Below are 105,663 nucleotides of genomic sequence, written 5' to 3'. Positions count from 1 at the left end.
GTTTCTCAGTACCTACCCGGTTTGTATTTTGGTAGAAAGCGCACTTTTCTTGGCAGATGCCATGGCCATATCTTCAATATGTATCTCCTGTATTACTGGAAATTATAGAAAATAACAGAGAGTTTAAAAGTATTTTAACCCCCCACCACCACCACCATTGGCCCTAATCATCAAGTGAAAAACAGTTGTTTCTGAGTCTGCCTACAATGGTGGGGGGTTGGAGACCTGAGGACTGGAGCTTGGTGCCTTCAGGTGGCTGCATCTCTGCTCCCTGCACTGCATGTTCTTTGCTTTCTGAGGCCCACCAGCAAAGGTGAGATACTAAACGCATTAATGGTGGTCTAAAACCACATGTATTGTATGACTAGCCCATTACAGGAGCAACAGGACCTGGAGAAATACACCTCTCTGCCCCTGAAAGCAAAGGATCTGGGCACATCTGGTGCTGCTTGAAATGGTTGTTTGTTGTGGTGGATGTTCTAGGGGCCAGGTTGGATGGGGCTTTGAGCAACCTGGTCTAGTGGAAGGTGTCCCTGCCCATGGAAGGGGAGTTGGAACTGAATGATCTTTGAGGTCTCTTCAAGCCCAAACCAATCTGTGACTATGATTATATGACTTCAGTTGCTTACAGTTTAATTATTAATTGAGCTAAGGTAAATTGCCCTCCTTTAGCTATAGCAGTTCTGGGAAATTGCTCTGCAACTTAATAGTGATGGGTTTGCATCTGCCACACTGATTCCAGAGTTTAAATTCAAGCAGATGAAAACATGTGAGCCAAAACGTGCAGGCAGTCCCCATGAGGGTGCTTTGTCGCCTTTGCAAGGTGTCCCCTTTCCTGAAACCTGGGATTCTCTTCCACACAGACCTGGCACATGGTCCGTTTCCTCGCTGTGCGTGCCAGTGTATTAGTAAAAGTGAAATGCAGGTTAGAAAGGACATTGTTAATACAAAGCTTCTTGCTCATACAGAACACAAAGCTTCTCCTTCTTTCACACTTTCTTGTGCATCACATTTTCAGCTCTCTACCTGGCAATGAAATCTGCTGGCACACCTCCTCCTCTGTTGTGAGGGCTCATATTCCATTCCCCCACTTTTCCTTTCCTTTGGCCAGCCCTCCAAGTGAGCGTGTCCCCATGCTCCCTGTAGCAGTTGTTTTCCTCCTGTCACCATGACCACCTCTCCCCTGGGACATTGGCTTCTTCCTGCTCCTTCACAGCCAAAATAAAACCAAGCTCCACTCATTGCTTTACCACTGCCAAGTAAATGGTTGCTACCACATTTGCTGAGCGCGTGTTGCAATGTGGGTTTTCTCCAAGCGACATGTGAGGGGAGAGTGGGTGTCGGAGCTGAACGTGCTGCTGGGAGAAGAGGAAGAGGAGATGGAGGAAGGGGTTTCAGAGAGACGCTCACTCTGAAGCAGCCTTGGGGCATGTGCTGCAGTACTGCTCCTGTCTCCCCATCACACCTGGAAGTAGACTGACAACAAACACCCAGGTCTCGCCTCTTCACACACGTGGACCCACAGCTGGTGGGTCCTGGTCTCACCAGTTTAATGTGCTCACAGCAACCAAGCCAGCCCAGCACATCCTTCTCTAAAACATTAGGTCATGCTCTTGGGTGACAGTGAGGCAGGAGATTCAGCAAGTTCTTCTGCCCATGTCCCTGGGGACAGCCAGGCTTAACTGCCCCAAGTGCACTGGCAGCCCGTAAACCCTTCTGTGGCCAAATAGTTAGGCTTGACTTACTTTGTAGTATGAGGTTCCTTGACACCTCCCAGATTTCGCAGTACCAGATCAAAACTAGCTGGCTTGAAAGCCCATGGGGTGGAAGAGGTCCCAAACAGAGAGAGAATATATAAAGAATATCTCATGCTTCGTTATGTGACGGTAATTTTCCATTCCTGGGTAAAGTGGACTAAACTACTCCTAATACACATTTCTTAATGGGCTCCAGAAGGTCTAAATGTGGTATTTCACAAAACTGTCAATCATATACTATTAATATAAAATCAAGATAATAGATGGAAATACTGTGTATGTGGGACTTTTAACTGTGCTTTTCTGTTAGAAGACTGTTCTCATTCACTGCCCTTTTCTTAAACTTTAGCAGTTTGGGCTGAAATTTTCTATGCTAGGTGTCTCACTGAGACTTTTAAGTACTGGCCAAAACAGTTTTTTTCTGTTCTGGAGGTAGAGAAAATACATTGCTTTGTCAGTGTTAAAATACGATTAGATGGGATGAAATTTGTGCTCTCCTTCATTTTGCTCTTACAAACTTGTAATCGAATTCGATACATAAATTCTGTTTTGAGAGGACATTAAAGCGACAATGGCAGACAGGAAGGTTGGGAAGTAGGAAAATTAACATTGTCCTACTTTAAGTTTGTTTCTTTCATATATATGCACCATAGTGTAGTCTTTAATTACAGGAGCTAGTTTTTCAGCAGAAGGGAAGAATTCAATTTGAACAGCAGATCAGTTTATTTCCAGAAGAGTAATAGCAAACTTTTTGAGTCTTGTGGCTACCTCCCACATCATCTATATGACTGACAGCAAAAAGATGCTTCAATAGAGCTTGAGGGTAGAGGACAGGGAGAGCTCTAGGAGATGCTCACCCATGGGAGGTGATACCACCTTCTCTTAGGTCCAAGCAGTCTGTGGTGGGATGAGGCTGGGTATCAGGAAGCAGTACGATCCATGAGTATCCCACACAGGTCAGTCTCTGCAGCATCCATCCTATCTTCCTGCATTATGGGGCTATTTTGGGGGACAGTGAGTATGAGACGTGAAAAATCCTCAACCATGAAAATAACAGAGGAAACAAGCTTTATTTTTATTGTTTGAAAGGTTTGTGCGTGGTAAAGGTACACATTTGACTCTGGTTTTCCTACATTTCCAAGACAGAGTAATTCTTTTTAATCGTCAGCTAAAGCATCAAGAATACTGTGGCACACAAGAAGCTAAAGCTAAACACACACACACGCACACACACACACACACACACACAAACACTTTGATGTGCATCTTTCATCCTTGACCTTAAGGAGACAAAGTTTGTATTTAGCCTCACAGGAATTAAAAAAACCCCAAACAACAAAACAAAAACAACAACAGAAATAACAAGTGAGAAGAATATTTCATTGTGAGTGTCAAGAGAGTGCAAGGCTTACGTGTACACAAAACATATGAGATTGACTTACAAAGATGGAATGTACAAAACCTTTAAGAAAAATAAAATAAAGAAAACAGACAGACTCACTCCCAGAAGTGGAAAACTGCAGCGTTATCAACTGGTAGAGGTTTCTAATAGGGGCTAGAGCCCCACACCGTGCAGCTTAGGGAACATTCCCTTGTCATAAAGCCAAAGCAAAAGTGTCAGGGTTAAGGCCGTGTTGCTCACAAACATCAACTGAAAGTGCTGTACATTCATCAGAAATAACACAACCTGTTAGGAATCTTCTAATCCAAAGCACAGATACCTTCCGCGCACTCTCCACAAACAGGCCTAAACAATTGCTGCTCATAATTCTTGAAGAAAATTTTCAGTGTACATCATGATTTCATAACTAGCTGTCACCCACAACTGAAAGTAATTGTTTTATAGCAAATACAACATATAGGGCACTTATAGTTCTCATTATGGCAACACTAGATCCTTAGTTATAAAAAATATTGACATAAAATCGAAAGCCCTCTAGCTTTTACAGAGCATTTTCTAATAAATCACTCTCCCATTACATTAGGCAAATGCTTGCCTAAACCATTTTCCTTTCCTTCATCAGCTACATTGCTGCTGGTTTAGCATATGTAAAAATCCCCTACTGTTTATATTGGATTTATCTGGACAGGTCCTTTTATTCTATTCACAAAACAATGAAGGTACAGCTGGCTAGTTTGTCCTAAAATGCTCCAAATTACACAAGATCTGATAACCTTCTGAGATTATTTCTGGGTCAAAGATTAGTTAAATGAAGCAAATACTTTCACCATTCATGCTGTGCTGCTAGTCAATTAGCATTCCAGGGAAGTCAAGGGAACATTTGGTTATACCTGAAATCTGGCAGCAAAATGCCTATAAACCTTTAATAAATGGTAGCAACTCAGCAAAATAAGTAGTGCAATTTTGCTGTTCGCTTAATTGGATGAGAAAAACAATCTGGCAGGTTTTTAGAAGAGAATTTCTGTGTTGGTTGCTCTTTGTAAGCTTTGTAAGCCAAGCGTTTTAGCTAAGTTAGCTTCAGAAGCACACCGTAAAAGCAATGTGTTTGTCTGTTTCCTGGTGCCAGGCAGATAAGGTCAGACTTTGGAAATGAATGCCCTATGCCACTGAATTTGAAACTGTGGTTGGCAGCATTTGCTATCAGAAGGAACTCCAAATTAGTGACATTTTTCAGATGCAGTAAGTGCTGCTCTGGTGATACTGTCTGAAAACCCAAAAGACTATTCAAGTCTTAAGAAAAAAACTTACATCATACCTAATAGCTGTTAGCTGGTTTGTAAGGGGGTTGTGTGCAAAATTCCATATTTCATAAGGATGCACATGATTGACATAGGTTATATAAAATCCCAGTAAACAATACCGAGTCAAAGAGACTGGAAATCTTTTGAAGAAAAGTGTTTACATCAAATAGCACAAGTCTTAAGTATATGTTTTGATAAATAGGCTAGGGTTTGATTTCTGTGCTCAGAGTTCCTGGCAACAGGGGATTCAGCAATTTTTTTCCCAAGTGGAAACCTTGCAAGATTAGTAAAATGTTATTATAAAAAGCTGAACTTGGAACTACATTTGATTAATATTATCCGTAACTAACAGCAACAGCACATTTCTCATTTTCTTTTTATCTCAATGAACCCATTCAACCTCTCTAATAAATACAGTTAAAATTATACATACCTTTTCTTCATTGATAAATTTGCCATTTAAAGGCATTCCAATGTCAGAAATTGTTTATTTGCCAGAAGGTTGCTTATAAGGACACTTAGAAGGAAATTACTTGATCATCAGAAAATTTGGTTTACAACTGTGTTAAATTTTGATAGGACAGTTTATTGTGTAATGACTGAGATACAGTCTTCAGAATTTTAGGACAAACTCAATTCAAGCAGAGGATATTTTGTTCTCTTGGTAATAACAAACTTGACTTTTAACATTTCAAAAATATAACCACCAGTTTCTTAGCTGCATTATGTAGTCCAAACCTTAAACCTTATACACGAAATATTCATTCCAATGAATAAGGAAAGTTATCTTTGCATGCAAATTTGTAAATTGACTGTATGTGCAAAAAATAAACAAGGGAAAGAAGAAGAAATATCTTTAAGAAACAATAATTAAAACCAGACAAACTCCACATTTAAGAACCTTGGGGTCTGCATTTTTACAAATCAAATGCATCTTTACATAAAAACCATTATTTTTTCTCAAATTCATTGAAACAACAACCTTAACCTTTTAGAAATAAGACAAATACTTATAACAAATAATTTAATAAAGATTTCTTTCAATTTTGCAAACATGCTTAAAATAATCCCTTGTTCCTGACCCAATGCCCTTTTGTTTCAAGGCCCTAAAAACGAGAAAAGAAAGACAGTACTTCCCAGGCTATTGTAGGCATTGGCAGCAAGCTCACCAGCTCCTCAAATGAGGTTTAAGAGTGATCACCACTCTATCTTTATTAGGCTACAGTAGCAATTCATTCTTTGACCATTGGATTTAGAAATAAGAATAAAGCCAATGCTACTTTAAAAAGGACAAGTTCACACTTAAAAAAAACCCAACACATTAAAACCAGAACCATGATTGTAAGCATTTCCAGTTAAATTAATACTTCAACAAAGGACATGGTAGAGAGATCCGGCAGGAAGGAGGAGGGACATTGTTTTCGGAGTACTGCCATTTGCAAATGGCATACGTATGTTCCAGTTTGCTGAAATAACCTACTTTTTTATTATTATTATGCCCATCAGTCATACATACATACATACAAACAAATCAGAACAAATCTCAGAGTCCTTATTTTCTCCTCTAACAAAATTCCCTTTGATGAAGGACTTCAGGAATTGGTTCAAATTCATTCTTATTTGCAATGTATTTTTTCTCATGTAAAAACAAATAGCTTTGGTAACCCTTGGCTTTCTTATACAACCTCTGTTTACCACAGTTCCTTTGGTTGTATAACGTAGGTCCTCCATAGGGGTACCTCTCTGGCTTTCTGTCCTGTGTGATGCTGCATTTTATTGGTTAATACAATGAATTGCCTTAAGGAAACATGGCAATGAACACATACAAAAGAGTGGCACACATGAGGTTAATTGAGTTGACATTGTAATAACCCTGATCCTAATAAACTAGTTTGGTGTCAAAAGGTCTGTCGTTACACAGAAATTCAGTTCTCACTAATGTATCACTACAGTTAAGCTTTTCCAGAGCTTTAGAAATGTCAGGTCTCTGCAAAGAACTTCCAGCACATTGAGCAAGAGGAAGAGTGAGAACAAGCACATGAAACAATCCTTCATTAATCCCACATGAGTAAGGAATTTGCATTGATTCTCATAGTGCTAAACGTTGAGCTGTGTTAGGTCTGACAGCTGGAGCTAGAAGGATTTTGTGAGACTTAACCTTATACTAAAAGGACCTACTTGTTACAGATAGTAAGACAGAAGAATGTTAAAAGTGTAATACCTACCATGATAATGAGATCTAGAAGATTCCCAGGATTACCTCTGGGATAAATAATGCATAACAATGATACTTCTTCAAATTTGGAAGCTCTGAGCAGGAGCTACCCTTCGCAGTCTTCAAAAAGCTTTGGGGACTTTTCCCAAATTTTCCTCATTTTTGCCTAATAGTTAATTCCAGTTCCATAAATTGCAGTTTGTGTTTAATATCCCATTGTCTTTATGAATTCAGTTAAAGAGTATTTTCTGTATTAACCCTTGCAACAAAATGTTCAGTGAGTAACATAAGAGGTGCAAGACCTATGTAAACAAGGTAAGTTTGGAAATTAACACAAGAAGTCCATAAGAGACTCCCTCATTATTAAAAAGGAACTCAAAGTAGGAGACATCCTGCATTGGATCTCTAGGATCAGTCTTTTCTTAAGGGTGGACGAATATTCAGCTCCAGAGCTCATTGCTACTGTAAGTATCGATAGACCTTGAAGCAGTGATTTCCAGAGTCTGCAACTACAACATGGCCATCCGAAGTAAGGGCAAGACCTTGAGGGCCATAAAGTGGGTCAGCAGAGGTGTTAATGTAGGATAAAAATGATCCACTTCCATCAAAAACCTTTGAGGGTGAGAAAGCACAGAATAAATGTTATGAATAAAAAAGAACAATAGAGAACACAAATCTGCTGTCAATTATATCATTATACTTCTCATTTCTGAAATGGTTGAAATACGCTAGAATAAACAAGGGCAGAAATTGATTTGTTATTCTCATAATATATGAGTTTATAATCTTGTATTCAAGTATTTTCTTATTAAAAAGAACTAATTAAAGCTTTCAGAATCTTTGGCAAGAATTAAACATGCAATGAAATAATAATAGCATCTCAGCTTTTCCTTGCTCTAAAAATAGTCAACTACAATAAATCAAACTCAGTCAGGGACTCAACCAACACCTTGCTTTCCTAACAAGTATCACTGCTGTGGCTAGCACAACTCTTGGCTTCCCACACAGAGAAAACTAGGAATTTGTTTGCACTGTTGACGGTGCTTTCTGAGAACAACTCATAAGCAGCTTGCTTATTTTTATATTCAGTGAAAATAATACAATTAGTTATTTATTAGATATTCTTTGGCAAGTAGGCAGGCTTTGTGATTAGCACTTGAAAGATAAAACGAGCATAAGTCTCATAAATCAAAACCAGAATATTTTCTCCACATTTAATAAAGATTATAAAAATCATTTGCCCCAGGGTCTATCCAGATCGTTTGCTTTTTCATGTTTTCCACCATGTCTCCAATCTTCTGTTACGGTGATTATAAATTACTGTCATCTCAGCAATGCTTGCAAGTCTTCTAAATCATCAAATAGCTTTTGGGGAACTACTTGCATTCAAAAGCCTTGGTCAGAGTAACCATCACAGTTACTAGCAGTCACACTGGAAAGTCATCTGACGCCCCCAGTTCTAAGTGTGGACAGACCAGCAATGAGGCATATAAAAAGCTGTGTTAAAAAACACATCCCTTTAAATGATATCATCTTGCTTCTTGGGAAGTCTTAAGACTTCAGTAGCCAGCATTATCAATCCATTGGTTTTCTTAATCAAGCACCTTTGAAATATAGAAATTTCTACCTGTATTCGGCTGTTTCCCCAATCCGCTACAATAATATTTCCGTTGGAATCTACAGCTACTCCAGTTGGTGCATTAAATTGTCCGTTTCCTTCTCCGTTTGACCCAAACTTCAGTATGAATTCTCCCTCCTGGTTAAATACCTGTATGGGTTAAAACAAAAACCTGTGTATGACATATCAAATACAAACCGAGGAATTGAAGAGTTCCCAGGAACACAGTCCCCTGCCCACACACACATAAGGTGCCTATCTCTCTGTCCAGCTCCATTACACCAGACAGTATGTCCTGTTTCATTTAAGATGTGATTCAGCTCAGACACAGAGGGGAGGGCCCCAGGAACCCTTCTACAGCTTGTGCATCTTGAATTAAGAGGTGCTGAGTACAGATATGGCACTGGGAGTCAGTCCTACAGAAACATAACTGAACAGATGCACTCTGACTTCAATAATCTAACACATATTGAGAATCATGGCATGCTGTTCTCTGTACAGACAGTTCAGTAACTGAATTCTCTGTGATGGTAACAGGTTTAGACAGCAGAAAGATGGAACCAGTCGATGACTATTCTGCAGTGACCTGGATGCACCAGTGTTACCAAGTGAGATACAGGATGTGTCATTTACATAGTACCATGCCATCTATTTATTTTGGTCCATCTTGAACTCAGGCCCAGCTGTGCCAAAGGTTCAACAATGTTCTTAGATCCCAGCTGTGGCTTGCACAGGAAAATGCAAAGACCCAACAAGTACCAAGTGCACACTGAAGTGCTAATGAGGTGCAAGATGTGAGGAAATCATCCTGTTCTGGAACACCCACAGTGAGCAGCAAAAAGGCATATGGTGGAAGAAATGAATGAAGTACCAGTTTGGTGCCTCAGACGATTAAAGGAAGGAGAAAAAAGTCAACTAATTAAAAAAATCAGGCAATGATGTATTGCTCTCTGCCTGGGTGTAAGTGGAGATGGTGAGTGACGGAATGAGAGAGAAGCCTACACTGAGTAGGTTTTTCCATAGAATATGCCTGAAGGAAGGGATGTGCTTGAAGGTTGATGGGGAAGGGAGGGTAATGTTGCTGGGTGACAATATTTAATTCAAGACACAGGTGGCAGGAAGACCTTTGGGACTCATAAGAGTGAAACTGATGTAGTTATAAACTTATTTATTATTTAAACCAAAATATACTTATTCCTCTTCACCATCTAACAAAAGATACCAGCATCGCCCAGCCTATAAATGACTCTCCAGAATACCAACAGTTATCTGTACTGATTTAGAGAACACTGCAAAAATAATCATCTTTTCCTGTTTGTTAGTACCAAACTGTAACAACTAACATTTTTATCCCATTGACTCACATTGGAGACAGATGGAAACGCTTTGTTCTCATTAAGAATGCAACAATTAGAAATTTGCTAAGATGTCACACTTCTTACATCTCTTCGCTTGCTTTTTTTCATTTCAGGTTGTCCTTGTTAAGTCTCTCCAGCGTTCTTTTTACCATGGCAAGCCCTACTGGTGGAGGGGTAATTTATGGGAGCCATAGGCCTCCTGCTGCTAAACCACAGGAACAATCTGTTTTAGGGCTCCTGCAGCAGGCTTAGTTTCTTTATTGTAATCCAAACCATGAGCTACTATTTCTTCTCTAATTCTCCTCTAATTCCGAAAGGATACAAAAGCAAAGTTGCTATTCAAAAGCTAGATGATTCAGCACCACTCAGGATATGAGGCTGTCTATGGTCTGACAGTGATTTCCTCTTTCAGGTGAAGAACTGGACTGAGATTTAAATCAGAATTGTCAATCGTTGTGTTCAGTCAGAACAGGCAACCATTAAGTGAAGTCCCTGGGGTCTCATCGGTGTATGGGACTGGTGCACCTGGCCTGAGAACTGGGACAAGGCAGCGTTCTGCTACCCGTGTCCTCCTGCTGCTGCTGTGTGTTGAGGGAGGGAAAAAGAGCATGGAAAGTGACTGAAAGTGAATGTCATGGCCTGAAAACACACATGCAAAGGTGAGCAATTTCTGAAATGGCCTGTAGCTCCTCATATACTTTTTCCACCATGTGACCTGTATCCTTGCATTGGTTTATTACTGGGACAAACAAATATACCACCTGATCTCACCATGGCTATTTAACAGGTATGGAATTAAAGACTGACAGGTACTTTGTTATACTTTTATTCAATTAGAAATGTGGGAAGCTTTTCCTGGGAAATTCAAAAGCAGTTACCAGACTTACTTAAAATAGGAAAGAATATAGGATAAATAACAGGTTTGGCAGCGAGCCAATAAGAATAACTAAACTGATACTATTTATCTCTTACAACTTGCGTTTATGCAATTGAATTAGAGAACATTATTGTGGCACCAAAGGCAACAGATTATATCTCTATTAAGCAATGCACTGCATGCAAAGGTCTCTGAATGTGCAGTCGTTATATCAGACATCATACATACAGTGTGATATCTTTGGTTTTAGCAATACTTTATTTTCCCCATGAAAGTACCAGGATAAAGCAAAAAGCTTTCTGAGTTGCCATTAATTGGCCGTACCTTGACAGAATGGTTATGAAAATCCGTAATGATGATTTCATTGTTGCTGTTTACAGCTGCAAAATGAGGACCTGCAATGCAAAGGAAGAAACAAATATAAACAATAACACTAAATCAAAATGTTTTCTTAATTAAAAAGGTTATTCAGCCTGCCAGAATATTATATTTTGGCTTCTGAGCAGTAATAGCCAAGTTGAGAATATCAGTTTCAACTTAGGAGTAATTTCATTTCATGTTTTAAAAAGCTCAGTATGCCTTTTCCTAGCATTTTTCATTTGCATGACTGTGTCTTCCTGATCTCAACCTGAACACTTTCATTACACTAATTTTCTAATGGGAAGATACCACTTAAAGGCACTGGTTAATGTGTATCTGGTCACTGGAAACACAAAGCACGGTGTAGCTGATTATCATGAGCAGCTCAGTGTGGGCATTACAAAGCATTTACGAAATACTAGTTAAGATCAGTCTTTCTTGGGTCACTGATCTGAAAAGCTTCCAGGCACAGGGAGGTAGATAAAACAGTCTGGTTACAGCTCCATTTGTAGAACAGATGTTGCCGTTTTCCCCACCAATTAAAACGTGAGGTGAACAGGAGCTGTATGATTAGTAGAACCTTTCTCCCCGAGGAAAAGGAGTAGGATATAGCGTCTTCGACGTGCTCAAACATCATGCAAATGTGAGCAGAAGAGGCAAGAAAAGGGGATTTACATATTACCATCAAGTGTACCTGCAAACTGCTTGTCACCGTTCCCTCTACTGCCGAACCTGGTCACTATTTTCCCATTTGGCTGGAAGATGAAGACACAGCATGCTTTATTGTCCACTACAATGATGTGTCCATTACGATCCACAGAAACACCTTTAGGGCCCATGAGCTTTCCAGACCCAATTTTGGCCTAAAAAGGAAAACACAAAACAGGAAAATATGTTGGCATGATAGAAAAGAGTTAGTACAGTTCAAAGATTGCATTACATGCTCACGGTGGGATGAAGAGACATTTTTTCTCATCAAAAGTTTCCCAGAAGGAAGTGATTGTTTTTATCAGCTCTTATTGTAGACTTCATAATTTTTTCTTCATCGAAAATAAAGACTGCTTTCTGTATGTCCTTTCTAGAGTGGAAAATCTGCCACCTAAGCAAGAGAGTCCAAATACACAGCTCGTAAGAAACACAATCTCAGTTGATGGGGGGCAGGCAGTAGAAATTGTCTACCTGGATCTCTCTAAGGCTTTTGGTAGTTTCCCACAGCTTCCTGCTGCAGAAACTGACATGTTAGTCTTGACAAATGGTCTGTGTGGTGGGTGGGAAATTGGCTGACTAGAGGGTGGTGGTGAATCACTCCTTTTCCAGCTGGTGACCTATCCCCAGGGATTGACATTGGGCCCTATGCTGTTCAATGCCTTCATAAGTGATCTGGGTGATGGGATCAAATGATGAAGTTTGTCAGTAATACCAAACTGACTGGGGAAGTGGGCAATTCGGAAGGGAGAGCCACACTGCAGGAAGACCTCGGTAGGCTGGCAGAGCAGGCTAACAAGAACCTGATGAAGTTCAACAAGGACAAGTGTAAGGTCTTGCACCTGGAAAAACACAACCCAGGAGTGCAGCACAGGCTGGGGTCTGCCCAGCTGGGGGGCAGCTCTCTGGAAAGGTACCTGGAGGTCCTGGTGAATGACAAGCTCAATGTGAGTGAAAAGTGTGCTGCTGTGGTAAAGAAAGCCACTAGGAGGCTGGGTTACATCAACAAGGGCACCACCAGCAGAGATAAAGAAGCCGTCATCCCACTCTACTCAGCGCTGGAATACTGTGTTCAGTTTTAGTCCCCGCTAAGCAAAAAAAGATGTGGACAGGCTGGAGATGGTCCAGAGAAGGGCCACAGAGATGAATTGAGCACCGGGAAGCCTGCTGTATGAGGAAAGGCTGAGAGAAACGGATTTGTTCAACGTAGAGAAAAGAAAGCTCAGAAAAAGAGTGGCTTATTACCATGTCCCAGTATTTAACGGGTGGCTACAAAGAAGACGGAGGCTCCCTTTTTATAAGGAGTCACATGGAAAATACAAGGGCTAATGGGTACAAGCTACTGCTAGGGAGATTCCATCTGGACACAGGAGGAAAATTTTTCACAATGAGAACCATTGGAATAATCTCCTCAGGGAAGTGGTGGAATCCCCAACAGTGGACACTTTCAAGATTCAGCTGGACAGGGCACTGGGACATCTAGTCTAGGTCATGCTTTGCCTAAAAGTTGGACCAGATGATCCTTGAGGTCTTTTCCAATCTGGTATTCTATGACTCTATGATCTGTTTGGTGGAGAACATAATTTCCTGTTTCCATCAGAATTTAAATGAAGTAGATACTAAGATACCTTCTTTATGAAACAAGACCATCTTTGACCTCACTGCTTTTGCAGGGTGGAACAGATCACCACCTAGAACAGGCAATGCTTCTGACTTTTCTACACCTATTCCTTTCCTCTTGCAAGCGATGAGGAGCAGCTGAAACTCTGTCTGTGACTAACTATCAAGGTGAGACAGATTACAGGGCACAGAGAAGATTCATAACCTGACTCATTTCCCTCAATTCTATGTTTTCAAAGCAAACATCCGTGTTGATATCTGAAAGAGCTCAACTAACCTAGTAAATCCCATGCTCCTATTCCACAGTACATTCTGGCGGGTGGGGTTGAAGGTAAAAATAGAAGGGATCCCGAACTAAAGCCATCGAAGTTCCCTGATGCTGTCTGGTACAAATTCACCAGCATTACTACAAAACATCTTTCAGTCTCAAATGAAGAAAACTCCAAGGAGTGAATCTTGCAGCTTCAAGACTATGCTTAGCCAATATGCAATGATCACATACCTGGTTTATGTTCAGGTACGTATGCTGTTATAAAATGCTAAATATTTAGGAAAAAACCCACCTAGTTAAATTATGCTAAAATATCCCCAGGGAAAACTATTAAAAATGACTTCGTGTTCACCAGGGGAAAGATATGAGCAAGCCTACAAAATGTATTCAGGTGTGCATAACAACAAAGCAGCAAAACCATAAACTAATGCAAATCAGTAGATTTATTTCCTTTGGTGTGATTAAATCATATTCCTTTTTTTCCTCTGGGATGCCGCTGTGTTTGTCTGCTTGTGCATTGCACCACCTCCTTACTTCCAGGATTCCTATGACTCAGTCTCATGAGTAAAGTGTCAATACATATGGAAAAGTCATGAATAAATCATGTATTATGTTAATGGGCACTCAGTGCTGAGAAGAGTAATAAAAATCACCATTCTTGGGCCAGAATTTCATATATAATTTGCAGGCAGCAATAAATTAAGCCCAGCTAGACTTTGCAGTGCCTTTTACCAAAAATCTCTGTTTCCAGTTTAGATCAAAATACGCTGATGACACATTACTGGGTCTGGCTGAACGTATGCTTTGTATATTTTTATTTCAGAAGGTTTCTTAGAATTATAGGTTTGATTATTCGGAACAGAACATTATGAAACCCAGTCATTCCTGTTAACTGTATGAATGGGAGTATTTTCAGACTTTTCTGCAATTAGAAATGAGAAAAGTATAATGAATCATCTGAACCCTTAATACAAATAATGTGTTTAATTGAATTCAGTTAAGGACATTATGTCCCTTATTTTACAGGATTGTATGAATTTAGACTGGTTTTCAAATATGTGTTTATAAAGCCACCCTACCAAGGTGGAAACCATTCGACTGTGGGATATTGCTAGAGGTAAAGAAGTCAGCTAGCCTCTATAAAGATTTATAAAGACTTTTTCACTGTAGAAATAGGTGTGTTAGGGCTTTAACTGCACCGATCTTGTTGCTGTCTGGAAGGTTAATGATTGTCAGGAATTAATTTAGACTTTCAACATACCCTCTTTTCCTATTTGAGAACTTCCCTAATACAGAGATACAGCTCTGTCACACATTGCAGTGTCACACAATAAATGGATTTATCATTTATACAACTGTCTTAATTCAACTGTAACCTCTTAACCATACTCCATTGTCCTATCTGAACATGACAACCAGCTACAACCACCTTCCTCAATTCTTCTAATGAGACACAAAGAACTTTCTGTCAGAGAAAATGCTTCCTCTTTTCCCACTCATCTAAACCTGATCTTGACTTGCAGCCCTGTTTGACTAATAACAAGCTATCTTAGATACAACCCTTCAAGACTAGAAAGAAATTCTCAGAAGTCCAAGAATCATTTTCTTGGCTCTGTTCTCCAGTTCCTTCACTAGGTTTGAATACCACCACTGACACAGAAGCTCCTGCTGCTGCTTCACCATGTGTTCTCTTCCTTGGCCTAGCAATATGTCTTCTATAAGTTTTCTTAAGCAATTTCAGAGGAAGCTCCAACACTGTTACCTGCCTTTTATAGATAAGGAAAATAGAGCACTGGGAAGTGAAAAGGAAGATCACTAGTTACCTGCAAGACCTGTGGCATAGGCAGTAAAAGAAGCCTCAAATGCTAAGACCCCATCTGAGGCTTTACAATTCACAGGATAATGCAGCCTCATTAAGAGGCTCATATTTTGGTGTAACTTCAGATTAGGGTTTGCCCACCTCTGCACTGTGCAAGTTTTACAGCCTTAGAAAACTGAGCTCTGTTTCTGTTTCTGCCAGCAACTGAGGAAGGTGACACGTTTCTGCCTGGCAGCAGAGGTTGCTGGGGTAAGCCAGCCCTGTGCTGTATCAGGGAGATGCCTGGGCCTGGCTCCAGGGGAAATGTGCCTTCTGGCTCACATGACTATTAAAATGCTGCTAAGGCAGAGTAGGTGTAAGTAGATGTAGAAAGAGGGGGACAAAAAAACCCAACAAAAAAATAGTTAGGTTAAGTTCAGAATAGTCCCCGATAACGCCGAGTTAACAACTAGCAGACTGCCTACATCAGAGATCATATACAATGGCTTGCAGGCACAGTCCTTTGAAGGGAAACACCATTATACCTTTATCTCTCTCTCTGTGTATCTTAGCAAGTGTTGCACAATTTAATCTGACAGAGCCACTGTAAGAATTACCATTGCGAACACACAAGATATTACCAGGCTTTGGCCAGATTCCCACATGCTAGATCTGTTATATCCACGTCCTGTGTTTCAACTGTATGATTATGCCTGCCCTCCATATGTAAAATGCTTCGACAAAACATTTGTATATTTTTTCTCCCCTAAGTATAGCCTGCTGCATTCAATCTAATAATAGTACTTTATATCACTGATGTTTCATCTCTCATTTCCGTCTAGTCTCAGGAACTATAAAGTCCAATGCATTAACTTGCATTAACCACACAAACATTGCCAACTTTACACAGCTCTTGCAATCCAGCAAAAGCATTGACTAAAAACAAAGCTAGGCTCCAGGTCACAGGAAATACCTTAATAATTTAGTTTCTTTAATACCTGTGTCCCTGCTGGTAGTATATAGCACATAAATCCTGGCTTCTCCAGAGCCATGGCTTTTTTCTCCAGAGCTGGAACCATCCAAAATGCTGGATTTACAAGATGTCTTGAGAAGGAAGGAAAATAAGCTCTCCATGCTCTGTGTCCAGATCAAGCCAGTTCACAACAAAGATGTTAATAATTATTTAAAACACACTTAGCTTACTCAGGGTATTTAGATTCTTAACTAAATCACGTCTTTCTTTGGTTTTGTTTTGCTGCTTTCATTTCATTCAAGCACTTCAGCCAAAACCAACGTTTTCCTGTGTAGCTGTACCTTTTCAAAACTACTTGACAAGGAAAATCACATATTCTCTTTAAATGCAAGTGATTTTTTTTGACACTTGCATTGTATATTAGTATTGTTTTATTTTAGCTTCAGGTCTACACAGGATCTGGATACTTTTAAAAGCATACACGTCTGTTTCCCAGATGGAGGTCACTAAGGACTATGCAAGCACAATTGCCTATTTGCTATGGCATTTGTCACTTTGCAAAGCCTACTCAAAGGAAGGCCGTTTCTTAGTACACATGTGAGCAGCTCTGGGCCTGAGATCTTGTTCATTAGGCTTCCAGAGAATTAGCCAAACAGGCAATTTCGCTCCAATGCAAGACTGTAGAACTAAGTAACTATGGTAGCAATTTCCCTGCAGGTCCTTTATCTCGCTGAATGGTGTATACTGCTAACCTCTCCTGTAGGTGACTATTTCTGGTGTGCATCGCCAGACTTGGTAACGTGCATTCAGAGAACACACCAAAGTGAGACAACCTCTAATTCTCTCTGGAATTGCACCTGAACCCAAATAAAATAAATATTGTAGGTTGTCAAGCACCAGTGTAGTGTAGTAGCTGCCTTCTTATTTTACTCCTATTAAAGGGATCAGAGTTGCTATGAAAATGAGGTGCGCTTTTACTTGGAATTTCTGATTTCTGAAACCTAAGACATTATTACTGCCTTTCAGTTTTTCCGGTGCATATCACTCTACCTAAACCACTCCTGTCTATGCTGCAGCATTGGAACAACATCCTGGGTTGCCCTTCCTTGCATTTATTACCAACAGGATCATACATGAATTGTACACTTGATTTGCTGGTACATATGGAGTAAATAGAGGAAGTCATCGTCAGTCTGCTACTTTATTTTTCATGGTCATTGGAGAACCTTATGCCCTCGTAAGTTTTTATGTCTGTCTGTGTGTATGTGCATACATGCACACACCTTCCTGTATAATGAGCATACTAAAGATATGAAGGTTGTTGAGCTAGTCCAACTAAACTTGATTACTTTAGCTATCCCTGACTACAAGTTACGGAAAGGCATTTAAGCACGTAGCGTGTAGAACTGTAAAATGGAACCTATTGTCTCTGTTTGGTAAAACATAAGCATCACAGCTGTGACCTCCTCCTATTAATTACACGACATGGCTGTGTCATCACAAAAATGGAATCTGGACTAAGTTACAACCAAAATATGTAGTTTCTGGACAAAAAAAAAACGTTACTTTGCATTCCTTTGTAAGACAGAGAAAGCTCTGGAGAGTTCCCATGGTAACTCGTACCTTAAATTTTCCATCTGATGAGAATATGCTAACCCATTTGTTATCATAATCTGCAATAATGATGTCACCACTGGGATGCACAGCCACTCCTGTTGGCCGCTGCAGCTGGCCAGGAGACCTTCCTCGTATGCCAAAACGGCTCTTGAACTGACCATCATTGGAAAATATCTGTAACAGAAAACATTCATTTTAAATAATAACATCATCTGTGTCTTGGAGCATAGATTTTAGCAAGTCACTAATGAACACTACAGTCAGAAAGAGAGTTAGGGACATGAAGAACATTTACCAGTCCATATTTGAAAGTAATATGCATAATTTAAGAAGAGGCTTCACCTGGACCCTAATTTTGAAATAAAGAAGTTCTCTGGACTTACACTGCACTGTTACTTCAGTGATCTCAAAGTACTTAGCAAACATTAGTGAATTAAGCTTCAAAATGTCCCTCTTACCTGGAAGGAAGTGGTATTATTCCCATATTAGAAAGGACGAAACTGAGGCACTGAGCTACTTGGCCACAGTCAAAGACTAAGTCAGTAGCAAACACAGGAATAGGAGCAAAAAGAGAATTTCAGAATTTAATAATTTGACTCCAGGGTAAGTATTAGGCCATTTCCTGAAAGATGCTTTAGCCACACAAAATTCAGTCCACTGGTTGTGTCCCCAAGCCAGGTAATTAGACACTGAACTTCCTCTGAAGTGGTTGCAAATTACACAGTGTGATGAATATTTGATGGCCTCCTTGAAAAGGCCTGGAAACGAATTCTTACTGCATGTGGCTTGCTGCTTCCCACATACTGAAGAACAAGCCACACACTGCTGCCTTGTTCATTGCGACCACATGGGCAGCCTGAAGAGTGATGACAAATTGTTAATGGTAAAAAAGATACATAGGAAGCAAATGAAAAAACACAGCTTGATTTTCACACAGGTTACAGAAGCCAAGAAATCATGGCTGTCAAGCGTGCTACCAAAGAAGAAATTTGATCATGGTATCAGACACAAAAATCAATTAAGTAGACTAAAAGCCATTTGAAAATGACATCTATGTGTTTATATTTGTATTTGCTTAAGAAATTATATAAAAATATAAATCTAGGGCATCTTGTCCTAGATTTATAGTTGTAAACACGGAGTGATAAATTTACTATGTGAAATTATATTTACAGAAAGGTTTTTTTCCAGATTATTGCACCTCTTTTGTTTCTTTATTCATTGCCAAACATCATAAGGAATGGAAGTTAACTCTGATATATATACTAGATGTAGCATAGATCTGAAAAAGATAGCTGCAGGTCAAGACAGAATTATAATAGGTAACAAACAAGTTGAGCTTCCTCTGTATTTGCTAGATCTGCTTGATTTGTACGAAATGTGTCTGCCCTGGACTACAAAGAGGGCAGAGGTGTGGCAGAGGAGAGAAAAAGAAAACTGCTGGAAGTGGCATATCCTCATACCTGCACACACTGGTTGTTACTATCTGCTATTAATATTTTTCCATTTGTAGATGCAGCTACACCTTGAAGATTTGTAAATTCACCTTTGTTTCTTCCTTTGGTGCCTAAAATGGAACACAAAGCACATAAGAAATCAGGTTAGGCAGGACTAATGAGTTAGGACCTAAGTGCCAATACATGCATTTATTACATCCTTGATCTACAGATTTTTGTTTTGAAGAGGTGTTGTATCTGCTACAGCTTCAAAGAACCATCTCAGTACCATCCACAGTTCTAAGTACAAGAAGTTCTTACTCTTTGGCATGTATGCCAAAAAGTAAGCCCCCATCAACATAATTACCTCTTTGGCCTTCGCAAATCAAAGTGTTCACGATTTGCCTCTTGTGCGAGGGAACTGGTAAAATGTTTTCTCGTAAGTAAGGGACTATTTTTAAACTTTGGATTTTTATTCAGCTGAGAAGGCAATGAAAGGGGTGATGCTGTGGGAACATACGGGCAGAGGTAAGATAAGAACCTGAAGAGGTGACAAGGTTTTAGTACAATTATCTAAATCTCCTCAGTGAAATAATAAGTTGAGATAAAACATATTGGTGAACACTTTGGATGAGGCCATTTCAAGACAGGGAAGTTTCCTATTCACTCATACACAGTTTTCAGTCATAGACTGTAAAATTTCCCTTACAAGCAAAACTCAGATGAAGAACTGCCTTTGAATGACTGGGACATGTGGGCCAATGAGGACCAGCAGCTGGAGACTGTTTCTGGCAAAGACCTTAGATTGTTCCAATAAAGCACTGTACACACACAGAGGTCCCGTTTTTACCCAGAACAAATGCAATAGTAATTTACATAGAACTGTAAGTCTTTTTCCCAGTGGCTCAAGGGGATAAGTAGAAATGACAAATTTTCACAAAAGTTCATTAAGTTTAGGTGCCTCGGTACTTAAATGTTTGTTTTGAGATGCTCCAAGGACAGTCACACAGCAAACTGATGTCTTTAAAAGATCAGCCCTAAAGTGGCTGGTCCAGATTACACCTGGAGCACAGAAAGAGTATCCAAACGCCGGCTTTGTTTGTAAAGGAGGCTCAGGGGTCTTTAGACAAGACTGCAGTTATGATCTTGGACCCGAAGGCTATTCATAAGGAATGAATGAGTTTTGAAACAAAAAGTCTCTCTATAAGCTGTTCTTTCCAAGTCTTGGATGAAGAACCATTTTTCCTGGTGAAGTATGTTTATAAGCATTCACTGGCTGCATATCAGACATTAATTGGTTTCAATATGTGGGTTTAACTGAAAAACTTGCATTTTATTTTCGTCAGTCCAAAATATCCTGGAGCTTGGTCATTAAAACTGTTCTGATGGTGATGCCCAATATAAGACACACATATTAGTTCTGATTTGTATTTAGCTTTCAATAGGGATATATATGCTCTTAACAATCCTTCTTTCTGCCGTAGTGATGGGTATGGGATGCAAATTTCCTGTCACTGCCTAACAAGTAACATTTCATTCCTCTGCACTTGGTGGTGTGAGCATGCCCCTTCGCTTGAAGGCTTGTTTTCTTGAACTCCAAATGCTCCATTCCCCTAAGAAAGGCAAATACTTCTCAGTTTTTGTACTGTAAGGGGAAAGCACATATTCAGGGAATAGTGAGTTACACACCAATTACATTACCCACACTTGAGCCATTTCTGTGTATTCTGTTAATGAGCAGTGCCTGAGGGATGCATGCGGTAATTTTTTTCCACCATATGCTAATGATAAGTTTCCTTTTTGCCTTTTAGCCAAAGAGAATAGATGAAAAGGGAGAAACATTCCTTTTACTACTGAGAGTAAAGGGAAACCATTTGTTAGAAAAGAGGAGGCATAAGCTACAGCATCTGGAACCAACTAGCACAAGCTATATGGAATGTATGTTCTTTACCCTTAGAAAAATCTCCTTGAAAGTCAAGGAATTTCATTTTTAAAGATAAGAGAGACCTATATAAAGAGTTACTCAGAATGTTTTTCAGTGGGTTCTTGTAAACATACATCAAAGGGAAAGGAGAACAAATTACCAGGAATGCCATAGTCACATTTCACAGTAAGTAAGTTTAAGAAATAGTAATTTATTAGCACAGTGTGCGTGAAATTCAGCTCCATGCAGTGTCTGTCTATATAGTAGTTTGCAGCTATTAAACACATTACATAGGTCCTAATTTGCACACAAGCCTTGATATAGTCCCCTCTGCAGTGGCACAAATTTCTCTGATGAAGAAAGCTGAGATTAGTGAAACACAGCTTATTTCCTAACTTACATTCAAGAGGAAGACAGATAACTTTGAACTTTCTGATCTGAATAATTCACTATGCCAGCAAAGATCTGAATCCAGGCATAGGCAATGGCAGCAGTTCAGATGATGAGAGGAAAGATTTTGCTAAACTATGTCAGCCTCTGGAAAAGCAGGCTCCTGCAACTGACCCTGTCATACCAAAAGATAATAGCTCCTTCCTGTAGAGATTCTTGCCTTATAAACACACCTGCCTGAGAGACGGTCTTTGGCAAGTCTTTTCCTGTAAGATGTCACCCCTCTGTATCAAGGCACACCATGCTTTGTCTTCTCTCAGTCATGGGCAGTCACCCATCTCCTTAGCCTAGGGAGGCACCAACATTTCACATGCACAGGGCTGGATCCAGAAGATAGTTGCAAAATCCTCGTTCCAGTGTTCCCCAAGCAGCCTGATTTAGAGATGAAAGCTCACACATTTCATGCCTGTCTTTGCCCAGCCTTACCTCCCTCCTGTTCTGAGCTACTGCATGCCACAAAGGAGGAAAAGACAGACATTTTACTGCAACTTCTGTGGCAAGCTGACGGGGAGAGGACAGCAGAGTTTTCATTAGGGGAAGGGTGAACAGAGTTATTAGGAAGATCTGCGGCCTGTGGAATAGCTCCTTTTATATCATCTTTGTATACAGACAATAAACAACCAGTTTGCCTTAGCATTATCTAATTCCTTCTGGTATTACTGAGCGTAGCCTGCGCAAACCAATTAATTTAGCTTTGAAGATACGCTTTCAACAAAAAGCATCCATTTTCAGCTCAAGACAATTGGAAAATGCTTCATAATTTCAAGCTTTTATTCTTGAACAATACAAGCCAGATTAAATCTTACCAAAAAGAAGGAAGGGCGAGGGGGGGAAACAACCCCCAAACCAAAAGCCCATTAACTTTACAGAAGATGTTAAAAATTACATCATGTAACTGTAATAATAATTTGCTCTGTAAGTGCTGGGCATCTGGACAAACCTGCTGTACAATGTACATTTTTGATTATCATTGCAATAGGAGTGCCTTTTACTTTCCAAGTTTACAAATATGACTAATACCTCTCTGCTTGCTGGGCTAGATCTACCAGCTTCCTAAAACACAAAGAAAAACCATGTCACTGCCCCCAGCAGGAAGGAAATGGATTCAGAGAGACTAAAACCCTGCAGAAAGATTACAGGTTAATGGAGAGACTTTGGAGGTTGCAAGCAGCCATAACCTGTTGTGTAAGTACAGTTTTTTTCCTCCTTACACCAGTTCAAATACTTCTTCTTGAACTGCTCTGTACGTGGTACTGAAAAAAACAATGAAACTAAACAGTATGGAGAGGTCTATATACATACTGCATAGACACGTATGAAAGAGTTGCTTTCTTGTTCCCTACCTTCATTTCTTTTTTCCTCAGAGCACTAAAACATATTTAGTCAAATCTTACACATTCTGAGTATGTGATGACATCTCTCATAATAGACACAGCTGAAATACGAAAGGCTCTCTAGTAAAACTGCACCGAATCAGATTGTTAACAAGCTATGTGCTTACTGTAAAATAAATGTCAATGCTTCTAACCTAAGTTCCCATGCAAACCTAAATTTTAAATTCAGTCAGTCTGTTGGATGAAGGCACACAGTGTTTGTGGCCTTTAAGGAGGAATGAATAATGCAGTAGAAACTCTGGCAGATACTCCCACACACTGATCGTAGTGAAGTTCAGGCTGATCTGTATTAGTTTGCTTTGCACAGAATCTGTCCCTAAAAGCTTGGCCAAGACCACCTCCAAGCCTTCCTTGTGCAGCGGAGCCCCTGCCACCATAACTAAGTACACACGCATCTTTGGGGTAGGTGCACCTCAGGAGCAGTTCTTTGCTGGTATAGCAGCAAAGCCCTGAATGATGAACCAAGACCAGGTCTCTGTCGTCAGGACATCAGGCCCATGCTGGGGATTCTCTGGATCATCCATAGAAGGGGGCTAGCTGCAGTTGGGAAAATGTTTTTTCAAGATGTGTACCCATATAACCCATTTGTATTTTTTTAAACCTCAGAAAGTATGTATCTGTAGGCAGCTCTGTTCCCTTCAAACAGGACAATCTGACACGGAGCTTCAGGCAGAGGCCTTCAGAGGAAAGTAAAGAAGGAACACCTGGTCAAGAATCCCTTTGCTCCCCCTAAGCCTGCTTTTAAACTGCACTAAAGCAATTATTACATAGGCCTCGTTCTTGAGTTTTTATGTAGAGTCCCTAATGTACTTTCAGCATTGATAACAGACCAGAAGATGACATCCACACCTCCTAAGGAGGCTGACAGAAGGTACTGTTAAAGGCACAGAATCAGAGTGAATTACACACATGAAATGTACCAGCTAAACTTAGATGCTCAGTTACATGACTGAATAGACAACTAAACACAATCAGAGGGAAAGGAAAACTGAACTTTCTAGCAGAGAACCAGCTCTCCATCTGGCTGTATCTAATGCCAATCCCAAGTATAAATAAAAGCAGAGAAAAACAAGTTAAAGTGGGAAATAGTACCACTACTGCTAAACGGTGTCAAAGAACCCAGTCTTGAGGCGTGCCAGAAGAGAAAAAATACCAAGGCATATGGCATAGTACGGCAGAGCTAGAGCTATGGGGTCCTGGACAGAGTAGCTAACTCATGCTACCCATGGCTTTTAATCCTCCTTCAGAGATCAGGGAATAGATTTACCAGAGAAGGTAGAAGTTGCTGACACTGTGAACATCCCTCACCTCCGTCATCCTCTGCTCAGCATGTGTCTAAGGCAAAACACCAGGGTAACGGAAAAGAGCCTTCCCTTTCCACTTACGGAGATAGCAAAAAACATGGCACAACAATTATTTTTTGGGTATCATAAGCACATTCTTGTTTTCTTTTGTATAAACCAAGTATATGCTACACAGATATTGCATGGACACCCTGTCAGAGATTATTCCTATTTAAAACAAAAATTTAAATATTAAGGATGCAAATTACTGAGAGAGAAGAGGACAAAGCAAGAAATACTCAGTTCTTGTAAATATGAATTACATGAATGCATGAATGTGCACTCAATAGTCTGACCTTAAAATGTCTGAATAGAGCCACATGCCGTTTTAAAAGCCATGAATAACAGAATGGGCAAAAGATACAATGCACAATTCCCCATGAACGAAAGCACTTAACTGTACTAATGTTGTATTAATGCTATCTCTGTTAATCCTAGCACAAGAACAATCTCCTGCTAGGAGCTGATCAATTTACTTGTGCATAAAAGCCCTTACATCAGCATATATACAATAGCATGCTCAGCATACTTGGATGCCAATAGGAATATTACAGTATGATTCTCCAACACAGCTGTGTGAGCTTCTGGCAGCTCAAATAGAAGATTTATCTTGCCCAGTTTAAACTGCAAATCTAGATTTGGCCAGGGCTATTAGAAGAATTCAACAATGGGTTCAAAATAGATATGCAGTTGTATTGGAAAGCAGTGATAAACATTATTTTATGTTACCTCATCAAAAAATGTAAAGTGAGCTGAAACTGGAACTAAACAAACTCTTAAATCCATGGAGACAATCCCTGTGAAAATGTCAGAAGTTTTACCTGTCTTCATTAATTTTGCATATTTTGGAAGAGTGTAAAAACCTAGAGCGTTACAGCTGCAATGGCTTAAGAGACCTTTCAGACAATGCATACATAAGCCCACAGAAACCCAGAGGGACATCTGTATGTAGGGTCATTCTGTGAAATGATGGCTGAGAAGTGAACATGTAATAGGATGAAGCATAACTCTCAGCTTAGTTTTTCAATAAAACGGTTGTCCATATGTCCCAAACGTGGACACTCCTGAGATGTTTCATCAAGCAGAAGCTCTGAGACGTGCGTAGCTCTTATTCTAATTATTTTTCCTTCTTTTGGGGGGAGATAGAATGGTGAAGAAAGGGAGGAGGCAGAACTGCAAAACAAAGCACATGGTCACAACTGCATCACGACACAAAGAAGGGGCACTGCGCTTTTAGGAAAACATGTAAGACTTCTAGAGTTTATGGTGTGTTGGAGAGAGTAGTTAAACAAAACTAAAATCCAACAAACACAACCAACAACAAAACCCAAAACAGAACCATACCACTATTGACAGTCAGGCTAGAAACTGCTCCCTAGAATCAAGGGATACAGAAGCAGAAATTACCAGCTGAAATCACTTTAATCCATACCAAAAATTTTAGAATATTAACAGGTTTAAAATAATTTCAGGACATAATCTTTTTTTCCTTTTTTTCTTTTAAAGTATTTATAGCTATAATTTCCACACTGGAACAAATTAGTGCTTGATATAGGTGAACAAGAGGGCTTCGTATTTAGTGAAGGTGTCAGCCAGTGCCCTCCTGTTATTCACAGGCATAACGTACCTGTGCAGGCTTTGCTATCCTGCTCCTACCTGCTACAGACACACAGACTCTGCCTGTATCTGTCCATCCAGCTCTGTCTAGCATACAACATGTCACAACCATTCCAGAAGAAATTAGACAGATGTCTTTCTAAACAGGGTTCAGACATCGTTCTTAACTATTTTGTTTAACCCTGATTCAAAACAGGGCCCCAGAAAGATCTAGGCTACATTTATACATACCCTCTGCCTCTCTTACCAGCACCAGCAACGATATTAGGAAGAAGTTCTTCACTGTGAGGGTGGTGAGACATTGGAACAGGTAGCCAGAGAAGCTGTGGCTGGCCCATCCCTGGCAGTGTTCAAGGCCAAGTTGGACTGGGCTTGGACCAACCTGGTCTGGTAGAAGGTGCCCCTGCCCACGGCAGGGGGTCAGAACTGGACGAGCTTTAAGGTTCCTTCCAACCCAAACCATTCCATGATTTTATATTTATCTTCTAGGAAATGCACTGGCCACCTGGGAAAGCTGGTAATTTTATGGGTGGCTTTATTCAAAGCTTACATTGCACTTTCCTATTCAGCAAGCAAATCATGCTTCCTGAATTCATTTTCTGATAGAAAACCATTATGTTATTGCATGTGCTCTCTATCAAAGCAAGGAATCTATGAGAAATACTGACAGATAAGAAACCAGACGGACAGGGTTATCCAACTGGCAAATGATGCCCAGATGAATTTTCAATAAAATGATTAATAAATCCTCCAGGATTAACTACCATCAGTTCTCCGCTACAAAGCGGGAAGCCACCTTACTCACTGGTTATCAGACTTGGTAACACACGCTGCTGAAACCCTGACTTGTACGTATTAAAAATTAATCTGCCTTTTTTCTTTAGAAAACATTCTGTTTCTTCACGTTTTGCAAAATGAAAAGTATTTTCTTACGGTAAAAGTAGATATTATATAAATACAGTAGCCCATGGTACAGGCTTTTAAAATGATGAATTATTATTATATACTTAAAACAAGTGTATATCAAGAGACCTGAATGAAAATCCCAGTAAATGGCACCAAGATGTTACATTTTTACCAAGAATTAGAAGTCCACAGATAACATTCCACTATATAAAGAACCAAACATATTTAGATGTTGGGGAAAAATGAAAATAAAAGAAACCATCATTTTGTCCTGTGCTGACATAATGAAATAACTATATATGACCACAGGATTTATCATTTGTAGTTCTAGGTCAGTGAATTAGATTAATCTCTAGGGCAATAGCTTTAGCGAAAGAGAACTCCCGCTTCCCTTCTTGCCATGCAACTTTTTAAAGTAATTTAGTCTAACCTAAAACATTGATCTTATATTTTCATTGTTGGATGCCCAATAGAGTGCAGAAGAGGTGGAAAATACATTATCCCAAATCAGACATGTGCATTTTTCAATCCAATTTCCAATTAAATAATTGCTGCAAACCGAACTTCTGAAGTGTGTGCTTTTAAAATTTACATATGAGCAAAAGTCAAGAGGCCTAAAGATATTATCATGCTGCTCTACTTACAGCTTTAACCTTAAAATACTTCAACTTCCAGATTTTGTCAGTCAGTTTCCCTGAACTATTTAAGGTATGTCAATAGGTAGCAGACAAGTCACCTACCTACTCTGAAGATCAAATCATCTTCAATGGGATTCTCTTTTCTTTTGCCGGTGCTGTACATGCTCGCAGGTCTCTTCACAGCTTTCTGCTTCACGTGACCACTGCCAGGAGATTTAACACGCCTCTTAACCCCTTCAGTGGTGGGGGACACATCTGCTGATCTGACCACTTTGAGTTTGAATGGGCTACCCTTGATATGTTGATCATAAAGTCTCAGCGACAAAGTGAAGTCCCCTTCTTTCTGAACAGTATACAAAAATTCATAAGTGCCATTTTTATTGTCAAGTATTTCTCCATCTGCTACACTCCCATCGGGCGTGCTCAGTTCAGCAGTGAGGTAAGCATTCCCAGATTTACACAGCTCCCCATCTTTGTCCTTAGTTGTGATGGTAACAGACATGGGCTGTCCGATCACTGTCTGCCTCAGTCCCTCACCTGTGGCAACAGTCTCAGAGGCAACAGCATTGGTGGTTAAAATAGTACCCAGGTTGTGAATGGACTTCTTCAGGCCTTCTGTTTCCACTATGAAGTCCAACTGGTCATTTTCACGGGGCTGCAACGGGAAGTCCCGCTCAGCCAGTTCATTCAGCTTGTCACTCATTTGCTTCTTCACCAGCAGAACTTCAGTTTCAGTGCCGTGGTTGAGGGCTTGGGCTGTGAAGTTGCTGCAACTTTTAATGCTTTCTTGTCCTTCGAGTAGGGAGTCCAGCTGTGTCTGGAGGACCTGTGCACATTACCAGACCCCAGATTAGCATTATGTTACAGGAACTGTCCTAGCAAGATGTAGCATGCTTTAGATCTGAAGGCCCTTGCAGAAACCCAATTTATAGGGCTTTATTTTACAGTTTATTTTAAAGTTTCATTTCCGAAAATGCCACACGGGTCCCCTACATGTTCTTGGAATAACATGCTGCAACACAAAAAGCATGCCCTGTTTTGGGGTTTCAAGACTTCAGAGATCCAATGTCACACTAAGTTGCCCCACCTGCTCCACCTACCTCTCAGTATTCATAGTTAGTGAGATAATTACTGGGAATTGAGCTACCTGCACAGGGGTAGAGATATTTTGGAGTCACAGGTCCATTACTAGGGGAGGCTGCAAGAAACTTCTTGAAAACTTCTTCAGAGCCCAGGGAAACCTTGGGTTGCTCCTCCATGGAGACAGACAAGAAGGCAGTGTACATCCATCTTGAGGAAAAGTGTGATTCCTGATCTAGGTAAGCGAAGAAGGAAGTCTCTCCAGCAGAACTGGGCAAAATGACTCCCTAGTTTCAGCAGGCAGTAAAGCAAACTATAAAGGATGGATTGTGGATATTGGGAAAAGTTGGGTTGAGTAGTCTGAAATTTTGGTGGGCAGCAAGTAGCGACTCTGTATTTAAGACTGAGAAAGAGCTTTTATTATAGGCTTGGTTCTGTCCCTTGGTGTAAAATCCTTAAAACAATACTGACCTCAAAATCGCTAGGTGTAGGCTGGGAACAAGGCTAACTTTTTGTTTAAAACCAGTTTTGCAATGAATTGGAAAAAGGATCCCCGAATTATAACAACCTAGTGGAGAAATTCACGAGAGACAGGAAAACCCAAATGTTCCAGCTACCCACAACACTCTCTGATGAAATCCCCAAACCAAAGTACCCGGTCACACATGTGGTACATTTTTCTCACAGAGAAGAACTAGGGCACAGACCTTCCCATGCATCACAGAAGTTATTTTGTTGACCATCACTGTAAAGTAAATATTTTGGAAACTTTTCCATTGATTTTAAAGCAAACTTGGAGATTCGGTGTATTTATAGCTACGGCTTCTCTTGCAGAGACACACCATATAATGACACCACGTTCTAAGGGCATTTTTCTTCTGATTTTTACAAAGCTGTCGGCTTTTCACCCACTGGAGGAAATCCAGGCTGACGAGAAAGTGATAGCACAAAATCTTTGTCAAGCAAAACAGAATGAACAAATTTCAAGACTACACTGAAATTTCAAGTTATCTGTTTTTCTAGGCAAGTCTCAGGATTCAATACAGGGCATTTCTAACCTGCTTTGTGTTTGTTCAAGGACACAAGTAGTTAAACAGATAGCATAGCTAATAAAGTCCTAGGATGACAAAACCCCATATGCTTGGCATAAAAAACCACAAACTGAGGAGGAAGACAATTTGCAGCTACATTTTAAACCCATTATTTTCTCAAAATAGTTTTCTTTTAGTACAAAGATGGAAAATATTCAATCTTACCATAGCTAATATTCAAAACGTATTTTAGAGTATTTTACACAAGGCCTCTTTCAGTCCATTGCACAACTCAAACTGCATCGCTAACTTTCTTCTAGTAAAGTGCAGCCCTTTCATTTTTCTGTTTTTACAAAGTACGTGATCAGAATAACAGAATATTTGGGTTTGCTTTATTTTGCAGCACCACTATTTATTCAAAAGTAGAATCCAATTCCAATAGCTCTTTTTTATACAAACAGGGGAGATGCCTCTTTTATTGCTTTACAGCTCTGTGAAAATTTGGTTCTCTGATGCCTAAAATAGGTTTCAAACTATTTTAAATCCCTTTAAAAAACAGTAAGATAAATTAATATCATATTCCATCTTGTGTGAACTTTGTACATACCCTGAGTATATTTACTTGATGAAAAAAATAAGGTTTTGTGACATCTTGAATATATTTAGATGAACCTGGGATCTACGTCCAAGTTTTTGATGCTAAAAGCTCCACAACTCCTGCTTAGCTCTGAAGATGTCTGAATTCTGTGCCCTGAGGGTTTTGGGCTCCGTGTGTTCCTGAAAGTACACATCTTGTGCACATGTTAGAATTCCTCCCTATTCATAGGCTCAGCAGTTCAATACCTTCCTAATGACCTAGCCTGTTTCAGATCCAGGAACGTAGCATTCCTCAGCTTCAGACATCTGGAGATGCTCAAGCTGCTCAGTAATTGCAGAGAATACCCAAAGATGCTAACATTATCAGGCACACTTGAAACTCCAGTTGTTGGTGCTACTTTCTTTTGAAGGCTTTAAGGGAAAAGATCTTTCTTTCTATAAAGCAGACCATCGATGCCCAGGAAGACAAGGACTAAATTATTTCATTTGCCTGATTCAGACTGACTAATCCTCAACAAGAACCCTACGTAACCAGGCTACAAGCTTTTCTTTGCAGAAGCACAGATCTCTGTCCTCTTCCTTCGAAGCTTAGTCTACTGTACAGGGGGAAGAGCGCAATATTCAATCATCCAGATAGCAAATAGGACAGTGAATACAGCTCTGGAATCTATTGCTGTCTGCATTCCCCTGGGAAAGTGAGATGTCCCTCCAATCTTTACGTGTTCCAGCAAGTGACATCTAACATGATATACGTTAGCAGGCACTTGAAAGGAAAACACTGCCTTGAAGCAAAACAGCAAGCCTTGCTCAGTTCTTCAGGAGAAATTGTTTGGCATGTATCTTCACGAAGGGAGGTGGTGGGGAGTCATAGGATTGCAGCCCAAGGATTTCAGACTTTCCTTTGATGTTCCCTTATTGTCATCTATACATCAGTATGCTGGCTTTAAGCAGATGTCTACTAAGTGTATTGGCCATTTTAGATCCTCACACACCATGCACAAAGGGCTACCTGCCCATACAGGGTCTCAATTTCATTTATAAGGCTGGGCACCCACAAGCAAGGCTCTGCAGCACTTGATTTCAGGAAAACAAAGCTCTCCCCTGGATCTCGGACACAATTGGTCAAACTGGTGTCCTGCTTCATTTGTAAAATCTGGTTAAATTAATAGGTTTCTATTGAAACAAAACATGCATCTTACTTTGTGTTTAAGGCCATAATTCACTTCCAGTTCCATAAGCAGCACGCTCTTTCGCACGTTCAAAGTCTTCTGGAGTTCATCAAAAGTGGAATGAATGTCATCTACAATGCTAGCCTTTTGGTTGGTTAACTGGTGTATGATTTCAGATATAAAGTGAAGTGCTGAGTCGATCTCTGGAAGCCTGAGGGAGGGATTAAATTACAAAGATTGCTGTTTCAAAAGTCATTAAACATTGGCCCTTGCTCTGATATCTTTGATGAAACCATCTCATCAGCAGGCTGACTTTAAACTCGGTCATTTCCCAGAAGTAAGTTCATTCCTTTTATAACCACACAGTGATTTTGGTCTCATAAAGTAAGGCTAAGCCAGGGCCCTCCCTTGTGGAAATCCATTAGACTTCAGGCATTTCTAACAATGAGGCTTTATATCCTCTGTCCTTTATGCAAACATATCTGCTCAGGAAGATATAACTAGATTTATCCCACTTCCACCTTTATTTTTTTAGCCTTTCTGCCACCATAGTGTTTGTATTAGTCTTTTAAGCATCCAATATTATTTATTTATCATTAAATTCATGACTGGCTAACACTTTTCTCCTTAACATTTTATGCCGCTTATTTGGAGGGCACTTGAATTTCTACTGGCCTCTGTTTTGTGAAGGATAGATTGGAATCTTTAGCACTTTTCTCTAACCCCAGTGCATTGCACTCAAAGGATTTTGTTTTCCTTATGCTACCCTCACTATCTCTGTTTTCTAGGCAATAGTCCATTGCACATCTACCCAGGGTAACACAGAAAGCCAGTGGTAGAACTGAAAATAGAAAATAATCAGTGGAGTCTCCATACCTTTTGTTGACAGCATCCAGCTGGACTTGGAGAGAAGCCTTATGTTGTTCCACCACATCCTTGAGGGGTACTGTGGGATGCTCTGCATGTTCTCCTTCTGTACACTCCCGGCACATGGCAGTCTCACAGGACTGGCAGTAAAACTCCATCACCTGGAAAAGCGCACAACTCTAAATTCAAACACCACAGCAGTAGCATCACTCAAAGGACATCTTACTGGGTCTTAAACTCATGCTATTATCCAAGCTCTAAGACTAAGTTTCTCCTTTCTTAGCCACCACTCATTTACTGCCTAAAAGATAACTGTTCTATATTCATATCAAAATGCTGATTTAAATGCATTTCATTGCATCCGAAAGTGTCACAACAGCAGCCTGGGAAACAGAATGCTGGACTTCAAGGCTGGCCCTAACATCATATTTATGCTGTGTAATAGTAAGTTTTGGTGTCTCTCTCAGCTACTCTCTGAAACAACTTGAAAAAACAGGGCATTCAAGTCCCCTCACTAACTCAACCCTTAGTCTCCCCATCCTGTCTGCCAAAGAGAGTGTAGACTTCGGATGTTTTTCATAACCAGGCCACCCAAGGAACATGACCTTGATGGAGCTCACCAAACAGCATGGTTTTTTGCTAGAGAAAAACACCCTAAATGAATCAATGTGCTACAGAGAAAAATCTCCATATCTCATTACTAATCCCTTAAAACCATCAAAACCTCACATCTGAGATTATAATAAGAGTGCTGATCTAAACTTTAAAGAGGAAGAGATTGTTTCAACCTGTTATGTACCCAGTAAGATGCTCTCTGGAGATAAAAACAGATCTTTGCATGTAATAAATACCCTAAATTCTGAATATATTCATGAAGAGAAAGAAAGAGAAAAGTGCTGTGCCCAAAATAATGAACATAGATGCAAATTCAGCATAAGACTTTCTTCTACAGCTAGGAAGTCCTCAAGCACAAAGCATTTTAGGTTAATTAAAAGTGCATAAGGAAGTTCATAGTATATGCTTCAAAGTGAGACACTGGCAGCTCTGTTGCGTTCACAGCATAGCATCAGACACTTGAATAACTCAGCTGATGCTTCTGGCACTTAGACCTTGCACTCAGAGATGGCTGGGCTGGAGATGTTGGTTGACAACAAGATGGTTGTGTAGAAACAGCTGTTTTCAGGTGAGCAGAGGAACCTGTAACAGCACCATGCAAAGTAGCTGGCTACTCCAAGACATCTTGAGAATTAGGAGGGTGAAGTAAGACCGTGATTTGCATGTGGCTGTCAGCATTAATAGGGATTTTCCTTTGATAAGCTCCTTTCTGTCTCATTCCCATTCTTCTCTCTTATCCCCATTCACAAGATATGGGATTCACACACAATGAGGGTTTAAGACATTTGTTGCCCGTTTGTGTAAGCCACTCCAGAGAAAATTTAAAAGCGGCTCCAAATAAACAGTGTAAGATCAACTATATCAGCCAGGAAAACAAAACCAAACCAAACCAAAACAGACCTTCTAAACAGTGACAATCCCTATCAACACTACTCCGGTCCCTGTGAATTTAGCAGTTTCATGTTAGTAGATCCTGCAAGGCCTGACAGTTACTTTGGTAGGCACTAAGATGTGATGCAGTCTGACTGTGCCTAGAGGAAATGAGTTAAAAAGAGATTAGGCTTTAAATTCTTTTCAAAGGCTTCAAAACTTTGCAACCAGAAACAACCAAAAGGAGCAACATTTTATGTATTTTATTAGGATGGGTTTTTTTAGTCTTTTTATATGGTCAGAAAATTTCATTTCTTTTGAATGAGTGTCAAAAATTCATCTTTCTGCCTCTTCATAATTTAATGCTCAGGTTCAAGATGTTTTAACAAGCCTTTACTAAATATTTTTTTCTCTGGATACAACAATTAGAGTAATTTAATATTTCTGTTTCCTATTGAACAATTCATAATAAACATATTTGCAGCAATATATATAGGAAAGAAAGCACCTCATTGGCATATTAAAGTTTAGGCTAATAAACTTCCTTCCTTTTTATTAAAGCACCAGAGAATTAATCACATAAGCTAGAATAGTAACAGCTTGAAACCCACAAGGATCTAATGTGTGTGTCTACATAGAAATAGTCATCTTTGCTTCAGTCAAACTACAACCTTTTGAGTGAGGCAGCTTTCATTTCCCATCAAAATCTGGTGATTGTGCCATAGCTGAAGGAGAAAGTTAACCCAGTATTAATACGATCCAGTCTTCAAGTACCTAGGTAAGCTGATTTCCTAAGATTTTGTGCATTCCTTAATCAGGTGAGATTCATTTCCAGCTACAGACAGACAGGTCTTACTGGCTTTTCCTCTCTTCCTTCCATGTCCAACACGGGTATCACATTTGGTGACAGGCAGAACAAAATTTTGCCAGCAGAGAGCTCAGTTTGTTAGCTGTAGTGCTCATGAGAGTCTAACTCTGATACGCTGAACTTTTTATTGAGCCTCAATGACACACTGAGTATTGCACAATGAGATACACAACTGAGTGCCGTGGTGGGAAGTACAGAGGTGAAGAGAAAAAGCGAGGTTTTATAAGGTCTGTTATGAACTCACTTCATCAGAGTACCAAGGATAGGTACTTCTTTATTTCTCTAACAGAAGTATACAGGCAGTAAGTGACACCTGAACAAGCTCAGGAAATGTTTTTCTAGACAGGATCTTATACCTGTCAAATTGCCAAGCTATTCACTGATCTTTTGAGAAAAACCTAGCTCGAGATAAGGCACTCTCTCCTGTTACAAGCATTGAATTTAACATGGGGTATGCTCTCTTGTTACAATCCATAGGCAGAAAATACACTGCACCTGTAAAAGCACGGGTCCTAGATGCTGGGCTGGCTCTCACCTCAAATTCAAACAAAGCCCAAGCATGGACTTCTCAGGATGGGTGACTGCAAAGAGGCTACACCACTTATTACAGATTATGAAGTAATGGACCTAGAATTTCACAGCCTTCCCTCTCCTGGCTGCTGTACCTGCCCCTAAATGATTGCAGATCAATGTTGGCAAACCAGGATGCTTACTTCCAACAAGAGCTGCAGCGTTTAGCAGCTGAGGATATAGCCAATCTTAATTTAATGTGTAGGTAGAAGATAAGAATCTTCTGTTGGGTTCAAAAGTTCCATCATGTATGTGCCCTATTACCTTAGTTTAACAAGAACATATATTTGTGTTTTGTGTTGGGTGCATATGAAGAAGCATTTGTTAATAGTTCAAGCACAGGAAACCATCTCTTGTGCTAAGATCCTACAAGCGAAGTTTCATTTTTTGGAAGAATACACACAACAAGGATGCCACAACAGAGGATGAGAGGTTGTGAGCAGAAGGAATAGGATACACACACATATGGAAAATATGAGTGGTGGGAATAAGAGGCCAACTGGAAGGGAAAGTACATGGCCTGAGGAAGGCTAAGTTACAAGCAGAAGCATGCCAATGACAAAGTATCAGCACGTCATTTTCTATTTGATTTTAATCAGAGAGGCTTAAATCCAGCATGGCTGGAAAGACTGAAAAAACTTATTTAAATAGAAACTTATTTCCAAGCTGTTGCAAAGAAAATCTGGTAATATTTAGATGAAATATACTTGATGTAAATTTTTACCCTTGATAGTTAAAATACAGTGGGTCTGACCCTACCCCAAGCAATACATAAAAGCTAACAGAGAGCAGAATGACTGCTGGTTCTGTGAAGGCATTCTGCTTCAGCTACCACCTCAATCCTCTTTCACTCTCTAAAGCCCCCAGCAAAGGTGCTAGCAGCCAGGCACTTGCCACACAGTGCCCTCATGCTGTGTACACATGAAGCCGTCAGAAATGTGTTTCCTCAGTCAGATCTAAGGTGCCCAACAGCTTGCCCTGCACACCCTGCCCTGCACACCCTGCCCTTCAGCCAGACCCACTGACCAGCCTCAAGCAGTTCCCTCCAAAGCTTATCTCAGCTCCTCCCATCCCAAGGACTAATGTGTGCACTTTAGCTCTTAACTTCCTAGCTCCACAAAGCTTTAAACTGGAGTCACCCTCAGCCTATCCCCAACCCTCCCAGATACTTACTGAAGCAAGAAGATACTCCCAGCACACACTACTCAGCATCCTAAAGGGCATACTGTATTTCAAGGCAAGACAAGTACATGGGGTTTGGAGGGCTTATAAAAACACCTTTCCCTAGAAAGGAGTTCTCAGAGTGGTATAAAGTGTCATTTTTAATTGTAGGCAAACCAGTTTTTTCTAAGCACACCCAAAGAATGATCAGCTGAAAATGTAAAATGCAAACCAAGTAATATCTTCATTTTGACCATTTTCTGCATTTCACAATCAAACGACCCCTTTCACGATTGCTGTGTCAGAAAAGAACTGTGATTCATTTTAAGGAGAGACAATAAAATGCAAATAAAACCCAGGAATGTATTAACCAATAACCACTACACACACATAGGTATAGCACACAATTCAAAAGTTATACCAGTTATTCATTAATCAGAGTGTACAGCAAATCAGTTCTACAAGTCCATCTAATTCCATCAGGTCAGTAAAGGTAAAAGAACTGAGCTGTTCCTCTATAAGAGGAATCACTTATCAGCTAAATTATTCCTATAAAACTGCTATACCTAAACTGAGTATCAAATGAAAGAGTTCCCCGAAAGTTGTCTTAAAATACTAGCATGTATTTCTTGGCTTGCCTAGAAGCACAGCCTTCAGTTCACAACACAGCATCACTCAGCTTTGCAATGCTGCCTACTTACACATTTGCATAAGCCTGGCGGTAAGACAGAAGCTCATATGCCTACCATGAAGCCACACAGGTTAACGCTGAAAATTTTTAAGTAAGCAGAGTTAGAGCTGTTCTTGTAATAATCTAGGAATACTTACCCAGTTGGGAGTACTTGCCGACGCATCCAGTGATCCGATTTGAGGGTGTATGTGGGAGGGATGCTGGGCAAAAAAAGTAGGTGGAGGAAAAAAAGAAAGCACCCTCCAAGAACTGATACATGAGATGCACAAAACACTGCAGATAAAAAGAAGCTCTCGGTTTCTAGCCTGCGCTAACCCAAATCATTCTGAACCCTTTTACTTGGCTCCATTGTAATATGCTCACACAGCTTTTGGTACTGCCTCAGTGTGCACGTCAGTTAAACTTGTAAGGTCCCTGCCACATACTGACTAAACAAGCAGATAGGCTTCCATGACAATAGTTGATTCCACAAGAAAAAGAGTTATGGAAACCCATCACAAAGTGGCAAAAGCACAAGGTTCAGCACTTACAGGACAATAATTTTGACCCAATGTGCTAAAAGGCAGTATCATCCAAGATAACTGGTTGATGAAATAATATCTTGACTACTTTAAAATGCTCCACTAAAAGTATCTGAGTTAATTGTAAGAATCTCTTGTCTTTTGTTGGCATATTATAAATCAAAGAACTAGTGTGATTCCAATTCCCCCCATCTTTTTAGAACAAAATATCTATGACAAACCAGACCAGCCAATACGTATCAGTACGTGTACACATCACAGGAGTTCAATCTCACTTACATTTCCATCATGATTGGGACAGGAGAGCGGTTTGCCTGCCGCAACAGCGGTGACAGTCTCCAAGATGGAGGAGTCTTCAATGCTGTTGTCCGGCGTTCGTTGCAGGACATCCATCAGGTTGGTGATAAAGAAGTTGTTCTGGAGTGCAGAAACCCCTTTCTCTGGCAGAATGGAGGTCTGGCGGCACACGGGGCAAGAAAGGGTTAAGCTATGGGCTGGAATGTAATTCTGTAAGCACCTATGGGAAGGGAGGTGGAAGGGGAGAGAAAGGCAAAGTGTCATCAAAGAGGGAAAAAAACTCCTTTCAGTTGAAGAACTGGTTTGACCCCTACTTACAAAAGGAAAGGTACATCACCAGGCTTGAGAAGTAAAAGTGGTTACTGTGGGTTTTTTTCTTTTAAACCCTTTTCCTCTGCCACATGAGAAAAGGTTTATAAACTGGCATCACTGTGAGAGTTATGCGCCTGCCTTTGATATATTTATGCAGAGGGGATCTGCACTTGTGGACATCTACTGCATCCTATTCACAGGCTAGTAAAAATGATAGCCTACCAGATGGAGTTTGACAGACATGAAGTTATTGCATCGAGTATTTGAGCCTGTGTCTTTAACTGCCTAACCGGTGGTTGACCCTTGTCTTTCCAATAGAATCTCCTTTATTAACTTTTATTTGTGGGTTTAGTGTTTCAGAGCTCAAACCTGGTCCCAATGAAACCAATGGAAATTTTTCCATCTATTTCAACTAGGGATGTTATTTGGCAGTTAGCCAGAATCAACAGAGCTGTCTTCACTACATAGAGAAGCACAGCCTAGGTTATCACAGTTTGTGTTCAGGGGAGTTTTGGAGGAGATTTTTGTTTGTTTGTGTTTCATTGATGTGAGGGGGGAGGGTTGTTGGGGGCTTTTTAGAAAAACTAAATTTCACAGAATATAAATGTGACACAGAAGTTCTGTGATCAACAACATGCAGCAGACTGGCCTAGGTAACTGGCCTTGAAAAGTTAATGGCTGCTGGGCATGCAGCATCCAACTGCAATTTGCAATTCACTATAGTCCCATAAGCACAGGAAGCTTTGCAGAATGCAGTCCTTAATGGGAGCAGTGCTACACCGCATTCCTTAAGAGATGCCAACCAAGAAAGTGTGACCTTGCACAGCCACATAGCTCTTATCCACTTCCAAGGGTTTTTCTTGCACCAACCCTCCCATGGCAGCTCTCCTCCTGACCCCCCAGTAAGGGCTCTATGAATGGAGAGCTTAGGCTTTGCACATCAGGAATACAGTGGAAGAGTTCTTCCAGCCTCTCTCCATAACCAGATCAGCATAAGAGGATTACAGTGAAAACCAGAAGCTGACCTTAGGATTTACACATGAACTGAAGTCATGACAGTTAAGACATGGTGGTGAAAATTCTGACTTCCCTGACTTCAACGGGAGTTTCACTGCTGACTTCAGTAAAGTCAGGGTTTCCTGTTCTACAAAAGACCAGCTCATCTGACACACTCAGAGATCCACAATTTTTCCTGCACCCTGTGCAAAGCTCAATATGCACACCACAATTCTGGGAAGTGGAAATCTCGTGAACTAAATGTTCACACAATATATCATTTATTAAAATTCTCATGCCATTCAACATATAATCCAAAGAGCTGAATCACATCACTGGGTAAAGAACTCTAACAAATAATTCGTCAGCTAACTTTTCTGCAGATACTGTATTTTCTCCAGCATTTGATGGATAATATAGTATTATCACTATGGATATTCAATTAATTTAGCTAAATACAGTAGGTGTCAGGTTTGTGGTTTATCACATCTCTTTTCAGAGCTTTTCCACTTCAGTCAACCAAGCTGCAGAATAATGAAGACATTTAATCACAGGTTATTAATAATGTATATATCATGTCTAACCCTTGGACATTAAAGGATGGGATAATTAATTCTCTGCTTAGTAAATCAACAAAGAAAGGGTTTTATTGTTTCTAATTATACTAATCAGGATAAATTTGAGGTCCAAATTCTGAATGCCAACACTTTTCACATGGTTGTAACTGTATTCATTAGTTTTGTTGGATTTACTTTTTATTTATCCTTGCATTAAGGGAATGTATTTCAGATATTCCACTGCCTCAAATAACAGTGTTTTTCTACATCCCCCGACTTTCCAGCATCCCCAGACTTCATCATGCCTTGAGATGACCTTTACAAGTAAAGAGAAAAGTCCCCATCCATGTGCCTGTTGCACAACACAAAGACCTCGTTACCAGCTTGAGGAAAGGACTTACCTCTCACAGAAAGTGTGCAGGCAGGGAAGTACTTTTGGGTTCTTGTAACGGTCCAGGCATATGCTGCAAATCAGAAACTGCTTGTCAATCTGGCGGACCACAGGACTTGGGATGTTGGAGCCTTCACTGGCCATCCTAGACCACTGACATACGCGTCCTGCTCCCTTCTACCCTGCACGCTGCTGGAGTGGGGCGGGGAAAAGAAGAAAAGAAGAAAAATGGCTTATAAACTCCATGAAATAACAAAATCAACAGCTAATTCACTGATGTTTCATCCTTGTGCAGGAATTCATATTTCCCTCTAAAACCAAACCAGTGAAGAATTAAACTTCTAAAATGACTTATCACTGACGAGAACTTGGGAAGCAGCCATATCTACAACACGTAACACCTCTGTTTGAGCAGGCATTCTGGAAAGGCATGTTGCCTCTGGACTGATGGAGTTACAGGGCTGTCTGGTTTTAAACAAATCCCATGATATAAATGTTCTTGCGCCAGTAGGTTCAGTCAGTGCTAACAAACACAGGATTTCTTACATCTGCAGTACTGCTGGCAAAATGATTAGACTGGAACCGTACCAGGCAGTCAAAGGGCTGCATCACAGGCAGAGTGACGCGGCCTAACAATTTTTTCCCTTATCAGTGCTGGTGTTGCCAAAGATATGGCAGGTTTGGACTCCAGGAAGTCCCCAGAAAGGAACCTCCAGACCCAGCCAGCCTCTGGAAAGGGAGCTCTCAATTTCTGCATCAGCCACACAGGTGAGGTAGGTGAAAATCCTCATGATATAAGAAAGCGAGCAAAGAAGAGGTAACTAATAGGTGCCAAGAATCAGCAAAGGTAGGGTGAAGGATGCATGAAAGCACACCAAAATAATAAATGCAAGAAAAATGCCATTCTAGGCAGAAAGAGTAGTAAGAATCATGTTTCTAGGACTCTTACTAATCCTGGCATATAATGCCTGAAATAGAAGGGTAAAAAAAAAAGTCTACTGACTGACAGAATTGAACTTACAGGTTAAGGAATGCCAGCAGGATTGGAACACCTAAGGCACAAGGAGAGAAAAACTTAAGTTTCTTTTCAGCTGGAGGTACAGATTCTAGCCACCAGAATTCATATGTGGAAAGAGAAGACAGGGGAGGAAAAGGAAGGAAGCAATCTCAGGGAAAAGTAAACTTCCTGCTAAAATAGTTTAGGAAAACCTGCCAAGCGGAGGCCATGCAGGGTGGCCCTGCAAGAGCTCCTCTCCACCAGCATTTCTGCTGGGCTGGAGCAAGCGCCTGTGCTGCAGCACTGAGTTCAGGGGCTCTTTTTCTGTGTGAGCAGTGCCCAGCTGGGCTCCACTGCAGGTACACTCCTAAGGAGGTAACTTCTTCCCTAAACCTTTTCTACCCCAGTTTTTAGTCATCCACTTCAGACAATTTGATAATTTGGCTCAGGGGTAGTTCAGCCTTTCCAAGACAGAAATAAGGAGCCCTCTGCCTTGGTGCTGATCACTGTCATTCAAAGTCACTCAATTCAACAATGATTTGCATGCCATGTAGCATTTTATTGGCAGCATTTCATCAGATCTTCTTCCTCTGCTGAATGCATGGCACACTAATCTGGCAGAGTTGAACTCATATTGTTCTTCCTGAGCTGTGTATTTTGCCATACAGGTATGGCTTACTTACTACATTGAGCAAGTGGCTATTTCTAGGATAATAACAGCGAGTATGGATTAGGCTGTACTGACTTCCCCGATAACAGGCTCCTCACGAATCACCTCTGTGCTAGCACATAGAGCAGCAGAAAGTTAGTCACAGTTAAAAATACCCAACAGCAGTAACTGACATTTAATTCAAAGCAAAGCCTTTATGGCTGGCTCTTTTGTTCCCTTTTTTTTTCCAAGAAGGGAGAATCCACAAGGTTACAAATTGCTGTAACACTTGTAAACTATCACATTGGTTCACAATCCAAAAAGGCACGATTTCAGGATTGAGCATTTGTTTCTTTTTTTTTTTTTCATTTCTTCCTCCATAGTAAGGTAAAATGGAATATTACATAGACACAAATTAATTTTACCTATCTAAATGCCATAAATAACACACAATAAACCTTGGGAGATCAACTGGGAATCCGTGCTACTTTTTAAAAGCTTGAGTTAAAAACGGCTTTACGAGCAGTGGAAATAAAATATCGAGCTTTCACAAAAGGAAATAGAAAGAGCAGACTCTCAAATATGCACTACCGTATCCAAGCATTTGGCAGCATAACACGTGGAACTTCCCTAATGTGTTTCAAAAGAAGTGTAACTTCACCACGGATGCAGCTGTGTTTGCTTCCCATACAGGTATAGATCGTACCCCCAAAAGTTAGGGGTGGGGACAAAACAAAGCAGGGAAGATAATCAGGAGCAGGAATTATAGAATCATAGAATCATAGAATAGTTAGGGTTGGAAAGGACCTTAAGATCATCCAGTTCCAACCCCCCTGCCATGGGCAGGGACACCTCACACGAAACCATCCCACCCAAGGCTTCATCCAACCTGGCCTTGAACGCCTCCAGGGATGGAGCACTCACAACCTCCCTGGGCAACCCATTCCAGTGCCTCACCACCCTAACAGGAAAGAATTTCCTCCTTATATCCAATCTAAACTTTCCCTGTTTAAGTTTTAACCCGTTACCCCTTGATACCCCTTGATAGGAATTACTTGCTATCAAAAGTACAGTTTCCAAGCTGGACACTGATACACTATGAGCAGTGTAGATTTTTTGTTACAGACTAAGTACAGACTATTGAGAGAAAAACCCTCTACTTATATGAAAGAACAGGTCTGCAGTGAGTGCTGCCTGTCATTTAACAGAATAAAATTCTCTAGCAACCAGATATTTTCTGTGATTTCCTCTTGCTGCTATCAAGTGCAGCTACACCAGCAAATAGTGTTTACACAAGGAAAGCTCCTGCTGCCTGAAAAAAGTCATGTTCATTTAACCTGATCTTCATCTCGGCTTTTTACATTCCCCCAATCTCATTGCAAAACCAGGTGATTCTTGGTGTTTCATACTACGCAAGGCTCATGCCAGCCACTTTAATTTCCAAATGTTCGCACTTTAAGCTTTGTCAGTGGAGGAAATCATTAACAATTCAGAAATAAGTGCTTGCAACATCTGATGTTTTGTCTGGAACACAGCAGGCCATGACTGTCATTTATCCCCTGTGCTCACATAAATCAGGCTCAAAACATGCACCTGGAAATAGAGTTCCATCAGCACATTTCAAGCTGTACCACTAACTGGTACAACAACGTCTTTCACAGGTGATTCGTATTAAAAAGTGGTTTGAGTATGGAATTTTCAGGATTCTGCAGCCTCCCTGAGCCAGCTCCACTTTTGATGCGATTTTGATGAATGTGATGTACCTACACGAGGATGATTTTACCCGCTGACTCAATGAAAGAACTGTACACTAAAAGAGTATTGGAGGAAAAGCTGCAGACTTTACATGATGCTTTCATCACTAAATCAGAATACTGTCTTTTGAATTTCACCAAAGGCAGTATCCTGACTTACTGCAGTGCTCACAGCAGTTCCTCGAAACAGCAACCTACGTTTCAGATGTATTAGCAGTGGGGGGGTTTGCAGAGTAACACTAGTTTCACAAAAAACTCATTCTTTTTTGTAGCAGCATCTTCTGAGCTTGGAAACTGCCAGAGCTCTTTTGGACATTCATCCTGCCTCACAATCTAATAAAGAACAGCTGAAGCATGAGCTCTGAAACCAAGTCTTAAGAATCCATTCTCTGTATAGTGAACACTTCATAATTTAAACATGCAAAGTCAAAGGTTTATGAAACATTGCACCAAACAAGACATAAACCCTCAGCCATTTATCTATAAGAAGCACACACTGGAAACCCAGTTCATGTGTGCTAAATCAAGCAGAGAAAAGGGATCTGAAACGTGTACCCTTTGTTACCCCTTTGAGGCTCAAGGACAGTTATCTTTCCAGCCACCCGAAAAATAACACTTCTTTTCTTTCAGCTTGGAGATACAACTATCAATTTTCGCCCACAGGATACCATACAGCAAAGAAAGGAGAACACAATGGCTCTCTAAGCTAGTGGAAAGCCTTGCCTTGTTATGCATGCATGCCTTCAGGAACCAAAGTCAGGGTGCGGCCCCACCCATATGAAAAGAACTTCCTATAGCATTAGAAAAGGAAAAAATACACATTAGGGTACAGCAAATAACAGTTCAACGAGAGCTGTTTCAGACAGAGCCATGTAATAGGAAGGTACACTCTTCCTACAGGTATCTTCAAATGAGCTCTGGAATTTCTCAACAGTTATTGAATTCTCTATTAGTTTCTGTGGCTCAGCCAACAAAAAGACATTGGAAAACTTAAAACTGTCTGTTCAATTCCAGGATTTATTCTCAAAAGTGCAGAATTCTCTGTTGCTGATACACTGCCATCACTGAACTCCACCCAGCCAGAGCTGCAACTAGCCTGAAAGTACAGCCTGAGGAGAACAAATTGCTTGCAGCGTGTTCATCCTCTTCTTATCAATGGTATTCACAACCTAGAGGGTCTATTCATGTATTATAAATGAATAGGTTTCCAATGGCAACATTTCCAAAGGAACGGTTAGGCCTCGAGAGCTGTAAGAAAGGGTGGGGAACCTCAGTATTGTTGCTCCAAGGAATGGGGGAGCTGAGGTTTAAAAGTCCTTAAAACAGATATATCATGTGTCCAGAGTCTTTAGGAATAAAGAACAGGTTCTAACAGCAGCCCCAAAATTAGCCAACACACCAAGCAAATTAATAACCGTAACCTCCACACAGTCCACTTGTGTAAAAGGCTTGATAAGCTAAATTTTCATTCCTTTCTCTCCCACTCTTGCCATCAGCTGGGTGCCCTGTTTAAAACACAGCAACCCTCTTCATTCTTACAGCATGCAGAAGCATAATGAACCATTGGTGGCCGAAACAGAAGGAGCAACGCAGCAGCAGCCACCGGGAATAACACTGAGAGAACTTGAGCATTATTCAGACCTACCCATCTTTGCAGAAAAATAGCTTAATCAGTGCAGTGCTGAGGATAAAATCCTTGCAGGGACGGAGCTGCAGTTCCGCAGTAATCCAAACGAACCAAACATCATCTGTCAATATTGCAAGCCTCACGCGTAAAACTGTCTCAGAATCCCTATCACAGCACAGTCATTATTAGATGCATGACAGATTTTGTGCTCTAAGGAATGACGCTCCATTCCACGGAGAGGACAGGTGGAAAGAAAAATGGAAGAACAAGAGGAGGCCCAGAGAAGTCGTCATGAATTTGTTTCCCCCCGGGTCATTCACAAGGGGGAGACCCCTTCGGGATTCAAACCCATCAATCTTTATTTAGCACATCTTTTTCTCACTCAGCCTGTGTAGAAAGACTGCAGCAAATGGTGCAAGGGATTGTGGGATAGGGATGCAGCAGAGAGCTGCGACGAGATTCGCTGGGTGGTTCTTTTCCCTCCCTACTCAGCAATCAGCTGTTTCAAGGCTCCGCGCAGGGCCATTGAATTTGGTCACCAGAATGTTATTACAGGATTAGCAGGCAGGCACGGCTACCGCTGTGCATCTGGCATCTCAATGCCGCTAAGAAATACATATGCAAATATTACTTGGGAGTCGGAAAAAGGATTTAACTCCGAAGGGGAGAGTAAATATTACGTAACGGCCATCACCAGGACAGTCGCCACAGATGAAACGAAAGCACTTTTGTTTGTAAAGGAGACGAAGTTTCACACTCAACAATTCCACCTTGATTTTTCCAGGATTCAAAGTATTTCTCGGGATATAATCCTTCCCTGCCTCAACTTCCAGCAACAAAAGACCCCCACAAGCGCTCTTTGTCTCGCCAGATGTTTAAAGAAGCAGCAAAGAACCTCTTCAGAAAGCTGTGCTACTGACACACAAACCACCGGCAGTTTCTTCTACTACAGAGTTGCGTATTTGACCTGACTCAGACTCAAGTCAAATACTTAAGGCAGCAATTAGTAAACTCATATTTAAGGAACGTGAAAATCAGAGCTAACAGTCAGCCCAACTGTTGTACAAACATTAATGCAAAGGTGTATTCTCTTAGTTAATCTATTTACTTGTTTAAAAAGAAAAGGAAAATCACAGATCAATTCAGATTTAACTAGGCTACTACCAAAGGAAATTCAGTGTCTGGTATTCTCCAGCATGCAAAGAAGGTTGTTAAAAAGATGCTTGTGAATACTCAGACACTACTGAAGTAAAGCAACATAGAAGTAAAGCTTTGTCTTCCAGTATAACAGCTGGTGGGTTTTGCAGACTAGGTAGTATTTGCATCTCTAAATACAGTGTATCTTTTCTTTTGAAAAAGCAAATCATATGCAAGTATTTCAGCTAACTGCGGCTAACAAAGCTTCCCACAAATAAAAGGACACAAAGGTCCATTTGCATCAAGAACAAAAAATGTGGGGTTTAAACACTGTGTGTGCTACTCTGACTTAATTAGGACAGATATTGTTATTTCAGAAGTTTAAAATGTTGTCCTAAGCTTTGCAAGCACAGTTTCCAAAACAGAATGAATTTATCCAATTCTTGCACCAATGAGGTAAATAGTATTAATAATCATGTAGCATGGCTGAAGAGTAATCTAAATTCCTGTTAAAAATACAGATTCCTCATACATCATTTACTTGTCACTTGGCAATCATTTACCAGATCTGTTTTATGCATCAGGCAGATCCAGCCTGGTTTCCCTGGGTAATGCCCGCAGGGTAAAAGCATGTTGTAATCCAGTTTATAACCTGAAATGAAACATCAGGCAGCGTGTGTGCATGTGTTAGGAGTTTGGGTGCTTGTGCCAAAATACTGCTCCTCTGATTCCCTCAACATGTGCTAACTCTGTCAAAGAGAGAGAACAAAGTATGTTTCGTTTTAGCTCCAACATTCAGCAGGTCAGAAGAAACAGGCATCTGCACAGCAGGGTTCACAGTTTCAAAAGAAGGGCAGAGATTTCAGGCACGTTTTTGGAGGGGTGGGTTTTTATGTTTCTTTGGGGATTTTTTGCTTTCTTTTTAAGCTGCCTAGAACCCCCATTGCAAAGAGCAAGCAACATGTTTCACTCCCACAAGGAGATCCAAGGCCTTTTGTTTTCGCCACTGGAACACTGACACACATAAAACAAAAATCAAGAGGGAAAATTCAGGAGTGCCCCCCCCCCCCCCCCCAGAATCAAAGTGAAAACTCTCAGACTGAAGCATACAGGCACCACATAGCTGCTTGCTTTCCTTTCTCATTTCAAGCATCAAATTCACATACACTAAAACAGAACGACAAGTATTGCTCAAATTACTATTTCCATTTACGGTCAGTATTAAGGGCTGCATACCCCTCAAATCAGAACCGATCCCATAACATACCTCATGGCCAAAGGAGACTGGAGGAGCCACAGCTGCAGGCACTCTCACAGAGGTCTACACCTCCAAATGAGTGATTGCTTCAAAGCGCAATTCTCTTATAATTAACTCTGAGAAACTGCCTGCTGACAGGGAGCTGATATCCTGCAAATAATCCTGCTTCTTCAGCGCAACAAAAATGCGGCACTGTGGCAAGGAAAATAAGACAAAAGTCTTAGAATTTCCCTTGTGATTTTTGCTCTTACATGCTGAACGTTGATACATGGTTTTCTTCTCCCTAGTGAAGAGGAAATGGATTTGTAGCTGAGCGAACAGTTGTGTACTTTACCCCCATAGCAGTTAATACCAGCCTGTTTCAAATAGGTTTATTGTATGTGTATGTCTTTGGAGCTGGGAGTGGGGGTTGTTGTTATGTGCTTGGTTTTGGTTTTGTGGTTTGTTTTGTCCTTTTTGTTTTAAAAAGAATAGGCTACTTTCCCTCAGAGATTTGCTGCGCTCGTTGTTGCTCTGAGGTATTCCTGCCCATGGCGGGGGATTGGAACTAGATGATCTTAAGGTCCTTTTCAACCCAAACCATTCTCTGATTCTATGATTTATCTGCATCACTGCTGACTTGTGAATAAAGTTCAGGAGAAGGAAATACATAGCACGTGCCATCTTCATAGTGTCGTGGAAGGGATCGAGCTCCTGTAAATGTCATGGGTTTTGAAAACATTATTCTTTTCCCCATTCCGAACACAATCTCAGTTCATATTCTTAGGGAGCCCATTAATAGTAAGTTGCTAAAAAACCCCACAGCTAATTTACAAACTATAGGAAGATAGATATTGGTATAACCTTCCTAACATTAAATAAGTCATCCAAACATACCAGGTTAAAATTAATGGTCTGCACTGAAGCCTGTACTATAAATTGACTGACGGGAGAGTAGTTTAACTCGGTCTATAGGAAAGAGATTGTAAGGTCAGGAGAAAAAATAATATTGGGTTGACCCAGACTAAATGGCCAGCTAATAAAGTCCTGGCAGTTAAGACCGACTGGAAAACAAGAGGTGTGAGAGACCAGAAATTGATTACCCAAAGCTGGCATGCTGCGAATGAGGGCTAGTCTGGGAACACAAACACAGGAAAGGATGGGCTGTTACAGTCATCACCCAGTTCTAACGCCCTTAATTTGACCGTGGCGCCAGGAAAGCATGTGGGTTGAAAACACCGAGCTCTGTCATTGTGGGACCATGCCCACACCAGGAATCAAGGGGCCTTAGTCATCCTCATGAGACAGCGGCAGTGGAGGCACCTTTACCTTTCTTTACCCATGCAGATGCAGCAGCTCTCGCAGAGCAAGAGAAACTTCCAACCCCAACTCCATGGTCTCCAACAGCCCAGGCTGTAGCTCACATGGCCTGGGAAGAGCCACAGCTTCCTCCCACTGTGGGTTTGTAGCTAAAGGGCATGTCTGCCCCAAAAGGAACTCTGCAGGTCCTGGTTCCTCCCCACCAGCCACAGCCTGGAGCCACAATCCCTATCCCAATGTTGTGATTCAGTGGAGCAGATGCTCTTCCCTGAAGCCTGTGACCCAACACATGGCTTGTCATAGCCTGGGAGGCAAAGAACTTGAAAGATTTGCCTGGGATACAATGCTGGGCTGCTGGAGACCTTCCCAGCACACATCCTCCTATGCCTTTGCCACTTTATTCTACTTCCTTCTACATTCTGCTTACACCTAGTTTAGCTTGCCAAGGTGCGGCTTTTCTAGCACAACTGCAGCGAGGCTGGGACAGCCTGGCCTCCTGGCTCAGCCAGCCCAAGCTTGGCTGCAGTGACTGCATTCCCTGCCTGCATCCAGCACTGATGTTGCAAGCCAGGCAGCACCAAACACTAACTGCTTTTCTCTCCTCTGTGTTACTTTGTCTCTTTCCCCTTTTGGGTATTTGCCATTGAGGTTGCGGGGCCAGGCACTACGGACACCAGAAACAACCTCTGGTGACTGCATTCTGGTATTTCTTCTGCACAGCAATGGGCTCACCCTCAGTACCAGTCAGATTCTGATGTCACAAACAAGGGTTCTTTTAAAAGCTTTCAACTGCTAAAGGCAGGAATAACAGAAAAGAAGCCACTGCTATAAATGAAAGCCTTGATGAATAGTTTTATATATTAAACACTTTGTTGCTTTTTCCTCCTTCCTTTCCTCAGTCTGTAATCAAAGCTTATAACAGGGTGAACACCTGAAATACAGGGGTGGGCCTCGTAAGACATCGACATACTAATGCTTTATATTCTTTTAGAGGAGGAAAGGGTTATGAGTGGAATATAATACACCCTTTTCTTCTCTCTCCCCATCCCCACAGCTTCTGCCTGCCTCTGCAGAATCCCTTCACCACCCTTTGGTGGTGCAATAGTCCTGCTTCCATCCTCACAAACCCCACCTCCTAGCTGTCCGGTCGGTGGGCACAGAGAGGACCTGCTGGTGGCTGCCCTACGCACACCAAGAGATGAGACTGGGAGGTTAGAGCTTGTATAGTCAGAGTCATCACTCAACTGAGATATGATACCTACTTCAAGACTGTTTGTCTGCCTGAGGTTTTCAGGACCTCATCTTGGGTCAGGACCTTGCACAATAAATTCCACCACATTTGGAGCACACTGGATTTACTGCACATGCAAGGGCAATTTGAATGCTTGCAGTGGAAGTCCATGAATCCCCAGCTAAATGGCCAACATTCTCACAAACGAAGTTTCAGAGAGAGGGGGTAGGAAATGAGGGGGAAAGGGCATGCTGAGGGAAACGACGGGATTAAATCATCACATATCAGGTTAAATGACAGCCTCAGAGCTGTCATTTAGGGCCCTTTCCATGCTTAATAAAATGACATATTCTCAGGTGAGCTATTAAAAACTGCAGTGCGGTAGGTCCAAGTAATTATTTCAGGGGCTAGATGTTGTACAAGCCCAAGTAGAAGGGTCTAAAATTACATACTTGCCATCCAAAGCAGCGAGTCAGAGCATCCATGGTGAAAAGCCCCCTACCCTGGTTAACTACCAAGTGCTGTTAACATCACCCTTACAACTGTACATTTTTGACTCCCTGGGCCTACCTGTTTTGTTAACACTGACAGGTCTCTGTTCAGCCTTTATAAGCACACAGGTTCAAATAAAGCCAAGCTGAACTGACAAATAATTAAAACTGCACATCAAATCACTGCTGCTTCTATAAACATCTGCTCTGAAATGCTACTTGAAATAAAATTGCTCCACGGAGACTTGATACTAATCACTGTTAACCCCTCCAGGCACAGGATAACAAGCAGTACAGACAAAAAGCAGAAGATTGAGCAAGAATCTATTTGGAAAGATGTCCCTGGCCTTTCCTAGATATTGTAGGAATAGATAAGGTATATTTTAAAATGCTATAGGCATCTTCTTCAGAGTTGCTCAGCAATGGCAAGAAAAATAAAGGCAAGTAACAAATGCCCAGTGCTTTTGGGACTGAGCTGTGCGGTGAAGGCTGAACTGCTCAGAGACCAACCCCTCCAGTCACTCCTGACACACACTTCTGGAACTGCCCCACACTGCATCTCCACTTGATCTTACAGTTCCGCAATTCTCCCTTTAGGAGAGGTGATATACATTGGGTACTGGAGTTCAGTTGTATATTCTCTATGATCACTGCAAAGTTAAGTTCATCTTCTTCTGTTTCCACCTACTTCAGTGGGATTTTGTTGAACTAGCACAAAGTTTAAGTCAGCAAGGGAGAAGGCAGCACCCAGCAATCACCACATACCATGTAACTTCTTCACAAAATTAACTTAGAGACTGACAGCCCTTTAGAATTGTTTTCTTGCAGCCTTCACAACCCCACTTCCCAGCAGATACAGCATGTGGAAAGTAAATTGGGAGAAAAAAATAGGTGTTTCACTGCAAGAAACAGCAGACAGAATATAAGCGCTAAAACAGCAAACAATGGAAGCAGAAGACAAAAGAACTCACGTCTTCTTAGTGCACAGCACACAGCAGATAGGGTGCCGGAGCAGGTAAGGTTTCTGCCCCCAAAAAGATCTTGGGATAGAAATTAAGAAGAAGAGGGAAGGAACAGCACCTCTCCAGTCTGTAAGCAGGCTAAATTCAGGCTCTTATCCTCTGCAGCACTTCCATTGCTTAAAAGATGAAATACTGGTTGCTGCACGTCCATATTTACCTTGGCTTGTGTACAGTACCCACCTCATTTTCTTGCCCAAAGCACAGCAGCGATGTTACCTTCTCTCTGCTAAGTCTTCTTCTGAACTGATATGTCTTTCAAAAACACAGCAGTATATCTAAATATTTATATTGTCCTTGAGTTCAGCAAAAACCTTGCTCAAGCATAAAGTGGCAGGCAGCAGTTTACCCAGGCTGGCTCTTTATGTTGGCAAGAATGCAACACTGAACTTTCACAGCAAGTAGACAAACACGTAGCTGCATACAGCAGGTAGCCTGGCAGCACCAGCAATAGTGAGAAGCAATGTCAGAACAACCTTGGCAAAGGAAGCTCTGTGGGTTTCAACAATGCTTGTAGGCACAGGAGCTGAACTGATCAAACAACAGTAACAAAAAGCCACCTACAGCTCTTGCAGGGTGCTCCAAGCACACAGAGCAGTGCAGGCTGCAGTGCCCTGTCCTCCTTTTGTGCACTCACAGGGTCACTGCATTTGATTTAGCAGGAGCCAGGTCCAGCAGTTCAGAGCTTGGAAACACCCCATGGCTGAACTTCACCCAGTAAACACATCTTTCCAGTCCTTAGCAAGAACAACCGTTTGCTGATTGCATGCCAGCGCTCCTATTTAAAGAACTGTTGTTATGGGACAAAGCCAAAACCTTTCTGCAGCAGAGACAAAGCATTCCCCATATCTCATGCCTTATCTGCAAAATGCATCAATTCCCAGTATGTGTTTCCACTGCGAAGTTTCACTTTAGCCACAGTAAGATGCAGTTATCTGACTCCAAAGCCACCATATCCCTGAGCAGGCAGACAGTCCTAGTGACCCTATCTCAGGGCCTACCAAGCAGATGCTGTGACTCAGAACAGGTTTTGCTCAAGCCTCTTCCTTGAGGGACAAGGTTTTATACCTGACACAAGCTGCAAAGAGCAGCAGTAGTAAAAGGTGTCCACTTTTATTCTTCATCTCCAAAAATAATTCTCCTAAGCTTTCTGTTAGACATCTCTTCCAGGTTCTCAGCACAAGCAGGTTCAGGCTAGATGCCCAAGGGGCATTGCCAGGCTATTTGTAAGAGAATGCCCAGGACTGATGTAGGTCAGACTTCTGCAGAATTACATTCTCAGAAGACCGTCATACCTAACTGCCTGCATGAATATCTGTCTTTTTAACTGACATCACAACTTATAAAGCAGAAGCTATTGAAAGAGGAGGCAAGTAGAGCCACTTAAACGACACAGTTTAAAGACTCTCCCAAGCTGAACTGGGGTACACAGTACATTCATTTCTGTATAAAAACACATCCATTTGAGTTTACAGTAGAACAAATACATTTTTAGGCACATGAAAATCAAATTAGGAGACAGTCTAGGAAACAATAACCATGTGAATGCAGCTATCTTTTTCAATTAAAAAAAAAAAAGGCACTTGGAAAAAACACTGGCATCAGGCTAGCCAAGAACAAAATTGTCTTAAACCAGCCACATTATCATTCAGATTGTGATAGCACCTGGAAATATATTCCAGCTGCCAGAGTCTCACTGTGATAGGCACCAGCTACACAGAACACAGATCCTGTGCAAGCATAGGTAGCCAATGTCTTAAACGCCTCACGCAATTCAGCTATCACCATTCAACCGTAATTGTGACACTAAGCACACTTCTACACTAGGAAATAAGTTGTCATAGCCAGCCATTAATTTGGATGAGGACTATTTTTGTAATGAAAGGTGCAAGATGGTGGCTTATTTAGCCTAAATCTTTTGCAGTCAGAGAACAGGAGCAGATCTTAGAATCCTCTTCCCTTTGCAAACTATGAGCAGGTACAAGAACTACCTGAAACTTTAGAAGTAGTTCTTGCGATGACTGCAACAAGATGTACCATGTTGTTACTGATACAGGTTATATGAGTAAATGATAAAACCCATCTGAGGTGTATGTAAAGAAACCACCTCTGGGCATTGCTGTTAAAAGTAATTGAGAAATCCTAGCAGAAAACCTGTTACAAACAGCACATACAGAGTCTGCACTATCTCAGGTACTGAATTACTTCTCTTCAGATACCACAGTGGGGGGCTGTTAGGATGTATGTCACATAAGTTAAATGCGTTTGAAAGCCTGATGAAGCAGCATTCACTAGGGGTTTTGTAGGTGGAGCATGCTGTATTCTGAGTTAAATTTTATTCACAATTTAAATCTATCGCTTTTTACTCTTCCTGTTTGTTGTCCACAGATGTGCTGGATATTCTGTCATCCTCTGAGCTGTGAAACCCATTGCCCCAGGATGCTACAGTTGTTAGTATTTCACAGGCATTCCAGAAAGAAGTACAGATTCATGGTGGATAAAATGATTAAAGATTTTAAAACACAAAGACACCGCCTCTGCCAGAAGCAGAACTGGAAGCACAAATCACTGAATATGAAAGCATTCTGGGGAGTACCATGATATGTGTGATCTATTCAGATGCCCTTCTGTAGGCATTCACTGTCAGCCACCATCCAAATTATAAGGCTAGGCTAGATTTAATTAGATCCAGACAAACCTTCAAAATACTCAGTGTAGACATCACAAAGGCTGTCATAGTAGCCACTCCCTTTTGGCATAGTTAATGGACATTAATGGCTCCACAGGGTTGTTTGTATCACTTGGCAGAGCCCTGCCATTCAGGGACGTCAGGTGAAATGAAGCCAGCACACAGCTGCCTTAATACACGACTCTTGCATGAAAAATGCCACTTTAGCAGTTACACCCATTTCTAAGTTATACAAGCAAGACACACAGCAATGAACGGAGGTTGACTAGTCATCACCCCGAGCAGAGAGCCCTTTCATAGTGAATACAGTACTAACCTAGCATATCTCCCCACTACCTCCTACCTTTTCAAATTTACTTCATCTTCAAGAAGAAAAAAAGGAAACTTTTAGAAATATTTCCGTAAGAGTGACATTTGTCTTGTTTCCTTACAGAGGTACTCTGTATTATTCTAAAAGCAATGCCATAGAGCTTGGGGAAATCATGTCTTGATCGCTACCTTGGTTCTCATTTAAAAGTTTAAAAGTTGCCCATCTTCCTCAATAGAGGTCCCTCCAGAGGGTGCACACCTTCCAAGCAGGCCTTCTGCAAGAGAACATCCCAGAGGGAAACCGATGGTTGTTCAGAGGGTAAATGGCATCATTCAGGAGCTCAGAAAAAGATCCATACCAAAAAATTAAATACGGGAAGAAGCTTTCCTGCTCTTCTACTTGCTTGTATTCAAGACTACGCAATGTGTCAGCTGCTGCTAAGACAAACGAAAATTGTGGACTTTGCAAGCACAGGAAAATGGAACAGCTCAGTTTTTGCAAATTCACCTTCTTTTATGGGAAGATTTTTGCATGCATTAGTCTAGTATGCGGGGTTTAATTACTATTTTACTTTTGTAGGAGGGACTAGTAAAAAAGTTAACTAGAATGAGGAAGCTAAGGGATGAGCGTGTGCTATGCCTACACCGAACACGTAGCACAGTTCTCATAGAAGTCCTCTGCTACGTACCGTCTTCTGTTTCCAGTGTAATAAAAGATTGCACTTGTCTCCACAGAGATTTTAAGTAAAGCATTACGTTTGCGAATGAATGGAAAATTATTCCTCTTTAATTAGTAAGGAAGTATCTGAGAACATGTTTGTATTTCACAACCAAAATTTATTTCCAACTATTTTGGATGCAAAACAAAAAAAATACCACTGCATCTTTGAGAAACAGCATGAAATCTTCGTGGTGCAACACTGAATTTTATCTCTTTGTTATAAAATGTTTTCTGAACTGAGATGCAGAAAAATCAGTTGCTCCCAACACTACACAGAGCAGATTAAAAATAAGTAAACAGGTAAGAGAAGAGCTTGTTTTTTGTGGCGTGTCCAGCAAGCCTTTCTAGCGCATTGGGAAGACCACACACTAACTCCTATCACAATATTGTCTCAGAGTAACGCTCAGAACAAAAAAACCTTACATGGCATGAAATCAAGCTGTGGCTCTACCTGGCTTTTGGGCCCTAGATTTCCTAACCTCAGTACAGGGCAATTACAAAGCTTATCATGTGGGAGTTAATCCCTGAAGGTTTACATTAACACTTCCACCAATATAGGGATTTCGGGAGTAAAGTTGTAGAAGGGTATTAGATGAATACTGTTTCCTCACTGGAAAAGGAAGCAAAAAAAGTACTGTGGAAATGCAGACAAGCTGTGGCAGTTTTCTCTCTTCAATAGTTTACGTATGCTGCAAAAGGCCTGTTCCTCAGCCTGGATTTATCATTCCTAGGGGTTATTTTAGATCCTGAGGAATTTGTAAGCAGGCCGATTCACAGTGTTTATAACATAAAGCTGTTTGCAGAAGAACCAGGGTGGCCTTGAAGACACCTGACATCATTGAACTTGGTGACATCTGCTCTTTTGGACATCCTGTTTTTCACAGAGTAAGCAAGTTCTCTAATAATATAAATCATGGGCCAAATATGGCTAGGGCTAAATATGGTACACATACTCTCACCAAGGACCACTATAGAGATTAATGCATTCAGAGGCACATAAAAACATAATTGTTTGGACCTTTTCAAGAGCACTTCCAAGTTCAGCAAAATCTTTTCAGTGCAATCTCCTTTTTTGGTTGCTCTGTAAGTAATCATGTCACGTGTGTTTGCTCATGATTTCATTACCATTTTGGAGAGGTTTTGTTCTGCACAAGGTGCAGAAGCATCTTTGTATTTATATTTTCATACTAGTCAGAGTTATGCAGCTGAGTAATCCAGTCACTGCTCTTCCCTTGCTAAATCAACTCCTGAGTACTTCACAAAACACACTGGTCGATACCACACACCTTAAAACTCACAAATAAACCAACATCCACTAAATTTTGATGTAGAAGGAAGCAGGTGCAGTATAGATGACAACTTTCTGAATGATGAGTTCTGTGAAAGGATATCCTCAAACCTAGCATTGCACACACATTAAAAAATACAGGAGAAAAAGAAAGGATTGCCACTCTATATTTCCAGAATTGAAAGAAAAAAAATAATCAACAACAGAAGCTCAATGTAGCACAGAACAAATAATAGCTTTACATGACAAAAGAACAGAAAGTCACCCAGAAATAAACTGATCATACACATGTTTAGGCAGACTAATAACACTAAGACAAATAAATCCATACTGGATTAGGAGCAGGCAAATTGCTGAACACTCATCTCATGCATTTAGAACTTGATCAAAAGTAATTGCATCTACTCCAATCTTTATGTCTCTTTCATAGAGGGAGCCTGTCCTGGCATAAGGACTGAAGATCACCATCTACCTAATTAATTGCTCCTAAAATGCATCCAAACCTGACTATATTCAGAAGGCTTTAAAGTGAGAGAGAATGAATAATACTTTTACACATGAGCAAAAGTGCTGACCATAAGAAGCAGAGTCGTCTGCAGTTCTTCCAGGGGAACATTTAGGGTATGCGTCACTACAGTACATTTTTAAGTCATTCGTCTTCTCCCAGTGGCAGGGCATATTCTTAAAGTTTTTATAGCCTAGATTTAATATCTAACAGTAAACCATCACAGCCATTCTGTCAGCAGTTTCTTTGTAAACTACTGTGGCAGTCCGGCTATACAGGATATATTTTGATGCTTGCGTTAACAGGATCACCATGTAATGTAAGAAGTGCCAGAATACATGCTGCTAACATTTTTCACATGTCTATGATTAGTCTCCTTCTTAATTTAGCTGTGCCTCTCTTAACCCTCCTGCAACTAACTAGTAGCAAAACAGATGGAGCCAGCCAACATCTACCTGCCTCTCTATCTATTGAGCACCTCAAAAACTATATTCCAATTTCTATTTCAATTCTTCCTTTTGAACGGGATTTGCTTTTGAGTTATCGCCCTAAAGTCCAGCTGGAAAGTGGGAAGGCTGCCTGGTTGCCAGGAGGCTTCTCGGCTGACTAGATCCTTGGCTGTCCCCATATGGTACACTAGTGTGACATATTAAATAATTTATTTAACTTCATGCTATTCCAGTTACAAACTGCTATTCCTGTGATCAAACTAAATTACCGACAATTAATTCACCATTTAAAATAAGCAATGCCCAATCCAAATATAGCAGACCACCCCAATTATTAGAAGAAACGACATGCAGTGCCAAGATACGTCTACAAATTCTGGGACAGAAAATGTCTAGAGAGTCTGTGGCAGAAAACAAAGACAAATGCCTTTAATGTTAGAATTTAAACAATAAATATTTAGTTATTTAAACCACAGAAATAAAACACAGAAATAGAACCAAAGCAATACAGAAAGTTTGACATGAAATGCCATTTTAATCTCTCCAAAGATCAGCCTGAGTTTTGTTCAGTGGGAGGTGGGCTTTATTCCAGTTGATCAAAACTAAAGAGGAAGAGAAAGAAATCTTGCACAATTTCTCACAAACACGAAGTCTTCCAAACTACATTTGCTAAGTGTCTGTGACCAAGCAGCTCTTTCCATTACAGTCACATGTTAACATAAACTTTACATTACTTATAGGAGGCAAGAGACTGCCTCCTACCCATTCATCTCACAGAAGAAATACAAGAGCAGGCCCAATTCTAACAGAAGAAGCAAGTGTGTCTTGAGAAGTAATCTGTCACAAATGGAGGTATAGAGAGGTGAAGTCTATGTATGTGAAGGCTAAGCCCTGCTCTATTCCCTTTAGTATTTTAGAAACCGCCAAACAATCATTATTTCCTTTCCAACATTTATCCCTTTCAATAAATACTGATTTTGTTTCAGTCCTGTTTTCTTAACAACTCATGACAAACATTTCACATAGCTTCCCTGCATACCCCCCTTTTTTTTATTCAACCCACAAACATTAGCAATAACATAACCACAACCTGTAATCTCTGAAAATAGCATATCTAATTTTGGTTGAAGGTGTCAGCCAAGTGTAGGATCTGACGTAGTGGATTTCACTCTGACAGTCACTGAACTTTTCGCATGTGGTCCCTGAAAGCTGACTAAAAAAAGCAAGTTCATAAATGTTACCCTGCAAAATTCGGATGGGCAAAATCCCAAGAGAAATTTTTTAAGGCTTCTTTGGAATTAATGGCTCTTTCTAACAAAGCATATTGCACTGTTCTTAAAACAACTACTTAAATCTGAAGACCTACTCCCTTCCATGATGCAATTAAGGATCATTCTTCATAAACTGAATTTGTTATTTAGAGGAATAGATACATTTGCTGCTGTGTATAAACAAATAGTTCAAACTAGCTATGCTTGTATCTTCAGGCACATTTAATTTGATGAGACAATACACTTGCCAGCTGATCAAACCCAACTCTTTTACATTTGGCTCAAGGATTTACCCTAACCTACAGTGCACCATGATTTTGCTTTTGTAGAAACAGTTCACGTCTCTAGATGTAGTATTACCTGTTTCTGCAAAACTGTGTACGTTTAATACTTTATGCAATTGATTACATTTCAGCTTCACTATCATAATGCACAACACTTAGTTCTTCACATTAGGACACCCAAAACCTTTCCAGTTCATTTAATTCCTCAGTTTTCCTCAAAGGAATCAGGGGCACTGCTGTGTTTATATAAGCTGTCCAAATCCTTGTTTTGTTATGAGTTAATGAAATTCCATTATCAGGCAAAGACATGCCCAGCATGTTTTCATGGTGGCTTCAAGCACCAATTATCTGGGATTTTCCAGTAAACAACCTGACCTTCAAGCTAAAACTGGTATTTCCAGAGAAAAAAACAGTATCGTGGGCCGAGGAAATCCCCCAGCAGTATTGTCATCTTTGTCCAGGTAAAATCTAATTTTCCAAACACTATGCATGCTGCTGGACATTGCAGAATTCAGACAGCACTCACATGTGCTGTAAGGCTATGGACATTGCTTGTCTCAAAGTTAACCTCAAAACTAAGACAACACTGAACTCGTATGGTTTGGGTTGGAAGGGTCCTTAAAGATCATCCGGTTCCACCTCTCTGCCATGGGCAAGGACACCTTCCACAAGAGCAGGTTGCTCCAAGCCCTACCCAACCTGGCCTTGAACAGTCAGAGATGGCACATCCACAGCTTCTCTAGGCAACCTGTGCCAGGGCCTCACCACCTTCACAGTGAAGGATATTCTAGTTAGTACATGGAAAACCACTCCTGTGAAAAAGACAAACATTTAAGCACCTCCAAAAGGCATTAAACATATACACGTCTAATTTTTATTCTGCATATAGCAAGGTACATTTGCTGTCTTCCTTTATGAATTACACATAGAAACCAGAAGATTTTTACCAGTTGGCTGAAATAAATATTTCCATGATTTTAATTTTTCCCTCTTCCCAGAAACTCTATAATCAAATCTAGAATTGGTTCTGCCATAAAACCCACTTTATGTTTCCTTCTGGGCCTCAAGCAGCATGTGTCAACAGTGCTCCTTGAAGCAACAAAGAAGTTCTGTTTAGCCTTCTGCCAGAGGAAAGCCATGGTGTATTAAAAGTGTATCAAAGCCATTTCTCATAAACCAGGATGAATCTCAAGGACTGAAATGAGCCCTCAAAGAAGAAAACACCAAGCTGTTCGTTACAGCCGAACTCTGGGTACTGCAGGTCCAGATGAGACAAGGATGTTTCTTCACAACTCAAGTTTGTCAAATGCTTTCCTGAGAAGTTTGAGGAAACCTTTGGTTTATGGTAAGCAGTGGGTGACAGCCAAAGCACAGAAGCCTTATTTCACTTTGTCAGCCAACTGAATGATTGCCCCCTCACAAATTGTCTGGAAACAGAGACTAACCTCCTCTTTCTGCTGGCTTTGTTTTCTAGCAGGACAATGCAGTTCCAAGACCAGGTACAACAGCTTCCTGGTACCTTCTCTATATAACTACTCCAAGCTTTAGATTCATGTGCTCATCTTCCAGGAAATTATGGGACTAGCGTTAAAATTAACAAATTTATGCGGATTTTGACAAACTAAACCTTTTAAGGTGCTTTTCAAGCCCTACAGTTTATATTCCAGAGTTTATTCCAAATACTCAGATTGTCTAGAAACTCTCATTGGTATCACTAGTTAATTTAATTTCAGTTCTCACACAAGCAGCCATGTAGAATTTTAAGAGAAAAACTTCTGACTATTAAATCACAATAGCTGGCCACAGAACGTTATTCAGGTAATAAGTCCATTGCCCTCAAAGACAAAAAATCCAAGGCTGGAACAGAAAGCAACTTTTCTTATGCCACATCCTTCTCTAAGAAATATTCATTAAGTCATTGTACTTTCACCACAATTTTCTTATTTGTCCCCATATATAAATAAACATTCATGTAATTGTTTTGGCCTAATGAGTGAGTTCAGGGTGATTTTTGTCTTATTATTGGTATATCACCTGGTACATAACCATTATAATCTCTTGCTTTCACTTAAAGCTATCACCGGCCTGACAGCCTGCCTAGACTGCACGTTGAAAATAGTAACATGAACTCAAAGGAGGGAAGCCAACCCATGCAAGTAACCTACGAAGAGCTACGCACCAGGTAATGGCTCAAGTTACTCTTCGTGAAAGCACAACACAGTACAGCAACATGAATGTTAACTGCCAACCTCAAAAACCTGAGCACCTGGGAAAACTAAACTCCCCTAATCAGACCTTGGTGCTGTCCTCTCAGATTTACACAGTTGTTATTTTGCTTCGAATAGCATCGCTATTTCTTCCCTAGGCAAACTGCTTGGCTCTGTTCCAATTATTTCTTTTAAATATTAAAGAGCAGGAAACATTTGTCACATCCTGTCCTCTTTGCACAGCATCACACGATCCCCTTTGAAACGCCTGCTCTTACAGCAAGCCTGACACACAGTTCAATCAGAACATTTGCTATTGTCTTTTGCCAACTACAAACGAATCTCTGCACAAACACTGAAAAGGTTTAAAGGTTTTGACAGCTATCTAAAGCCGAGCTAGCACGACTGTCAAAGAAAGGTGGTGTCAAGCTGCTCGGCTTCCCCGCTGAGGACCTGGCTTAAAGAAGAGAAGGAAAGACAAAGCGATTCCCTCAATCACACAGGGTAGCTCCTGGCAAGAGCTCCCTTGCTGTATAACCACTGCTCTCACAAAACACTCAAAAGCAGAAAAAGCAGACAGAGAGAGATGAGTGTGAAAGGGTAACTTACATTATTTAGAAAGACAGTGGGAAAGGACTGCTGCAGTTTCTTCGTTATTTTACACTGCTGTTGACAGAGCAGACAACCAAAAGAGTTCACCTAAAGAAAGCTCTCCTTTTAATTCTCTCTCCCCCAGTTCATTTACTCTGGAGTCTCTCAGCCTGAAGTGATCCGACAGTCAAAAGTTTATCCCCTTGTATTTCCGAATGATATGGCTGACTTTCCTTGGACACATACCAATGATGCAGTAAAAATAGACAAAAGGGGGGGAGGGAAGAAGCAATCTAGCTTGAGCCTGAATCTTAACCCAGTGTTTTCTGTAAAAGCTGCTCTGATGTCAGAAGCTCTTGTTCCTATACTGACTTGCAGAGCACAGAATCATCCATCTGGTTTCCATCAGCTGCAAATTACAGGCGAACCAGGAAACATATACAGCCCAGTTATAGCAGAACTCCCCAAGCACCAGCCTTACAAGTAACCTGAGGTACAAAGGCTTTGAAAATAAACAGCCAGCCCCATGCTGGGATAGTCTCCCATATGCAGATGACTGACTGCTCCCCCAGCAGTCCTCAGCATCCAAGAGTACCACACACACCACTCACAAAGGTGGCGGCTGGGTCCCCCCCACCCTGTGGAAACAAACCAACCTTGCAGCCCTCCCTACCAACACAAACAGCCTCTCTGGAAGTCAAGGAGGGTAGGTAAAATCCAGCGCATTACTTGAAACAGTTCAGCAGTTTAGCAAGTCATTTTGAACAACCTGGTTTTTATCAACAGGGAAGTGAATGCTGATCCACTTACATCCTTTAAATGCTTCCAGGTGGGAAGCAAATTTACTGTGTTGGGAGGTTTTGGTTAGGTTTGGGATGTGGGGGGGAAGTTCTCTAACGAGACAACTCTTTGAGTCAGCAGATGGTTGTTTGATAGAGAACCTCTGGGGTGATCTGATTGATTAATTACAGGAATGAACATTTTACCAAAAGTACCAGAAGCAGAACTTTTAAAACCCTCTGTGAAAGTCCGTGGCTTCAAGCTCCTACATCAATTCCAGTCCCTATTTTCAGCTATATAAAGGTCTACTGCCCCGGCTAAATTCAGGTACCAGAGGCTTAAGAGGTCACCTATAGTTTTGGATACCTCAAAGCTTTTGAATCAGCACTGAAGAATATTGTTTTCCCAATAAAAAAATTGGGAAACCAACTTTGTGGTGGTTAAAAAAAGTTTTGACATTGTTTAAATGTCAAAATTGTGGCTGAAAGAAGTTCTGACATTGCTTAAAGCTAAAGTTGTTATCTCCATGTTCTTTTACTTTAAAATTTATTTAGTCTTTAGTTTTGCCAGAGGACTTTCGCAAGCTTTTCCACTGGGAACAATCTTATTCTATTTTAACAGTGAGACGGCTTTCACTAAAACATAGGTGAATCAGTACACTGAGTCATTAACAAAATAAAAACACCATTGTAAGCACTCCGCCTGAAAGTCCTGAGCCTTGTCACTTGCTCAGTTTTCCATCTTTGCACAGTTATGACTGTGCTTACTGTCTATTTGTCTTGTACCTGGATCCCTGGGTCCAGGATTGACATGACTGGACTGCTAATATCAAAAGCAGTTGAATTATTAGAAAATACATATATTTTATATATATATATATAAAGACTTATCAATAGAAGCAAAGGAGAAGATTATGAAACTATTTTCATGTATTTTTGCCTGTGCTATCACAATTCCTTCCAATAGTTGTATAAACCCATTGAATAATTTCAATCAGATCAGGTAGAATGCTAGAGATCTCAAAGGTATTACATTGCTACAGCTTTTGTGGAAACAGGCAGCCCTCCAGATGAGTGAAATGCAATCCAGTGATCCAATGTTAAAGACTACACATGAACTCAGTCTTATTACTAGTCACCAGAGCACCCCACACAAACAAGAGGTACATTGAGAGCAAATTTCATGTGCCCTACTGCTCAGCTGCAACCGCAGTTGTGCATCTTTGGCCTGCATTCTAGCATTTTTCCTCTCTTTTGTTCTGTTCTCCCATCAAGTAGTAAGCAGCAAAACACTTGAAATGCAGACATCAGCTATCAGCTGAAGCAAATAATATTGTTTTTTGAAACAGCAGTAAACAAGGCTTGTTAATAGCTGAGTTATTCTTCTCCCACTTAGTAAATAGGTAGGGTGAACTGACTACATCTTGTTTTTTTCAGGACTGATATTTTCCATTAAATCAAAGGACTTGATCCTGGTAAAGCAGACTTCCAGGTTTGATGTCGGTAATTATTTCACGGGGTATAGCAGAGTAGCCCTTGCGTGATTTTCTGGACACATAGTCTCTCTTCCCCACTGTACTATCACATTAAGGACAGGCAAAATGACTGTTAACTTTGGAATAAGAACTCATCTTTTTCTGAGACAGGATGTTAAAGCAGAGAGTAGCTGTAAATAACAACTTTCAGCTTGTGATGCTCATTCTGACTGAATAGCTTTTTATCCCCAAGGAGCAAATGCATTAATTCATGCTGATCTCTCAGGTACTCTTCAATATATCTGTTCTCTAAAAAAAACCAGTCCACTTTTATCAAAGGCTGCTTTCACAATAACAACTCTGAGAAAATGTCAAGAAAATTCAAGATTCAAAAATAGAAGACTGATCTTAGATGGCCTTTCGTCTTCCATGCTCCAGGGATAATTTTTATTCATCATGTTTTTCTCCTTTCTTTTCTAGTCTTCATTTCCTCTTTTGTACCATCCATGTGGGGCACTAGAATCCTACTGTCCGTAGACAGCTCCTGCCCCTAGGCAGGCCAGCTGTGTGTCCCCTCACTGTTGCCTGGATATTACAAAGGCATCATTTGGAGCCCACTTTCTCACACTGTGTCTCCATGAACTTTGAGGCAGTCAAGCACTATGTGCCTATCTAGTACAAATGTTAGTTTTCCGAAGTAATGGAGATGGAAGATATTCATCAGTTTGATGGTAAGAGAAAATTTACTGTAGAAAGCTTCATATAATAAAGACGGCAACAAAGAACAGATGTGATATGGAAAACAACCTGCTAAGAGTACTTTGCCTGCTCAGAAAAACAGCAGCTTCCATTTTGTATGTTTCCAAATATCAGCTACAAACAACTTTATTATTTGCCATGTAAGTACAAAACAATTGTGATTTTTCACCGACATCAACTATGTTGGTGATGTGAGTAGGACAAGAGTGGAGTAGGATGCATCTTACATATTAATTATACTGATTATATGCAGCTTTGCATGTAAGTTCTTGAAAGTGTGTTTTTTTAAAACCTCATTGCATATTCATTAAAGCAAGGAAAAGGTGCCCCTCCTTGGTCAGCGGTGGACAGGCTGTGATGCACAGCAGATGTCAGAATACATATCCGTCTTGGTCAGGATTCTGCTCCCACCAAGTCTAGTGCGGTTGTACTGGGATTGCTGAACAGCAAAGGTACAGATGAAAGCAACCTGTTTTCCATCCTGTTCTTTGCAGTCTAAATACTGTGACAGGTGAAAGGTCTGGGTTTGGTGGAAGATGCACCTTGCCATTTAATTTGAACCTGGGAAATTACCTGAATGATAGAAGCTCAGGATGGCAGATTAACAAGCCAGAGATGCACCACAGCAACGTGTTCACCTTTCATTTTAGCAGCAGTCTACTTGGCATAGGATCTTAAGTATGTTTATGCAGATTTCTAGTCAGTCATAGTTTAAGTCCTAGATGAATTTTCTGATGCAAACATGCTGGCAGGCTTTGTGCAGACTGAAAAACCACAAGTGTGATAAACTGAGACAAATCTACCCTTGGAGATGTTCAAGGCAAAGCTTCAGTTCCCTTACTCTTGGTAAAAAAAAAAAATAATGTAGATTTTAGCACTGACAACAACCCATTTTTAAAAATTATTTAGCTGTGCTATTATAAATCATTTGATCACCAGCATTTTAAAGCCAGCACATGGAATATCTTAGGTCTGGTTTCAAGTGCTAAGCTTGTACTTCATATACACGTATCTTGCTTTATAATGTATTATTTCTTTCCCACAGAAAGAAAATACGCAGCTCAGACAAAAATATAATGTGCTATAACCTTGATGTCATTGTTGGAGAAGCCCGTGGCTGCTGCTCTTCACACGACAGTCTGCAGTAGCCCCGCTGTTCCCAGCCCACTAAGCCACTTTTTCCCATTAACTCTCACTAGCATCTGTGGCTGGAGGGATCTGGGTTTGCCTGGGTGTCATGGTTTAAACCCAGCCACACAGCTCGTTCACTCACCCCACCCCCCCCCCTTTTCTTCCCCCACTCCCAGAAGGTTGGGGAGGAGAATCAAAAGAATGCAACTCCCACAGGTTGAGATAAGAACAGTTTTGTAACTAAGGTATAACACAAACCACTACTGCTACCACCAATAATAATAATGGTAAAGGAAATAACAAGGGAAGAGAATACAACACCTCACCACCTGCCAACCGATAACTTGCCCCCCCACCCCGACTGAGCACCAACCGATACCTCCTCCAACCCTGCAGTGCCTTAGCCCTTCCGGGTAACTCTCCGTTACATCCTGGGCATGACGTGCTGTGGTATGGAATACCTCTTTGGCTAGTTTGGGTCAGGTGTCCTGTCTCTGCTTCCTCCCGGCTTCCCCTCCTCCCTGGCAGAGCATGAGGCTCACAAAGTCCTTGGTCAGACTAAAACATCGGTGTTATCAGCTCTGTTCCCAGGCCGAAAGTCAAAACACAGCGCTGCTCCAGCTACTAAGAAGGAGAAAAATGACTGCTACTGCTGAACCCAGGACACTGGGACACATGATCTCATTCTGCACTCTGGTGAAAGAGGCATGCAGCTTTTTCCCTTAAAAGTGAGCTGGCACGATGGTCCTTTATTCCCTACCCTGAAGCCCACAGTACTTTGTATTCTCTAAGTATTGAGCCAGCAAACAACATGCAATGTGTATGTCCCAGTGGTTTCACCAGGGAAGATGAAATATTGGAAGGATGCAATTGGAAATGGTAAACATTAGGCTGTTTCCAAAGGCTCTAGCTACACCCTCCCACTTCTTACTTTGCAATGAGGAACCTGTTGGACTCCCAGTGAACAGACACTGTTCATCACCTGACAGAAAACTGACACATGACAAAATGCATCACTTTTCTGCAAGGTGAACAAGGTGAATTAGCTCACAGCTGGATGCTGCTGGGGCATTGCAGACCAGAGCAGGGGAAGAAAGAAGACTGTGAGCCAAATGCTCAAGCTGCTTATGAAAATATACCACGAAACAGCAGGTAAGCCCCATGATCCTCCTGACGGTAATCTTACTTTAAGTTCTAAGTCACACTTTTGTGGCAACCATGACTCTTAAATACTGTCACACATTCAGTTTGTGCCAGGCTCACGCTTCTGCTCTGTACTGCCCTGAATCATAGTTTGCTACTCACAAAAGCTAACCACCAGCCCTGGCTCATATAAAATCATACTGCCTCAGTAACGCTGTTTTTCACAAACTTTCATTCACGTAAGCAAGCTTGCTTTCAAAAGCAAGTATCCAGGAAACTCTGATGTAATACATTTTCACATGGCTGCATTCATTAAAAGTTCTGAACCAAAAGTAATGTGTCCAAATCGCTCTTTTTGTTTGAAAACATCATTCATCCAAGAATCAGAAGTGTTACCATGTGACCAGTGACACAAAGAAATGAACACATGAAAAAATCACACCCAACAGTTCAAAGGCAGCTCTGGGCCTGAAGTTGGTTCACAAGATATGTCTTGAATACTGGACACTTTGTTTGCCAAGAGAAATAGAAAGGGCTACATACCATGCTTAGACTTTCTTGGCTTAGTCTTTAGCTGACCTTGCCTGGAGCTATCCATTCTTACAACATACAAAAGGCTACTATGTGCCTGGTTTACGCTGGACCTGCCCTACTTTCTTGTCTTCAAGTACAGCAAGAAAGAGGAAAAACAGATATATTGAGACCTTTGCACTGACGAACCTGAGGCTCTGGGGGAGAAGAAACAGCCCCCTCTTTCTCAGACTGCAAACACCAGGCTATAAGTGAGGACAACTGAGAGTAGGAGGAGAATACGGCAAAGAGCAAAGGGCTCTCGGGAGACTTAGAAGACTGTAAGGCAGGCAGGGAGAACGTATGTAGCAGAGAGGTTAAGGGCCATAGGATCTGGGAGGCCTGGGAAAAAGGTAAGTCTAGGATGGGCAGAGAGAAGTTGTGGCTGACAGATGAGGCTGTGAACTACGTGGTTGAGGCAGGGGGCATGGATCACAGAGAAAAGCTGGATGCACTACACTCACATGAGCTGGAGGCCCAGTTCAAGAATGAGGGGCCTCATTCTAGGAGACAGTAAAGGCGAGAGTGAAAGGGTAAAAGGCTTGAGGTTGGTCAGGGCTTTGGGGCAGGTGGGAATACAAGATATCTCTACTGAGAATATCCTAATTTACGTACCTGCACACATACACAAGAATGCTGCCCCTGCTCTTTTTACCCACATGATCATGTCTTCCCACTCTTGGTCTTTTGCAGTCAGAGCCACAGTAGCCATAGCTCACATTTTCCCATCTATGTACTACAGTGTGACAGCAAAACATGCCACTGTGAACAAAGGAAATGTTTTGATGTAGGTATGGATATATAAGTATCAAGCATAAATTTCAAAGTGATAGAGAACGGATCTCTGGAGAAAATGATGGGGAAAATGGAGAGGAGGTGGCAGATTCCTTTAGAGAAATGGTCTCATGAAGGCAATGTCTGAAAAAATATGCTGAAAGTCCAACCACTGCAGTGCTGGAGTTAGTATCATCCAATACCTATCAACTTGCTCTTACACATTCAAAAACTAATTAAAAAGAAGGCCAAAGGTACGGCTTCAAAGCATCCCAATCAGAAGCAGAAGCTAAACCATACATATGAGAAAAGACTGTAATTCTCACAATCCCATTTCAACCCTTAAGTAACCATTCCCCCTGTTGCTTTTAGTGTGAGTTTAGTAGAGTAAGACCTGCAGAATTCCATACCAGGATATTACTGTAAGAAACATTAACATTTGACAGTTATGGTACATTAGGACGTTGTACTATACATTAGGGAGAACTAGGTAAAATGTCAGCTGAAGATACTGTGTAAGGAGAAGGGTGTCAGGAAGAAAGTGACCCCCAGTATGATTTGATTTCATGAGGGAAACCACAGAGCAATCCCTGAGTCTTAACAGGTACTATGCTTGTCAGCTGGACATGCTGTGAACCAGCATTGATAAGAGGGAAGGGCTGACGACAGCTGTGATAATTCTTCTAGACAGCAGCAACAAGGACAGAACACAGCAAGCTACCCACTCAATTAGGGACATTTTAAGCTCCAAGCTAAATTGTTTCTTTCTTAGACCTCTGGCCCAGCTACACAGGCAAAAGGATGGAAACCGAAATATTGAAAAGCTCCTTCGTGAATGAAGGAGCAGTGGCATCTATAATATTTCCTGCCTACTTGAGCACATACTGGGATACAATTTGCTTTCTGGGCCTGAGAGAGGTGAGCTAGAGAGGAATCTGGGTAGGCCATCTGGAGGCTGCAGTTAATTTTATACAAGTCCTGTATGTACCCTAAAAGAAGGTCGTTTGCAAGGCTGTGCCTTTTACACACTATCGAAGCAGCAATGCAGAGAGCCTGTTCTGTAAGCCAGTAATTCCAGTAAGAAGAAAGCTTTGGGCTTGGCTATGGAGTCCAAGGGCACATTATCCCAGCATAGGAACAGAGCACAGCCAGTACATGTATCTGTACACCACTGATGCTTGTTTCTTGCAGCATCGCTGGCCAGCTGAGAGGCCAGGTCTATCATGAGGGAGAGAAAAACCAGTGGACTCTGGTATATAGAGATTTAAGTCAGCACAGACCTGAAGACCATTTAGCCACAGCCAGGAAGGTAGGAAGTGATCCCTTTTGTCTTGACCTGAGTTTCTATTATATTCCAGGCAGGCCACCCACCCTTCAGAACTGGCCCTGTGGCAAATTCCTGGTTGAGAAACTTCCTCTTTTCCCTGGGATGAATTTTGCACATATAAGCTCCCTTGTAATCCTTTTCTTTCCTAAGTGCAGCCCTTTCTCCAAGTAACAGCACCAAACTAAAATGCACACATTAAAAAGAGACCCTCTGCTCTTCATGTATGAGTAAGGTTTGATTATTATAACCCTCCTGCCTTTTCTTTTTTAAGCATACAGGACACATCAGCAGAGCATCAGCTAATGTCAAAACCCTGAGATGAAAAGCACCCTCAAAGCCTCCTGCTTTCACTAAGAATTCAAATGCTCAGTGTCATGAATTACAGCTCCAGTAACTCAAAACTCTTATTAATATAGACAGATGTTCTTTCCTCGAGAGATCACTCAGTTTTGGGAGCTGGTGTGACATTCTCAGGGGCAAAGATGGGGAAACCTAGTAGATCAGATTCAATGTTACAAGCTTTGTAATCTGGTAACTGTAAGTATATTCCGGAAGTACCGGTAAGAGGTCAGGGTTTCGGTCAACCCCAAATTGGTACCTTCCATTAACTGCTGAAGAACTGAGCAATAGCTGTATTGCAAATGTGACTGCAGACTAAAGACTCATCCACAGGAAAATGTTGGCAAGGGATCCCACAGTCAAAATACTCTGCAGCTACAGAGAACTACAGAGCCAGGAGAAGAAAATCAACTGCAGCAAAAACGCAGCCCTGGGAAGCAGATCTTGGTTCTATTTCCAGCTTTCTTGCAGATTTCATTTGCCTCTTTTGTAGATTGAGGATGTTATGCTTATCTGCTTCCCAGCCTATCTGAAAGCTCAGTTAATGAGTATTAGAAAATCATTTTCTTTTCACAAACTGCCAACCATTTCAGAATCAGAAAGTACGATTATAGCATATTCAGTTCAGAGTAGTCAGGTTTTTTTATGAAGGTTGTTGATTCAGAGCCCTGTGACTCCATCTTGAAAATTATCTCTCTGGGAGGAAGACAAATCAATTTTAATCTTCTGCCTGTTTACTCTGATGTAAATCAAACAGGCACAATCTGCCCCTACAGAGCAAGCCATGTTGTGCTGAGCTCGTGATGCACAAGGGAGTTCTTTCTTTAGTCAAGAGAGAGACAATGTGGTAAGCATATTGATTACTCCTTACTATGGACTGAGAGAGCACAGCAAAAAACTTCTAGGTGTGTATTTATGCCGGATGTGTATCACATTCCTTTCACTGTTACTTAAGCACTGAGCTCCTGCTTTCCTAATCTTAGACAAAAAACAATTTCATTTTCATCTTTACCAGTCAAGGCTTGGTATCTATGTTCTACTTAGAAAGAGTGATTGAAAAACTCTGGCTTGTGTTCACAGCCTGGCACAGAAGCAGTTTATTGCTGTTATTAGCTTTAGTTCATACACTGTCATGCATGCACTGTATTGCTGTAGAGGAGGCTCAGTCGCAGAGCTAAACAACTGCAAGCGTTGTGAGCCATCTAGTTAAAACGGATTAAGTACAGTAGCTGCCCATAATTTGACCAGGTTTTATTTGAAAGTTTCTGTCTAACTGTCTCTTAGTCACTGCTTCCCACATATAATATTGCTTGACTGGTCCTCTGCAATTCAAGACTCATTGAATGATGCAGTCCTTTAAAAGCATTATAGATGAGTAGGAGAGTTGAGCCAAAGGTCTCCAGACTGCATTAGGGCTGTCTGAAGAAGCTCTGCACAGCCTCAAAACACAAGCAGCATGGCAGAAGCAAGGGCACAGCCGCCAGGGCATCCCACTATTGGGTATATCCTGGTGGGGGGGGGGGGGCAAGTTAGATAAGCTGGAAAGATGTTTCAGATTTGCTTTTATTTTTTGTCATGACTCAAGGCTAATAAAGACCTGATAGAAATTTAGAAGATAATTCCTGTGATTCTAAAGAGGCATAATGAACACACTTATTTACAGTGACGGCTTCTTTTTATCCCCCACGTATCTTGAACTCAAAGCCTGAGCTGAATTTTCTGGGGATCCTGGCACTTTTGGTTCTGGAGAGAGATGAAGTACCCTGGAGAAAGGACCACAGGCAATATTGAAGTGCTGCAATGGTCCTATATTGGACCCCTATATTGGACTTTTCCAGCCATGCAAAAGAAGGAAGAACTAAATATATTGCTACAGCCTACTCTTCTTGAGGCTTCCCACACAGTTCTGAGCTCAGAGTATTTTGGATAAGCAGCCAACTCATGAAGTTTTTCTCTCAGCCAATCTGAACACTGTGAGGTGCACACAGTCATCCCTAGAAATTACTGCTTGCATCGTCTGATAGGATTCTGTAAAATAAAATGAAGAAAAAGAAATAATATAGTACAGGGACCTTAGTGATAGAGTGTTGGGTGCAGACACTTATTTTGCTCCATGGTCATGCCAAAGCCACTTCATCTGTCCTATCTTTTATTTTCTTCGTTTATAGAAAGATATCTATAGATGAGCTCCTGAGTTGCCACATGAAATCTAGCCACAGACTTGCCGAAACTTCAGGGGCAGACTAGTTCTGAGATTCTGCACGGTGTCCAGCTCTGAATGGGACATAAAAGTTTTCTTTGCTGGTGTAAAGGGCAAAAGAAAACATCTGAAAAGTCCGTCAATATTTGCAATGCAGGAATAAGTTGAAGAATACTATCCAGCATGGAATATTTTATTTAAAACTCTGAGCATTAGAAAGGATGTGTTAAAGATGTAAAATCTCAAGGTCATTCCATCTCTGCAGTTTTTTGCTCTGCAGAGCTGTGAACATTTCCTAAAGGCAGCCAGCAAAAAGGACTGAAATCTCTGAACATGACTTCACTTTTTCTACTGCTAGCCGTATGTCTCAACCTATGGCAGTACCTATCAGCATTTCGGGGAGCACTCATTTTATAGTATCCCATTTCTAGCCCTTTCACACTTCTCTGAACAATGCTACTTACGACCTTGCAAAAAAATGCTGCTGTTTGAAATATGGCCAGATGATCAAATACTGGAAATGCAGCTAAAAATGAAAACTAGATGCAAGTTAACTAAAGTCATATAAAGAAAAAAACCCTTGACAAGTTTAAATAGGTTATGTCCCTATTAACTTTTTCCCTCTTGCCTCCCAGGAAGGTCTCATTTGAGATTGAAATAGCGTAGTCCTTGTAGTCATGACACTGCATACAAAGCAGCTGCTCTTTTACTTCAGACAGAGGAAAATACTTTAATAGCTGCCTCTGAATGACAGCGCCTACCTGCCTTGCTAAAACATGCCTTTAGTCTTATGAGAAAAGCCACAACGAGACAGAAGGCTACTTACTAGTGTTCCATAGAGTCCACGCAGGAGTATCAGAGACTGAAATTCACTGTGCCTCTGATCAGAAGATTTAGCTCCCTGCAGCATTCAGACAGTTGGTCCCATTATGGCCATCAGGCGGCTGAGTTAAAGGGTGGCCTTGCACAAACATAAACAGCTTGTCAGCACAAGCCAAAGAGGCGGGCCTGCCCTGCCAACCACAATGTGAGCCAATGATTAGCTTCTTCGCATTCTGGGTGTTCAAGATATTGTGTTTCATTCTTAAGTAGAGGAACAAGAGGGACTGACTGGGAAGGGCTGGTGCTTGACAGTTCACTGCTGGGCAGTAAAATGCTTAAGGTGGAAAGAAAAAAATACTCAATAAGTCACTTTAGGAAAAGCACATATTTGCAGTGTATTCATACAAACACTTTTAGAATGCCCACAGGCATCCCCAGTGCATTGTTCCATTTAGGTCAAGCAATCAATCAAACAAAACGCCTGTGAATAAGTTTAGCCCATATTCACTGTAAAGAAGTTTCACTTGTAAAGTCCGTGATCTTTCTTATTCTTATCCTTCCTAATACACTTTGTTTGCTGACACTGGGGTTTCACCTCTCTGTCACAAACATCTTACCCTGACCTTCTTAACCTGACCCCCCCATTCTTCACTGATCCTCCTATGATTGCTTCTCTTCATCTCCATCTTAACCACTTATTCTTTTGGTCCTGATCTCCCCATAAGAGCATGATCACAATATAAGCACCTTATGGGAAGGTTCTGTGAGACAATCAAGCTCATCTAGCAACTTACTACTGTCAAAAGTGTAAGTGTTGAGACCCCGCTCTCTTCAGCACCACACCATGACCCCCGTCCATCTGTCTGTCCCCTCCCATCATTTGAAGGAAAGGTAATATAACACAGAAGCAAGTATTTCTCTACCAGTTTAGTGATCTTAACAAAGAGACAAAAGAGGTATTACATGGAGTGAATACTCCCTGAAATTTAAGCTCCTTCTGATCTTGCCTCATTCATCTATGATCCCACCTGTCTCCCCAGGTTCCTCTCTCCTTTGTTGTTTGAACTGAATTGTTCCTAGTTAATTGAATACCTTGTTTACTGCTGCTGATCCCATTTCATTACAGCTCTGTCCTACTTTCTTGTGCCTCTAGTTTGGCTGTGAGGCCTGTCTGCCACCAAAATCAGTCTCAACAGGTCTCTTATAATAACTCCCTGTGTAATATCACGTTTGTACTTCAGCCTTGGCCTCTTTGAGTTCTTTACTGCTTTGGGAATAATTAAAATCGTCCATAAAAACCATGCCATCGTTTTGGCTTTCACTGTTTTTTGTCTCTGACCTTTCTAATTAATTCTTCGCACCACAATTACCTCTTCCTCTCTCACATTCCCCAAGGTGCTCTACTTCTTGTTATATTCTATCCAGTTTTTATTATTTGTTTGTGCAGGCTCCTGTACCACTTTTATGTCAATGATTTATAATCATGCATTTTTATTTTTCATCTTTCTGCCTTTCTCCAGTCCTCTATTTTACCCTATGTTTTAGGTATAACGTATTAAATGCCTTGACAGCTCCTACTTTTAAGATGCTTTTCTGGGAGGCAAATTAAAGCAAGCCAATCACACCACATTCATTACTGCATTACTTGGCACAAGTCATTTCCCCATGCTGTGCTTTCGTAAAGGAGCTGAGCCCTCCGCAGAAGCAGATGCTGAAGTTAGCACCTCGTTCAGATGGGCAGGCATATCGCAGCTCTCAGGCTTCTGCTGACAGGCTGCATAGGAGTTCTGGCACATAGTACTGCATCACAATGTGCTGGGGTCACGTTTGCAAGTTTTTCTTCACAATGAGACATACTAGGCACCTTCTTCAATGATATCTGACATGCTGGTGTGCATTGCATGGCTCCATCAGCTGCTACCCAAGCATATAACCTACACTGCTCATACTTTCACTCAGATTTTCTGCTTTCTTAACCCTATGGTATCCACATGAACATTATTTTACCAGAGCTCTCATCTAGTACTTTTTAATATGTAAATCTGTGCCCAGATCCACCATGTGATCATAGTGTTTGATTACTTTAATTATTCTAATTACAAAGCCTGGATCTTATTCCCAATGCACCTACACTGTTCTACACAGAAAATTCAGCAACTGAGGTCATCTTTTGTTCCATATCCCAGCCACACTGCCTACATCCCCGTGAAAGCCATGCTTTCTTGTCCTGAGCTTCAAGGCCTTTTCAGAGACTCTTTTTTCTTATTGATCTGCTCCCAGAGCTCCCTTCCTCACAAGGCCTGTCTTCTCAGCCTCCTCTCTTCCTACAAAGATCTCTTTTTTGGGTTTTGTTCTTTTTTTTTTTACCTTGTTCTCTATGTACAGAATGCCTTGCTTCATCAAATCAAGTTATCTATTCTTCTTTCTTTTCTACAATCCACATGTCAGAAAATAAGGAATGAACATATCAGAATGATAGTGAGGAGCAATAAATAGGTGACAAGTCACTCCAGAGAGATGTTCCAACTGCATATATAAATGAACATGTGCTAGAAATTTTCTAACAATCAGCCATATTAATGTCACACACCTTAGGCTGTTAAATTTTTTACAGAACAGGACAGGCATCAAAAGCCCTTGATGGATATAGATCAAGTGCCCAAACACTGTACATGAGATTGTGAAAAGACTGCTATGAAAAGACTGACTGTAGATGCACAAGAGAAAGCAAGCTAGCTATTGCACCTCTGATTCCCATGGCAATTTATTTAAGATGCTAATTCAGTGTAGGCACAAATAAAGAAACAAAAGAGAGAGCAAGAATGAGCTGATTTAGTGGACTATGTTGAAAAGGCACACTTTAGACAAAGTCACCCTGGGTACAACTACTGCAACTGACTTTTTGTCCTTGATCCCTGTATGGCGCAGGAAAATTGTTACCAGCACTGCCAGCAGTACCAACCCAGACACCAGCTAAGCGAGAAAGCCAAGCTGATTTAACAGCTTACTTCAACCTAAAGGGTCATCCTGCCCCCCCCCTTCATCACCATTCCCAGCTGCCCAGACCCGCTCCCTCCCTTACACATCTTCCAGTAATGGTTTGCAAGCTCACAGAGCAAATTCATCTTGCTGGATGTTTTTCAGACAGGTTAATGATCTGACTCATCTCCCTGCCACGTTAAACAGCACAAGAACCAGTGGAGGGAAGCAGTAAACACATGTGGCTGGAAGAAGAAGAGGTGGAGACCAGAATCACCAACCTCTTTTTCATAAGCAGAAAGCTGGCTGTCAGCCCCAGAAGCTATTATCAATTCTGGGGTAAGACCTAAAACTATGAGCCCCAAAAGCATGCCACTCAAACACAAGGTCCTAAAAGCTCCTGTAGCCACTTGCTTGATTTCCAGCATGCACTAAAATGTCTTTTTGAAATGTATTTTCCAAAGGAAAGTGAGACTTTATTTTTATTAAAGGCAAATTTCATCATTTGACTTCCTAGGAAAAAAAAAAAAAATCTGGATAGGAGGGAGCTTCTGATGAGCAAAAAAAGGGTAACATTTAAGTTTTCTACATCTGAAACCATAAAGTATTTGGGTTATGAATCACCAGAACTTCACCTACTCCCTAGGTTTCAGGCTCCATGCAATAATATTTTGATTGTCACCTTATGTATTACCATCCATGCATCTGGCTTCTAACATTTATTGCTCGTTGGTAAAACTGGGGTTTTTTTCCTTTCCCTTTTTGTGGCTTCAGCCTAGCCTCACTCTGCCCTTCTTCTCAAAACACAGTCCCAGCTGGATGCCATTTTGTCCTCTGCTTCTCCTTTGGGAGCCAACAAGGAACCTCAGGCCTCCTGAGGCTCAGTCTGACCAGTTTGTATCTATGCCTCTGCTGGGAGGAGACCTCTCCTGCTTCTCCAGCAGCAGCCACAGATGCTGCAGAATGCAGTGGAGCAGGAAGATTTTTGTCATGCTTTATTGGCCTGGTTTCAATTTTAAAGTGGGTCGCAAGTTACTCCCAGAAAGCACACAAGCTCAAGCAATGAAAGACTGTGGATAGTGACAAAAGAAGTGAAACTCTGTAGATGAATTGTTTCACTTTAATTTTTAAAAAGGAAAAAAAAAAAAGGCAAGAATGGCAAGGCAAAGAGATCATGTGCAGATGCAGCACACTAACAGAGGGGGCTGCAATCAATGGGAACTTGGGCTTAGTCCCAGCTCAGGCCATGTGCATTTTGAACTTTGAGCTTTTGGATCATTTCCTAATTAGAGAGTGAGTAACACACTGTGGGACTACTTAACCCTTTGGTGGTGCCTTATGAGGTCTAGCAAATGCCAGAAAAGACTCTGGGGATGTGTCTAAAACCCCTGGAGGCCACATCTGCCTACAGGAAATATCCCTGTGCTCCATACGGCTTAGTGAAACATCTGCTGTCAGCACCTCACTCTTCATGGCTCTCTACACAGAAAGGTCAGGCTTACAACTATTCCTTCCCGCACTGCTGAATGATTGCTGGGATCCCACTCCCCACCCACAGTGTGCCAGCTCCCCATGAAGAATCTGCCTTTCTTCAAGGCTTGCCATGTCTCTTCCAAACTCATCAGTAATGCCACACCAAGGATCAGATCAAAGAGAGATACGTGCCTGAACTTAAGAGTGTAAATAATGCCATACTGCACACAGAGACTTGCTTCTCTACTTTACAGGAATGGTAAAGCAGTAGACTGTTATAAAACTGTAACCAAAAATACAAACAAAGCATTAAAAAAATGTGTGGAAAGAAAGGGAAGGATTAGATAGCTGATGTACATCGACAGCTGTCCTATTATTTTTATCCTATCGGACTATCACTGGTGTTCTAGATAGATCATAGAATCATAGAATAGTTAGGGTTGGAAAGGACCTCAAGATCATCCAGTTCCAACCCCCCTGCCATGGGCAGGGACACCTCACACTAAACCATCCCACCCAAGGCTTCATCCAACCTGGCCTTGAACACTGCCAGGGATGGAGCACTCACAACCTCCCTGGGCAACCAATTCCAGTGCCTCACCACCCTAACAGGAAAGAATTTCCTTCTTATATCCAATCTAAACTTCCCCTGTTTAAGTTTTAACCCGTTACCCCTTGTCCTGTCACTACGGTCCCTGACGAAGATACATCTGGAGTAGTGATTTTATTTCATATACCCTGCTGTAAAGTGCTAATGTCTTACCTATTTCACAGAAGTACCATGCAGATACATTTACAGTGCTTTGAAGCTCTCCCTGAAGACCTTCTGGACATACAAACTGTTACTACTTTCATTATTGACTTGAGAAATACATCTTTCAAAAGCCGATAAACAGGTTAACTACTTTGGCAGGGTAGTTTTGCCACCTCTAAGGTCACTTGTGCCAAACATATTGAATACATTAACAAAAGGAGAGGCACCTCCAGAAATATGTGCACCATTGGTAAAGATTAGCTTTGGGGTTGTAGAGCACAGTAAAGCTATAAGCTTAAATTCCATCTCTGCAAGTTTTCTCCCTGTTTTCCTTGAGTCCTGGCAAGAGGTGGTTCACAGGCCTCAATTGCCACAGAGCTTGGAGGAGGCCTTTCAAGTACAAGCTACTCTTTGCACATGCCTTTCTTTTGTCATTCAGGTGTAGGCTCTAGCTTCCTGCAGACTAAAGGCCTCAATTTCCCATCTCACCTGGAAGTCTGGTCATCTGAGAGTTCTTGAGCCTCAAGGTTGTCTAGACTGCACTGTGACAGCAGGGTAGCCAGAAGTATCAAAGTTAGCTCTAAAATACCTGTCTAGTATTTGTGCTGCTAAAGTACTAGAGAACTCAGCCAAGAAGCGAAGCAAAGTAGCCTGTCTTGGACACCATGCTGCCATAACTGAGCTTGTATACCCAAGCTGGCTACAAGCTACTTTGAGCTGTTCTATACTACACTACAGGCATTTCACTATTAAATTCTGTGAATGAATCTAGACACAACATTTACATAACATTTAAATTCCACTGCTGCTCAGTGATTCATGAGCTTCTCGTGGGATTTCTCAAACAGTGCTGAAACACCCCTTAGCTATGATTAGCTTCAGAGTTCACAAAAATATTTCAGAAGGACAAATGTTTTAGCTCTGGAGCAGACCTACATTCAGAGTGTCAGCTACTTCCAGAAAGAGCCACTGATACCAACAGCATACACTCCACCCTAATTTCAAATTACAGTGTAACTCATCTCCAAGGAACCCTTTTCTAGATAACAGTAAAACATTTCCAGCAGCATCTTTGGAACAGTCAAATTGGTAGGAATAATGATACCATCTCCCTTATTAGGTATGGCCTTTGCAATGTGGGCTTGTTCACAAGGAAAAAGAGCTTTCCCAGTTCCTCACACTTCCCTGTTGGCTGAGATGCCCCTGCTCACACAGACGAACTCAAGGGAGGTATTCAAAAGAACTCTTTTGTGAAGAACTTGCTGTCGGAAAACAAATCGATATGATTAATTAGAAGACTGCCTGCAAGATAACAGTGCCTCATGCTCCCATTATAAACCCTATTCATCTTGAACTCAGCGGTAAATATCCCACTTGCTTCTTTGGCACAGAATTAAACCTCTGCATCACCAAGAGCAAAGGATGCTCAGAGACCAGGAGGTATTTGCTCATCACAGGAAAAATGCTCAGATTAGCAATGCAGTGACCTTGGTTCAAAGAAAGCACTTTAATACGTGCCTTCCTTCTACGCATATGAGAACTCCCGCTGATTTTACTGTCACATCAATGAGGTCAGCCATGGATTTATTCAGGAACTAAAAGGAATTAACTCCCTTCACACACACTTACCCCGAATAATGGCCAGAGTGGTCTGTGCTTCAGGGTGCAGATGTGACTTGCCCCTCCTCACTCCCAATGCAGATCAGCAGTTTGCCTCTCCTTGAATGAGACTACCCATGCATTTTATGTCTGCCTATTTGCTGAATTCGAGTGAAGGGGATACCAAGACAAATGCTATACCCAGCTTACTTCTACACCCCCTTTCCACCCAGCATGCCTAGAGAAAGTGTGCTAGTTATACAGCATGTGGAAACACTTAAATGATTTAAACACTTGAAATGGAACTGCAGAGGCACAACAGAGGGCAGAATCATTCACTTGAATGAACAAATGCTTTTAAAAGATGGCAATGTGTACTTATAGAGGCCTACAAGCAAACACAACAGTCCAAGTTTTCAGTATCCTCATGTAACAGGCTAGTAAGTGGGAATTTTGATGAATTCCAGATGTTCCCATGTCAGGTTCCTGGTGATTACACGTTCCCCTATAAAAACAGGGCCACACTAGTTCTCAAGCAAAGCTCTGTTATGGTGATATTCCAAACAGTAGGAGAGGGAAGAAGACCTTAATATTGAAAGACATTACAAACTTCAGCCATGCAGGAGAACCCAATTAAAATATAAAAGTCCCCTCATCCAAGGAGCACATGGCTAAAGCTGCCATGTAATCAGAACAACCACCCCCATGTCTGGATTTAATTATGTCGTGACGTTTTATAGCAGCCTAAGAAAACCGAACTGGGATCAAAATAATCCCAAAGTAATTCTTCAGTCTGGTATACATATAGGAACTTGGGTAAAAACAGACAGTAGCAGTAGACTGAGCATACAATGATTCTTAATAATGGCAAGAACAGCAAACAAGTCTATAGACAAATGGCTCACTGGAGTGACAGCACCAAGGCTATCACAGATTTCTGTCTGGTCTACAAAATTCAAGCAAATTACTAAACTAATGCATACTGAAAGAACTGTTATTTTCAATATGCTCTCATTGATTTGAAATGAAAATTAATTCATGGCATGCTAAAACGTTTCAGAAATATATATTTTGTTATGAGTCCTGCATGTATTTAAAACAAATTCTCCATGAGAAAATATTTGCATAAGATTTGTATAGCACCTATAAGTTAGGGAGAAAAATCTACATAAGAACATACTCGTAATGAACATGGAAGGATAAAGGACATGGCTGAGAATTAAACATGACATTTAATTTTGCATTTAATGTGAATCTAAAATCAACTAAATTGTATATTGTTATTTGCAAACAAAATGCCTGGATAGATTTCTTGCAAATATTAACTTTGTTGCAGTCTTTTGAAATATTACATAGCCAGCAAAGTGTGGGGATATTGTATATTCTATCTCAAGCAAATAAATAAAGAAAAATGTATACCCAAAAGCAACACTACTGCTATGTAACTCAGTAAAGGTTTTCTGAAGACCTTTGACAGAATGAAATAAATGTTAATTTCTATAACCTGGATCCAGCATCACCATACTTTTATAGTTATATGAAATCAGTTCCATCCCAGTTTGCTTTTTGTTCTTTTAATTGCCATTTAAAAAAAAACAACAAAACAAAACCAACTAATTTCTTTCAGCTTTCAGTCTTGTTATTGCTCAAAAGTAGTGAATATGCCAACTTATTCCTTGAGCAAGGACTCCCTAATTTCTGTTAAAACAGTCACAGATGCTTGACTGCAGCCCAGTGCTCTGCCGGGGCCTCTGTGCTGACCCTTCCTACAACACGGACTAAATTATAGCTTGCATCCTGTGATTCTATTTGCATGCAAGGAACAAAATCAGTTGTGAAGCAATATTGCATAGTACCCAGTATCTGGATGAAAAGCAGGCCTTGAAAATTTCTGTGCATTCACTTGTGCTTTTCTGCATGCTTGTCAAGATCAGCAATGTGCCATGTTTAAAGGAGGCTTTGAAAGGATTATTGTTTGCTCTTGGTTGCTTTGTGACTCGAGCTGAAAAAGACCTCAGAGAATGAGGCAATGATAATTGCAATGTAATTGCTAATATTAAGCAATTGGTTGGATTAATGCAGTAATTTCAAAGCTGCATTTCCTGGACATTTTAAGGACAGGTTAAAGACGGCAAAAAGCACATGTCAGCCAGAAAGGAAGTTTATCTTGCAGTCAATCCCACTGGAATCCCTAGATTTGATAATACCCCAAACAAAATACCCCTTGATATTCCAGAGGATTCAAGAGCAGTAATGTGCACGATTCAGAATAACAGGACACTGGTACTCTGTAAAGGAAATATTTTGCATATTCAAAAATCTGTTTAACTTCTGAGTGACGGAAAAAGTTAAATTTTCCCAGCAGCATTTCAAAAAATGAAACTGAAGATGTACGGACCAGTCTTTTTGTCTTTCACTTGCGTCCTCACCTACAGTAATTTCAGCCTCTACAACAAGCTCCAGTGTATCTATCTTCTTAAATGGGAAAGAACACACAGATATTTAATACCATCCTCAACAGAGTTAATTACCATTCAGAGTTTTTCTAAGAAATCTTGTTACAGCTATGGTTTTAGGAACCCTCTTGCTACATGGAGGTACTGAATGCCATGTCTGCCCAAAGATGCATTTTGGTGTCAATTGTGCATTTTTAGTGCATTTTGATAACATTATCTGTATGCATGGCAATTTCATATTTCTCCATTAAGTGACCCTGCTTTCAGCAGTTAATAGGCTGGCAGTCTCATGGTTCGGGTGATATTCTTTGTGCTAGATATTTGCATCATTAAAAAAAAATCAGCAAAATCATTGAGTTAGGTGAGAACAAGACAAAAATCAGATGGCTTTGCATGAAAAAAATTCCAGTGCTTTTACTTGGGAATAAGTACAATCTTCTGCTTTGCATTAGGAGCCTGAACACTAAACAATAAGGAAAGGCTTTATTCCAGAAAATGTCTTTTTTAAAATCACATGAATATGTACACTAACTTCATTATGTCCTGATGCATACCCATGTGGGAGATTAATTTTTGATGTGATATAAGTACCTTTCTTTGTCCTTTAGTCTTATTATTTGACACTCATTAACAGAATTACAGAATCACAGAACCACAGAATGGTTCAGGGGGAAGGGATCCTCTGGAGTTATCTGGTCCATCCTCCCCTGCTGAAGCATGGCCACCTAGAGCCAGTTGCCCAAGACCATGTCCAGTCAAGTTTTAAGTATCTCCAAGGATGGAGACTTCACAACCTCTCTGGGCAAACTCTGCAATTGCTCAGTCACTCTCAGTTAAAAACCGTTTCCTGATGTTTAGATGGCACCTCTTGTGTTTCAGTTTGTGCCCATTACCTCTGGTCCTGTCACTGGGCATCCCTGAAAAGAGCCTGGCTCCATCTTCTTTACGCAATCTCCCCTTCGGGTATTTGTACACATTGATGAGATTCCCTGTGAGCCTTCTTTTCTCCAGGCTAAACAGTCCTAGGTCTCTCAGCCCTTCTTCGTAAGAGAGATCCTCCAGTGCATCATTTTCATGGTCCTTTGCTAGACTCTCCAGTGTGCCCATCTCTCCCTTATACTGGGGAGCCCAAAACTGCATTCAGGCTGTGGCCTCACCAGTGCTGAGTGGAAGGGAATGATCACCTCCCTCGACCTGTGGGCAATACCGCTACTACTGCAGCCCATGGTACCACTCGCCTGCTTTGCTGCAAGAGTACTAATATTTGAAGAAAGCCTGCTTTGGGATGCTAGTTTATGATTCCAATGAAAGACTTTGTCCTCATTGTAAAAACAATTAATGGGTCAAGTTATATATAACAAGAATAATACAAGAATAACAGACACCTGGATTTAGGTACAAATTTTTTGGTCAAAGAGAATGGAAGAAATTAGGTGAGACCAAACAAGGCACATACTTCCTTTGTGAAAAGTATTTTCTTCTTCATTCACAAGTCTGATTTCTCCTTTCTTTTGTAGCAAGCCTTAATAAACAATTACAAAGAGAAGAGTGAAAACATGCGAAGAGATAAAACAAGAAGCCCCATTTAGATAGATAATTTGTTCCAAGAAATGAAATAAAAAAATAATTAAAAAAAACAAAAATCAAATACTATGTAAAGTCCTCCAGAGATATCAGTACTGCAGCCAAATTTACATAAAGGGTTCCAACAGAGGCAGCCTTAAGTATAAAACTTGCAGCAGACAAAGGTATTAAGCGATACACATCAAATTCAGTTCAACAAAAGAGGACAGATTAAATTCACAGGACACTGAAGGAACTTCTCTGGCATGAAGTATTCCCATAGGCAGCTCTCTTAGAAGACAGTAACTTTACATATTGTCCTGCAAAAATTCCCCAACATGAAATACTGCTCTTTTTACTGCATAATGTGCTAACACAGTTTCCTCACTGTCAGGGCTGTGCCTTCCCTATTTGCAGCTATGTTAGCCAGCTCAAGACCTCATAGTGGCCAAGAATTGGACTTTGAAGGTGAGTAACAGTGGAAGGGCTTGGTCCAGACAGAGCCAGTGGAATCTGTTCGGTGAATGAAGCTAAGTGAATGGAAAAGACTCCCCTATCACTGTATTTCTCCAAGTTCGCTTTTAGTGGGATCATACTTTGTCTATAGCAAATAAAATGTCCATCAATTGTTAGTGGCAACAATTAAGCCATTCATCATGCCTTTCAGAAAATGATGGAGTTTCTTGTACCATCCGCACCCCAGCTGCACTCTTTATCAATTCCTCCGTCATGGAAGTTGTGCTATTTCAGTGTCTGCTCTGAATCAGTAGATAAACAAACCACTATGGACTTCTTTGTACACATACACATTGACAGACAATTCTGTAAAGAGACAGCAATCCACTGACCCAGAGAATTGCACTGTGAGTTGATAGGCAGCCCTACACCTACTTTTAATCTCCATACCTGATTAAACTTATCAGTTGAAGGTCTCTCTTCAGCTCCCTTTATAAACACCTTTATTTGGGTAGATTACCTGAAGCACAGATGATGACACAGTAGTGTTGTGCCACTTCTTGCTCTGGCAACACCCAGACTTTCCTCAGTGTCAGAGGGGAAGCATATTTACTGGAAAAGGCTTTCCAGACAAGGTCAGGGTAGTAGGGGGATCTCTGCGGCTGGAGGATCTAAGCAATCATTTTGCAGTTCCTCCACAAATCAGGGCTGCGTAACACCAGCTCCAATTTCTCCTAGGGCTAGATGGCTGAGGATCAGTGAGCATCAAAGAGCTTTCTCTTTTTCTGCCCTCCAGAGCACTTGCAATAAGGTGAGGTCCCCTCTGTGTCTAACTGTCCTCACATTTTCAAGAATAAAGCAAAGCACAACCTTTCAGAAGATATTTTAAGGACAGAACCATTTTTTAAAAGCATTGTCCTAAGCCAATGATGTGGTCTTTTGTTCCCCCAAAGGGATAAACTCATATTTCCAGAGAAATAAATGTAAGTGTTTTGCATAGTAGTCCTCCCTCACCTACACTCTGTGATGCTGACCAAGAAATGAGCATTTCTGGAAAAAGAAATTAGCTGTGACTATTATTTCAGTGCATGAACAATGAAGGTCAAAACCAAAGGCATCCATCACAAGTCTCCTAATAATTACAATGAATAATTACTTTTCTCATCAATAATTATTGATTTCTAGAAGACCTTTGAAGTCCATAGCATGGTGTTCATTATAAGCACTATAGAAAGCTACCCATGTTACAGGTTTTCTCTGTTAACTCTCAATATGCTCTTCAAAAAAGCTGAACAAATTATCTCATTCTCATTTTAAATTGCACAATCTTGATCTCATAAAGAGCATGCTGGCCATCCCTCCTGTCAGAACACTAACAGTTGGAAACTCAGGGTAAAATTTTGCCATGAGAATACACAGTATGAGTTAGATTCACTTTTAGGATGGCTACGTCTTGGCCTAAGGTTAATATCTATATTGTTCTGGGAACTCCAAACATGCTAAAATAATTTGGGTGTTAGCTGATCTAATTCTTTGATCAATTTTCAGCCTCACTGTTTTACTTTTACATAGCAATTACCTAATGCCTCAGCATTAACTGATGGCTAATTTAAAATCTGTCCGAGGGCTACATATATTGCAACAAAGCTGTAACAATCTATGGATTCAGGTATGTTAGTAGTGCAACACTGAGAACGTAAAAGGAGTCAATGTCCTGTCTGTCCAAAAACCTAGCCCTGCCACCTTGGAGGAAGTACTTCTCCGCATTCTGCCAAGAAAGAGCCAAAGGCATACATTCCAGTGAACCTATTTTCATCCAGAGATGAATGGAAGCTGGCTCATTACAATGTATTTAACAGAGGTAGCTCATGGTATGTAGGCTCTCTCAGTTCTCAAAAAGACCCCTTATATGAGCTAATTTCCACTGAATTGAAGAGGAGAAGGGGACAGAAGAAGTATTTAACTTTTTTTAATTACTCCCCTAGGTATATAAAGGGGTCTCAAAAGAACTGAAGCCTTTAAATTAAGGGCACCCATCTTTCTAAATGACAAACAAGCTCTGATGATTTGGTTATTTCTGATTTACTACCTTTAAAATTAGGTCACTACTTTAAGGAATGCTTTGAAATACATGAATGATAGGAGAGGATTTTAGAATGTTCTTAACAGTAATCCATACCACTCCTCAGGATAAATTATTTTGCCTTTGACCTTCTAGCTTATCCACTTGGGAATCATATTATTGTCTCATAAAAAAGAGGTACCTGTCTTAATATTCCTGAACTAATGAGTTCTGCAAAATCCTTTCAAAGTACTAGCTAACCAGATTGATAAACTACTGCTTTATCCATCCAGATCAAGCTGGATTTATGATTGATTGCATGCATGCAAATAATCCTTCAGACTCTTCAGACTCTTTCATTCATTGTTCTCTGTATGGAAAAACAAAAAAAAGGGGGAAAAAAGACATTTGATGAGTACAATAGCCCTTCATGTTTGGCAGCTTGCATTCAGTTAGATTCTTTCAATTGCTTTATGGAAGGGACAACAGTGACGTTACCAGAATATATTTAAATTTTGGTTGACACCAATGCCCACTGCTAGTGCTAAATATGCCACCACAGTTAAACAAGTTGCAGTGTCAATGCAAGAAAAAAAACAAAACTATTGCAAAGCACAGTTTCAAACTGAAATTAAAAACCCTGGGAAATTCAATGCATTGTGTCTTTCCAACTGCAATTTGGCCCTCTGGGATCCTTTAGCTTTTTTATTCTTGCATATGCAACTAGGTATATGACCTCATAATAAAATCAGCACTTAGAAATCATAGTGGTTTGCACAACAGAAATTTCCAGAAAGAACAAATGTGAAATTTTCCCAAGTTTTGTCAGTTACAATGCTCAGTTAAGTTATAGCTTATTTTCCTATGCTACAGTCTTGCCTCATGGAGGATGATCTGAAGAGTGTACAAAGGGAATAAATAAAATACCTTCAGAACGGAATAGTGTATTATAGTATGGCTTTGTAAACTGTAGAATTGTTTTGACTGATTTCAGATGGCAGATTCAGTACTAGTTTATGTGTATAAAAATACCACATACCTTACACCACACTGTTCAAAAAGGTGATGTTAAATGTACTTGTTAGATGGGCAGAGAGATGGGAAAAAATGGGCTTCCAGAAAACACAGATAAAGACTCTTATCCCACACTATGATCCCCGCTGTTCACCTGCTCAAATCACAGTACATGCCCCATGATGAGTCAATTACTGTCTGATGGTTGTGTGTCATGTCAATAATTAACACTGAAATTTAGATCCTGTAAATAACCACAGGTAAACATGCTTCATTAAACTTAATAATGAATATTACTACCTTGGTAATTAATTTTATCAAGAGTCTTATTAACTTAGTAATTGACAATAGTGTCTTCAAGATTTTAAGGCAATCTTCATTGGTGGCCCACAACTATTTTGTAATTATAGTCATGCTTTGGTCAGTCGAGTTAATTTCAATTAACATACTTCATTAACTTAATAGCTAAACATTAACAGCCTAAGGGAGATACTCCAAGTGAATTAGTAAGACAGTTTTAAAATAAGGTCACAGTAAGTGTATGTTATTTTCTGATTTCAATTCCATGGAATTTCAAGCCCATGTCTAGTTTGCCTAGGCACACTCTGGTATCCTGGTGACCAATTCAGTTATAACATATAACTACTGACATCTGTATTTTGAATTCAGATAAAATGCCAAAACAAGAAAGGTGGTAAGCTTTTTGCTTTATTTTTAATATAGCTTGTAAGCAATCTGGGCCAAGGATTACCTTCTGTGTCTACACACTCCCTAGCTCAGCGACCTTCCAATAAAAGTGTCCCTAGATGCTACAGCAATAGTAATTTCTCTACATTTTGGAGACTTAGGCAGGGGTTTTCAATGTTTAATCCAGGCAAGCAGTGGACTGACTGCCTTCAGCTGAAAGCCTGCCAGCTGACAATCCTTCCCCATGCACATGGCATTTGATGTCTGCCATTTTAATATTTTGACATTTTTGTGAGAGACATTATCCTGAAAGGTCACCACTTGTCTCAGCAGTTGGCTGGCTGCCACTCAGCCTTGGGAAACTTAGTTGCACAGCTGTCATCAAAAAAAGGACCATTTTCATAGCTATGTTTCAGGGAAGCTATGAATTTCTGACTGTGTATGAGAAGAAAAGGAGACAAGAGGAAGGAAAGAGAATCTCCAAAATCACCTTTCACCTGCTACAATGAAGGCAGGCATTTCTACGTATAAATCTGTAAGACAGGCTGAAATATTGCAAAAGCAGCTTAGAAACAGCAGAGTGACCAAACATACCTGTGTTATAGCAGCATTATCAGGGGGTTATACCATTAATGTCGTTAGCCATCTATGTGTAGCAAATAACACAACATATATAGTCTCCCCCCAGTCATTTAATGGCAGTCACCTGTTAACTGTGATCATGACATTTTCACATGGTTCATAAAAAGCTTATAGTATCACAATGGTCCCTAAGAAATAACAAGATCTGTAAATAAAGCAAGAAATGTGATATGGCAACACAAACTGGCTACAGCCTGCACTTCTTGTGCAATTAATCTGACATTTCTACTTGGTACTGATCACAGGCTGGTTTCAATAAGCAGATTTCATTCACAGCACAGTAAGAATTCACTAACTATAAACACGACAATGGCACTATAAAAGCTTTCAATTAGAAAGGAGAATAAAAACCAATACACTGTTCCTTCAGTGCTGTGTGATTAAAAAAACACTAACAAATACCCATTCTTTTCCTTACAGTGTCACCACAACACTGAGAAACCTTCTACTCTGCTTCTTCCCAACCACCTTACTATCCTGCCTTCAGCCACACAGCAGATAAAGATCACCTTCATGTACAGACAAAGTGAGATTGGTGAAAAACATGCATTGCTCACCGTGCTATGTTCATCGTCCTTAATCAGGTCAGATGCAGACTTACTGGTGCCCCTTATGATGACTATTTGTTTGTGCTTCTGATAATTAGGTATTGTTGAGTTTCTTAATGAGAAGTCCGAGTCTGCATTTATGGATTTTTAAAGAGAAGATTCCAGATGAAAACTACCATGGCAGGTTTCTCTCCCATGCGCTCACAAGCTACCTATCACTGCTGAAGTATCTTTCTCACTAATTCTAGTGTTATCTAATCTAAGCTGAAAAACATCCCTCTAGAAGTACCTCCTGCACTTGCTAGGCTTCTCCCCTCACAAAGCAGCAAGTATACATCCTAAAAAGCAAACACAACCGCAAACTATTTGCTCCGGAAAGCTTTCATGCATCCTTTCCCCTCAGTAGCTCTTCCACTGAAAGGCAGAACAATACTGCAGAGAAGCTTTCCCTGTCAGGATGTTTTCAGCCTTCGTCTCTTTGCTTTTTCAAGCAGAAGACTGAGGTATAAACCCTAATTAGCAATCTGAAAGCACTATGCAGGCAAAGAATACTTACATTTGCAACTGTATTTGTGATATTTGCGCACTGATCCAGCGACTGGTGATTACAAAGAAGAGAAAGAGCTTTTTAGGCTGCCTTTCAAGCCTCGCAGCAGTGAAAAAAAGGCAATCTGAAAGCTACTCATTTTCTATATGCTGTGCTCTACTTGCTTCCCATGTGCATACAACACAGCTGCCAGATTTAATAACCATGTCAGCCTGCTTTCCCCTTAAAGCAGCAGAGAGATGACAGGATGAAGATGAAGTAGCCAGTGCGTTAATCTGTAGTTATGGCCGCACTAAGCCTTGAATGAATGTCACGGGTTTATTGCCCGTGAAGGAAAAAATTAAACAAATCAACAGTATCTGCGAAATAAATGTGCAAAAGGATTTCAGAAATGTTAAACCATACTTGCCTCTGTGACATTAAAGTACATTAGAGACATTTCTCCTTTTTTTCCTCAGTTAGTAAATCCTGGGACTTAATTCCTTTTTACTACCTCCTGATCTTTCAGAATACATTTTTCCTAGCAGTGCATGCTTGTACCCCAAAAGAACAAAACATTAACTGACAAATCAGTTGAGCATCACTCCTCTCTGGTTCCTTTCTGGAAGGAAGTAATTCCATACCTGTCTCTCTGTGCTGTCCTCTTTCAGGAAAAACACAAGTTAATAAAAAAGGGAGAAGATTCCCCTTTACCATTTAAATTCTCCCACGCGCAGTGGTTCCTAGAGCACTGGATTTTAGCATCTGATGTGGTCAGTTCACCACCAAGGTGGAGCATTTGCCGTACCTCCAGCTGCAAAACCAGTTCCATGTGAGGGAAGAGTGGACAGAGTTTATGTGACAAGAGAAGGTGCCAGTGATGCAATCAAAAACAGCAAACTGAAAATGAGCCCAGAAATGTTCATTGAGTTTGCAACAGTGCGGGGATGCCGCAGAGATCATATGACATCTGTGTGCGTCTTTTTCCTCTCTCTCATTTATATTCCCTCCACTTCCCTCGGAGGCACCTGTCTCAGCGGGGAGTGGTTTCTGTGGAAACTATGGACAGTCAGTTTTCCCCTCGGAGAAAATGTTACTATGGCAACCTTACATAATGTATATGGCCTAGATTCTTCCTTTAAAATAATGCAGCACTGAAATTCTCATTATAAAATTAGAGTGGATTGGGGAGCAGGTGGAAGGAGGGGGGGGGAAATACAGTTTTTAAAAACTGCATTAGAACTGCAGGATAAAAAACCCCAAATGGTATTACAAATGAAATGAGAGTGCAGGGGGCACTGTCATTGCATCAGTCACAAAGACAAAACAATTTGTGAATTCCAGTAAACAAGGTCTATTATTTAGCATGTGTGGTAAGCAAGGCGGAAGGGAAGCATTTACTTGACATCCTGGGTCAATGTAGGAATCAATATTGCATCTTACAGAGTGGAGCTTTTTTCTGTGTGTTTATTCTTCCAGCAACCAGGACTTCACTTACAGATGTAAGCCCAAATTCTGGTTACATCTACCCCATTCAAAACTGAAATATCAAAGTCACTTGCTCTACATTATGAAATCATGCTACGTTAAAACTCGAGGAAGCTCCTCAAAGGAGCTGCATGAGTCAGTGAGGCATAGTGTGCAGTGCAGCAGAGGCAGAAAAGGCACACAGCTGTTTATACAACTTCCCTCTCAGTGCAGAGGAAACAAGCGTGCCCACAGCTACAGTGGGGAGGGCAGATCTGTCAGATCATACCGGGCAAGATAGGGAGGTTAGGGCCCCCATAATGGGACTGGGAAGGGTGGGGACACTTTGCCTTCTAAGTCAGCAGCTGAAGACCTGTCTGGGTTGGGCATTACAGGAAGGGGTAGTCACATCACAGATATGTTGTGACCCCTGTGAAACGGGTAGGTAGATGTCCCCTTCCCTATCTGCAGCCACCCTTGCAGATGACCCTTTTATTGGAAATATAAATCAAAAGTCAAATGGCTAAGAAGGCAGTTTAACCGCCTGTTTACACAAAATCAGTGATGTCAGTTTGAAAAATATTGTTGGGGAAACTTCAGTAAAAACTTATGTCTGCCGTATCTGTGTTGTGACTCAGTGGATCAAGATCTCTCCTGATCTGCCAGTCAGCAACTGTTATTAGCATGAACTACATTAATATACATGGGGACTGTATTTTCTTCTCTACTCTTACTCAGAAGATGAACAAGAGAGAGCACCAGAACACTTCCCCAAAACTTACATGACGTCCTCCAACACGCCACAGTGCAAAGGGTCTTTCCAGGTGGGACAGAGTAGGCAGGAAGCATTGCTTCAAACCCCACACGTTTATGTTCCTTTTTTGCACAGCAGAGACACAATTACAAATAAGACTCATGCTGCCTGAAATGAGGTGTTGTTTGGGATGCTGCTTCTCTTCTTAGCTTCACCAGATAAAAAACCTGCTGGTGCCATAAATGATGAGACATTCTCTAATACAAAATCCTGCAAAGGGGTTTCCGTGTACTGGGAAAAGTTTGACTTTTAAGTTACAGAACAAAATTGCTCCATAGCTTGCATCGAATATCCAAACTGACGTAGACAGCAGACCTACTCTGACAATCACACAGAGCAGTATTCTGTCAGAGGCTGTGCACACACCTTTTTGTCTGTAAAACTCAAGTGTTGTATGAAAATGTGAAAGCATTGAACCTTATCTCCTCTTACCCAGAAAAACAAAGGAGATTTAGTGCATAGTGTTAAATTCAATTGGATTTGAGAAAATTCAGCACTATCAGGACACACTCTGCATCTTACATGACAGAAACTTTTATGATTTATCAAATATCACACTCCCAGTCAAACACTACACAGGAGTCAGGCCTCCCTTTGAACCCGATGATTCTCATCCACAGGACATAACCACCACAATGTGTTACAATCTTTTGCCTTCCAAAACTGAAAAAAAAGGAAATATTTTCAACAGAATATCTACATCCACTTCTGAATTAATCTTACACCCAAAATTAAAAAATAATTGGACAATGTCAAGTGAAACACATGTTTAGTGGCCCTAGAAAATACAACATATTCAAAAGAAAAGCACTAATATGAAAAGATTCCTTAAGCAGATTAGGAAGAGCTAAACTGTCACTTAAACTCAGTGCAGTTCTGATATTTTGCTGTGTAAAACTTTGAACTTCAAAGAGTACATTGCACAAAGACAGCAATGGGGACAAATTGAGGAATGAATATTATAACAACGTAAAGCAATGAAGTTAATAGCTTATTAAAAAAAAAAATGCTGCAAATACTGAAGATAAAATGACATAAAAAGCTACTTATCATAGCTGTGCCAACGCTCCCAACACAGAAAAGCATAGCACAATGAAAGCCAACATGGTTACACAGCTTCTGGACTGAGCTAAGTAACCTCTAGCCAGCTCAGCATGGAAGCAGCATGAACTTGGATCCCTCCTCATTTATCTATGTAAATATTCTGTGTGTATCCAATTCATGGACAGTTGTGGCTTTCTCAAGCATCACAAAGGGTGTTTGGAGACCAGCCTCAGGGTTGGGCATCTCACTATTACCATTAGTTAAGGAAGCATTTAGATTTCTCTCCTTAAAGTCTGCCTTTAGCTACCTGGGGATCCCAAGTCACCCAGATTTCTGGTCACACTGTAAGGGACTTGGCTGAGATACTGCTGAGAAGGCAGTTAGTCAAACAAAAGATTTGCGTTCACAGCAGGACTCAGACACACAGAGATGCAGCTGTAACCTGTGAACTTACTGTTAAGTTTCCTTCCAGGAGGGACTTAACTCTCTCCAGGAGTCCAAGCTTCTCTTGACAGCCCAGGATCTGCTGTAATGGTCTCTCAGAGAATAGACTCAGAAAATATGTAATTGAGCTGTTATGACCTGGACATGATTTGGCACATGTCACTGAACATGATAGCAACACTGCAGCCTAGCATACAGCTGAGAAAGGCAGACTTCCAGTGGTTATTTAAAATGGTAACCACCCATTCCAGCAGTATTTATTGTATGTTCCCCACGTCTTTTCCCAAGCCATTCATTATATCAAGCCTATGAAAAAATATATTAGCAACACAATATTACATATGGCTTTGCTCAGAGATAAAGTGTCAAAAGAAACCCTTCGTACAGTATTACATTATTTATTCCAAAAGAAATCTCTAGTTGACACACCTCACTTAACTCCATGGTAGGCTTTTACATAGACAAGCTACTTATATTTCCAGGGTATTGACTGCTCATCAAATTTATATTGCTTTTGATATTGCAACCTCTTTCCTCCTGTGATGCTATTATAGACAAAAAGTCCTCCTTTCTATCTAGTTGGATTGACATGCTTTGGATGAGGAAAAAAAATCTTAGCAGTAAATAAAGGGAGAGACAGAATCACAAAGAGATGCAGGCAGGGGTGTCAGTTCCTAACCACAAGGTGCCTTGCAGTCTGCAGATGCCCCTGCCAAGAGTTCTGTGCTTAAGCAATCCACAGGAATGACACCCACAAAAGCCAGCACATTGGCACAGAGCTGCCTAACTCAGCTGCCATGAATTGCCAAGATCTTAAACTCACTCCATGTATCCTTGGGATCCTCAATTGAGCTGCAGAAAAGTGCCCATCTCCAACTGGAATTCATACATACCCATTCTCTTGAGTTAACTTGCCTTTCTCACAAAAACCGACTGGGGAAGAGACAAGAGGCAATCACAGTACCCAAGAGATGGCAGGTTGGGGTTTAAATCTACTAACAGCCAGATGGAAGTTTAACCAACATTCCCTTATTTAATCATGTCCTTTTAGGTTATTCTAAGGTAGGAATCCTTCTGAAGCTGCTGTCCTGATGCTACTAAACAATAAAGGGAGTGAGGAAGATTGCAAAGACCACTATGTAGAACAGTAGTCTGGGTGCTGTTTAAGACACTAACCTTGAAAGTCCAATCTCTGCTACAGTAATTGGCTTTTCATTAGGAGTAGACTCAGGTTTCTGTGTCCCTGATGGCATAAGCTATTTTTCTGGGGTCAACGGGTGCTTTCTGAACAATGCCAGACTAACTGCTTCAGAGAAGACAGGCACAGAGTGCCTTCTATGATGGTCCTGACATGTCTAGGTATAAGGAGACACCCAACCCTTGCTGCTACTTAGCATCTCCAGACATCTGGGTTATGTGGCAGATTTTGAAGGCCTACATTTCTGCCTGAAGCATTTGAAGTGGCCACCAGTTACTTAAGGCCATGTCCACAATGTGGGAGCATGTTCACCTGAGCTGGCAGGGATCTGCATATTGACTCAAAAACCAGAAATGCTGGGAGTTCGGTGCAGAAACACACAATCTGGCTCTGTTACATGGTCCCTGATAAACAATACCGCTTTGTACAAGGCTGCACTCCACTGTGACTTTTCCAGATCGAGGGCTCCTGAACTCTTGTCTACCCCAGAGAGCAGTCAGGCCCTACATCTGGCCTCAGTCCCTTCACAAATCTTGCCTGAGTTCAGCCAAGGAAATAATCATTATGGGGATTAAAACTAATCTGATTTCATCTAGCCTAGAACTCATAGGAAACAGATCAAAGGTGGATTTCTGCCTGGGTTTCTCATGGATTTCAATTCCAGTTAATGCTCCTAATTGAAGCCCTGCCTATTTGTTTCCTTGCTTTAGAAGCAGAAATCATTGCCAAGCCTCTGGCAGCCAGGCCAGAAAATAGTGACAAATAGTGTAAGCTGATCTGGCAGGCTTCATTAAGGGCAGATTAAACACTGACAGTCCCCAAGGTTTTTGTGACATGATTGCATGACATGGCCAATGAACTAGTCACTCCCTAGGGTGAGAAGCAGAGATGATGTTCAACTGCCTGGAGAGTGAAACATAGACTACTCTGTAAAATTACATATTCTAGCAATGCAAGATGCAAAACACCATCTCTAAACAAGGTGCTTCACTTCAAATAAACCTTGTGAACAGCTAAATACAAGTCTGTCTATTCCTAAGAGGGATGAGCAATGTAGGAAAAAAAAATTAATAAAATAATCAAGAGACCTGCAAAAGGCCAGTGTAGGAACTCACCCTAGTCAGGATATCTGGCCTTCTTCGTAGGGAAAGTCCAGAGCATTCATCATTTAAGATTATATTTTCAAGAAATATGAGAATGGACCCTCATTTACTGAGTCAAGGATTATTATATCAGAATGACAAGAACTCTCTCACTTGTCTGTGTTTGTGGCAAGGTTGTCTTGGATCTAAACCACCTTCCTAATTCTACTATCTACTGTAACCTGATGATTTTCCTTGCTCTACAAGTTGCTGGATCTATGTTTCTAATGACAAAGACTGCATGATACCATTTCCCTTTTCAACCCAAAATACTCCAAATGCTTCCAGATTTTCTCCTACATCAGCAAAGGAAATAAACTGATCCTACCTGAAATGTTGACACTTAACATTTATTCAGACTCATTCTGTACACATTCTACACAAATAAAATGCTTAGGAAACCAAATGGTTTTAAACTGAAATTAAAAACCAACCAACCAACCAAAAATCAATTGATAAATCCCCACAACATCAAAAGAAGAATGTTAGCCAGCAGTCTAGATCTGATGTGTAGATGCAAAATGCACAGAGTAGAAAGAAACTTACCTGAGTTTCCATATTTCTCCGCTGAGGTCTGGATTGTATCTATTGTCACAGCTTTGGAAGAGGAAAAAAATGCTGTTGAATTTGTCTCATAGCCAGCGAACACTGGCATCCAGGAAGCACAGCACAGCTTCTTAGCTATCTCCTGGATTTAGTGTCACATGGAAGATCTGTGCTGCAGGTTCTGCCTTTAACAGCCATTAGTGATTTCAGCCACAACTGGACACATTTTAATGATGTTAAATCTAGCAGAAGCCTCTTGAACACGGTGTCCTGTTTGCAGAGGTCTACCCTGCCTTTATTATGATACAAATTTTTATGGTTTGCAATTACTACAGGACAGCAGGTAAGAGATAGCAGGTGGAACTGAGGCACTGGTATACAAATGGGAAGATGCCTCTGTAAAAGGGAAGCCAAACGTAGTGTTATTTGGAAAACAAATGAGTGGCTGGTGTCACAACTTGGTCCTTGCCCCATCCACCTTCCTTTTTCTTCCTGCATTTTAATACCTCAACACCATCACCATAACCAGCAGTCAGAACTTTTTCATTTAGCCCTTTTAGCTAAGGAAGCTCAAAAAATAGTAAGAAATAATTACCTTTAGTTCTCCTGCTTCATCAAGTCAATGCGGAGACATTCTGTCACCTCCTGAGATATCATTTGTGCCCTAGAAGTTCTGAACTGAAATGGATACCTCCACACTCCAGGGACATCCAGAGGGAACTTTCCACAAACAGCCTACTCACTTGGAATGTCTTTATGTTTGTTAAATACAAGGAAACAAGTTAAAACACACAAACCAAAATTATCCACCAGGAGAATTTTATTCCAATGTGACCAACACATCCAGCTAGTCAGACCTCTTTATGGCTTTACCTCCAATTTAGAATGAATTGAGCAATTTTCTGGGCTTGTGAAGGTTCCAAGTGGAATGGAAATTATGAAAGTGCTCATTCAAAACACTTGTTAGCAATCTTTTCCAGCACTCCAGTCCAAATCGGTTCTGTGGATTACTTATAATTTAGGAACCGCACACTATACCATGCCTGAAAAAACAAATTCCCACAGACAACTAGAATGCTGCAGAAATCACTGTGATTTAAGACAAAGGTTGCTGGAAGAGGGAGGACAGCTGCAGTGATGTATGGTAGCAGTATCTCTTCTCTCCTTCAGATTTTGCAGAAGTCCTTCCCCATATACAGAGTTTCCTGATTTCTACAAGTGATGGCTTGTGTGGGAAGGAATCAAAGGTGTGAGTCTTCTCCATAATTTTCCCTACGTAATACATATACTTATCTAGACAAAATCAGATAATCCCAGTGCTTGGAACTAATCTTTTGACTTCAGGAATTGCAAACTTCCTCCTGTTCCCAGGCTGAGCCTGTAATCAGGGAATAGAAAACAAACCCTTCATTTTGCAGCATAATGCTCTCACATCAACCCCAGAAACAGGCTTTTGCCTTGACCTGCACAGTTTTTTTGGCAATACATCTCATTATACCCTTCAACCTGAATCCATGGAATTGAAAATACCACTATTTGCTTGACCTTGTCCAAATAGAGTCCTGCTGCAGTAGATGACATCTGTAAGGGAAGCCTTGGTATTAAAAAGTCATCAAAGTAGCTTTCAACTACACCTTGGTTCCGGAAAGCAAGAAAATTTGGACAAAGTCCTGTGCTCGTTTTCTTTTGGCTACTTCTTTGTTGAGCCTGAAAGCTCTTCATTGACTCCATAGATGCCTAATTCTGGTGCCTAGGTGTAACCTGTTAGGACTAAGCATAATTTTTATAGGCACTGCAATACAGAACTGGAATTCTTGAAGCAGATCTTGCAAATCTAAAAGCAGAGCGCTTGTATTATAGGATCTCAAGTTATAAGTCTTGTTTCTAGGCAGATTCATGGTAGCATCTCAGAGTGTACAAAAGTACTTGCTATATTATTCAAGGATACAAATGTTCCATCGCAATCTTTGCACACACTGCGTGCAGCCATGTTCCTGCCTTCTCAGCTCAGGTGCAGCATCATTCACATCTAAATATTTTGTGTTAGGAATATTAGATCCTAAACATTTCTACTTTGCTGAAGATTATGTATCCCTTGTGCAAAATAAGCTTTCCAGGTTCTGCTATAATCAACAGTATGCCCAAGCAAACAACTGCTCTAACAGGATTGATTACAGACCAAATGGGATGGAAATTCCATTGCTGACTAGTGAAAATGCAGATAAATAGCTCCTTTTCTTTAGCATCAGCATCTTATTTGCTTTGTGTGCCTAGAAAGTAAAGTGTGATGGGAAAAGCCCACATTTCTTAGGGAAAGTCTGTCTTAAATCTCTGGGCAGTTAGTGCATGGTGACTTCTTTTTAGATTATGGAAACTCTGGTGCTCTTTTTCATAGAAGCATCAGTTTCTTGCTATGAACTATTTGTATCTCACTGTAAAATAGTTTGACATTAACATTATACTAGTCAATAGGTAGGCCTAATTAAACTTGCTGCCTTAATTAGATCAATTGTTGCTTTCAGAGACTTTATTGAAAACACCAGAGATGGTGAGAAAGACATTTTTATTTCTTGCTTTCTCAGCACCCTAAGCCTTTCATTAAACCCTTTGCTACAGATGTTCATCCTGGCACCAGCTGGCTCAATAGCTGCGCTAGAACCAAATAAACCTGGCCATCATGGCAACATCCAGAATTACTGACTACCAGAGAAACCACAGTCATAACCACTGCCTGACACACAAGCAGTTGTTGTGATCACATCTATGGATTCACCCTTCTTTTGTTGCCTTCCTATAAATGCAAACAATGGATCTATAGCTCCTGCTCTGTTGCTCTGCGCTTGGAACAGAAATTGTACTACCATCTTTTGACTGTAAGGAGAACTACACCTTTAGAGAGTCTCCCTTCTCTACTATGTCACATCAAGAGGTAATCTTTAATTCAGTGAATGAAACATAAAAGTCCATTTAAATATGGAGACACAAGATGAACAGTGTAGTCTATGAGCTTAGTCCCTTACAAAAAGCAATTTATTTTGAACGTGTTCATAAGAAGGCCCATATTTTGGGAGATCACATATACCCAAGAAAAAAACATACAAATACCAACAGTCTTAAATGTGTCAGCCACAGTGCATCTATTTCTATTTCATGTGTCCTACTATACTGTTTGGATGCAGCTTCACTATTACACGTCCATGTTTCCTCTGGCACTTCACACCTGTATGACAGTTCTTGAGCAGATCGGTATGGTTTTGAATTAGTATTAATTATGAACTCTTTTGATTTTCAATGAGTAGTTGATAGCTAGATCAATTCTGAAGTGAAGGACAGTACTACTTTCTGAAATGTACTATAGAAAATCTATAGAAAAATTATTTTTGTTCCTACTTACAGTTAAGTGTCCTTATCTTAGTGCCAAGTATTCTTCCAGATATGCCTAGACACAGTTCTTCTGAAACAAGTCAGAAACACAGCTCCTAACAGATTTTCAGAGGTTGGTTATCCTACACTGTGCTCATACACAAAATTGTGATGTTTTGAAACCATGCTAAACACAATACTGACTTTTTTAGGCAAATGCAGATGACTCTTATGCATTCAAAGGCAAACTCCAAAGCACTGTAAATAGACAAATACATTTAAAATCCAAAAGGAACATGTAAAAATGTATACTGTCCATTTGACATTAAGAACAGTTTTGGGAGTGGAGAGTTTAGTATCATTCCTCTGAGTACCAAAGAAGGTTTTGTTGGATATCTGACAACAGAAACGCTAGTTTAATACCCCATGATCTCACAACAGCATTTTTGCCAAGCCCTGAAAAGAAACCACTGGCATTTTGGGTGTGCACTGTGGTGTGTGTGGTTTAGTAGTGCTTTACCACTTTATAAATTCAGGGCAAAATCTTGTGAAGTCGATGAGATATGTGATACAGGTCTCCGTGGAGCTGAGCTTTCATCCATAATATTTAAGAAGTGGGTCTGTGTTCTGAACAAGATCAAAGCTGAAATGTAATTTTTTTTTTCCATTACAAAAAGAAAAAAAAACCAAACCCACAACCAAACAACAACAAAAAGTCACAATAAACACTAATGGGCAAAATTGAAGTGTTTCATAAGACAATTTTCCCTATCAATTATGCTGCACCCTACACAGTTTTTAAGCAACTCTCATTAATTTATCTATGTACACATGCAAAGAAATCGGAAAATAATATATACATATACACACACAGAGGCTAAAGTCCCTCTGGTGTAGCTGAAATTACATTTGATAATAAAGGACAGAGTAGAGCCACTAATTCAAAGAAATCTTTGTTTTCACACGTAGCATTATTAAGTGCAGCTATTACAAAGTAGTGGTCAAGGGTCATCTTCACAGTTACATTTCATTTTGAACTCTGATTGACATCCTCTTGGCAGCAGACCATCATATACCACAGTACTACAGCAGCTAATTCCTTCACGCTGGAAAACCAGTGCACAGACCTAACTTTTATACCTGCTGGATGGAAAGAACACTTTACTGATGAATAATTCAACAAAGTCACATGGTATGCAAATAAACTGGTATATTCCCTACTCAGCAGCAATGAAAGCAATCCTTCTGACCTCATCCCCCAACTTCCCTGAATTACCTAGAAGCCACTTTTATCCTTGGCATGCTTAAATAGAGCAAGAAAACATTTTTCTATCACTGATAACAATGTCTCTACAGTTGCACACAGCACCTAAGAAGTTATTGCACTAGTAAATCCTTTCCTTTCTGTCTGCAGGTTCAGGAAATAAACTGTCCTGGGGCTTGAGAGATACAATGACCTCTTGATTTCAAATCCACTGTCTCACAAGAGATGCTGGTTATCTGCATGGTGAACTGACAGAATAGTCAAGAATTGGTAATGTAGCTAACTTCTGATCTCTTTTACATGCCCATACCCCATATTCGTTTATAAAGATATGGCTTTGTGAAGAGCTACATACTGAGGTTTGAGCATCATCAATCAGCTGAAAGAAAATTTATCTTGCACTAATGATTTGTCTGTAGTCCAGTGAAGCAACCAGCCTGTATACCACCTGGAAGGAGATTACTCTGCCTAGCTAACATCTGAAATGCACGAGCATTTCCACAGTAAGGTGAACTGTCACTTGTCCTGTACGAGGATATTCAAACTGACCTCTAAAAAAGTAATGAACTGCAGGAAACCATAAAGAGGAAACAAAACAAAAAAAAAAAAAAAAAAAAAGAGGGAATGCTTGAATCTGAATAGAAGTCCAAGTTTGGCCAGTTCTCACGTACAAGTAACGCCTAAACAGAGGTCTTCCTATCAGCTGCATTTAAATCCAAAGCAGTGAGGTTTGTTCAAGAACTGGGTCCCAGCCACAAAGCACTGAAGTATTCTGACTACTTTGTTAGTTGAAGAAGAGCTACAGGTAGATAAAAAGATTTGCTTTTCTTTCTTTCAACTTACCTCTGCACCTACTAACTTTGCTGTCTATATTTGGCTTATGTAAATAAATTATCCTTCCACTTTTATCTTATGGGGGATTTTAGACTAGCTGGCAACAAATAAAACATTCTGCTCTGATGGGTGTGGATGATCATTAAGACAAGGGTATTGGACCCATTTTCAAGGTGCCAGTATATTACCACAAGTAATCACACAGCATAAAAAGTGAGGAGGACCTCTTTTTTCCAAGCTGTTCTGCCTGGCTGGGAAGCTGGCAGTGCAGAGTGCCAGTGTCACTGTGGAGGAAATGCCATACCCGCTGATTAACATCAGTTGGAGATATCCCAGCATACAAGAAACCTAGGGGGAGAATGCCAGGACCTTGGTTATCACCCAGACCTCTTCAATGATTCATATCGTAGTACTCCATCTGGCCCAGGCAGCACTGAGCAAGAACCTGATACGTACACATATATTCCTAAACTGCATCAGAAACGTTTTGAACATCCTCTAGTATTGAATGTTCCTGTTCCTTATACAGCAATGACAAGAGGTACTTCTCCCTCTGAACAAATAGTCATTAAACCACAACCACTGCGATGCAGGTAATTCCTCAGGCTTCACCTCTTTAGAGGGAATTATTAGCTTGTTTATTATCACTGTTCTTTCCTAAGATTATCAATACAACACAAACATACAGATAAATGGAAAAACAACGGTTTGAAAGTTTATGTGTCTTGGGGCTCATGAGTTGCAGCTATGTATATACTCTGCATCATATTTGATTAAAGAATTCTTTTTGAATAATTTTGGACTTTCTGTTTACAGTACTCAACAGGAATATTTGTGGTGACATTCCAAATGTTCAAAATGTGGATTCCTTCCTATTTCATTGGGAACTCTGAATTAGACCCCTACTGAAAAGACCAATCCGAAAAAAATAAAAACCATTTGCGCAGAAAACTGATCCACGACACAGCAGTGTTCACTGCATGGGCAATGCAGTACTTTGTGATTTTCCTTTCTCACAGAAACAACTTCCATGTGCTCAATTACCAGCTACAAGTGAATTCAGAGATTTCTCTGCATGCTACAGCATGAAAGTGATGATCTACATTTGATCTTAAATGCATGGCAGACCTATGTTCTGATATGCCTTTGTGTCTCGCCTCATTTTTCTTCAAAACTCAGGCTTCTTTTTCAAATGTGCCTGCTTTATGCATACGTTTTGAAGCTTTTATTCTATACCAAAAATACCTGGAAAACAAGATGACAGAGAACATAAGAAAAAAAGCTATACAGTTATTTAAAAAAGTCAGGGTTGGCAGCATGTTCTAGAAAATGCCAAAGGGTTTGTGGAATAAATTCCATTTGGCAAGCTTAGAGATAAAAGAACCCAGCTGCTTTCAAACACCAAATGCACCACTAAAAAGTCTCTAAAACTGCAGAAACATCTTAAATCAACAACAACAAAAAAATATCATCCTCCCACACAAAACAAGAACAGCAGCAACAAAAGAACCACAAAACATTCCTATTTAGATAGACTTCAATGCTAGCTGAAGTATGTTTGTTCGAGGCAGTTTGTCAAAGAATACACTTCAATACAACAAAGGACACAGGGTTGATGGATTTTGTGATGCTTCAGGCTATTGCAGAGCTAGGCAAAGAGATGAAAGCAGTCACACTGCTGGAAGGACCTAAAGGAATCAGGCTGAGCCATATGATGATTGGAATCCTTTGCAAAAGTGTTTCATAGAATCATAAAATAGTTATGATTCTATGATTCTAATGTATCTAAACTTGGAAGAAAGGATGCTTGAATAGAATCACAGAATCATAACTATTTTATTATTCTATTTATGCATCCTTTCTTCCAAGTTTAGATACAGCCAGTTCAACTCCTTCATGACATGTAGGACATGTAAAACACACTTGTAGAAAAACTGGAATGTGGAAGTACCTAAGTTAGGGACTAGCTCCTTCATTGTAAGGGAATAAATACTCATGGAAGGGTCTGCAGAAATGGCAAGAAAACTGCCCTTTTAATTCTAAATAAAGTCTGTATTTTCAGGCTGTTGCTCCTTGTCATTGCTCCTTCAACAGAATACTCACTGCCAGAGGTTTCTAGCTCTGCTCCTCACAGCCACAGCCCCTTCTCAGAAGTTAATAGCACAATACCTCAACTGACTCCAGTCCAGAGTAGACTTGAAAAATGGGCTGGCCCTACTGAAATGTGAGCATAATTTATTTCATTTTAAATGGACCATTTCACAGATCTAGGTTTGAAGTCAGTTACACTAGCACAAGTAAGGGTAAGGTACCTTCCAGTAAATGAAGACAAATGAACCAGTGGAAGCTACCCAGAGAATACTATTCGGGGGCAACTACCTGGATGTCCAGAAAGCCAGCAAAGAGTCCTTACTGAAAGAGTCCTCCTTGTAAATAACTAACACTCAAAGGTAACAATTTCATTAACCACTTTAAGAATCAAAATTAATAAACATTCTAAAGTTCCTTTCATTTCTCCTTATTTCGCGATAATGCTATAGTGTCAGATATGAAGAGCTTTGAAACTCACATTTCAAGCTCATAATTTCCAGCTAGTCTTTAAAAAAACATAATAAATCTAAGCAAAAGCAGTTCAGCAACTTTGCAGTATGAAAAATAAGATACTCCATTTCTAAACATTTACACATACAAACAATGTAGAATAGTCTTGTGATCAAATGGCTGGAGATAGAAGGCACAAGTCTGGCAGGCAAGATGACTAAGTAAGAAGAAATGCCTTCACATTTTCCAATTAAAATGGGATTTGCTTTGACTGATCTGCTGCAAATCAGTCTTTTTGCCCTTTATCAAGTGTTTTTCCTCAGCTTGAAAGGAAGCAGCTAAGGAACGTCATGCTGTGCTTGCGTACAATTAACTTAGCCAAGCAATGAAACATTCAGGGAAGAAACAGAATGGCCCTGTCTGCGATATGCAGATTTTTATACTGTGCTTACATAGTGCTGAACATCCAGTATGGTAAAGACACTGCAGCTCTCAAGATGTGTGTATTTCTGATATCCTATTTACATATAACTTCCATAGTCTGTAAAATACCTAAATACAAAAGCTGTAACATCACAGAAGGCTGTTTTCTATTCAGTAATATAGGCACCAGGGCTTCAATCCACAAAGGCATGTCTACATGTCCTTATAGATCAATTATAATCATAAATATATCAATTATGCTTATAATTAAGGTGAGAATCACCTTACTACAGAGGGTCTGTGTAATTCCTTTACATACTACCTTAGGCCAATGATTTCAGATGTCTGAAGACCTCCAAAGAGGTTTATTACAGGTACTACTACATATGTCTCTTCCCAATAGTATACTTGGCCTTTAATTTGCCAGCAACTGCTTTGTTAGGAAAATAAAATAAAATAAAATCTTGCTTTTATCTCTTTGTCATATCCCATTGCTGGAACAACATTACACTGATTCAGCATCAAACTGACATGAAGCACCTTGTTGTAATCTTAC

At 40.6% G+C, this 105,663-nt stretch overlaps 1 protein-coding gene across 4 annotated transcripts; it reads right to left on the bottom strand.

The window, feature by feature from the left end:
• Positions 1-5,025: 5,025 nt before the first annotated feature.
• Positions 5,026-62,176, bottom strand: TRIM2 (tripartite motif containing 2). 4 transcript variants are annotated; one of them, XM_065692919.1, is made up of 12 exons: positions 61,968-62,176; positions 40,184-40,365; positions 37,900-38,137; positions 32,334-32,485; positions 31,488-31,668; positions 27,683-28,406; positions 19,336-19,439; positions 17,879-18,046; positions 11,583-11,751; positions 10,853-10,923; positions 8,303-8,443; positions 5,026-7,287 (listed from the first exon to the last, which is right to left on the bottom strand). In XM_065692919.1, the coding sequence occupies exons 2-12, from the start codon at positions 40,315-40,317 to the stop codon at positions 7,135-7,137; spliced, it is 2,235 nt and encodes a 744-aa protein (XP_065548991.1). In that variant the 5' UTR covers positions 40,318-40,365; positions 61,968-62,176; the 3' UTR covers positions 5,026-7,134. The 4 variants fall into 4 exon arrangements, with proteins under 4 accessions (XP_065548991.1, XP_065549012.1, XP_065549002.1 ...); XM_065692940.1 differs by having other exon boundaries at positions 40,184-40,362; XM_065692930.1 differs by lacking the exon at positions 61,968-62,176 and adding an exon at positions 47,605-47,821.
• Positions 62,177-105,663: the final 43,487 nt, after the last annotated feature.

Source organism: Lathamus discolor, chromosome 1 (assembly GCF_037157495.1).
Source record: "Lathamus discolor isolate bLatDis1 chromosome 1, bLatDis1.hap1, whole genome shotgun sequence".
Taxonomy (NCBI): Eukaryota; Metazoa; Chordata; class Aves; order Psittaciformes; family Psittacidae; genus Lathamus; species Lathamus discolor.
Note: the sequence above shows the minus strand (reverse complement) of the source record. Positions and strands in the feature narration are given on the sequence as shown.

Coding starts and splice junctions, on each gene's coding strand:
- TRIM2 (XM_065692919.1), bottom strand. CDS start 40,317: ATGGCCAGTGAAGGCTCCAACATCCCAAGTCCTGTGGTCCGCCAGATT. Junction 31,669..32,333: donor CTGGATGCTGTCAACAAAAG/GTATGGAGACTC, acceptor TCCCTCCCTCAG/GCTTCCAGAGATCGACTCAG. Junction 19,440..27,682: donor TGATTTGATCTTCAGAGTAG/GTAGGTGACTTG, acceptor GTTCCATTTTAG/GCACCAAAGGAAGAAACAAA.